At 38.4% G+C, this 106,716-nt stretch overlaps 3 protein-coding genes across 5 annotated transcripts; all 3 read left to right on the plus strand.

The window, feature by feature from the left end:
• Positions 1 to 6,725: 6,725 nt before the first annotated feature.
• On the plus strand, positions 6,726 to 76,670 carry LOC134813636 (sorting nexin-29-like). 3 transcript variants are annotated; one of them, XM_063821515.1, is made up of 24 exons: positions 6,726 to 6,951; positions 7,116 to 7,212; positions 7,360 to 7,459; positions 13,877 to 14,073; positions 15,321 to 15,538; positions 15,691 to 15,761; positions 16,304 to 16,377; positions 16,807 to 16,854; positions 17,087 to 17,737; positions 17,956 to 18,043; positions 18,205 to 18,515; positions 19,024 to 19,111; positions 28,280 to 28,310; positions 28,486 to 28,595; positions 42,652 to 42,780; positions 46,693 to 46,793; positions 53,501 to 53,598; positions 53,888 to 54,004; positions 58,728 to 58,804; positions 68,890 to 68,983; positions 69,567 to 69,641; positions 69,902 to 69,967; positions 70,912 to 71,072; positions 75,430 to 76,670. In XM_063821515.1, the coding sequence occupies exons 1-24, from the start codon at positions 6,778 to 6,780 to the stop codon at positions 75,467 to 75,469; spliced, it is 3,216 nt and encodes a 1,071-aa protein (XP_063677585.1). In that variant the 5' UTR covers positions 6,726 to 6,777; the 3' UTR covers positions 75,470 to 76,670. The 3 variants fall into 3 exon arrangements, with proteins under 3 accessions (XP_063677585.1, XP_063677587.1, XP_063677586.1); XM_063821517.1 differs by lacking the exon at positions 7,360 to 7,459 and adding an exon at positions 13,561 to 13,660 and having other exon boundaries at positions 6,758 to 6,951; XM_063821516.1 differs by lacking the exons at positions 6,726 to 6,951; positions 7,116 to 7,212; positions 7,360 to 7,459 and adding exons at positions 12,955 to 13,148; positions 13,317 to 13,413; positions 13,561 to 13,660.
• LOC134812942 (uncharacterized) lies at positions 36,904 to 40,093 on the plus strand. The gene is made up of 3 exons (XM_063820562.1): positions 36,904 to 37,367; positions 38,631 to 39,150; positions 39,276 to 40,093. The coding sequence occupies exons 1-3, from the start codon at positions 37,011 to 37,013 to the stop codon at positions 39,674 to 39,676; spliced, it is 1,278 nt and encodes a 425-aa protein (XP_063676632.1). The 5' UTR covers positions 36,904 to 37,010; the 3' UTR covers positions 39,677 to 40,093.
• A 66-nt stretch (positions 76,671 to 76,736) lies between the features above and the next one.
• Positions 76,737 to 91,956, plus strand: LOC134813637 (cathepsin D-like). The gene is made up of 10 exons (XM_063821519.1): positions 76,737 to 76,819; positions 76,964 to 77,113; positions 77,384 to 77,552; positions 78,176 to 78,258; positions 80,041 to 80,144; positions 84,361 to 84,492; positions 86,823 to 86,967; positions 87,914 to 88,041; positions 89,674 to 89,751; positions 91,620 to 91,956. The coding sequence occupies exons 1-10, from the start codon at positions 76,807 to 76,809 to the stop codon at positions 91,779 to 91,781; spliced, it is 1,164 nt and encodes a 387-aa protein (XP_063677589.1). The 5' UTR covers positions 76,737 to 76,806; the 3' UTR covers positions 91,782 to 91,956.
• The last annotated feature ends 14,760 nt before the right edge of the window (positions 91,957 to 106,716 follow it).

Below are 106,716 nucleotides of genomic sequence, written 5' to 3' on the forward strand. Positions count from 1 at the left end.
AAATTGAAGAAATTAGGTGATTTTAGAGAATACGCCGGTAAAATCTCTAAAAAAGTGTGTATCTAGAGCAAAACGCGCAGTTTTGCTAGTACTTTAGTTAAGTTTTCGAAATTGTCCCACATTCAAACGACGATTTGGCGCCCCCCTAAGACGGCGCCCCCCTGCACAGCGGGGTCAGCAGGGCCTTTCGTTACGCAACTGTATACAAAACCTTCAAACCTTGTGATCAGGTTAATGTTTTGGGTATTCAACTTGTAAATTGCGCCAGGACCATACAGCGCTGGATGGTTGAATACTGCCTACAACTCAACCCAGGAAAAACCCAAATACTTGTGATTGCCTCACCATTGAATCAGATATCTTTAGGAGGAGTACAGCTGTCAAATGACACGTGTATCAGATTTGTCAGCACAACAAAAATCTTGGTGTGCAAATCGACCATCACCTTACCTTTGAGCCTCAAATCATGTCCCTAAAAAAACATTGTTTTAGACTTCTCAGGAATGTTATCAGAAGAATGTATCTTTTTAGTAAAGCTCAGCTTAAGCTCATTGTTAATAGCATTATCGTCTGCAAATTGTATTACTGCAACGCCCTTTACTTTGGAATCAGTGACTACCTCATCCATCAGCTTCAACTCATTCAAAATGCTGCTGCTAAAGCAATAGTAGGACTATATAAACATGATCATTTAGGAGATACTCTGAAAGACCTTCATGTCATTGGCTGCCTATCAGTTACAGAATTCAGTACAAATTATCACTTCTTGTTTATAAATGTCTAAATGGCATGGGACCAGATTATTTAAGTACAATGTTTAAATTTGCAAACTATAATCATCTTATCTATTTGACTGAACCTAGAGTGCATACACAATATGGAGAAAGATCTTTTCAGAAAGTTGGCCCTAAATTATGGAATGAACTACCATTTGAGATTAAGAATTATACAGCATTGGACTCTTTTAAAGTGTATCTGAAAACATTTCTTTTCAAACGTGCTCATAATATTGTATCTTAATTTAATTCCTAATTTAATTCCTAGTTTTCCCTATTTGGTTCTACTGGAAAATGCATACACATTATCGTTTATTTAGTGAATCAAGTCTAATCACCCTTATCTGGTTTAGAATATAAATGTGGGTTGCTTTTTCAGGTTTTATCGTATCCTGAACTGTTTTCGTGGCACACCTTTGCATTTTAAGTTGTTGTGCCACTATAATATAAAAGTTTAAATTATTATTATTATTTTATATCAAATTGATTTATTGTAAACTTGTTTACTCTGTAATAAATGGCATTAAATCGAATTTTTGTTTAACTGAATATTTGTTTAACTGATTTTTGTTTAACTGTAACTGAGTAATATAGGTTTTTCACATTTCAATCTAAGCAGAACTGGACAACCAAATAAGTGGATACTTAAATTCATCTATGCATAGTAACCAGTGACATCAGTGAAATCGGTCGCCCCTGCTGCTCTCACTATGGTTTGCGAGGTCGGCAAATCGTCTTTTGAATGTGGGGTAATTTTATAAACTTAACTGAAGTACTAGCAAAATTGTACAATTTGCACTAAAAACACACTTTTTTAAAGATTTTAGAGTGCATTCTCTAAAATCAGGTCATAAGAAAATTTAAGCTATTATGTATTAGGGGAGGGGAGCCGGCCCGAGTCCGTCGGTTGGACACCAAACACAACTGCCAGCCAGCTCCCACGAGCCGCTTCTGAAAGCATAAAATAAAAATGATAGGAAATAGTATGGTTGGGTACTTCACATGAATTACAAAACATGAAAACATAGTTAATAATCAAATTATTACATTATTATTATTAATATTATTACACATCAAAAAATAACCAAATAGAGTGAAAAGGAGTTTTGAAATGCAACAATATCTCAAAAACTACTAAGATATTTTTTGTGAAAATATAACAGTATTTGCTTGAGCGCTCGATTTTTCGAAGATATGCGCGACGCAACTAAAATTTTAGATTCATTAAAAATTAATTTTTTAATCAGAATTATATAGATTAGTCGTTGTTACAAGATATATGGTAAAATACAAAATATAGTACCTGCACCTAAGTACCAAAAATGAAATGCGCGCGGAGCCTAAATTGTTATCATTCCACATACGTTGTATGACCCGCCGCGCACAAGTGCGCGGCTTCCCTGTTTTATAGAAAGTATAGTGATACGACAATGGAGGTCACGACGTAATACAACTAAATTGTTTATAATTCACTCATCACAAACCACTTGCACTTTTCATCGATTCTACGATCAAAAGTACGTTTTAAAAAGTTTATTTATAATTTATAGGATACAAAGATACAAAAGTAATAATTATTTTATTGAATTCAGAATAGAATAATGATATTATTTTAAACTTTTATATTATAGTGGCACAATCACTTAATTAATGCACAAGTTTGCCACGAAAACAGTTCAGGATACATACAATTTGTTTCTCTAAAAAAGGATACATACAATTTGTTTCTCTAAAAAAAATTTGTTTCTCTACAATAAAACCTTAAAAAGCAACCACATTATATTCTAAACCAGATAAAGGTTAGACTTGATACACTAAATAAATGATATAGATGATCAATGAAACGAAAAGTTTTCAATGAAACGAAAAGTTTTATTTTACATTCCTTTAATCATAAATAGAATAAGAGCTTAAACCACAAATTAGTTAGCTAGACGTAAACTTGAGGAAATATTCTTTATTTAAAAAACTTTATTTGGTTGTTAGCATTTTTATTATGGTAAGTGGTTGAATTTAGGGGAATTTAGTGAGACAGGGTCAGTTTCTCTATTGTCTTAGAAAAATTTCTACTTTACAGTAGGCAATGCTGAGTGGCAGGAATGAGGGACCAAAACGCTTGGGGCTAACAATGGCCCATTTACAAACCACTTCAGACATGGCAATGATGATATTTATGCTTAATTCGTCTGAAACTGACCCTACTACACTTCTAATATTCTATAAAAATCTCTTCTAAAATAGGTATAAAGATGCATAGCGCAAAACACACAAACAAAAATGTTTATAATCCATATATAAATAAATTAAATAAATATCTATAGAACTTTCAAATTTCTATAAAACTGATAAACCTATAATCTATATAATATATATATCTATTCATTTTGCACCCAGAGAAAGATGTGATCACAGAGGTAGTATCGATATTATGTTCATGACAAGGTATGCATATGGGGCTGCTGCAAGTTATATTTTGCTAAGATATTACAGCTTTTTCAAGCTTAAGTAATCTAGGCAAGGTCAATTTTAAAATTTTTGAATTTTGTCGAACACTGTTTAAGGCTAAGTTCCAGTCGTTTGGTTCTCCTTCCTTTTGAGTGTGAGCGATGGTTATTTTTATGGATGATTTGAGGTGATTGGGCTTACAGGTGAATGTAGTTAGCATGAGATTTTGTCGTACTGTGTTCCAGATTGTCCCTGCTCTATATATGTAGCTGTCTGATGGTTTAGGTGTGAGAATGAGTGTCTCTTTGCCAAGTCTGCCAGATGTTTCAAAGAGGGAGTAAAGTGATATAGGGGTTCTATATTTCAAGACCTTGAAGATGTCATTATGTGTATGCATTTTCCAGTATAACCAATTGGGGAAAACTAGGATTGAAAAATATTAAGATACAATATTATGAGCACGTTTCAAAAGAAATGTTTTCTGGTACACTTTAAAAGAGTCCAATGTTGTACAATTTTTAATCTCAAATGGTAGTTCATTCCATAATTTAGGGCCAACATAAGACAAGTGTTTGGAGGGTGCTATGTTGTAGACTTATTTTGGATTGTAGATCAATAACCGAGTTTTCGAAATTTTGGAGTGTGGAGGGAATGGGTAAATCCGGAGTCTTTAGCGTATTGAGCATGGAAAATGCCCGTAAGAGCCTTTACTAATCAAATGTTTACATTATATAATTTAAACCTGAATATAATAAAACTTTTCGATTAAGTGATAAATTTATCTCCGTATTTGTTCCTCAGCCTGTTTTACCTGAGGACCCCAGGCTATTATGTTCATTAACATAATAAAGATTTGGCGGAATGACAGGCTGAGCGCGGCCCAGTAACAGCCTGTTATGTAAAATGTATCACAAAATTAAAATATAGCTCCATAAAAGGTGGCGGATGGGCGAAGAACTGCTCCATAAGCTAGAGCAGTCAGTGCTAGCAGTGCAGCAGAAGTATGGCTTCCATATCATTCCATATATCATTATAAACTTTTTTCCTACAATATTCGATTATGTGTGAGTCATGAGTTTTGACTTCTTATAGATAACAATTATCTTATTTATTTTGACTAAACATTGGCTGGCATCTTGGGCCAGTCCCTAACAAAATATCGCATGTAGTTCATATTGGTAATGACAATTGACTGCATTACTATTACAACTTAATTACACTCATTACTTGATAGGCTTGCTATTATGATTATTAGTTTCGTCAGCAGTTCTCCCGTTATGGTTTGGTCTGCACAGCTTGAAATTAGTTAATTTTGTATAAGTCAAATTAAATTTAAGTTCATTGTGAAATCATAGGTCGATATTATATTTAATATTATAGTAATTTAATGGACTATTGACCGTCTGTAAGTGATAGTCCTGCTAATTTGATTGACGCTTCATTATGGTTGCCTATTTTGGGACATCCTGCTCAATCCTAGCAGTACTATTAATGCAGTCTCCTTGGTTGATTCGAAAAAAACATAAAACACAACTTGAACTGCTATTTTCAGGATGTCTTCATGAGGTACAGAAGTACGAAAAGATTGAAATATAGAGCTTGGGAACAATTACAATTTGAATGGAAGCCTTGTGAAAATAAAAGGGATTGGACTCAAGAATCAGTTGATGAGCGATTTTTTTCAAACGGACAAAATGGTCTGAATTTTGTTGCAGGAGATACAAAAGAATCAATGAAATCATCTGAATGGTATGACATACATGATGCTTTTGATCATGACGTTTATTTTCGTCATAATTGGAAAAAGCGTAGGCTACACTTACTACATGCAAAAATTGGCAAGTGTGACTACTCAACAACCATTGTAGTGACAAGAGAAGCATTTTCCCAAGGAGTACAACCCAAAGGAAGATTCATACAAGGTTTGTTGGACACCCCAAATGTAGTTAATGTGAGGTTTTTTGATCAGCACTTGCCAGAATATAGAATTGTTCTCTATTGCAAAACTGAAAAAGCTCTCATGTATTGCAAATTAGAGTTTAAGCACCGATTAGGCAAATATAAATTCCTTCATAATGAAAGCCCAAGTTATCGAGAAATAAGCCCTTCTTCAAAGTTTGCAGTTCCTAGAATCATTGGACATGAAGAAGGAAACATTAAAAAAATGGAAGCATTAGATGGAATAGATTTTGTATGTTTTGACAGGAAAAAGAGTGTTTTCTGTATAGGTGGCACAAGTCGAGATGCAGTCGACAAAGTTAAAGCAATGCTCAGAGCCCAAATGTGGAATAAATCTTATGGAAATTCTTACAAACAAGTAGCTAAAGACAACTCCTGGAAAGTAGCTGAATGTCCGGACATTAAGTTTTATCCCTATTCATCTCCCAGCTTTAAAGAAAAAATGGAGCTGAGATTTGTTATTGAGAAAGAAACTATGAAGCCACTGAATGGTCAGCCCCAAGGTAAGAAGGCGATGTCCAAAAAACAAATTAAGAACAACAAGAATAGTGTTGATAAGAATAAAGGAAAAAATGTGAAGACTAGCGAGAAGAAGAAGAATACTGAGAGTAGTGCTAAGAAGAGCACTGCAAAGAAGGTCAAGAATAATGCTAAAAAGAAGAACAAAGTTTTAAATATTGCGCCAGCTGGGAAAGTACTTCTTGCTCAATCTTCAACACAGCAGAATATGAGAGAACCAATGAGTGACCATCGTCAACAAAACGGTTTTGTTAGGGTTCATCAACAGTTGCCAAGAAATATTATGCAGCCACTTGTTCATCAAATATCGAATCATTATGTTTATCCAGGAGGTTATGTTTATCCAGGAGGTGACATATATGTAGGCAAATGGTACAGACAGTATTACCGCCTGACTGGAATCATCAAGTGAGACCATTAATGGTTCTGAATCCGGAAGCACATGGCTTCACTCCACAGAGCCCCATCTGATCTGAAGAGACTGGGAGTCATCTATGGCAACGTTAAGCCAAAGTCCTCTGCTCCATGGAGATCCTTGACGAATGACAATCTGTCTAACTTTAACCTTTTAACCAATTGGTCTAAAAATTGTTTTGCCAATTTTTTATCAATCTTAAAATGTGCATTACGGAAATCTTCTATTTTGTTTATTTTACACTATCTTTGTTAATATTGTAATTGACATGCATTTTGTAGTATATATGAAACTTTGTCCTGTAAAAATCATTAAATTTAATATAATACATTATATTAGTATAATTAAGGTAATTTTTATTTAAAATTTCGTTGTTCGTAAAGTTAATCAAACGAATTTCTGTATAGAATAAATTTTCTACTGTATGATTGATTGAAATGAATTTATTTCGCTTTCTCTTGTTTTCGAGGTCCTACTATATACTGTGCAATATGATATTTAAATCCGCACTAAAAATAATGATAAATCAGGTGTTTACATTATATAACTTAAACCTGAATACAAGAAAACTCTTCGATTAAGTGATGAATTTATCTCCGTATTTGTTCCTCAGCCTCTAAAATTTATCACAAAATTAAAATGTAGCTCCATAACAAGTAGCGGATGGGCGAAGAACTGCTGCACACGCTAGAGCAGTCAGTGCTAGCAGTGCAGCAGAAGTATGGCTTCCACTCCGGGCTGGCTATTGAGGAGGACTACTGTGTTTCTACCATGTGCAGAACTCTGGAATGTGTTCTTCTTCATCACGCTAAATTTAGAAGAGCTAGTTTCTTGAAGGTAAATTTAATTTCAAATATCTCCCACGGTACCGCCTAACAGTTAATATGTGATAACGAATAGTAATACACACAATTAATTAAATACACCAAATTAGGTACACGCGATTATCCCTCCATCAAGTTAATCTGAATATCTGATATAACAATTCCCTTATTTGTCAGGACACAGATGATGATGTCTTGGTTTGGGACCTTGTGTCACGTTTTCTTGCTAAATCAGAGATCGTCAGATTCGAGAACGAAGCCAACCTCAAATCAGGTTTAAACTCTCTCAGAAAACAATATTATGAGTTATTCGAGCTTTTTATTTAGAATTAAAACAACTCCTTCACTTCATGGAGCCAGGGTGTGAACCAGGGTGTTTCCAGAACTACTTAGTTATTTAATAAATTACTTGTTATCTTAGGAATTGGAAGGTTGAGGAGTTGGCTACGAAGTGCTCTTAATGACGGACTAATTGAAAAGTATCTCCAACAGATAGCAGACTCTGATGTCAGTTTACTGAGGTTAAGTAGATTACTTCAGTACTTGCTATCTGTATAAAGTTATAAAGTTATACCATACTCAGCTGGGCGTGTAGTGCAAAAAACTCACTCAGTACTGTTGCTGGTTTCTCGCCCAATCAGCTCATGTTTGGGACACAGACATACCTGCCCAATGTCCTCAACTCAAGTCCACCTGCTCTTGAGAATGAAACGTCAAGTAAAGTAGTCGCTAGTCATATTAATGCTATGAATGCGTCTAGAAGGATGTTTCTAAGCTGTGAAAGCTCCAATAGGATAATGAAGGCTTTGAAGAAGCCACTGAGAACTTACACAGCACCTGTAACCTTTGGAAGTAAAGTTTACTACAAAGCTGTGGGATCAGACAAGTGGAAGGGTCCTGCAACAGTAATAGGACAAGATAGTACAGTGGTATTTCTTCGTCAAGGAAGCTTTGTAACAAGAGTACATCAGAGCAGGATCTCTCTTGTGAAGGACCAGGTTCCTTATGAATCTAAATCTGATAGTACAAATGGTCCAATTCAGGATATTGAGTCTATCAAAGAAGCAAGTGTGCTTAGAATACCAGATCTTGACTGTTCTAGTGATCATGGTTCAGTCCAAGAAGTTGAAGTAGAGCCTTCTACAAACCCTGTAGGTGAAGTTAATAGTTCTGCTGAAATCGAAGCTGCGTCACCTAGTACGAGTTTGACTGAAATAGCTGAGAAAAATGTACAAGTCTCGCAGTTAGTTAACAACACAGTCAGTACTAAGGAGGATCAAAGGATTGACAAGCCAACTGCCATTAAGAGAGGCTCAACAATAATCTTTGTTGATGATGGGACACAGTATGAGGCTGTTGTATTGTCAAGAGCAGGGAGGGCTAATGGTAAACATAAGAATTGGTACAATGTTCATGTTAAAGAGACAGATGAAACCATATCTATAGATGTATCTACCATTGATGACTTCACTGTACTGAACAAAGATGAAGGTGATGAGTTTGATTTCGACCCAATTGAAGATGTCTATGCTGTTCAATTGGATGACTATGCAACTGAAAAGCAGTTAGAACTGAGTTCGTGGGTAACTAACAAGGTGTATGAAGAAGTTCGGATAGAAGAGTTAGATGCTAGGAAAGTTATCACAAGTACTTGGGTATGTAAACAGAATGGCGATACAAAAAAGGCTAGACTAGTTGCTCGGGGATTTCTTGAGGATACATCGTCCATCATAAGTGATTCCCCTACTTGTTGCAAAGAGAGTCTTCGTTTACTTCTTGCCATCATTGCGGGAAAGAACTGGATTGTACAAGCATTAGACATTAAGTCTGCTTTCTTGCAAGGGAACGACATGATGAGAACTGTGTACATGAAACCTCCTAAAGAAGCAAAAGTTACCCCAGAAGTAATATGGAAGTTAAAAAAATGTGTCTATGGGCTAGTAGACGCCAGTCTCAAGTGGTATCAGCGAGTTGCTGATTGTTTAATTGATTTTGATGGTGTGAAATCGAAAGACCCTGCTGTGTTTTACTGGAGAAAGGATGGAGACCTTGCAGGGGTCCTTGCCTTGCATGTCGACGATTTCATGTATGCTGGATCTGCGAAGTTTCTTGAAGAAGTAATGACAAAAGTAAAATCTGAATTCCTCATAAAGATTGAAGAAAAATCTGCTTTCACCTACCTTGGTCTAGAAATTCGACAAAAGGCTCACTATATCGGCTCTTCAAAACCGATTTGCAAGTCTGGATAGTGAGGTCGACCTCGAGGATATGTGGCGTAATCTCAGTCAGACCGTCACTGATGTCTCACTGGAGGTACTAGGCAAAAGACCCCGGAAGGCAAAGGAGCAACACCTGTCACGGAAGACCAAGGATTTATTGACTCAGCGGGCACAGTTTAAGCGCAAAGACCCAAACTCGGACACTAACAGGTCAGAGTATTCTAAACTTAATAAGTTAGTCAAGAAAAGCAGCAAGCTAGACGACAATAACTGGGCAGTTAGAGTAGCTACTGATCTTGAGGAAGCAGCGAGCAAAGGTCAGCAGCGTGAGGTATGGGCAAAGATCAAGAAGATCTCTGGTAAGAACAAGAAGCCTCAAGCATCTTGTGTCCGGGACAAGGACGGTAGGAAGATCACGGATCCCCAACAGCAGAGGGATAGGTGGAAGGAGCACTTTACTGAACTTCTGAACCCCCCATCATCAAGTGTTAACCTTGCCGACCTTGATACAGTACCACCCCAACCCCACTTTAACTCTCTCTCTTGTTCGGATGGACCACCCACCAGAGACGAGATTAGTTATTCCCTGACAAAGCTTAAGAACAACAAAAGCCCTGGAGTGGACGGGATAACTAACGAGCAACTGAAGTATGGTGCGAGTGCTCTAGTTGATCAACTAGAGTGTCTATTCAAGAAAGTGTGGGAAGAAGAGACTGTTCCTGAAGATTGGTTAAAGGGTGTGATCATTGTTATTGGGAAGAAAGGAGACACTTCAGTCTGCGGGAACAACAGAGGGATCACCTTAAGGTCTACAGCATCCAAGCTTTTTCAGATGATTCTTCTTAAGCGGTTACATGCTGGTATGGAGTGTCTCCTCAGGGAGAATCAGTGCGGATTTAGACAGAACCGCTCATGTATTGATCAGATTTATTCTCTCCGAACTATTATTCATAACTGTCTTGAGTTTAACATTCCTCTTTACATTAATTTTGTGGATTTCAAGGCAGCGTTCGATTCTATCAGAAGGGAATTTATTTGGTGCAGTATGAGACACTATGGGCTGCCTGAAAAATATGTCAGAATATTTCAGTCATTTTTTGGGGGTACCATGAGTGCCGTGAGGGTTAATGGGGAGCTGACAGACTGGTTTGATGTTAACTCAGGCACAGGTCAGGGTGACATTCAAGCACCTCCTGTCTTTAATTTCTGCCTAAACTTTTCTGCATTTCTGGCTGAGACCAACAAGATCATCAGTCAAGGCGCAGTGCTGCAGAAAGAGATGAAGACGGTCGAGGAAAAGGTCATTCTGGACACCGATTATGCTGATGACATGGCTATTATGGACAACTCAGGGAAGGCCTACAGGAATCAACTGATCTATTAGTTCATTACAGCTCCTACGCTGGGCTCAGAATAAATGCAAAGAAGACCCAATGCATGGCTGTAAGCAAGTGCGCCTCCCAGCGACCTTTCATCAAGGATGATTGTATTGAGCTGTCGGTTGAGGGTGAACCCGTCGAGCAGGTTAGCAACTTTGTCTACCTGGGTGCAACTATTAGTGGGGATGGGACAATCAACAGAGACCTGGATGTCCGTATCCAGAAGGCTAATGGCGCCTTTCATCAGCTCTGGAACATTTGGAATAGCAGAACTATAAAGACTCCAACCAAGATCAGGATCTATAGGGCTGCTGTCCTCACCATCTTGTTGTATGGAGCTGAAGTCTGGAACACCACCAAAAAGCAGATGAAACGTTTCGAGGTTTTCCATCAAACCTCCTTGAGAAGGATCCTTAGGATTAAATGGTTCTTTCATGTAACCAACGACGAAGTTCTTAGGAGGGCTGGCATCAAGTCAGTTGAGACTTTCATCAGTGCTGCCAGGCTACGTTGGTATGGACATGTAGTTAGAATGCCAGACTCTAGACTACCGAGGTTTCTGTTGAACTGGAAGCCAAACTATGGAAAGAGGTCAAGGGGCAGACCCCGTAAGAACTGGAAGTCCTGCGTACTCGAAGATGCTGCTAAGTTTACAGGTGTTGAAAACATCGACAACGACACAACAGAAGCTTTGGCTACCAACCGAGTACAGTGGAGACATATGTTACGCCGCCAACGCGATGTGTGTGATGCAGGCCACTCCAACGACTAGGAGGAGACCTTACCATGTATGTATGTATTATTGAGATGGATCAGAAGAAGTATATTGAAAAGCTTTGTCCCATCGATATACCAGGCGGCGCCCTTAAAACCAGGGACCTCTCCAGTGATGAGAAGAATACTCTTAAGTCTAAGCTGGGCCAGATCCTTTGGGTATCCAATCACTCAAGGCCTGATGTGTCATTTCAGGTTTGTGTCACCAGCACAGGGATCAAAGATGCCACTGTGAAGGACTTTCATGACTGTAATCAGATCATAGAAAGACTAAAGAGAAAGCATGTCTGCATCAAACATCACTCACTTGGGAGTCTGAAAAATCTGAAGTTTATCCTCTTTAGTGATGCCTCACACAAAAACCTCTACAATGGAGCTTCACAGGGTGGATATGTAGTATTCATTAAATCGGATGATAGCCAGTTTGCCACTCCTTTGATATGGTGCTCAAAGAAGTTAAAGCGAATTGTAAGAAGCACCTTGTTTGCAGAAACCTATGCACTCCTTGAAGCAATTGACTCCTGCATCTTCCTTCGCAGAATGACATCACAGCTACTCAACATTGAGGATATTAAAATTGAATGTTATGTTGATAGTCAAACTTTGTGTGATTCTATTGTTAGTAATAAACTGAATGAGGATAAGAGACTTAGGCATGAAATAGAATGTTTAAAAGAAACTGTAAAATTAGATAATATTGATGTTCATTGGATATCTAATAAACTGCAAGTTGCAAACGTATTCACCAAAGCTGGGGCACCAACAAATTTAATACTTGAAGTTTTGGATACTGGAGTTTTAAGATTTGGATAATTTATCTATTGCGTATTTGTTATTGGTTTATTAAGGTGTGTTAGGTGTTTTAAGGATTTAGATTTTAATCATATTTGATGAATGATGACTGATATATAAGTGTTTGAAAGTTTGTGTATTTGATAGATTTTACCCCTGGTGTTTTTTATGGGTCTATTGTTAGATTTCATTGGAGATGTTTTATATGAACTCCAAGAGTTTCATCTCAACTTTACTTTATAAATGAAGTTTTATATTGACTATTTAAATTATTACAATCACCTCGAATTTTATCCTAAGCTTTTGTTTGTGGTTTGAAAGGGGTAAGATTGTTAAGTTGCTTTATATCACTAATTATGTATTTCCCAGGGCTTTGCTGTATAAGCGTATGACTTGATACTGTATGACTTGATACGATTCTTTACTACCTTTTCATATAACAACGGTGTAGTTACTGGTACCAATACCTAAGGTTAACACATTTTGTAGTATATATGAAACTTTGTCCTGTAAAAATCATTAAATTTAATATAATACATTATATTAGTATAATTAAGGTAATTTTTTATTTAAAATTTCGTTGTTCGTAAAGTTAATCAAACGAATTTCTGTATAGAATAAATTTTCTACTGTATGATTGATTGAAATCAATTTATTTCGCTTTCTCTTGTTTTCGAGGTCCTACTATATACTGTGCAATATGATATTTAAATCCGCACTAAAAATAATGATAAATCAGGTGTTTACATTATATAACTCAAACCTGAATACAAGAAAACTCTTCGATTAAGTGATGAATTTATCTCCGTATTTGTTCCTCAGCCTCTAAAATTTATCACAAAATTAAAATATAGCTCCATAACAAGTAGCGGATGGGTGAAGAACTGCTGCACACGCTAGAGCAGTCAGTGCTAGCAGTGCAGCAGAAGTATGGCTTCCACTCCGGGCTGGCTATTGAGGAGGACTACTGTGTTTCTACCATGTGCAGAACTCTGGAATGTGTTCTTCTTCATCACGCTAAATTTAGAAGAGCTAGTTTCTTGAAGGTAAATTTAATTTCAAATATCTCTCACGGTGCGGCCTAACAGTTAATATGTGATAACGAATACCTAGTAATACACACAATTAATTAAATACACCAAATTAGGTACACGCGATTATCCCTCCATCAAGTTAATCTGAATATCTGATATAAAAATTCCCTTATTTGTCAGGACACAGATGATGATGTCTTGGTTTGGGACCTTGTGTCACGTTTTCTTGCTAAATCAGAGATCGTCAGATTCGAGAACGAAGCCAACCTCAAATCAGGTTTAAACTCTCTCAGAAAACAATATTATCAGTTATTCGAGCTTTTTATTTAGAATTAAAACAACTCCTTCACTTCATGGAGCCAGGGTGTGAACCAGGGTGTTTCCAGAACTACTTAGTTATTTAATAAATTACTTGTTATCTTAGGAATTGGAAGGTTGAGGAGTTGGCTACGAAGTGCTCTTAATGACGGACTAATTGAAAAGTATCTCCAACAGATAGCAGACTCTGATGTCAGTTTACTGAGGTTAAGTAGATTACTTCAGTACTTGCTATCTGTATAAAGTTATAAAGTTATTTAACCTAATATGGTAATTATATCGTACAAATAAAACCAACGATTCTAAATCGAGATCCGACTGTCTGATGCAATGTTCTAGATCATTGAATCAATACTTGTTACTATCTATAACACTCTATAGTAACAAATGTGAGATATTTATAAGTATCCCACATCCCTCAGGTTATTTTACGATGATGGAAGTGTAATGCTAGATAAAGAGTTAGTCTCCTCTCTTCCCGGCATCTTATCTGCAGTTTCTACAGTTCTCTTCTCTTTTGATCTGGATCGTACTGCGTTTAACACACCCATCAGGATAGACAGGACAATGTCTGCTAAAATAGTTCCCAACAATGCCCACAAGCCACTCTCCTCTACTGGTAAATCAAGTTAATTAGGTATAGCATTTAAGGGGTCATTCATAAAAATGACTATATGTTTTAAAATGTTTAGTAAATTTTGATTTCGTAACTATATTTATTCAGAATGTTACAGAAGGAATTAGTTTAATGTAGTTGGAGGAGTCCTAACCCTCCAAACGTCCGAAAATGGCGTTTCTCTTGTATCTTTGTATCAAATATAAAACGATATCCATGTACAAAGGAAGTATCAAACTCGGTAACGCGATAACAAATATAAACAAAAGGTAAGCATCTCAGGACAGTGCGTGTGTGGCCTGGGGTTGGTCAATAGTGTGTCACGTGATTTTGATGATTGTCACAGGATTGGTTGCATAGTTCACTATCAGTTATCGGAGCACTGAATTTTGCCCTATTTTCCATTTCGTTGTGCGGCTACCTGTCTGCTTGATGAGGATTCTGATATGTTTCCTAATAATTTCTTACTGGTGGTAGTTAATGCAGTCTTTTATTGATGCTGGTAGCCGTTTAATTTGCTTATCTTTGTATTATCATAATGCTGGCGGGCAACATCGGTCTTATGATCGCAATGATTTCATCGATTTATTCCTTTTTTGTGCAAAAATAGAGCAAAAAGTTCGGTTCACGGCATGTAATTCAACAGGTAATCCACAGAAAGAGTGGAAACACCGCAGACTCACTAGATCTGAGTATATTATGTAGTTATGTTCACTTTATGAATCCGTATGATTTGAGCATGAGCTGCTGTCGCCTAGTATAGACTTAGATCCGCTTAGTCAAGACTTAGTTTCAGCGAGCCATAAATTTGAGCCAAATTGTACCCTGAGCCGTGGCTCACGAATCAAGACTCACGGATAGCCTGTTTTATACGTGCCAAAAGTAAATTTTGGCTTAAAATGTGAGTATATACTCACCAGATTGCACTGGCTTACTTTTATGAATGACCATTGACCCCTATGATGCACGAACTCCTTCTTGGTTTTAAATGAACGAGATTTTAGACAAAATCTTAAGTTTATTTTACATTTATAAAACAAGTATAAACAACTGTTGTTTTATCAATTTTGTAGATTGTGAATAGCAATAACACCTCTTACTGCTACTGATTTACCTCACTGAAATTTATCTGTCTCAAGAGTCTATCATTAGAGACAGAGCAGTTAGGAAATAGGAGGGTTAAAGTGTTAACTTGACTATGTGCTGCATTCGTAAGTTATGAAGAAACTTTAGTTTGATTTTACTTAAAGGTAGCAGCTGCAGTAGCAAGGGAAAACGGAGAGTAAAACGAGCAGAGATACTAGACACAGATGTACCTGAAATAGTGGAACCAGGAGCAGCGGACACGATACCAAACATAGAGAGACTGTTAGGTGGTTCCTCTCTATTCGGGGGAGAAGATGTTGATCTGGAGAACCTGTTAGTGGGGCTCATACCTCAACATCCCACTAGCGGTAGCAGTGATGAGGTGAGATTATGGGAATTTAGGAGTGAGGCCCTAGTATATTTTATATATTTGATATTTTCTATTTTGTTACCTTAAGATTATTTATCACATAATATTAGGGATGTTTCTATATCATCTTAGTCATTTGGGGTCCAAACATGTTATTGTTTCAGGATAATCAACTCAAAGAAACTCTAACTCCTAATACAGATGTAGCGAGTCAGGAACATACCGTTTCTTCGAGGTTTGTGTTCGCTGTGGGCATTTAAATTGTTTTTCAGGCCTCATAAAGAGTTTGCAGATACTATTAACATATAATATTTCCCAAGTGGATTCGCCATCCAAAGGGTGCATATCAATACTATAATTCAAAGAATTATTCAGTATAATGTATGCTGTACGACCGCCCACGTGCAAATTAGGTAAAAGCAAAAGGTTGCAAAGTAACCATGGTAACGAGGGTTGTTACACGCATGTGCACGTGCAAATATTGATAGAACAGCATTTTTATCGGTTTTGTTGATATTACGTTGTGTTTAGTGCGAGCAACATTTTAATCGGCTGTATCTTCGGTTGTGTAGGATATTTTTTGAAGCGATTTAAACTTACTAACAAAAATACTATTAGCTTCCTCCCTGTGACCACAGGTTTTCTAGTAATAGATAAACTGGCCAGCGATATTGAGGCTAAACAAAGTCCTTACTTTCATTTTGGATAACTTTTACCAAAACTCTGAATTCTAATTGAAATGAATAACATTATACATGCTGATTGACCATTCCCCAGTCAAGATTTGGTAAACTCCCCTCCCGTCCAGCTGACAATACTCAACGAAGATATGGATCTCAGCTTTGAAGTTGGTTAGTTTTGAAACAATACTGATCTAGCGATTCCCAGCGATTGTTTTATTGATTTAAAACATCAGATTCCCATCCACATTCCACAATTACAAGAGATCTCTTTAAGGAGGGTTCACCCTGATTTTTTGAGAAACTTGGACCGGTGACCGAACTTTTGAGGGGGTCCCGGACACCAACCGCCAAACGGTGCCCGCGGATTAGCCAGCTTTTGTAGGACTAAATCCTTACTTAAACCATAAACCAAAACCTCCAGCCATCTATTTCCCAGATTTCCACGTATTAAATGTATTTAAAGTAGTTGATATAATGCTGGTAAAGGGGTAAGTTGCTGTGTTTTTGTGAGCTGTTTTACTGATAACAAGACATATATATAATACTGAGTGTGGTGTAGTGTTTCAAGTTGGAACTAAAGAACTGAAACCACTTCAGGTACACTCCCAGACACACCGACATACGGAGAATTTAATACGCTCACCAGTAAGCTTAGTAGTTTAGTATCTAGAAAATAACTGTTATGTCTTACTTTGAGTGAACATAATTAATGATGATCAAACCTTAGAATTATATCAAAAACCCGACTTATAGTAGTAGTGATCTTTATTTCAGTATCTAAAAATAATGGCGTGTGAACTACCACCATGTATAGAATTAGATAACAAGTGAAATATTTTAGGAATTGTAATAAACCAGTAATATCATCCGTACACAGATATAGAAGAAGACCCAGCAGAATCTGACCATGCTAGTCTATGTGTAAGTGACTCCTCAAAGACAGAAACGGACGACCAGTTATCCGAATCGTTGGATCCATTTGACATGCAGCCTGACTCTCTTCCTTTGCAGCCTGAGTCCCTTCCTTCAACTGAATCTGCATCTCCAGATAACCTTCCCACACAACTAACTTTTACTGCAGCTGTCTGCTCTACCCAGTCTATACAACACCAGGCAGTTTTTACTGTCAGTAATACTGCAGATAACAATGAAAATAATGTGCCTCTAAAAGAAAGCAGTGTGCCTCTACAAGAAAACACTGTGGTTCAAAACGAAAAGACTGTGCCTCTAAAAGAAAGCATTGAGCCTCCAAAAGAAAACATTGTGTCTCAAGATGAGAAAGTTGACCCTGTAAAGGAATCTGTATTAGATGACAGATGTGAGTCATACGTGTTAATAGAACAGGACGTTAGAGAGGGAGCTACTAAAGATAGTGCACATGCAAAAGGTGGTGGAAGTGAAAATATCAGGGAGAATGAAGAGGAGAAGGAGAATAAATTGGAGCGTGGCGTGGTTCAGGAATTAATAGTAGATAATATCTCTGTCAAAACGGAGGAGGATGACCCTGCTTTTGACCCTTATGATTCAGGTAAATTATAAAGTTTGCAACCGATTAAAATTTGTATTTTCTCTTATATAAAATACCTCGAATTTGTGATAGAATATCATAGATCAATAACGCTCTTTTTATTTCCTACGAGAACGAAATAATGAAATTAAAACCGTCACATAATTTTGATTTTGATTTTCACATTATTGTGACACCATCGTGACATACATAACATAACTGCCACAACTAACTTGCAGAGGATTTGCCCCGAAGTTCGAGTGTCATATGTAAACCATACCCTCCTGCTGTAACACGTGTCATGAGCACTAAACGTGATCCCTCAAGGTTATTTACTAGTTTATCTTTATGAATACACCACCTTTACGCTTTTTGCTACTTTTTGCGTTATGATATTTGTACTTTGGTGCGAACTAGTAAGTTTTATTTTCACCATGTTTTAATGAAATTGAGACACTCTTATATCGTAACCTAGTAACTTTTCTCAGTGCCAAGCCTATTGTGATAGATCCCATCATCAAGCCTGTAAAGGGAAACACACCACCAAAAGAACCAGTTAAAATCACTAAAACCAGCAGTACAGTAAACACTCCTGACACCTCCTTTCCCTCACCCAAACCTCAAGATACACCCTCAACCCAAGCTACTGGTACTAGAGGTGAAGCTGTTATCTCAGTTCCTGCAACAACCCTCCCCAATCACCGTGTTATGAGTAACTCAGTGCCGACTACTTTACCGCCTACCTTACTACAGCGTAGTATGTCTATACCTGAGCGGTTACCTCCACTCGGGTCCCCGGGTTAGTAGCTTAATTACATTCCTGGGATTCCTTCACTCTGTGTGAGAATACATACAGTTGTGTTAATATCGACTGTATCGTGCCAAGATTTGTGTGTGCTGCTTTATTACTGATTCCAGTAACTGAACACAGTGAGCAAACCTTGACAGTTAGTTAATTCTGGCCCACCAGTTCAATCCTTTGATTTTTCATCCATATCACAAAAATGTTGTTGTGACTGATAACTTAACAGCATTATACCTGATACTGGTACGTGTGCTTGGAGTGTTTATCTGCTGCTTATAAAGGCTGAGATAAGAGCTCCAACTGGAAATGTGATATTCAATATTTCGCTATGTCTGATTTGTTGCTCATTCTCGCTAAAGCCGAAGTGAACCCCTGTTAGTCCATGATACTTTAACGTACTTTTATCAGTAGATAACAAATAGAATGATGGATAGAACTAATTACATCTTTGAGTAGTTTGTTAGTAATGTTTAGTGCATGCTTCAAACGTACGTGTTTTCAGTGAGGACTCAGTTTGACATTGACTTTGACGAGAATTCTGATGCTGTTTCAATATGTTCTGATATATCATCTGTCAGAGAGTACGCTGCGTAAGTCAGACTTCTAATATGACATGTGCATTGATACCGATTCATGCATTTTTCTTGTTAATGTAACTTTATTTTTGGTACCAATGATAATGGTGTCATGTTTGGCTCACTGACCTGACGCACTATAAAGCTATAAATGTGTTGATATTATGATTCCTCATATTTGGAGACATTTTGGAGACATTGTCTCCATGGGAATTTCATGGGAATTGGAGGGGAATTAGAGGGGAATTACGTATTATTGATATTTAAGCACCTAAATTAGCTGTATATGGCTTAACTGAGTTCTGGTCTGTCCCTCAAACAAACTAAGACCTTTCACATGCGAAAAGAAGAAAAAAAGGGGGGTGGCGAACCATATTTGCCAAAAAAAAATGTCAAAATTTTGTTTTCCATATTTCGCCCTAAAACGTCTCCAATGAGTTTGGTTGGCACCCTGGTTGATCTGGAAGTACGTTACCAGTTATTTGGGGCCTTCAGGGGCGAAAATGGGCCGAAAAATGGGCCGAAAAGGGGCATTTTCGGGTGTTTTCAAATTTGAGATTTCAAAGCCAGATTTTCGGCTTTAGTTGGCTGGGACATGCCCAAATTGGTGTGGGTGAGTTGCATAGAGGTAGTACAAGTGTGATCCGTTGCAGAAATCCGGGTTCCCAAGATTCAAAATGACTTGAAAAGATTTTGTAAAAAATTGGAGACATTTTGGAATCCATGGGAATTTTTTGGAGACATCCATATTTCGCCCTAAAACGTCTCCGATGAGTTTGGTTGGCACCCTGGTTGATCTGGAAGTACGTTACCAGTTATTTGGGGCCTTCAGGGGCGAAAATGGGCCGAAAAATGGGCCGAAAAGGGGCATTTTCGGATGTTTTCAAATTTGAGATTTCAAAGCCAGATTTTCGGCTTTAGTTGGCTGGGACATGCCCAAATTGGTGTGGGTGAGTTGCATAGAGGTAGTACAAGTGTGATCCGTTGCAGAAATCCGGGTTCCCAAGATTCAAAATGACTTGAAAAGATTTTGTAAAAAATTGGAGACATTTTGGAATCCATGGGAATTTTTTGGAGACATCCATATTTCGCCCTAAAACGTCTCCGATGAGTTTGGTTGGCACCCTGGTTGATCTGGAAGTACGTTACCAGTTATTTGGGGCCTTCAGGGGCGAAAATGGGCCGAAAAATGGGCCGAAAAGGGGCATTTTCGGGTGTTTTCAAATTTGAGATTTCAAAGCCAGATTTTCGGCTTTAGTTGGCTGGGACATGCCCAAATTGGTGTGGGTGAGTTGCATAGAGGTAGTACAAGTGTGATCCGTTGCAGAAATCCGGGTTCCCAAGATTCAAAATGACTTGAAAAGATTTTGTAAAAAATTGGAGACATTTTGGAATCCATGGGAATTTTTTGGAGACATCCATATTTCGCCCTAAAACGTCTCCAATGAGTTTGGTTGGCACCCTGGTTGATCTGGAAGTACGTTACCAGTTATTTGGGGCCTTCAGGGGCGAAAATGGGCCGAAAAATGGGCCGAAAAATGGGCCGAAAAGGGGCATTTTCGGGTGTTTTCAAATTTGAGATTTCAAAGCCAGATTTTCGGCTTTAGTTGGCTGGGACATGCCCAAATTGGTGTGGGTGAGTTGCATAGAGGTAGTACAAGTGTGATCCGTTGCAGAAATCCGGGTTCCCAAGATTCAAAATGACTTGAAAACATTTTGTAAAAAATTGGAGACATTTTGGAATCCATGGGAATTTTTTGGAGACATCCATATTTCGCCCTAAAACGTCTCCGATGAGTTTGGTTGGCACCCTGGTTGATCTGGAAGTACGTTACCAGTTATTTGGGGCCTTCAGGGGCGAAAATGGGCCGAAAAATGGGCCGAAAAGGGGCATTTTCGGGTGTTTTCAAATTTGAGATTTCAAAGCCAGATTTTCGGCTTTAGTTGGCTGGGACATGCCCAAATTGGTGTGGGTGAGTTGCATAGAGGTAGTACAAGTGTGATCCGTTGCAGAAATCCGGGTTCCCAAGATTCAAAATGACTTGAAAAGATTTTGTAAAAAATTGGAGACATTTTGGAATCCATGGGAATTTTTTGGAGACATCCATATTTCGCCCTAAAACGTCTCCAATGAGTTTGGTTGGCACCCTGGTTGATCTGGAAGTACGTTACCAGTTATTTGGGGCCTTCAGGGGCGAAAATGGGCCGAAAAATGGGCCGAAAAGGGGCATTTTCGGGTGTTTTCAAATTTGAGATTTCAAAGCCAGATTTTCGGCTTTAGTTGGCTGGGACATGCCCAAATTGGTGTGGGTGAGTTGCATAGAGGTAGTACAAGTGTGATCCGTTGCAGAAATCCGGGTTCCCAAGATTCAAAATGACTTGAAAAGATTTTGTAAAAAATTGGAGACATTTTGGAATCCATGGGAATTTTTTGGAGACATCCATATTTCGCCCTAAAACGTCTCCAATGAGTTTGGTTGGCACCCTGGTTGATCTGGAAGTACGTTACCAGTTATTTGGGGCCTTCAGGGGCGAAAATGGGCCGAAAAATGGGCCGAAAAGGGGCATTTTCGGGTGTTTTCAAATTTGAGATTTCAAAGCCAGATTTTCGGCTTTAGTTGGCTGGGACATGCCCAAATTGGTGTGGGTGAGTTGCATAGAGGTAGTACAAGTGTGATCCGTTACAGAAATCCGGGTTCCCAAGATTCAAAATGACTTGAAAAGATTTTGTAAAAAATTGGAGACATTTTGGAATCCATGGGAATTTTTTGGAGACATCCATATTTCGCCCTAAAACGTCTCCAATGAGTTTGGTTGGCACCCTGGTTGATCTGGAAGTACGTTACCAGTTATTTGGGGCCTTCAGGGGCGAAAATGGGCCGAAAAGGGGCATTTTCGGGTGTTTTCAAATTTGAGATTTCAAAGCCAGATTTTCGGCTTTAGTTGGCTGGGACATGCCCAAATTGGTGTGGGTGAGTTGCATAGAGGTAGTACAAGTGTGATCCGTTACAGAAATCCGGGTTCCCAAGATTCAAAATGACTTGAAAAGATTTTGTAAAAAATTGGAGACATTTTGGAATCCATGGGAATTTTTTGGAGACATCCATATTTCGCCCTAAAACGTCTCCAATGAGTTTGGTTGGCACCCTGGTTGATCTGGAAGTACGTTACCAGTTATTTGGGGCCTTCAGGGGGGAAAATGGGCCGAAAAATGGGCCGAAAAGGGGCATTTTCGGGTGTTTTCAAATTTGAGATTTCAAAGCCAGATTTTCGGCTTTAGTTGGCTGGGACATGCCCAAATTGGTGTGGGTGAGTTGCATAGAGGTAGTACAAGTGTGATCCGTTGCAGAAATCCGGGTTCCCAAGATTCAAAAAGACTTGAAAAGATTTTGTAAAAAATTGGAGAAATTTTGGAATCCATGGGAATTTTTTGGAGACATCCATATTTCGCCCTAAAACGTCTCCGATGAGTTTGGTTGGCACCCTGGTTGATCTGGAAGTACGTTACCAGTTATTTGGGGCCTTCAGGGGCGAAAATGGGCCGAAAAATGGGCCGAAAAGGGGCATTTTCGGGTGTTTTCAAATTTGAGATTTCAAAGCCAGATTTTCGGCTTTAGTTGGCTGGGACATGCCCAAATTGGTGTGGGTGAGTTGCATAGAGGTAGTACAAGTGTGATCCGTTGCAGAAATCCGGGTTCCCAAGATTCAAAATGACTTGAAAAGATTTTGTAAAAAATTGGAGACATTTTGGAATCCATGGGAATTTTTTGGAGACATCCATATTTCGCCCTAAAACGTCTCCGATGAGTTTGGTTGGCACCCTAGTTGATCTGGAAGTACGTTACCAGTTATTTGGGGCCTTCAGGGGGAAAATGGGCCGAAAAATGGGCCGAAAAGGGGCATTTTCGGGTGTTTTCAAATTTGAGATTTCAAAGCCAGATTTTCGGCTTTAGTTGGCTGGGACATGCCCAAATTGGTGTGGGTGAGTTGCATAGAGGTAGTACAAGTGTGATCCGTTGCAGAAATCCGGGTTCCCAAGATTCAAAATGACTTGAAAAGATTTTGTAAAAAATTGGAGACATTTTGGAATCCATGGGAATTTTTTGGAGACATCCATATTTCGCCCTAAAACGTCTCCAATGAGTTTGGTTGGCACCCTGGTTGATCTGGAAGTACGTTACCAGTTATTTGGGGCCTTCAGGGGGGAAAATGGGCCGAAAAATGGGCCGAAAAGGGGCATTTTCGGGTGTTTTCAAATTTGAGATTTCAAAGCCAGATTTTCGGCTTTAGTTGGCTGGGCTCTGGGACATGCCCAAATTGGTGTGGGTGAGTTGCATAGAGGTAGTACAAGTGTGATCCGTTGCAGAAATCCGGGTTCCCAAGATTCAAAATGACTTGAAAAGATTTTGTAAAAAATTGGAGACATTTTGGAATCCATGGGAATTTTTTGGAGACATCCATATTTCGCCCTAAAACGTCTCCGATGAGTTTGGTTGGCACCCTGGTTGATCTGGAAGTACGTTACCAGTTATTTGGGGCCTTCAGGGGCGAAAATGGGCCGAAAAATGGGCCGAAAGGGGCATTTTCGGGTGTTTTCAAATTTGAGATTTCAAAGCCAGATTTTCGGCTTTAGTTGGCTGGGACATGCCCAAATTGGTGTGGGTGAGTTGCATAGAGGTAGTACAAGTGTGATCCGTTGCAGAAATTCGGGTTCCCAAGATTCAAAATGACTTGAAAAGATTTTATAAAAAATTGGAGACATTTTGGAATCCATGGGAATTTTTTGGAGACATCCATATTTCGCCCTAAAACGTCTCCAATGAGTTTGGTTGGCACCCTGGTTGATCTGGAAGTACGTTACCAGTTATTTGGGGCCTTCAGGGGCGAAAATGGGCCGAAAAATGGGCCGAAAAGGGGCATTTTCGGGTGTTTTCAAATTTGAGATTTCAAAGCCAGATTTTCGGCTTTAGTTGGCTGGGACATGCCCAAATTGGTGTGGGTGAGTTGCATAGAGGTAGTACAAGTGTGATCCGTTGCAGAAATCCGGATTCCCAAGATTCAAAATGACTTGAAAAGATTTTGTAAAAAATTGGAGACATTTTGGAATCCATGGGAATTTTTTGGAGACATCCATATTTCGCCCTAAAACGTCTCCGATGAGTTTGGTTGGCACCCTGGTTGATCCGGAAGTACGTTACCAGTTATTTGGGGCCTTCAGGGGCGAAAATGGGCCGAAAAATGGGCCGAAAGGGGCATTTTCGGGTGTTTTCAAATTTGAGATTTCAAAGCCAGATTTTCGGCTTTAGTTGGCTGGGACATGCCCAAATTGGTGTGGGTGAGTTGCATAGAGGTAGTACAAGTGTGATCCGTTGCAGAAATCCGGATTCCCAAGATTCAAAATGACTTGAAAAGATTTTGTAAAAAATTGGAGACATTTTGGAATCCATGGGAATTTTTTGGATACATCCATATTTCGCCCTAAAACGTCTCCGATGAGTTTGGTTGGCACCCTGGTTGATCCGGAAGTACGTTACCAGTTATTTGGGGCCTTCAGGGGCGAAAATGGGCCGAAAAATGGGCCGAAAGGGGCATTTTCGGGTGTTTTCAAATTTGAGATTTCAAAGCCAGATTTTCGGCTTTAGTTGGCTGGGACATGCCCAAATTGGTGTGGGTGAGTTGCATAGAGGTAGTACAAGTGTGATCCGTTGCAGAAATTCGGGTTCCCAAGATTCAAAATGACTTGAAAAGATTTTGTAAAAAATTGGAGACATTTTGGAATCCATGGGAATTTTTTGGAGACATCCATATTTCGCCCTAAAACGTCTCCAATGAGTTTGGTTGGCACCCTGGTTGATCTGGAAGTACGTTACCAGTTATTTGGGGCCTTCAGGGGCGAAAATGGGCCGAAAAATGGGCCAAAAGGGGGCATTTTCGGGTGTTTTCAAATTTGAGATTTCAAAGCCAGATTTTCGGCTTTAGTTGGCTGGGACATGCCCAAATTGGTGTGGGTGAGTTGCATAGAGGTAGTACAAGTGTGATCCGTTGCAGAAATCCGGATTCCCAAGATTCAAAATGACTTGAAAAGATTTTGTAAAAAATTGGAGACATTTTGGAATCCATGGGAATTTTTTGGATACATCCATATTTCGCCCTAAAACGTCTCCGATGAGTTTGGTTGGCACCCTGGTTGATCCGGAAGTACGTTACCAGTTATTTGGGGCCTTCAGGGGCGAAAATGGGCCGAAAAATGGGCCGAAAGGGGCATTTTCGGGTGTTTTCAAATTTGAGATTTCAAAGCCAGATTTTCGGCTTTAGTTGGCTGGGACATGCCCAAATTGGTGTGGGTGAGTTGCATAGAGGTAGTACAAGTGTGATCCGTTGCAGAAATTCGGGTTCCCAAGATTCAAAATGACTTGAAAAGATTTTGTAAAAAATTGGAGACATTTTGGAATCCATGGGAATTTTTTGGAGACATCCATATTTCGCCCTAAAACGTCTCCAATGAGTTTGGTTGGCACCCTGGTTGATCTGGAAGTACGTTACCAGTTATTTGGGGCCTTCAGGGGCGAAAATGGGCCGAAAAATGGGCCAAAAGGGGGCATTTTCGGGTGTTTTCAAATTTGAGATTTCAAAGCCAGATTTTCGGCTTTAGTTGGCTGGGACATGCCAAAATTGGTATGGGTGAGTTGCATAGAGGTAGTACAAGTAACTGGTAACGTTCTTCCAGATCAACCAGGGTGCCAACCAAAATCATTGGAGACGTTTTAGGGCGAAATATGGATGTCTCCAAAAAATTCCCATGGATTCCAAAATGTCTCCAATTTTTTACAAAATCTTTTCAAGTCATTTTGAATCTTGGGAACCCGGATTTCTGCAACGGATCACACTTGTACTACCTCTATGCAACTCACCCACACCAATTTGGGCATGTCCCAGCCAACTAAAGCCGAAAATCTGGCTTTGAAATCTCAAATTTGAAAACACCCGAAAATGCCACTTTTCGGCCCATTTTTCGGCCCATTTTCGCCCCTGAAGGCCCCAAATAACTGGTAACGTACTTCCAGATCAACCAGGGTGCCAACCAAACTCATTGGAGACGTTTTAAGGCGAAATATGGATGTCTCCAAAAAATTCCCATGGATTCCAAAATGTCTCCAATTTTTTACAAAATCTTTTCAAGTCATTTTGAATCTTGGGAACCCGGATTTCTGCAACGGATCACACTTGTACTACCTCTATGCAACTCACCCACACCAATTTGGGCATGTCCCAGCCAACTAAAGCCGAAAATCTGGCTTTGAAATCTCAAATTTGAAAACACCCGAAAATGCCCCTTTTCGGCCCATTTTTCGGCCCATTTTCCCCCCTGAAGGCCCCAAATAACTGGTAACGTACTTCCAGATCAACTAGGGTGCCAACCAAACTCATCGGAGACGTTTTAGGGCGAAATATGGATGTCTCCAAAAAATTCCCATGGATTCCAAAATGTCTCCAATTTTTTACAAAATCTTTTCAAGTCATTTTGAATCTTGGGAACCCGGATTTCTGCAACGGATCACACTTGTACTACCTCTATGCAACTCACCCACACCAATTTGGGCATGTCCCAGCCAACTAAAGCCGAAAATCTGGCTTTGAAATCTCAAATTTGAAAACACCCGAAAATGCCCCTTTTCGGCCCATTTTACGGCCCATTTTCGCCCCTGAAGGCCCCAAATAACTGGTAACGTACTTCCAGATCAACCAGGGTGCCAACCAAACTCATTGGAGACGTTTTAGGGCGAAATATGGATGTCTCCAAAAAATTCCCATGGATTCCAAAATGTCTCCAATTTTTTACAAAATCTTTTCAAGTCATTTTGAATCTTGGGAACCCGGATTTCTGCAACGGATCACACTTGTACTACCTCTATGCAACTCACCCACACCAATTTGGGCATGTCCCAGCCAACTAAAGCCGAAAATCTGGCTTTGAAATCTCAAATTTGAAAACACCCGAAAATGCCCCTTTTCGGCCCATTTTTCGGCCCATTTTCGCCCCTGAAGGCCCCAAATAACTGGTAACGTACTTCCAGATCAACCAGGGTGCCAACCAAACTCATCGGAGACGTTTTAGGGCGAAATATGGATGTCTCCAAAAAATTCCCATGGATTCCAAAATGTCTCCAATTTTTTACAAAATCTTTTCAAGTCATTTTGAATCTTGGGAACCCGGATTTCTGCAACGGATCACACTTGTACTACCTCTATGCAACTCACCCACACCAATTTGGGCATGTCCCAGCCAACTAAAGCCGAAAATCTGGCTTTGAAATCTCAAATTTGAAAACACCCGAAAATGCCCCTTTTCGGCCCATTTTCCCCCCTGAAGGCCCCAAATACTTCCAGATCTACCAGGGTGTCAACTGTTAATGCCCTCCCTGGTCTATTAGGACAGTTAAAATTTCTTCTTATCTTGGAATTCCGGTTCCCAACGATGTTTTTCGATGAATTTCAGAATTTAAATTTTTGGCATATTTTATCTTCACCATCCTTTTTCACCGGTTCAAAAAACTTTCCTGTTATATTAGAACTGATAACTTGTAAGATAGATCAGTTTTAGGCTGTTTTGGGCGAAATCTGAAATTGAGAAAATGTCTCCATTTTGAGGAATCATTATATGAATGTGTTAGTTTTGGAGCGCGCTGAAACATTTTTATAGCAAAAGTGTCAAACAATACTGATAATTACACCAGGGCGCGCGCGCGTTCAAAAAGATCAATAAATGAACGCGCGATGCCATGTGCCCATAACATCATAACCCTGCAACAACAAAATAGGACGTTCTTCTGCGGCTGTTTCCTTGATATGTTGATATAGCTACACAAGCTTGTTTATAGAACCACTCCAATGCAAAAATTAGACCTTATTTTACATAACGGATAATGAAGATGTTTGGCTAGATGAATTTCCTGGGACATACTCCTCAGTCTTGTTTCCACACTTGTATTATCTTGATCGTGAAACTCTAGATAGTCGGCACGTACTCCATCCCATTACCGAAAGAACGCATCATTTGTTATTACATGATCAGCGATCGTTCCAAAATTCCTAGGAAGGCTGGAGGGTATCAAGATTAGATACAATTAATTTTGTTTCATAGAATCAAACTTTAGATTTCTTTAACTTGATTTATATTTTCAGGTCCTATAGATCCACGGGAGATGGGATGGATGTAAGTGAATGAGAAACTATTCCGTTAACTTAACTGTTTATATAACATTCAGCCGCTTTAATGCTGCCAACTACTTTCTATTGCTCAGTGCAGTATAACAGAGTGTATCTTTGATTTCATATATTCTTATATTGATCTAGCAAGTGTTACCCCCAACTCCTCCTTCTTCTCACAGTCCGTTTCTACGCTATCTGAGTCTCTAGGAATAGCTTACACAGCAGGAGAGCTCAGGAACGTGCTAACTAGCTTACTGCAACAGAAACAGGATATCGAAACACAAAACAGGTTTAATTTTCAAATCGTTAGCTTTATAATTTAGACGCGAGTTATCGTACTTGCGTGTACTAAGTTAATTGTGGCGCTATGATATGAGTCACCAAAAGTTTGGGTACTAATTTCGTCTTTTTAACAGAATAATTTTGTTGTTGAATTGGTAGTCTCTCTTAACATAAGTATCTCCATTAGACTTTCAATCACTATCGTAAAATGAAAATATCACTTAAAATCAAACAAGTCATATACATAATATTATCGTCCGTCAAAGAAATTAGAAGACTGAAAGTTTTTGGTGATTAAAGTTATTCTTCTCTTAATTTTAAGGATGTAGGCTCTCATAAGCAGGTCCGATATTAAGAGAGGCTATGATAAGAAGAAAAGTCGCACGATTTGCAGTGGCTTCCAGCACCTTGTCTACAACCTTGCAAAGGTCAAACAATTTGTCTAATAACTGTTGCCATAATTTTTGTTTATTGCTTACGAAATTTGGAAAAAGAAAACACGTCTGTTAATAAAGATGTTTTAAACAAATAAAGCAACCCTGACACGAACCATTGAAAAACAGCAAAAATATGACACGTATTGAATACGTTTCTTCGGTTACAACGCTGAAGTTACTGTTCAAAAAAGTCTATTATTCTATTAGTATTTCGGTGTTTCAATGATACTAACGATTGAATTCCCACAAATCAAATAAGCTTAAAATCATATAGTAATCAATAATCAACACATGAAATCTAAAAATCGTGTCCAAAGTACTTGGCCACTTTGAACAAGTAGCTAAGTACTGAGTCGCACTGGTGGATTTGAGGTCTTACGCTTTTTAGGCAGTAGTCATGCTACGGGAGAAGCGATATAGATGATAACCAGTGTTGACTTGTTGGAGTAGCTCGAAAGTATTCTTAAGTTAACAGGCTCAGTTAGGCCTGTTAGCTTTGCATTGAAATCCTAAGTGCAAACCAATGCTCAATTCTATACTTAGTATCAGATCGAGTTAACTCGTCAATTTTTTACGAAGCCAAAATAATTATGCACATAGTAATATATTCATACTTTACTGCGGATATAACACGCGTGTTATTGGAAGGTATAGATCGCATCTGTGCACTTCATCTGCACTAGATATCACATACATCAACAAGTCCAGATAATGTTAAGGGGACATATACAAAAAGCTTTTATGTCCTGAACATGCTGTTAACTTCATATTAAGAAAGTATACATCAAAACAATAAGATTTGATACATTAAAAATTATTTTTGAGGACCCGCACTTTCGAAAAAATAAATATTTTCTTTTTCGAAAGTTTTGAAAATTTTGAGAAGTCTGTCACTGTTATACCGATATTTCAGTCGTTTTTAACGTTTTTTGGCTGATTTTTTTACTGAACATTACTTACACTCCGTACAAGAAGTCCGTACAAGAAGTCCTAAGTTTTAAGGTATGAAATGTAGCCTAAACGTCTTAGTAAAATTCATCGTAAAAAAGGGCCAAACATGGCAGATTTAAGGCTTAAAATGCCTATAACTCAAAAAGTTTCAGTTTTTTTGAAATAATTTTTACAGGATCGTAATCAGCTTGGTAAGACGATTCGTCTTGGTAAGACGAATCTTTTATTTAGGCTACATTTCATACCTTAAAACTCAAAACTGAGAGAAATCCTGTTCCAAAAAGTTGGATATGATCATCAGCTACACTCACAAGAATTTTTAAAGCGATATCTCACGACCTGGGTGAATGGTAAAATATACAACTTTGATTTTTACAAAAATTAAAATTTTGCTTCTTTCGACCTTGTTTGGTCTGTAACTTCGTCATCTATATTTTAATTATAAAATCCTTTGGAGGACTTCTTGTACGGAGTGTAAGTAATGTTGTACGGAGTGTAAGTAATGTTCAGTAAAAAAACGTTAAAAACGACTGAAATATCGGTATAACAGTGACAGACTTCTCAAAATTTTCAAAACTTTCGAAAAAGAAAATATTTATTTTTTCGAAAGTGCGGGTCCTCAAAAATAATTTTTAATGTATCAAATCTTATTGTTTTGATGTATACTTTCTTAATATGAAGTTAACAGCATGTTCAGAACATAAAAGCTTTTTGTATATGTCCCCTTAAGTGATCCTGGGGTGCAATCACAATCACTGTCGTTTTTAGAATCTGACATGATGTATCAGATCACGTCACTATGACGTCACTGAACCCGTTAATCTGTGGGAACTGCAACTGATTACATCCGATACATTTTTTATTAAATACTTTTCAAATTTTACAGAGTACAGCAATAAATTAATATAAAATACAATCGTTCAAAATATTGCTCCCATCTATAAAATAAGATGGGCACCCAAACACGGTAAACTCATAGTGAACTATGTCCGCAATTACTTGGACCCAATACATCAAATTAATCTAAATCCAAAACTTTATGAAAAACTATTTTTAAGAACAAACAAATCAATGGTGAATAACTGCGGATATATAGATTGGTATTTCAATACGTCAAATTTCAGAAACATAAACGTACATAACGTATTCGATCCTCTAAAGAGTGCAAATTGTTGGCCCTTAGCCACTTCGGGGACAAAAAGCAGCAATGAGGCATAGTGTCTACAATTTGGATCACATTTTACAATGATTACCACCATCGTACACAGTACACTATAGTCTATACATTCAATTCCACAATATCACACATCAAGTATCAACTGTCTGAGGTGGAGAGGTCGTGCATAAGAACTTCCTGCATCAGAAATTCTTAGTTTATCCTAGCCCTTACTCTAACCCAAACTATGACCTTATTTCCAACCTAACCTGAGTCCCTCCTAGTGGCCTTCATCTCTTATACAACCACTGGATCATAATATATCGAAGGTACTGGGGCAAGACGGGAGTCATAATTTATGTACATAAAAGTAATATCTAATTGTGTACATATATGTCATATCCGCTCACTAAAACTTTTATACAGCTCTAGGTGGTTGTCATTTCTGATCGCGATACTAAAAACCGTTTAGAACCAAGATTTTCATAACCGGCGCTTTGAAGGAAAAGTTATGAATTTGTCTTGCTCTAAAAATAGTTTCGCTTTGTAATAATCCACTAGCACCTTTGTTTGTGTTCAGCCTGCAGTAGAGGCTTGATCTGATTCCTTTAAAGCTTTAAGCTGCTAAGCTTACAGAGGATTCGGCATACCACGATACAAATTCTTTGGCATAGTAAAACATATTCACTAAGCTTTTTGTTAATTCGTTGTATTTTAACCTAATGGAAAGCAAATTCCGTTTTCGACTTGACGTGATAGTTTTTTCAAAAATACGCGATTTTCTAGCCGAGTATTTCTAGCCGAGTTATGAAAGCCGATCATTTCACTTCAAAGCAAGCCGATTAAGTGCCAGTAATCGGCTCTAATCTACAGCTCAGTACAGGTGAACATATCAGAACTGTCTTCCGGTATTCCTTTCCGACTCTGTGGCCTGTCAGACTTAATCCCCTCCAGGTCCAGTGTGTCGTCCTCATCCTCCTCTCCCTCGCAAGTAGCTACTTGTGACACGTACTTCTCCTTAACTACAGTCTCCATCTCTCTGATGGTCTCATCACCTTCACACGCGGTCACTTGGGACGTCACAGCGTACTTCTCCTTAGCTGCTGCATCCAGATCTGCTGTCATGTCTGCTACTTGGTAAACCCGGCCACGTTTCTTGGGGTTGGTATCTCCTCCTCCCCCCGTCATCTTAGTAGTGTTCCCTTTGAGGTCACTCCGTCTACAAGCCAGGGTCAGGTATACAAGTGGGTCTGTTACGCAACTCACGTACACGTTTATCATGGTCATCTGGAGCAGGTAGAGGTAGGTCCTTCTTGCTCCCACTATCGACAGCAGAGAGTTCAGGCCCATCAATGTCAGCAGCTGAAATTGAAATCACCTTTAATTCTGGGAAATTCATCAATGTTTCTGACTACCACTACCAGCACAATCTGCCGCATCCACTCCCGACAGTCGTTTAGATATGATTAATATCTGAATAACCAGATAAACCATATACTAAGAACCAATGTCTGAGCAGTGCACACCTTGTCCCATACCGACCTATTAATCTTATTTAAGTTGGTTTGCGTATGTGACAGGCAATCAATCTCCGTCTTAAATTTATCTAATGTGGTTCAGTGTGGTTAACGAATAGCTCGAGGTCCGATTTGTTAAGCAATTTTAGAAAAATCGCAAATTAGAACTTGCACAAGACTGAGTTGCAATAAGCTATATCATGTATATGAAACGCTGTGGATGCGGGAAATTTAACGGTCGCCCACAAAATAAATACAGTCGCATTTCTTGTTAGAATTTAGAAATACCGAAAAAATATGGCAAACACAGCCATTACCTGTCCGATGGCGAAGTTCTTAATTAGTAAAGTAATCATTTAATCAATTAACTGCAAGATGGTGAAATTGAGAATTAGTAAAGTGATGACTTATTTATTACCTGCCAGATGGTGAAATTGAGAATTAGTAGAATGATGACTTAATTAATTACCTGCCAGATGGTGAAGGTCCACCACCAGAGATATGTTAGGGAGAAGGAGAATATTAGGACCAGCAGTGTTTTGGTAGCTTTCGTCATTATGGGTGTTGCGAAACTACACGATATCTTTCCTGTAAAAAACACGCGATTATACAAATTATTAATGTCATCATGTTACTTCTCTCGTATTCATAATGTTAAGTCCATACGTTTGCTAAAATGAAAGAAATGATACTGTTTAAGGACGCGGACGTGATAGCTGTGTAAATCCTCTTATTTCAGATTCAGTGTTTTTGTAGTATTTTTGAAATCGGAGCTCGTCTTATAAGTTAAGTATCAAGGGACCAGCTTTTCAATTCAATTAAAATAGTGCCTCTCTTTCTGCTGCTCCTCATGGAATATACAATAAATTCAATAATTAAAATATTATCGCAATGGAGATGTACGCAATGGAGGAGCATTTATACCTTAGCGGGGGAGCTAGCTGATCTGTCAAATCCGTGTTTTCCAAGAAATTAGCCAAATAAAAAACTACGAAGCTGCCAGTTACCTGGCATCACCCACTCATGATGCTTCACCAAGCTCACATGTAAGCGAGGAAGTAGAAATTTATGCATTTCCGCACGAGAAGGCGATCACAGCAACCAACAATTAATAAAAATTTGCGAGACACTTCGCACAACATGCGGCTGGTTAAGGATAGTAATGGGAGAATAATCTCCTTCTCCCTCCCCCCTCCTTCTCTCTCCATCTCCCTCTCTCCTCTCCTTCTCTCCCCCTCCTTTTCTCCCCCTCCTTTTCTCTCCATTTTCTTTTCCCCCTCCTTTTCTCTCCTCTATCCCTCTCCTTCTCTCCCCCTCCTTTTTTCTCACTCTCCTTCTCTCCCTCTCCTTCTCTCCCCCTCCTTTTCTCTCCCTCTCCTCTCTCCCTCTCATTCTCTCCCCCTCCTTTTCTCTTCCTCTCCTCTCTCCATCTCCTCTCTCCCCCTCCTTTTCTCTCCTTCTCCTTCTCTCCCCCTCTTTTTCTCGTCCTCTCTTGTTATCCCGTATCTGCTATCTTCCCTTACCATTGATTCTGTTAGTCCTCTGTTGTCTTGCTTTGTTTCTGTGTAGTAGGAACATCTTGACGAGGGTAACAAAGAGCAGCAGGATGATGGAGAGACCAGGGACTGTGGTTGGTAGGATAATCAGCAGAACGTACGGTGGAATCCAGTTTGTTAGTACCGCTGAAAGGAAACTTTGGTTATTATACTTTAGGAAATTAGGAACTCATTATCTTATGAGAAATATTTGCTGTTTTTTAAAAGAAAGTATCGTGAAAGAGTCACCAAAATATTTAGATAACTTAATTAAACATTTCAAATTACTTGGGTCGTTGACAGTGAGGACGTGATCGATCTTGTAAGTACACAAACAATCATTCTCGCTGAACAGGTACTCGTTACCCTTTATAAAGGGAAGTAAAGATAACAGCGCTGGTACTGTCCAGATTGCAGCTGAAATGAGTATTTTATAGTGTACTGATTTAGAATTGGTCAGCCAATCAAAATACACTTAAAAATCGATCCAATCATTACCGGGCCACTTATAATCGATTTGAAGATCAGAATACGTTTAAAGAAGTATATTAAAAGTTCCTAACATTTCCAGTGTAAATACCGTAAGGCCCTTCATAATTTTGATCAGAGATCTCAACCGCCAATTCAATATGGTTATACTATCTTACTACATAGTATTACCATAGTATTAATTATCAGTAGAAGTAGTAGTAAGATAGTAGTAGTAAGTATAGTAGTACTAGTAGTAGTAAGTATAGTAGTAGTAAGTATAGTAGTAGTAAGATAGTAGTAGTAAGTATAGTAGTACTAGTAGTAGTAAGTATAGTAGTAGTAAGTATAGTAGTACTAGTAGTAGCAAGATAGTAGTAGTAAGTATAGTAGTAGTAAGATAGTAGTAGTAAGTATAGTAGTACTAGTAGTAGTAAGATAGTAGTAGTAAGTATAGTAGTACTAGTAGTAGTAAGTATAGTAGTACTAGTAGTAGTAGTAGTAAGTATAGTAGTAGTATTGCCCCACATACCTATCATGCAGTAAGAGCGCTCCTTGTTAAAGGTCCTCCTGTACTGGAAGGGTCGAGCCATGGCGTACAGCCTCCCCACTGCCATTAACAATACCACGTATAGTGATGCACGTGACGCAAAGTTGTGGATAAATCCCGTTACGTTGCACAGCAGTCTGCCTGAACACGTGCGTTAGTTTGATTAGGAGTTGGCATGTGCTTGACTTTAAGGTAAATTTAAATTTAACAGAATTGAACTGTCAGTATAGACGGGGAAATACGATAATGTTGCAGTCTACTCTAAATAGTTTAAATAGCTTAAATAGCTGGGTAATTATTGGAACGCCTGTAGAAAACAGTCAATAGTTAATAGTAAGCGCCATTAGATCAGGCAGTTTAGTTATTTAAAAGTTTGCAGTTATGGCAGTAACACGTTCCCATGAATTTAAATGGTTATTTCAGATTTGGCGAAATTTCGGAGAAATTGGCACGAACGATTTATATAATATGTGATTAAACTATTTACTGCCAAAACAAAACTCTTCCTGAAGTATTTTACCAAATTTCAAATTCAGAGAATATATTATATACATATTTTAACACTCCTTATTTTAGGTTGAGGCGAAGTTTTGGAGAAATTCGTTTATATTCACGTACGAGCTATTATATAAAACATTATTTAACTATTTACTTGCAAAATATAACTCTCCCTGGAGTATTTACTATTTTACCTCTATAGAAGTCATTGAATTGGATATAGAATTATCAAATTAAAAAATATATATAAAGTACGAATTTGAATCACGAGGATAGGCCAGTTGATTGGTAGGTATTACGTACTTTCTTAAGATGCACTAGTATTGCTAGGTAACGTACTTTCTAAAGATGCACTAGATTGATAGGTAACGTACTTTCTTAAGATGCACTAGATTGCTAGGTAACGTACTTTCTTAAGATGCACTAGATTGCTAGGTAACGTACTTTCTAAAGATGCACTAGTATCCCACTGCCTCCCCTTTAAAAGTGTCATTATCATTATAGGGACACTAAAGAGTAGTGTAAGAACGTCCACCACTGTCAGTATTGAGAAGTAGAAGACTGTCGCACTGAATCCTTGCCTTTTCAGAATCTGAAAAATTAAGTTTAGTTTTAGAGAGTACTGTAAAATCAAAATTCCTAAACCCAAGAATTCACGTAGCTGTTTTAATCACACATTTACTACTTACCCCGTCGAGAATATATTATGCATGAATGTAGCGGTGAAAATATAATGACCTTCCTTTATTTAAGTTATCTCATATGACATATTATAATCATATGAGGGGTGTTGGCATTACCAGACAGTGGTTGTGTAAGACAATGAAACCATGGTAACCACGTGATTTGTTTAAGAAACCACGTGTTTTATTTGAACATGTACATTCCACGTGGTCCCAGATACAGTATATCAATGTAAGGTATTGAGAGTGTCTGAGCCAGATAAATGAGATTGATCATTAGACCATATAGTTTAGAACGACAGCTTCACACGGCGACTGATACTGGCCATTGTCATTTTATAAGTCTTAGCTTTCGCCTTTACTGATATATTATGTTGCCTAAATGTGCACATAATTCATCCGCGCACAGAGTTTTAGTTTCTCAAAGGCAATCCCGATTTGAATATTTCGTCATTGGCAACTGTTCCGGAGTTTTGAGGTTGACATAGATTTTTGATTCCAGTTCTTGAAACGTTTTTCTATTTTAGAATTTGTAAAAGATTCATGGTCCACCTATAGCTCGCAGTTATCACTACATCCTGCTACAAGACGATTACTGTATAACCACACTCCGATACCTTGCCCAGGATGGAGAAGTACCACCTAATAACAGGTTCCACAACCTGCTTCACCAACAGGTCCTTTGAAGCCTGTAAAGAAGTAGAAGAGCCTCTGCAAATGTTCGATGTAGCCATCACTGGGGTACTCTCCGTCCTCCTCTTTTGCTCCATAGCGGGTAACTGGATAGTAAACAACATCTTCAGAGTGTACACCGTGGTTAAAAAGGAGGGCAGTGTGTCTCACTTGTGTCTCTCTCACATGGCAGCCTCTGATCTGGTGTATAGTTGCTTTGTCACACCTCTAACCCTGGCTGTACTTATGACGGGGAATAGATTTGCTATTGATCCTGTGAACGATGGCAAGCTGACAATGCCTATCATTCAGGTTTGAGATGATTTTATAGTGTTGTTATCAGGTTTGAGGTGGTTTTATAGTGTTGTTATCAGGTTTGAGGTGGTTTTATAGTGTTGTTATCAGGTTTGAGGTGGTTTTTTTAGTGTTGTTATCAGGTTTGAGGTGGTTTTATAGTGTTGTTATCAGGTTTGAGATGATTTTATAGTGTTGTTATCAGGTTTGAGGTGGTTTTATAGTGTTGTTATCAGGTTTGAGATGATTTTATAGTGTTGTTATCAGGTTTGAGATGATTTTATAGTGTTGTTATCAGGTTTGAGGTGGTTTTATAGTGTTGTTATCAGGTTTGAGGTGGTTTTATAGTGTTGTTATCAGGTTTGAGGTGGTTTTATAGTGTTGTTATCAGGTTTGAGGTGGTTTTATAGTGTTGTTATCAGGTTTGAGGTGGTTTTATAGTGTTGTTATCAGGTTTGAGGTGGTTTTATAGTGTTGTTATCAGGTTTGAGGTGGTTTTATAGTGTTGTTATCAGGTTTGAGGTGGTTTTATAGTGTTGTTATCAGGTTTGAGGTGGTTTTATAGTGTTGTTATCAGGTTTGAGGTGGTTTTATAGTGTTGTTATCAGGTTTGAGGTGGTTTTATAGTGTTGTTATCAGGTTTGAGGTGGTTTTATAGTGTTGTTATCAGGTTTGAGGTGGTTTTATAGTGTTGTTATCAGGTTTGAGATGATTTTATAGTGTTGTTATCAGGTTTGAGATGATTTTATAGTGTTGTTATCAGGTTTGAGGTGGTTTTATAGTGTTGTTATCAGGTTTGAGATGGTTTTATAGTGTTGTTATCAGGTTTGAGGTGGTTTTATAGTGTTGTTATCAGGTTTGGGATGATTTTATAGTGTTGTTATCAGGTTTGAGATGATTTTATAGTGTTGTTATCAGGTTTGAGGTGGTTTTATAGTGTTGTTATCAGGTTTGAGGTGGTTTTATAGTGTTGTTATCAGGTTTGGGATGATTTTATAGTGTTGTTATCAGGTTTGAGATGATTTTATAGCGTTGTTATCAGGTTTGAGGTGGTTTTATAGTGTTGTTATCAGGTTTGAGGTGGTTTTATAGTGTTGTTATCAGGTTTGAGATGATTTTATAGTGTTGTTATCAGGTTTGAGATGATTTTATAGTGTTGTTATCAGGTTTGAGGTGGTTTTATAGTGTTTGGTATTCGGGGGAGAAGCTGGTGTTACAATGATTCCTCTTAGCTGTTATAAGTTTTATAAGGGATGTAGGGTGTCAAATAAATATTTACAGGTAGTAGGATTTACCAGTGAAGTTACAAGAAGATCCTCACTTCTTTTCCTCACAATAGTGGCAGTAGACCAGATGGCTTTACTGTACCTTCCAACCATCCACAAGGCTCACTTCACCATGGTCTCTATCAAAACAGCAGTGGGTTCCTGCTGGGTAGCCTCCATTGTGTTTGGTATCATACCCTTCATGAGTAACAGCGAGTACAGTTTCGTGGCGGACATGGTGTCCCCTCAGTGGGATATGATCCAGATATTTTCCACCGTGAAGAAGAACCCTAAACCCAGAGCGGTTGTGGCTGAAGAGAACTACAAACAGATGACATGGACGTTCATACTGTGTGAGGCTATCCCCATCCTAGTTCCTGCTATCTTCCTGCTGCTCTCCAACATGGTTCTCATCCTCAGGATGGACTACAAGAAGAGAAGGGACCCTCAGCATAGCGAGTCTCCGGCTAAGAAAAAGTACGATCCTTTCTCTGTTTCTACCCGGGAGTTTGCTATGAGGATTGCTTCAAATCTTGGTACGTATAATGTCACACTCCTACCTATAGTATAGCTCTATATTCCAATTTTAATTATTGGATTATAATGATTTTGATGTATTTTAATCGTGAAGTTTCACTTTCTTATACCCTATTCTTCTTAGGGGACATTCCCACAATGACGGATACACAAAAGAAAGCAAAAGATCGTCATATGAACAATATGATCAGGTCTCTAGCTAACGCCTCCATCAACTCTCTCCGCCCCATCACCTCAGTCTACCTGCTCTGTAACTGCCTGTGGCTACTCTCAATCGGGTACAAATGGTCCAATATAGACAAGGATGAGCCTTATCAGATGTTTGGTTACCGTAGTTACATGCACGTGGTTAACCTCGTGCTTGTGCACGTGTCCATTGCCATGACACCCCTGCTTCATTTCCTGAGTTCTGGACAGATGCGGCAGGGATTGGTTGTTATGATGGCAGGGTATACCAGCGTCTCTGATTTCAAAAATTATACCGGCCTTCGGAAACGCTCTAAAACCAGCTTGAATCTCCGATAGTTTGAAGATGTTTAATCATGCTACCTGCTCAAACGAGTATTTACAAGCAAGTCTGACTTTAACACTTATCTTACACCTGACAAACTAAAAAGCGAATTTCCTGAGGATCTTAGTTGCCTCAAAATCGTAGAATAGCTTCGTGTATGAAATTGTCTACCCTTCTGGTTGATGGTTTTGGTGAACCCTAGTAACGCTTCCCGTAAATTAGAATTATAATAGTAACTACTGTGTGTTGTGATATCCCTTCGCATTACCTTTTCAAATACATGATGTGAAACAGTAAAAACTTGGCATTAGACAGGGTAGATCTTTAATTGCTTTAAAATGGGTTTGATTGACTGAAAGTCAAAACAATGAATGCAATATTTTATCTTGACTGAAATGTTTAAAAAGATTATTTCTACTCTTGTCTTGATGACATATCTGTATTACTGTTTTAGCGCCAAGCGTGCCTTCTCACGCTAGATTCACAACCATCGGACTCTTTACCAAAATAGCCTCCCCGGCCCCACTCTTCAAAACGAAAGATTTCTCACCGAGTATTGGAAGTATTGAGCGAAGCCGTTGAGAACGATCCCAGCTACCAGGAGAATGATGAGACCGACCGCTAAGCAGGTGTCTATATCTTTATCCCACACAGTGTCTGACATTGCTCCTAGAGAAGATGGAGAGTTAGAGTATCTATTACAACTAGAGTTAGAGTATCTATTACAAATAGAGTTAGAGTATCTATTACAAATAGAGTTAGAGTATCTATTACAACTAGAGTTAGAGTATCTATTACAACTAGAGTTAGAGTATCTATCTATATCACAGCTTTACAGAGCTAGATATATATCTTCTACAAAACTATTGTTTAGCTTTCCTCTGTTACGAAGTCGGGAAATGATAAATTTCTAATTTTGTTTCTGAAAACACTAAATTAATCATGTTGTCATTTAGAAAAAATCAGTAATTTTCTGGGAAGAGCCATCGAATGATACTCAATCACGGAATGAAATGAGGTATTTATATCCCGCTCATATGATTAACCAACACCACAAGGAAGGTGGTTAACCATGTCAGAGCGGGTGACTGTGAGTGATGTGAGCAAATGTGTAAAAGCGAACAAAGGTATAATTCATTATAATATGGCAAAGACAAAATTAAAACATCTTTTATTGTAAACCACACTAAACTAAGTATAAGCAGAAACCATACAATACAGATAGGTACATTATAGTAATATTGGAAAATAAATTTCAAAAGCTATTTGTCTAAGACACAAAATAAGTCATAGAATCTCTTTTCCTGATAAGAGCCTTTTCCTTGTCACACCAAACGAGTCACGAAATAGAAATTTAACCCAAGAAAACATTTCATCTATGCGACTCATAAATAATATTCCAATCCAGATTTTACATTAGTCAGAGACTGTGGAAATGGGACGTAAAATGTGGAAATGGTAAGCAAATCATAATGATCGTTTTTTTCTGGCCCACCCTGTAGATTGACTATTCGTCAACTTCCAAACCACTGTTCCAACCTCCTGTCAGACTACAGTACTAATATAATTAATACAGTACTAGTATAATTAATAACATTTTCAAGAAAATTTTTGTTTTTATGAATAGACTCAGTTCAGCGATGACGATGTTATAATGAAAGTAGGTAAATCACGATGCGACGTTCGTTGTCACATTCATATTCAGAAAAAATTAGAACCTTTCTCGGAAGAGCCATCAATTGAGACTCAATAACAGCAAACAGTGCACGACTGAAACAGATAAACCTTTATGAAACTGAATGCAAAGGAACGATGTTATAAATTATGGGGTCCTAATGCTTCAATGCAGCTATTGGTGAGTATCTCGACTAAGTCCCCGATCTGGTACCCTGAGTCGGACAGATACCGCTGTCGGACAGATGTCGCTGTCGGACAGGAGTCGTGTTACCCGCAAAAGCAAATATAACCATTAATTAATCATTGACAATTTAATTTCTGCGGAAATTGATAACGCGAAGGTCGTGGCTATTTTAAAATAAGATTTTAGCATTTTAACTACATGAAACAAACGGCATATCGCCGAAAACATTTAGATAAATTCTATAGTTGACATAATACATTCGGTGATCCTCAAACTCTACTAACTGTTTCTGGGGCCAATGGGTATTTTTTTGTGAAACTTGATTTCGAGATGGCAGTTGACCAACAAACTAGGACCAGTGACCGAACTTTTGAGGGGTCCCGGACCCCAACCGCCAAACGGTGCCCGCGGGGCAGCCACGCCCATATTTGGTCCAAATTTGGCCCAATTCAGCCAAATACCCTCGACATGCCCAAAAACCAGGTTTAAGGTGCTCTACTTGTAGCTAGTGGTCTCCAGAACTCGTATATGAAATTTCGTCAAGATTGGACAAAAAATGACTGAGTTATGAGCCAAAAACCATATGCCCATATTTGGGCATACGCACCAAATTTGGTAGATTTCGTCCCATAAATTGGTCAAATATCAATATTTTTGAATAAGACTTACTTTATATGAAAAGTAAGCCTAAACTGCATATTCTCTGTAAGTTATAGCTTTATATCAGTTTAAATGTGGATTTAAAAAAGAAAGAAAAAAAATACCCCAAAAAATGAACAAAATTGCCCGTATCTCCGTTCGCGACATTCGCAGAATTGATTTCATCAATTTTGAAATAACTCAATCAGTTTTCAAAATTTTTGCATGAAATTTTCGGAATCGACTCTCAATCGCTTTTCCACCTTATTATAGCAAGCCGATTTTTAATTTAGGCCTCTAAAAACATTTGGCGGCCAATTCTGAATTTTGCCGGGAAAATTTTGGAATTTGGCCGCCAAATTTGACAATAAAATACCCATTTGGAGATTGGTTGGCAGCCAAATCTAAAAAAGGCTGGGACCCAAAAATAAATAAGGTCCTATAGCGAATATACATTGATTATGAAAATGTTTAACCCTAAAATTACAGGCAGTTACAAGAGACACTGAATAGAGAAATGTTGACGCGAAGTTCGCTGAAAGAGGAGATTGGGCACATGCAGAGTACGTTCATACAGAGACAGAGCCACGATCAGGCAGTTATTAGAGGGTTACAGAGGTGAGCAGTTAATTATTATGACATCATCAATTATATTATCGTTTGGTTTATCAATTAAGTTATCGTTTGGTTATTTTCAATTATCAGATTATAATTATATTGGGACTTAACCTAGTTTCGTGTATAGTAGTAAGGCAAATTTTAACTTCACCTAACTCCATTTCAAAGAACTAGAAATTTGGCTCGATTTAAAGCCACTGATTTTACGATCATGCAAGCGCAAACCCTTTTAATGCCAGGCATGTCCAAAGTAATTAGCTTATAGACTAGAGGTTCACGCTATAAAAGAGGTTTAACTATAAATGAACCTTGGCGACTCTATGGTATAATCACGATTAACAAGAAGCTGAAAGTTAATGCCCTGTACATGCTGGAGGCTTCCTGTCTGGAAATACGCGTACTTTTCGCAACTCTGGTATTCCATTTAATTTACCACCCATTAATCTTCAACCTTTCAAGGCATTTATACCGTTCAACTCGACAACCAATCTTATAACAGCTTCCTAGGAGTAGGAACATATTATGGATACTACATATGAACATAAACCCATACATTTTTTTTATTAAATACTTTTCAAATTTTACAGAGTACAGCAATAGATGAATATAAAATAGAATCGTTCAAAATAACGCCCCCATCAGTAAAATATGATGGGCACCCAAACACGGTAAACACATAGTGAACTATGTCCGCAGTAACTTGGACCCATTACATCGAATTAATCTAAATCCAAAAATTTATGAAAAACTATTTAATAACAAACAAATCCATGGTGAATAACTGTGGATATAGAGTCAAAATTGGTATTTCAATACGTCAAATTCCAGATACATTAGATACAGGTCTGATATGGTCATTAATGTGTGAGAAGGTGTGCGGGTGAAGTTTGATGATGTTGAAAGTATAGGAAAGGTACATAACAAATTAATAAAACAAAAATAATAATATTATGGGGTGCAAAGTGACTAGGCTAGACTGTTGTTTCACTATCCAATAAACATTTCCATAGGTGCTTAGTGACCTCAGCTTTGAAAAGACTAGTAGACACAATCTGTCTTACCTGTAAAGGGAGTCCATTCCACAGTATATGGGTTCTGTAGAAAAATGATTTTGCCAGTGGGCTATTTGAGGTACATATGGTGTGTGAATTCTGACTTAACTTAGGTAAAATTGATGACACAATAGACAGACTGTCGAGGTGGCAACGACCAACGTCTTAGTCGAGAAGTGCCCTGATATAAAGAGAGATAGTGAGGCAGCGATACAGGAATTAAATTGTTCAGAACTTTGTGGAAAAAAATAAGATCATTCAAGTCAAACTTTTGAGACAAAGGGAGAATGTCGACAAGCTTGCACTTCTTGAATTATTGCTCAGGTGGATAACTGCGGCCCTCTTCAGACAGAATCCATTTAATAGCTTTCTTTTAAGTGATTTATTACAAGGGTGCCAGATTATGGAACAATTTTCGAATTGGCTACGAACCAGGGAGAGGTAAAGCGCCCGGCGACGTTTCTGATCAATGACAATATGGCCATTTCTTCTGACCATACCAAGTTGTTGGCAGGCCTTAATATAAATTCTGTCGCACTGACTATTCCAACTTAGCTTAGGAGTAACATCAACTCCAAGATCTTTTTCTAACTCTACATAGTACATACACAAGAGGAGAGCCATCAAGATTATATGCGAATGGAGGAGATAAAGATGGTTTTCCTGAAACAATAAGCACTTTACATTTTGCTGGATGGAATCGCATTTTGTTTCTTAGTGCCCAGTCAGAGAGATAGTCTATATCCATTTGCAAATTAGTATTATCAGAAGATGAATGTATTTTACGCCAGATTTTTGTATCATCGGCATACAAAATAATATCAGTATTATCCGAAAGGCCAAGAGGAATATCATTGATAAACAATACAAAAAGTAAGGGACCAAGGATAGAGCCCTGGGGGACACCAGAATTAACTGAGAGGGTAGATGAGATCTCATTACCAGTAACCACTATTTGGTAACGGCCTTGAAGGTAATTGGTAAGAAATTTGAGAAGTGTACCATCAATGTTATATAAGGTCTTTAGCTTATGAAGAAGGATATCATGATTTACAGAATCAAATGTCTTAGCAAAATCAAAATACACAACATGATTGATAATGTTTTCGTTAAGAGACAATGCCAGGCTATCACAAAAGTCAACCATATTGGTTGTGCATGACTTGTGCTCTAGAAAACCATGCTGCCTGCGATCAAGAAGGGTACTTGTCAAAGAAAGCAGTTTACGTTTAACAATGCGCTCAAAAACTTTCATGACTAAACAAGTAAGGGATATTGGTCTATAGTTTTCAACCTCACTTTTCTTACCTTTCTTAAATATTGGGACAACATTTGCAAGTTTCCATTCTTGTGGAATGTAGCCGCTGTTGTAGGATCCACGAAAAATGCATGTTAGAGGGTTAGCTAAACCTACGGAACAATGTTTTGAATTTTACCGTGTATGCCATCTGGTCCATGGGCTTTATTTGAATTGATATTTGAAAGAAGCTTACGAACATCCCGATGATCGAAGTCAATATAAAAATCAACATCATTGACATAGGAGATGTCAGTGTCATAAAGTGAAGGATCCGAAAATTGGTTATAAAAGAAAGAATTGAAAAGTTCAGCTTGATCTTTGGGTTTGAACCGAAGCTGTGAGTTTTCTGAATTAACTAGCAGTGAAAATAGCGTCCATTCAAATATTCACTTGTACAAAGTAGAAGTCCTAACCAACCCATGCAATAAATCAGACGGTTACACAGTACACACCGTGTGCGCTCTTCGAGAGCAGGACATTATATCGTGTACCCAGTACAATACCATATAGCCTCCTCTTGAACCAAACTAAATATTTCGCATATAATACGAAGCATACTGTCAATCGGCAGCTTTGACATTTTTTTATATATTGTTTCAATGTTGTGTTCATTATTTTGACCAAGTTTTGAATCAAATCAAGTTAATTGTGAATAGCATCAAGCTGGTCCACGTCAGTATGGTGCACGTCGCTATCATGGTGCACGTCAGTATGGTGCACGTCAGTATGGTGCACGTCAGTATGGTGCACGTCAGTAAAAGATTTGTGGATGGAAATTACAGGCAATCAAACTTTAATAAAATTATACTACTTTGAGAATAGAATCTGGACATAACGCCTTCTCCGGTGATTCGATAAGTCCATCATGGTGTACAGGATCAAAGGGGGAAATACTAGAAATCAAAGGTGGTGAACTATCCTAAATATTGACGATGAACACATTTCCATTTAAGAGCGTTAGAAATCGTTCACATTTTGCGTCTGCAGCAGCCGAAGGGAAGAGGGTTAAATGGGCGAAAATTGAAAAGCATTTCTTACTTCTCACCATAAGCAACCAGTAACAAAATGACCGGACAAATGATCGTTTCGAAAAGATATATTCAAACAAGTCAAAAGAGAGATAGTTCTAATGTACCGTCACAATAGTGACTTTAATATATAATCAAGAGTACTAGCCTGCTGATTTATCGCGGCTGTTCTCATCTGAAACTATGCTTGGTGTAGCTCGTTGGGATAGTATAGGAATTCTAGTTCCTATAATTGGGAATGAGGTAGTTGTCTGTTCACAGATCGCCCTCTAAACTTACAAGGAAATATTTCCTGTAGATCCTTGATATATAAGCAACATTTGACAGAGCATAGTGTGGATTGAGCTATGTGCCCATGGGCGAGAACCCGGTGGATGTCCTTGCTGTACGGCAGTGTTAAACAAGGAACTGAAACCGAGGGGTTCCGTTCAGGCCCTTCACACTTTGTTTCTGTCTAGTTCTAATGTACCGTCACAATAGTGACTTTAATATATATTCAAACGAAAGCACTTTATGGTAAACTTCCTTCCAGAGAGAATCAGATGTTAAAACAACAACTAAAGAAATACGTTACAGTCGTACAACAACTCCGTAGAGATGATCGTATCCCATCAGACCACGACCTCTCGTCAGGTAACTTCGACCTCACCTTGGTAGCTGATATTTTACTTGCATTATAATTTTTTTCTCGCGACATTTTTACCGCAGCTAAATGGTGCATCTGATCATTTTTGAGGGCAATTTTCAAGGCGAGAATTTTTGGCAGGAGTTGAAAGGCTCCGCAAAAATCAAGCTATGGCTGGCTCAATTTAGTTAACGCTGCCTACAAATGATCTGAAGATGGCACCCGTCGCCAATGTCTGGTTTGTGATAAACCCGTTTAAATACCGTGAATTAGATATCAGTTTTAAACAACAATGAACGGTTTTGTTTCAAAATTATTCAGTCCTTTTTTTTTTTGGTTTTGATTTTGGTTTATAGAGCTACACGCCACATATGTCCAGGTTCATTATAATATATAATGTAGGACTTCTAGGCAATGTGCTTGGTTGTGGGACACACTCAACTAGGGAAGTTGAGAGGCCTCAAATCAAGTCTCATTAAAGAGATATCAACAGAGTGTGAGCCACTGCCAGACTAACCTGTGATTAGAGTTTGCCAGGCTCTATGAGTGTGGCAGAGAGTGTCTTCTTTGTCCTATCCTTTGTTCGTGATGCTGATAACAGACTCTTGTTGTAGGTGGTGGTGACAAAAACTCATTTGCATGATTGGGTCTAGAGATGGGTCGATCTCAGTACCGTAATTATAAAACCATTATCTGAGAACTTGTCTCAACATAGAAGATCTAAATGACATTAGGTCTAAACTGGGTCGATTGAAAAGTGAGCTACAGATTAGCGGCTGGGAAAAACAAAGGGATGGAGATTAGTGATTAACTATGCACTATGCAGGTAATCAGTACCTAGGTGCTGAGTGAACGTTTGGCAGACCGTAAAATCCGAAATAAAAACTGTTAATGATTTAAACATCCTAGAATTAAGTGCCACAACCATGAGGTTATAAAGTCAAGAGGGTCTAAAATGGATCTAATTGTATAATGTGCTACCGAGAAAAGTACTTAGCAAAGTACCATGAGGTAATTAAGCTACTATAAGGGGATAAATGGTGATCGTGAGATAATAATTAGAAACAATGCCTCATGATAGACGATAAAGTGAGTATATGAATGGAAATAGGTACAGAAATAGCTCCGGTAATTATACAACAACAACAACAACAACAACAACAACAACTCCGGTAATTATAGATGGGAACAAATAAGATGATTATGTACGGAGCTGAAATATAGAGGATAGAGGAGAGAATAAATTGCTAAGACATTAAATGGGCAGATTGAAGTTTGAACTATTGAAAGATACCGTGTCTTCACAAAGAGGGTCTAAATAACGACTTCTAAGTGTTGGGGCTAATGAAAGGGTGCTGCAAAATAATATCAGAGAATATATATAACTTAAGAAAGAAAGAAGTAAAGGGGATAAAATGGATGCTGTAAACAAGCGAAGTGGTCATAAATGACGGGAAATATGGCCGGTATCCAGAAAGTAGAATAAATATAAGCTCTGGTGTTTTAAAACGTTGAGCATGAACCTGAGAACTAAATTTGAATGTTGTGATGCAGGGTATGAATGTGGTGCTGGTTGTGGTGAGTGTTCAAGAGTTGTCCAGCCACGAAGTATGGGCTAAAATACACAAACATGTAAACATACACAATGCAAAGGAATTGGTAGCCGCCACACCTGACCAAGCAAGGGAACGAGTAGAAGTCAGGTGTAGTAAGGCAACAACTAGTGAAGCATTTGGAATTTGAGTCCAATGTTAGGCAGGAAATTGGACAAGGAACCAGCACCTCGTGATCTTCTGAGGAGAAGTCCGAGTGAAGATAAATTTAACAGTGTTTTTATACAATGTTTTTATACTGCACCGTTGAGCAAGAGCGCGAGTAACGGAACTATGGTGAAGAGAGACAAAAGTAGAAGCAAAGCTGAGAGAGTAAATCGTGAATAATAGGAGTCTGACGACTGCAAGGTAATAAATATAGTGTCCAGAAACTGAAAACTAATTAGAAGTAGATAGTGCTGCTGTAAGTGTAAGAGTGCAGATAATGTAAAAGAAAAGGTCGAACTTTATGCGCGAAAAGAGTGCACAATCAAGTGACACTGGCGAGAGAGCGCGAGCGTGAGTAACAGGAAACTAACAAAGTGCAATAGACAGGTGATACTAAAGAAAGCGCACGCATGAGTAACAGGACTCTAGTCTTCACAATGTCGAATGAGTGCACTAACCAGGTGACTCTAAGGAGAGCGCACGCGTGAGTAACAAGACTCTATCGAAGGGATCTCAAACACGAAGCGCACGAAAGCTAGAGTATAACGTGAGTAAAAGGACTCTGACGACTACTATGTTATTGTTACAGAAAAAGTGACCAGAAACTGAAAACTTAATGAGTAGATCAAGAATTTAAAGAGGTGCAGGATACCAGCTGTAAAGAAAAATGCTGTTTAAAATGGAAGAGTGCAGATATAATTATAAGTAAAGGTGAAGCCGATTGTAAAGTCTTAATAAAACTTCAGCGCAAAAGAAATAGTGTTTGGATTTGAAGGGTGAGACACCAAACCGTGAACGGACTTCATTCTCTGTGAGACCAGATTTCGGCTTTGACAGCAGAGCGGAGTTGTAGTAGTTGTACTAGTATAGGTCCATGCTCCCTTGCTTGCGTGTAGTATGCTGGTGTATCGTTTCCATCAAAGGAATAAGGAACGTGGTCTTAAAACTTGCTGAAACTTAGCCAAAATCGCTTTATGTCAGAATCACTCTCTCTTTTGCTAATTGTGGAGAAGCCGCAATTAGAGAGATGGGCCATTAGAGAGGGGAGCTCTGAAAATTACAACGCACGGGAAACTGCTAAACAGGTGATGTGATGTATTTAGTCCTTACGGTAATTTGGTTAAGCTTTACAGGCGCTAAACTTCTTTAGCAGACGCTCCAAATCCCCACAAGGTTTGATTGACGTTTTTTTAATTTTTTTTAGAGAGGCTGGGCCTGGTTAGCCCACGAGAGGATAGCATATGAATGCTTTGCCTACCTCTGGGGTATGGCAGTCCTGTGGGAGGATGCCAGTGGAATCAAGATGTGTAGGTAATCAAGGATGATGGTAAGTGTTGTGGGGTGTGTCATAGATAAACGCTTAAGTGGTGGTTGAGTGTGGAAGAGAGAGGCGTTTGATTGACGTACTTTATCATATAGTAAGATATTACAACAACCTGCAGAAAATAGAAATTAGTTACCTGTTGAGTGTTTGATTTTGAGAAACACTTAAGTTGTTAGGTCAACTTTTAGTATGGGATATGTAAGATGTATTTGGAACTATCTGTGAACAAATTCAATAAGATCGTTTCTCAGCGTAGGTTGACCGCAATCATCACATTTATGGGGTCGAATGTTTGGAAGCTCTGAGTCATTCAATTGCAAGTTGTGATGATATATCCTATTATGACGCATCTTAATTTTTGACCATGATCTCACATCTTAATTTTGGATTAAGTTTCGACCTTAACAACTCCTTGAAAATAACATGTTACTAGAAACGAATGAGGTATAACGTCTTTATTGGTTATTAGTCTGGTTAATGAGTTACGAATTACAAAAGCAACCTTCAATTGATAAAATTGTTAATAGAATAATTGTTAATCACACTAAAAAATGTTTCAAATGTCTAAAGCATCTTAATCGAGTCATTTGATCTAGTTGACTACGAGATACTGCTTTATAAGCTGCAGAGAACTATGATGTAAGAGGCATCAGCTTGTCTTGGTTCGAGTCGTATCTAACTAACCGGAAACAGTATGTTCACGTCAACGGTTGTAATTCGGAAGAATTGGGGATTACCTCATTGTTAAACGCTGTTTAACTTTGATGCACAAGGTTTACATAGGCGTAGCACCTTCGAACATCGGTAATATATTTGAAAGAGCATCACTTAGACAAACGGCAAGGATAAATAGTATTTTGAAATTAACTAGTCCTCTTAAATTAAAACCTAGTGATTTAGCGACCACATTAGCAATGTCCTCCTTGTATATTTTCTGTGGAACTCAGTTTGCGTAGTTCAGACCATGGCAATTGCCGCATGCAGGTATACAGCTCATGCCAAATCTATTGGTCAAGCAGCTGTCTCCAGTAATACTCACCTGACAGTTACAGGAAACGGATTCCAGTATGGAAGATTGTGATGCCAAAATTTGAAAATTCTAATATTTTAGACCACGCCCATTCAATATTAAAACACCTATATTGTTCTCTCTGTATATTATGGACGCCTTTTCAAAATGTTGTATCTGATCTGAAAAAATGAGGCAAAACGGATTATAAATGACGACATTATCAAGTATTTTGTGTATCTCGTTAACAAAATTGACTGGGTGATTATGTGACACCGTGACACGACACCTTAATTGGGCACCCTTAACAATTCCCATAATGTTTAACGGGGTGGTTAACGGGGTCACCTAATCACGTGATTAGGTTAACCAATCACCTTATCACACGTAATGATTAATCTCGTTATGCTTCGTATCTCGGTCATCTGAGAAGCTAAAGCTCTATTTTTTTTTCAGGAAAAACGTAATTCGAATGGCCAAACACAATTCAATAAAAATTTAGCTCGATCCGACGATCCAAACTATCAAATAAATGCAAAAATGAACCTTCAAAAAAATTAACACGAATATTTTTCGATTTGACAAATTCCTCGAACCTGCAGTGGTGGTAGTAAGTCATACCGGAAAGAATTATTTCAATTCGGCACTCAGTGACTGAGCTATTATAAAGGCCAACGTTTGCACACTGACTTTTGGCCCACTCTGTACTTATCACAACTTTGCTGATTCAAGGGTTTATCAAAGTTACTTTACAAGTATTGAAACAATTTCACCTTCAGAAATGTCTCCTTTTGTTGCCCTGAGGTCAGGGGTGTAGGAATGATTTTCTTCATGGGGGGCCAAATTTTAAATATTTTTTGTCGCTTCGCGCCAAAGCATGAATTTCAAAACATTTTCGGGGCAAGGATAAAAGGAAATTGCGGCATGTGCGGAATCGCGATTTTTTCAGTTCTCCGCGACAAATTGCGCATTTTCCTTTAAATCTGAAGACCAAATCCGCCTATTTTCCTTCAAATCTTCGGGCCAAATATCACGTTTTCTAATTCTGTATACGAAACCAATCACATCCACAGCCTTCCGAATGTAGGTACGGACTTCAGAAAACAGAAAAAATATTTTCGGCTCATAACGATCAGAGTAGCATGAAACATGAACAAAAGTAGTTTCCAGAAAAACTTTGAAAAATTTTGACCGAAAAAGTACTTTTTTCCCACAAATTTTTAAAAACCTAAATTTAAAAGTTAGCCTTTTCGGCCCCTTGCCCAGATTTTATTGGGGGCGATGCCCCCCCCCCCCCCCCCCCCCCCCGCTTCCTACACCCCTGCCTGAGGTTGTTAAAGGTCTGCAAGACTTCTTCATGATCACTCTCCCGGCATAACTAGCAAGAATCTTGACTTTATCGAACCCATAGATGTATCATGTAACTACTAACTGACCTTGTCCGAGCCCGAAAAATTGTGACTTAACAAATGATGTCCACCTTGCTTAGGGGACGTTTGGCGTTTGCAATTGATGTCACAAGTCCCCACTTTGGTTGTACCGAACAAGCTGTTAAACAATTTAAAGTGTATGTGGTTATTCATAGGCGTAACGCGAAATAAATCTATTAAAATCGGCGTGACTTTTTGGTGCTCAAGTTTGCGTAGAGTTGAGCTCTCGGAATGGCCTAACAGTATTTTAAAGTTAAATGATGTAAATTAAAATTAATCTGTAAATTATGTTTTATCATTGTAAACGTGTCAAAACGAGGAATATCTCACAGAATTATGTTAGAGAGAGCGGCAAAAAATACTGTCTGCAGCAAAATAACACGATTTTTTGGTGACCAATTATTTTGTTGCACGGCGGTTTTTAAAAGGTGATATCCCAACAATCCAATTATTTTAAAGCTCAAAATAATATGTAGAAGTCATTTGAGAAACTGCCTGAACTCTGAGTCTCCTTGACGGAGCTTGTGATAGTAACCCATCTTGACGGACGAATGACGATGTTTCACCAACTTGAAATTGAATGACTTAGAGCTTCCAAACCGTCATTCGATGATTGCAGTCATTTTGATAGGGTTCCTGATCTCTGAACTCCCACCAAGAACAGAGATACGAAATTTCACCAAGTGTAAAAAGTTATGCCCATCGATTGGCGATGGAAATAATTTTCTGGGTGTTCTTTAGACCCTATTACGCCCTCCTACGTTGAGAAACAATCTTATTTAATATTTTCTCTTATGATTCTACTTCTAGATCTCCCAAACTGTTCATTTGCAAAAAAACGCAATTATCACTTGCTATAATCGTGATTTACCACTAGATTATCCATTGGGATCACGGTTCGGTAATCTGTGGGTGGACACATAACGCACGGTTAACGCACGATTAACGCACGGTTCACGCACAGTTAAGGCACGGTTCACGGCTCACGCACGGTTAACGCACGGTTAACACACGGTTAACGCACGGTTAACGCACGGTTAACGCACGGTAAACGCACGATTAACGCTCGGTTAATGCACGGTTAACACACGGTTAACGCACGGTTAACGCTCGGTTAATGCACGGTTAACGCAAGGCGGTTTTAGCGGATATTTGTATCCAGGCTCAGCTATCTGACATTATATATCTTCAGTACTGGTAGAAGTTCCAGTGATACAACCACTACAGATACCAGCAGCTCAAGCTAATGTCTCCTTCAGTAACTCAGCTCTAGAACACAAACTAGCGCAGGTAATTATATCTTCTCACTGTTCCTAGGAGACTTATAGTGCAAGTTATATTGTATCTTCTCTTATAACTGTAACTAATCCTCTAATCCTCATGTGGCGATTTAAATACAGTCTTAAAGAGTGGTTCAAAACGTTAAATATATTAGACGAAATTCATTCCATTTAGTCTGGCTTTTTACTTTTGAAGTTGAACACAATATGAAGCAGCAATCGATCAATTAGCTTTCAGCATTTATCAATCAAATCCCCGAATATCTCGTGTTCAAACAAATATTACGAGTATTATTCAGGTATCAGAAATGCATGGAGAGTTAATGGAACTGAACCAAGAGTTGGTTACTAAGAATTTAGCCCGAGAGAAACAGTTACATGAAATGGAAAAGAAGCTCACTGAAATTGAGAACAAGGTTTGTTCATTATAACTGTTTCATAATGCAAAGGTTATTTTTGTTTATTTTGTTGGTATACCTTAATTCCCAAAAATTTGGGCGACAACAAATTTGAGCGGGCCTCTCGCCCAAATTTTTTGCAGACCAAATTAATTGCATAAATCTTTTCCGTCTGCTAAATTTGTTGCTAACCAAACTTTTGGCATTTGGCCTGTGGCCCTGAAATCTATAGAAAGATGGCTTTTTCTTCATATCCAAGTGAAATAATATTTGAAATTTTAGTTTTCTAATCTGTCATTCATGGCTTGACCAAGTAAAAAGGCTTATATTTTAAATGAATAGAAATAACTGGAATAGCTAACAGCTACTAATAAAACAAATGGCTAGAGGTACGGATAGCTAGAGATTTAAACAAGATCTGCAAATGGATTATCATCCACCGTAAAGTCTGATCTACAAGCATCAGTTATACCCGACTTCTCAAAGCCTTTCCTTATGTCATCTGGCCTCCCTTTTAAATATACAAAAAGTTCGTTGATCCAACGAGCGTGTACTTCACGGATCACTGTCAAGCGGGTATCAATTTTCACATTGTCTGATGAAACTCCTCCATTGAGCTGACACACTATGTTTTTCGCGTACCAATCTTCGTACTTATTGCGCATGCATTTCTTAGCCAGTCCATTGATAGATATGTCCAGGGGCTGTAGATGATGGGTCATATTAGCTGGAACTTACTGTAGGATACAGTTGTTGGCTGTCATCAGATCTTTTAGTGTCTGCGTGTGTTGGGCCCGAAACACATCTGATATCAGTAGCGCTTTCTGCTCATAGATCATGATGTAAACCTTCTAATTTTCTTCCAAACCTTTCGACCATCTGGTGAGGCGTCATAATGATAATTGTATGTGAAAGGGGTATGATAAGATATGCTGAGTGTAAGTAGTCTAAACTATCTGATTGAGAGACTAAATATCACTATTGTATATCTATCATTTTGTACTGTGCCATCATCACTGTATTTTTTAGTAGTTACTGGGCAGATCGTAAATTTCATAATGTGAAACAACTCAGACTACCACCTACATGCTTAAAATTGAAAGCAAAATGACTGGAATAATAAGGAATAATAATGAACTAAGGCAAATATCTAACTGAAATTTTAGTGGAAAATCGTTCATTTTTCGAAGAATTTGTGCCCAAATTTTCGGTCGCCCAAATGAGTTCAAATTTTCTGCCCACATTTTTCGGGCTCAAATAAATTGTGCTCAATATAATGGCACACAAATTTTTGGGAACTAAGGTAATCTCAACCAGTGTCCGAATTATAGGTTAACTAATACGGATAGTCTCACTCAACGTCCAAAGTACCCTAATGCTAAATGAGAAGACCCTTATATCTTATGTTGCTCAGAGGAGAGACATGCAGCAAGTATCAATATGGTAGCACAAAATAATGGATCATGCCATGATGATAAGTTGATAAGTTGATTGGGAAATTGCTTCGTTGGATCGACACCTTGATATCACTGAAATGACAACTTAATTATTATGGGATATATACTAAGATGGCGTTTCTCTTGTCTCATATTACATAATATATTATATGTATGTTAAATGGTTAGTCTTCTGAGGAATCGCGACTAATTGTTACCATACTTCTGTTGTACTTGTTTGGAGTTCTGAGAAATATAAATGAATGCTAAAGTTGTTATTTGTGTAAAGTTTCACTTTGCATAAGTAATATTTCTTGGTGTTCGGTGATGTTTTTGAATATTTTGTGATTTTTGAATGCTTAATTATATTCGTTCAGGACGTTACAGAAGGAATTAATTTAATGTAGTCCGAGAAATCTTAACCCTCCTAGCGTCCTAAGATGGCGTTTCTCTTGTCTCATATATGCTTTGAGCAATGAAAATAGAACATGGATACCTTTACCAGGAGTTGGGCAGTATAGAGGAGAGTATATATGTGACATGAGTGCTTTCTTCATTTCAGATGGAAAGTGCTGGTCTTTAACTACGAGTTGATAACGTGAAACAGGTTTCACTTCGTTAACACAGTCTTTTAGAAGAGATGGTGGAATAGGATCCAGGCAGCAGAACTTGTTGGATGGACATCTTCGAGACTGAGACTTTTAGTTCGTCAGATGCATGGTCTTTGTCAAGGATTAGGTATTTATCACAGAGTAGTTCTTTGTCTTTGACAGAATCTTTTTCCTACCATCCCTGATAAGTGATAGTAGTAACCTTATCAGCAAAGAAATCTTTGACATTTTTTAACAGTTCCACTGGATATTTGTAATTTGGAAGGTCATGGGTATCGTTTCTTTGGAGCTGATTGAGTTTCTTGTAGACCGTATGTGCAATGTGTATCCTCTTAAGAGGATTGGAGAGAGGCCTTATTGAAGACTTGTCAAATTGTAACTGACAGAACTAATTGTGTCTGAGTCCCAGCTTTTAGGTACTCACATCTTTCACTGTCTTCTGTATCTACCTTGTCTTTTCTCCAAGTACGTTCAGCAACTCCTCTTTTCCGCCTGCGAATGCGAAGTTTCAAGTTCAACCAGGGCATTCGCTTCTTCACTATCTTCTTTTTTATGTTAGGATATGATAAAATATATAGAAAACTAAAAGAGCTTAATAAAAGTATGGCTCAGTGAGTAGTGACACAAGGAAAAAGGAAGGAACAGTACAAAGAACAGATCCACTGTATATGTAATAGTTCTGCCCAAAGAATCACTAAGTTCTGCCCAAAGAATCACTAACGTCACTCATAATCAAGAATAAATTAACTCAAAACCCGCAATAATTATGAAAATATTCATTTCATTTTGTAGGAAGTGTGTGAGTAATACTAATGTATCTGCCGAGTTCTTTTGAATTATTAATTATTAAAGAACGTACGATATATCTTGTTCAGTTTAACACTCAATTCCCAAACATCTTTAAAGAGCAGCAGTAAAGAAACACCTCTAAATGCTTATTAAAAACAAATGTGCAGGAGCCCTCCATCCTGCCTGAAAATGGTGCTTTCCGAAATACTTCTTATTAAAAGTAGGCTAAACCGGCAGTCAAAACAATTCTTTTTGTGACGATTCGGAGAAAAAGTGAAATCAAAAATAAACAACATAGTATATAACAGTCCAGAGAAATATATCAAACACCATAATATAAAATTTGTTTACATATTATAGAGATGAGAGTGCTTGCTCATAAAGGAAACCCTTTTAATATTATTTTATTTATATTGTATTTATTTATTTTATTATTATTTGACATATTCCGTCATTTTTAGAGAGTAGGTAGAGAATTCAAACTTGAACTAAATTGCTGCTGAAATGCTAAACATTTGTCGTTAAACTGGTAGTGGTATTACTCGCCCTTACTCTCGAATATTTCACTCTTGCAATTACCATCAACTCGAATGAGTTAGCGAGTTATCGAGATTTCTAAATATCTATTTATTCCCCGTTACATAATATATAATGGATAGTTAATATCTGCAGAAAGGGTGACGTATTCTCATTCTCAAATTTTGAAATAATTCTGCATTCGTACCCTTCTATCTCACAAGGGTACGAATGCATTCAAATACAGTGTTTCATCGCTGATGTTCCAACATACACCAGAGTAATGTTACCATGGTAACGCAGATTAAGTGATAAACTTTGAATGTAGACTGTTATCTAACGAAATCAGAATTAAATGTCTCAACATTCACGAAACAAAGCAGGCCATTGTTACCCTGTAGTTTCACTTTATCATGGGTACTGAGTACTGACTACTGATATAATCTAAAGTATAAACTGAGCACTATATTTACAATCAGATAGCACCCTCATTAAGCCACCATAAGTCAGACGACATCCCATCCTAAGTGGCCCTTATCATTTCGCTCGACCAAAAATTATCACGTGACTTGGGCTTTACAGTTTTGCAGCCGAACAAAGCAGTTTTACATGTTTTTACATATCCCGGAACCCCAAATCTAAACCTACCCTACCCTCACTAACTGCTCATCTCTACCCGAGGTTTGCAGTAATTCAGGGCACGGTAAATTGGGGTTTTACTGTATATTGTACATTAATTAATCGAGTGAACATGGACTAGTAAACCAGGAGGTGGCCTCAATTAATAAAATACAGTGGTGGTAGGGTCTAGGTCACTCGAATGAAAGAATGTAAGTAAACTCGTGGTTAACTCGTGGTTTAGGAGTTAGGACCATGCCTCTTTGTATTGAGTTTGACGTACAATTCTATAAAGAAACAGTAGGTGAACAGTGGGTGGCAGCAATAAAACCTTTTATTCTGAGGAAATAATATGAATATCTAAATATCGGGTGAGCAATGTGCAAGAATGGTATTTATTATAAACGATCCTGCTTTGCTGCTTTGAGAATAGTGCCAGCGTAGTATTCCCAGCCATGAATTGACCTTATATTCTATCCGTCGATTGGGTTTTAGCCGAAATATATCTTACAAAGATATCTTACAATTAATGTTAACATAATACATTTTCACTAAAGCTGAAATGTGATAGTGATAAGTTTGATTAGCATTTCTCAAATTTTCATTAAATCGTGTTACTGCCTCCTTGAAGATACTTTGGTCCTATGTAGTTTTGTAAGTGTAACTGTGATGCATTACTGTAAAATTTATTAGAATTTTGGAATTTTTAAATTCAATCAGCATGTTATTCATGTGAGTTGTAAATATATAAATATGGTTGCACTATCACAGGAAGCCACGAGGAAACAGAGAGAGTCTGATCCAAAACGCGCTAAAAGTAAAGCAACAAAGCAAGAAGTTGATTTCAGGTACTTCCACAGTTTAAAGTTGTAACGAATTTAATTAATCAACAAGTTAACGTTTACTTTGACGTCTGCTTAGTTAGATTTAAAAGCTCCACTCAGAGTGGACCACTCTGCCAATAAACGGTTACCGTGTTCTACCCCCCCCCCCCCCCCCCCCCCCCTAAATGTGATGATTCTGACCATTTTCATACCCAAGTTGATCTCCTTTCTCCAATCAGAAGTGGTGATATGCGGGTTTAGATATGGCGAAAGCGCCAAAAAAGGGCGTGGTCAATTGTGCAAAACTACCCCATACTTAGAAAGTCTACCCAAGCCAAATTTGTTTCTGAGGGGTCCCTTGAGCCGTTCAAGGTCGAAATCTTTATTCGGGTTATGAAAATTATAGCCTGGGGTCCCCAGGTAAATCAGACACATCCGGGGAAATGTTCCCGGCAATGTGTCGACTTTAATAATCTGTTTTCGCTTTTGAGTGGGTCGATCATATAATTGATGTTTTGAAAAACTGTTGGAGACTACCACTTTGTACCAAAACATCAACTAAATGTGTCGAATTAACAATACTAGCAGGCAATGCAAGAGACAACGATACTTATTTATTTTGTGATTTCAACACCGCTTGTTGGTCCAAATTTTGAGACCTAAAGTTTTTTTTTCTTGGTCAATTTTGTATTTCATTATACTGGTCAAAAGGCCATAAAAGTATCCGACCCAGCCAAACATGTTTCAACAGAATATCTTTTCGGGGAAACTCCTGTTTAAGTTGCAGATGTCGCGGTGTCAGTAAAATGGCAACAGATATATATCGTCTCGCTTTATATGTAGTAAAACGAGTAAAACATTGATTTTTTAAAACAAATCATATTTTATACAATCGTGATTTAAGTTATGTTCAATAACATCTTCGATTCAATCATAAGATGTTAAGACTGCGGAAAATAAACAAGGACCAGTCACCTTCCATGATGATTCCAATCATCTGCAAACTTGGTCAGTGTTGGTACAAGTCATATTCATCTGAACAATACTTGAGTTATATATCTAGTATCAGTTACATAATATTATCTAGTTAAGAAATTGATACTTTTGACTGGCAAATTCTATTACATAGAGCAATCTAGAGAGCCTCATTAAACTACCCAGTCAGAGACAGAGTAGTGTAAAAAATGGTACGAGTCAGACAATGTTTGACTAGGATCAATGGTACATCGAACGGTTACCCTACTGTTCATCCTTTCAGCAATGAATACTAGCACTGGCTGTCACGGGGATTATCTGCTAAAACGTGACCTAAAGTGATTTAGAGTTAATTTTTACGAACAAATTTGTCAAAACTTCTAAAATAGGCCAAATTTTGGTGTATAAAAAAATTTAAAATATTACAATTTTGTCGGCTCGTGGGATGCGTCAAAGATAAATAACGTGAGCTGCACTTATAGATACGTATGAATAATGAATATTGAATAATTCCGCCACATTTCGTCGACTGGCTTAAACAAGAAGCTTCCCTCCGTTGAATGACAGAGCTTACGGTAGGGCTAGGGCAATAGCTCGCCGCTTGGAGGTAAATTAATACCTGTATCAAGTTTATTGGGAATTAAAGCTGCCATCCAGTCGATCAATCAAATTAATGACAGGTTCGAGAATCGAGAACGTTGTCAAGCTCAACAAAGTACCATTTAGATCAATCAAATTAAAACCAGTCGCAAAATCTACAAAAATTTAATTCCCAGAATCAATTCATTTTTTGATGACGAAAACGTTGCTGACATGGTTTCAAAATATCGACACCTTTAACGCACCGTTAACCAGACCGATATCACGTGACCCACCAAGTATCGACCAAACCTGTCACGTACAACGCGTTTTCAATAATTGGTCTAGACTCTAGTCGGCAAACCTGCAATCGTGCACCTGTTAATCGTGAATGGAAGTTTATACAGGCTATCAGCGAGGTATTTAAATACATTTTGAATGTAAAACTCTTACCGTTTTCTTGATTAAGCTGCTCAAGCCATTTTATGTAACATTTGTGGTACAAAACCATCAATTAAACCACTTACCACCGACTGATTTAAAAATCCTTTACCATTTGACTTCCTTATAGTTTATATATAATATATAAGTCTCTCCTTATATATATAAATATATGCTTCCCTTGTGCTAAGAAATGTGATCTCTGCAAAAAACTTCCTGAAACCATCAACCACCATCGGCAGTTTCCACACCAACCAAGTATTCAGTATCAAAGGACGATTGGACTGTGATACCAAAAATGTTGTTACACCAAAATCCAACCACTCAAAATTGCCAACAGCTGTCATAATTGTACCACTGTATTGGCCCACGTTGTTAACAGCTCGTTCGAACAGGGGATCTTTCCCCAAGCCTTGAAAACGGCAAAAGTAGTTCCTGTACATAAAGGTGGATCTAAAACTGACATCAAAAATTACATACTGATATCTCTACTTGCCACTTTCTCAAAGAAACCTTCTCGGCAAAGAAACCTCATTTATCGCGATGTAGTAATTTGTGGTGTCACAATCGAAAGAAAAACAGGAGCCCGTTTCTTAGGAGTTATAATAGATAACAAACTGAACTGGTCGTTACATATTTCTGCCATGAAAATGAAAATGGCCAGATACATTGGAGTCATGTACAAACTTAAAAAATATTTGCCTCTGGAAGCACGTTTACAAATATATCACAGTTTTTTGCTGTCTCACCTTAATTACTACTCCCTCGTCTGGGGTTTTGCTGCCAAGTCCCATATAGAAACACTGTTTGTAAAACAAAAAATAGGTCTTAGAGCAATACTACCAGGTTTTGTTAATTACTGGTACAAAGATGGTACACCACCAGCAAGTACCATGTCTGGTTTCTATGTACACAAAATATTAACAGTTCATAGTATCATCGTAAAGAACTCATTAGTTTTTATACATAAGCTGAAAAACTTCCCAAGTCTAGTGCCTCCCTCTATAAAGAAAATAATACCTAACAGTGCACCAATATTTAACGTCGCCGATCTGGATTCGGGTCTTACAACTTTATGGTCAGATGAATACGGTAAACACCCTTACAATAATTCAGTATTCTACAAAGGTCCACTATTAGCAATAAACAGATATAGTGTCGCAGCAACTTCCTTGCCAAGTCTCTTCAACCTTAACATCTACAAAAGGTGCATAAAAAACATGCTCATTGATCAACAAAACGAGGGCATTGCAGACGAATGGCCTAACTTTATGTTATACAATATAACGGGACTAAGGAAATCAGAGCACAACATCAACCGTAATTCTGATAATAACTCTGTCTCAATACCATAAGCACGCCATCACAGAATCAATTTCACTGCATACCATCTCAGTTACACTGCCAGCAAATACGGCATGATGCTATGCGACTGATAACAGTCGTTACATTTAAAATTTTGGAATAGCTAGCTAACCGTAGCTATGCACCTGTTTCCACTCTAACAACTCTAAAAGCGCATTAATATAATATGATAATTTCAACGAAAGGCAACTTTTTATGTGCTCAGCTATGTTTTGTTCGACAAGCTCCATTTAAATCGTTTTAATAAGATCTAATCTTGTGTGAGTTTTAAATTTGAATAAATTTGAACACTTTTTATATATATACAGGGTGGGCCAAAAGTCAGTACTCATACGTTGGACTTTATAGCTCTCAAATATAAAACACGGCGGAGCTATTACATTTTTAATTTCTATTTATTTGATTGATTGCATGATTGATATTTTAAATAAATTTACTAACATGTCTTCATATCAGGATAACTGTAAAGGTATATTTTACCGACATTTGAAGTCAGCGCGTTGTTTTACTGACAGTTGTGGCTGACTAACAATATATGTATATATATAATTGTGGGTGGCGTCGTCTGCTGACAGTGCTCAATCGGCAAGCCGAGAGCTAGATACAAATTTTATATATATAATATATATATATCCTCGAACCAGTAAGTACAGTATGCCATCTTCAAAGCAACAGCTCTCAAATATAAAACACAGCAGAGCTATTAAGGCCAACGTATGCCCACTGACTTTTGGCCCACCCTGCATATGTATATATATATACCCATAGACACAGTGTTTCGCCCTATTGGGACTCATCAGTGTGGCTCAAATCATCAGGGTTGATTTTTGCTGATGGCGGGAATGGAACCAACAATCTCACGACTGCTGGCCCGGGACAATGCCATTGCACCACCAAGCCCTTAATGATGAGGGAATGAAATAGGTACCAGTAACCAGAGTGCTCTACAGACTCATTACGACTTCAAGTTTAACAAGACTTTCCGCGAAAACCGTGAGAGATATACTTTTGAAACTTTTTTGGCTGCACTGAGTCGAATGCTTTTATGGCCTTTTGGTCAGTGTTAAGAAATAAAAATTGGCCAAGGAATAAGTAATTTAGGTCTCGAAAAATGGACCCTTAGGACTCCGACTAGGTGGTGTCAAAATCACAAATTAAATAAACAGCTTTGTCTAATGTGGCACCACTTAAGAGAAACACGGGTTCCTGCTAGTTATTATAAAACAATAGCAGGATCACGTATAACCCTAAACTGGTGTCAAGACTCAAGAGACTAAAATAATTATTACCTATTTAATTCGCGTTTTGAATGAATCCGCGACAATGGTAGTCTACTTATTCATTCTGGTAGGGGAGATGGTATCAAAAGGCAAGGGGTTGGCCTATGTCTTTCCAAAAAGGTCAGGAACTCCCTGATCTCTTATGTACCTACATCAGAGCGGGTCTTAACAGCTAGGTTACACGGCAAACACCTCAACATATCTGTTGTTGTAGCCTACGCTCCGACTGACGGTGCAGATGACGGAGAGAAAGATTGTTTTTACAACGTTTTATCAGACACGTTTGGTGAACTGCCCCGACATGATCTGAAACTGCTACTGGGTGACTTCAATGGAAAAGTTACTTCAAACAGATATGGATTCGAGGGAGTTATTGGTGGAGAATCTCTCCATAGTTCATCAAGCGACAATGGGACCAGGCTCATGGATTTCTGTGCAGCCAATCAACTTGTTATTGGTGGAACTCTGTTCCAGCATAGAGACATCCACAAGGGTACATGGCGGTCTCCCAACGGGTTAACTGTGAATCAAATAGATCATATTTGTATTAGTGGACGATTCCAACACTCGCTACTCGATGTTAAGGTATGTCGTGGGGCGGACATTGGTTCAGATCACTATCTTGTTCGTGGACGGCTGCAAATCAAACTGCAGTCGGTAGCTAAGATCACTGCTAAAAGGCACGATGTGCCTGCTATCGAACATTTGCGAAACTCGTCTAAGGTTCAAGAGTACAACGTGGCTCTTCAGAACCGTTTTGATTGTCTGGCTAATGAGGTCAACCTTGAAGACATGTGGGATAATTTCAAGCAGACAGTCACTGATGTCTCGATGGAAGTGCTTGGAAAGCGTCCCCGGAAGGTTAAAGAACAACACCTTTCGCAAACCTCTAAGAACTTGATAGAGCAACGGGGAATGTTCAAACGGAGGGATCCCACTTCAAACGTCAATAGATCAGCCTACTCTAAACTTAATAAATTAGTTAAGAAAAGTTGTAAAATTGACGACAACAACTGGGCTACTAAAATAGCGACTGATCTAGAGGAGGCTTCTAAGAAAGGCCAGCAAAGGGAAGTTTGGGATAAGATAAAGAAGATTTCTGGGAAAAAGAAGAAGAAAGTGGGTATGTCAGTTAGGGATAAGGATGGTCATTTTATTACAGACCCGGACAGTCAGAAGGAAAGGTGGAAGGAGCACTTTACTGAGCTCTTAAATCCTCCACTATCGGATGCCAATCTTGATGACCTCGATGGTGTGCCCTCACAACCGAGTTTTGACTACCTTTCTTGTTCTGATGGACCTCCTTCTAGAGATGAGATTAGTTATGCTCTAAAGAAACTGAAGAACTGCAAAAGTGCAGGGGTTGATGAGATAACTAATGAACAACTCAAGTATGGTGGAAGTGCTCTTGTTGGCCAACTAGAGCTACTGTTTAAAAAGGTATGGGAGGAAGAGGTGATCCCTGAGGATTGGCTTAAAGGTGTTATAGTGGTTATCGGAAAGAAGGGAGACACCTCATACTGCTGCAATAATAGGGGTATAACTCTTAGGGCAACGTCTTCTAAGGTTCTTCAAATGGTTCTTCTTAAGAGGCTGGATGTTGGAATGGAGTGTCTTCTTAGGGAAAATCAGTGTGGGTTCAGACGGAACCGCTCATGTATTGATCAGATTTATTCCATCCGCACCATTATTCACAACTGCATTGAGTTTAACATTCCACTTTATGTTAATTTCATTGATTTTAAGGCAGCGTTTGATTCCATCAGAAGAGAGTTTATTTGGTCAAGCATGAGACACTATGGACTTCCTGAGAAATATGTTAGAATCTTTCAGGCATTCTTCAACGGAACCATGAGTGCTGTCAGGGTTAATGGTGAAATGTCTGATTGGTTCTCTGTTAATTCGGGCACTGGACAGGGTGATATCCAGGGCCCTCCTGTATTTAATTTCTGTCTGAACTTTGGAATCTTTTTGGCCGAGGTTCACAAGGCAATCAGTCATGGTGCTGTACTGCAAAAGGAACTAAAGGGTGCAGATGAAAAAGTTATCATGGATAGTGACTACGCTGATGATCTGGCAGTGATGGACAATACTGAAGAAGGGCTGCAAGAGTCCACTGATCTTATAGCTTATTACACCTCTTATGCTGGGTTGAAGATCAACGCTAAAAAGACACAATGCATGGCGATCAGCAAGTGTGCGTCCCAGCGACCTTACACCGAAAGAGACAGTATAAAGCTAACAGTGGAGGGAGAACCTGTTGAACAGGTCAGCAACTTTGTTTATCTTGGTGCCAACATCAGTGGGGATGGTACCATTGACCGAGATCTTGACATCAGGATCCAGCGTGCTAATGGTGCGTTCCATCAGCTTTGGAAGATATGGAACAGTCGAACTATAAGAACGCCCACCAAGATCCGTATCTACAAGGCTGCTGTTATTACTATTCTGTTATATGGAGCTGAAGTGTGGAACACAACAAAGAAGCAGATGAAACGGTTTGAGGTCTTCCATCTGACCTCCCTGAGAAGAATCTTGAAGATAAAGTGGTTCTTCCATGTCTCCAATGAAGAAGTTCTCAGGCGTGCTGGAATTAAGTCTATCGAAACTTTCATCGGTGCGGCTAGACTAAGGTGGTACGGACATGTTGTCAGAATGCCAGAGACGCGGATCCCCAATTTCTTACTGGATTGGAAACCAAACTATGGAAAGAGACTGAGAGGACGACCCCGCAAAGGCTGGATGGCCTGTGTACTCGAGGATGCGGCTGAATTTACAGGTGTCGATAACATCAGCAGAGATGCAGTAAAACAGTTGGCTCTAAAGCGAGTGGAATGGAGGAACATGTTACGCCGTAGAAGAGATGTGTGTGATGCAGGCCACTCCAACGACTAGGAGGAGACCTCTTCATGTAGCATGTATGTATGTATGTATGTTTTGACACCACTTGGGGATCCAAATTTTGGGATCTAAAACTCTAAATTCTAAAAAAGTTTCAGTTGTATATCTTTCACGGTTTTTTTTCTCGCGTTAAAGTTGATGCCGTGATGGTACGGATCCATCCATTCATATCTATATAAGTATATACCTATATATTTATACATAGTAAGATATCAAAGTTCAAAATATCTGAAGGCAATACTCCTAAGAACTTTATTGGTAGCTGCCTCAAAGTTGAAAGATCTTCAAACAGATACAACTAAATATTCTCAAATGACTTGCATTTAACTCTATTAAGAGCAATTACCCTCATGTCAAATCTAACACACTAAATAAACCCCTGTTAGTATTGAAAGCTTAGCAGCTGACTCGAACCTGCAAACATATTTAATAAAATTCACTGCCCGAGATTTTCAATTAACCAGGTTAGACGATGTTGATTAAACAGAAAATATAATTGCGATGATGAACATCGTCATCAGAGTGCACACAAAGTCACATACATCATTTAATTATTATTTTCGATCGCTATCACTGAAAATTAACGTGTTGAATGCAAGGTGTCTTTACCAGTACCACAAGATTATTATATGAACTGCTTGTAAGAGAGTAAGAGTATATTGATATGTACGTGTGCTAATACAGTACGTGTACTCATATAATAAGCGGGCTCGTATATTAATATAATCTTTAAATTGGCAGGTAAGCTACAGTAAATACGCGATATCATTGAAGGTGGGTCACGTGATTAAAGGGGGGGGGGGGGGGGGTGGTGATTGGGTGAAGTGGTATTGTTATTTGAATTTGGTAAGTGGTGTGCAATTATGAAGTTCAGTGACAAGGGTATATGACATGAGGGCGTAGGACAAAAAGGGCGGACGACAAAAAGGGCGGACGACAAAAGGGCGGACGACAAAAGGGCTGACGAAAAAAGGGCGGACGACAAAAGGGCGGACGACAAAAGAGCGTTACTTTTTTAAGAGGTGGACACGAGGGCTGTACTTTCTTACACATGAAACTCACTTTAATATGGACAATGGACATGAAACTACGTACACTTGGATCCTTGTGAATATTAATCGATACTATAAAATGGGGAACCATACCAGTAAACTATTTCCTTCTTCCTTCATAACAAAGATATAATTGCCAAAAGATGTGATGGGAGATGCAAATGCTCAAAGAAAAGTGTGCTTTGATTAATTGTTGCAACACCGTCAGTTATACACGTCCACCTAGAAGAAATAAGTCCTTGAAATCATCAGCAAGTACGAGCTTGCTAAATCACTCTACAGTCAATCTTCAAGATTGTTCTAAAGAGGCCCCCGACAGTTGAAACCAACAATCGAAAAACTGTCTCGATCACGTGATATGACCGTACAAGGGAGTTAGTCTAATTTCTCGTTAGGGTTAGGGTTTCAGCATATGCTTTTGTTAAGGATTGGGTTAGGGTTATGATCAGATATGAGGGTTAGGGTTTCGAAGCCCAGATAATGCGGAAATTACTATTCGCGAGAGCGCAAAAACAGGGTGTGGTGTGATAGCTTAAGTCTACGGACTTTGAAACAACGTTCTGCATCCTCAATGTGATGATTCATTATAAAGACCAATATGAGCACATAGCTCCTATCAGAAGCTGAGATCTTGGAATAAGTGCAAAATTGGTACTTGCGAAAGCGTAAGAAAGATATGGCCACATAACTCAACTAAATATAAAATATGATTAAAATCGAGATGGAAGTATTTAATGATACCAGAAGTTGAAATCTTCTCTAAAGATTATAACTGAAAAAATACCGATCTCGCAGCCTATATAGAAAATTGACCTGGCATATCATTATCATCTTAGATAATCTTTTGAAATCTTTTAAAATCTTTTAAAATCTTTTAAAATCTTTTAAAATCTTTTAAAATCCTTTAAAATCTTTTAAAATCTTTTAAAATCTTTTAAAATCTTTTAAAATGTGATTTTTGAGATTATTTAATTTTTTTAACGTTTTGTTAACCTCATATTTCATGAAGAACAAAGGCATAAATCAAAATATACTAAAGCAGAACTTTTTTGCGTGACACCTGTGCTAAAAAAATCTTTTAAAATCTTTTAAAATCTTTTAAAATGTGATTTTTGAAATTTATTCATTTTGTTAACGTTTTGTTAACCTCATATTTCAAAAACAAAGGCAAAAATTAAAATTCTAAAACATAATGTTTTTGCGTGATGCACCTGTGTTAACGGGTGATACTCGTAAAATATCTGTTCCATATATCCGACTCGGCGCGCGTCCTGGTAGGTTGTAAACCTACAACACCTGTGCCAAGTTTTAGCTCCTGGTATGGTTGTGGCCAGTCTTTTCCAAAAGGTTTACCTTTTTTTAGTTAAAGTTAAAATTCTACATTTCCAGTTTTTTTCTTCTTGTTCATCTCCAGCAATCCAGAAGCTCTATCACATGTTAATATTATGTGAAAACTGGGAAAATTATTTTTAGAGAAACATTTATTTTAACGAGGCTGAAATTTCTGAATTTTCAGTGACTTCCAGCTTGTAGATTCGCCACTGCTACAGATATGGATACCAGCTGCAATGATAAAAGGAGAAGGAGCTAGAAAGCATCACGTGTATCAGGTAAAAATTATTTTAAAAATAAAAATTATTTATGAAATAAAAGTTATTTTTGAAATAAAAGTTACTTTTAAAATACAAGTTATTTTTAGGTTATCGAGAACTTGACAGCTTCTAGTTTAGCTAAGTTAAGTCTAGTTTAGTTTAGTTAGCTTTGTGAAAGTGATTAGTTATGGGACACACCCCGATATAACACAGGTAGCTGATCTGAAAGTCCCAATAACAAATAAGGACAATTGTTGTGGAACGGGGTGAATAAATTCAGCATAGATGCAATCAACTGAGTATACCAATCATAGTAAACGCGTGATGGATTGGCATTGCCTGGATAGTATATTTAATAAAATTTATGAAAGGTCCTCACCCATTTTATACTCGGCATTTGCGCAGCTGACAAACAACAAATCAATCCTATAAACGTCATGAACATTGAACACGTATACCTTCATCCACTGCAAAAACAAGCAAACAACCACGTGACCCTCTCAAGAGTCTACGCCCTCTCTGTCAATATCATTAAAATTGGGTGGTTCGTCACTGGTTCACCATTATATCGTTCTGATCACCAGAATGCCCATGATTTCAGATAATAGTGCAAGTTGGGGGCGAACAGTGGACTGTTTACAGACGCTACGCTGAGTTTAGGTCCTTTCACAAACTAGTAAGTTAATCCCACAATTTTTTTTTTTTGTTTTATTATTTATTATTTTTTCCGCGATTTTCCATAGTCTAAATTTGTCGGGAAAGCAAAGAATATTTACTGTTATGATTGGTTGATACTTTGGCCTCTCCTCGGCTATGATTGAAATGGCTGACACTTTGACCTCTCCAAAAATACATTATATTACCTTAAGTCGGCGTGCCAATTTATAAAATGCGATTGAATATTTTTATTATATAAATCGTTCACATTATCTTCAGTTGGTTGGAAAACAGCCATATTTCTCAAAGCTAGAGCTTCCCGGAAAAACTCATTTCAACAGAAAGGTAGTTATTTCGACAAGTTTTATTATCAACACTTTTCTTTGATGGCCCATAAAAGGATAGCATGAAGGTTTTCTGCCTGCCTCTCGGGTGTGACAGCCCTCTAAGAAGAATCAAGAATACGCCGGGGAAATCTATGAGAGATGATGGAATAAAATTGATTGGTGGAATGAGGAGGACATACCAAATGCCCGAATGCCCAGAGGATGATACCCAGAACCGCATAGCTAAGATCGAGTAAGACTGTAGGACAACGCAATCCCGAATCAGCAGACTTTATTTTAATCAAGATCAAAGACAACAACCTCAGACTTTTCGCCGCAAACTTTCATTACCCAGAATCACATACCACTACCAGTGGTATGATACCACTATGACAAAGAACTATCTCCCCCCCCCCCCCCCCCCCCCCCATTATGACCTGTAATTAGGGACAATAAACATAAATATCGACCCACCCGGCCCCGGGTACTAATTTGCCACAAGTATTTCTGTGTCTGTTGTCTCAGGAACCATCCCAGACACCACCCCCTCAGACTTGTAAATCTGGTGGACACAACTAGCTAGGCCATGTTCTCTCCAGGCGCCCTAATAAGTAATAAAATCAAAAACAAATTTGTTTTTGCCGTTAAGAAGGCACTCAGGAGCTCGATTTGGGGTGCAAAATAAGTTCCGCTGTTTTTGACCGGTTCGCCTCGGTTTCTACTTTCTACAAAAAATTACCGAAAGTTAGCCGAACTTTCCATCATTACCAAGAAATGAAAACAGCGGTATAATGCTTTTCTCGGCAACACAATCCTCTTTCATTGGCTTCAAATATATGGTACAACCGGGTAGATACCAAAATAACTGACTATATTGAGACTTGTCAGGGTCCATCAATAGGATACTATTACTAAATAACCAGTAACTCCTAGTAAGACATTCTAATCCGCTCACTAAAACAGGTACCAAGTGTAGTTGAAGACAGAAGGGGTAAACTGGAAGTATATTTACAGAGGGTGACCAGCTGTTTAGCTGATAGGAAACAAGGAGTAGATTCCATGACCATGGATTTACACAGTTCCCCCTGCAAAGCCTCTGTAACATCGGCTATACACTTTCTCAGGTTAGACTTATAGGGGAAATCTTTTATTTGATTAAACGACACCAATTTTTGATACTGGATATGCTTTGTGGCGCGTTTACAAGGCATAAGTTTTAGAAAGAGTGACGTTCGAAAACTTCCTGGCCACTGGTTAAACAGTCGCCGCGCGCGCGACTCATTTAAATCGTGATCAACAATTTTAGGACTCACAATTTCGCAGCTTGATCTCAAATAAAGCAAGCTTTTCCGCGGAAAATAAATATGAGTTTCCTGAGCAAGAAAACATCTTAAATCAAAATTTTATACAGCAAACCAGAACTTTTTAGATTCACTTTGCTTGAAATCATTTTATTTGAGTAAATGGTGCTTTGTTCACGCTGTATAGTGTATTAGTAACTGTAAGTGGAATAGAAACATCTAATTCTAGGAAAATGGAAGTTCTTGGAATTGAATATTCCAAGAAGTGGTGTAACAAAGGGACCCGCAGACCCCACTATATGAGTATACGGGAGGGGGAGGGCATGAGAACTCGGAGGAGCGTTCTTTTTCCCGAATTATTATTAATACTAGATCTTTTTTTACGATAGATTGTCCGATTCAGCAGCAAAATGTCCACATCCCGGCCAACTTAACTTTCGGTCGACAAAAGATTTTGGGGTACAAAGACTCCGACATGAACTTTTGATAGGTTTATAAATAGCAAATTACACTGGGCCCGCCTTAAAAACGATCCGTTTAAAATACGTCACGATCACTGACGTATATCTGGTACAACTACATATTCTATTTACGGTAATTTCGACAAATTTCGAGGGGCTGTTTTAATCTTTAAAAATTTCTGGTGATAAAGATTTAAAGGAACCAAAGTCCTTCAGTGGCCTCAAAGAGAAATAATGCAGCCCTTCACGAAGACAAATTAGAGTACATTTGTCATAAATTCAGTGATCTCTTTATGTCCCCCATATACAAACCATTGCAGTTATAACGCTCGCCAGTGTATTGCTCTCCGATATAGCATCCTTAAAAAATCAACGATATCCAAGAAATGGACATTGTATAGAAAGCATTCACCGCTAAAACCTCATGAATGTATGATCTCCACTACTGAGATCACCTGATCCACCTATCTCTGATGTCTCTTCTACGGAGGCGGAAGGCGAGAGCGATTCATCATTCCCCACACGCAGAAAATCTTCCACGGAAAGACCAGCAATGATCTGAACGTTCTATTTGTTTTACGCCGAAGGCTTGAAACTCATTTGCAGTTCAGGGACCTAAATCGTGAAATGCTATCTGAATGTCATTCAAGATCTCGAGCACTTCAAAAATAAGCTCACCAAGTTCATGTTGTCTCTCCCTGATAAGCCGCCAATCAGGGGATCCACTCCTCCAAGTGTAAATACGAACTCTCTGCTGTGCTGGCGCAAGGAGCGAGACTTTACTTCGCTGTGGGGTGGTCAGAAGATGGCCCTGTCAAGTCCTGACGAGACTCAACATAAGTCACATGGTTAGGTAGGAAGTGTTTAAAGCAGAGTACTTAATAAAATACCAACTGGCACTCATTGGCCTTCCTATCTCATATATGGGGCTCATGGCTCTTCCCACTTATTCTCACTTACTATCCCAGACCAATATATAAAGTGTTCTGAAACCTGACTCACAATTGGTTCAATATCCAGAAGTAGTCTCGCCTCCCCACATGACATATATTCAAGTCTGTAATTAGTGAGCCGGGACAGGGATACCGGATATTCATATATGGAGAGGGATGACATGGTGGACTACGTACATTGAACAAATTGCGTTGCGTTGTAATGGTGACCAGTGAAATGCTGCGCGTTGTTAAGGTGACCAATGAAATCACGGGGTTATATAGCCATATAGTCACGTGATTGCGTTTTGGAGAATGAATTAGTAGAATCCCAATATTTTAGTATAATACTAACAATGGAGTGCTGCTTGAGTGCTCAATTAAACTTTTGCTAATGGAACAGCGTCTGTCTTAAAACGTTGGTCTTACGGGGTTGTGCGGTCGGTCAGACATGCAGAAAATGGATATAATGTGTGAACAGGATCTTGTATGTTCTACTTAATGCTATGTAAAATCGAACCTAAAAGTGGTAATTTTATCGACAACCCAGACTATATTGACCGGCCAGACTATACCGGGCCGAGAGCTCTATATAGGAGGTTGTTTAACTTGGTTCCTAGAGTTCAGAAACCTAACTTTCGTAATGAAGTTTGGGCGCGAGTAATAGTTTAAGTTTAAAAGGACATACACCGTTATTGCTGGTGATATAACCTTTTTAAAGTTTTGAGCTGATTATTTTATTGAACGTTCACATTAACTCAGTAATTCCCGCAAGAAGCTTTCCGAAGGATTGTTTGATTGAAAAATATATGACCAAGTTACAAGCTTGAAGCCGATTAAGGCTGAGTGAAGAATAATTAAAAGTGTTTAAAATAAAATGAAATAATGCACTTATAACCCGGTCATGCCCCCACGTGGATAGAAGCAGGTACAAGTGCTTATTATAGCTACTAACCATGTCAGAGCGGCTATATAAAAAGAAAGGGCGAGTGTAAAATCTTGACCTCGCAACAGATAATACCACTTCTGATATAATAGCGTGTAATCGGGTCTTCTTTTGACTTCTGTTTGAGTTTCATCTCCAAAACGAGCCGATGGTGTCTGGCTTGCTCTTCGGGTGACTTATCTAGAGAAATAAACACAGTTTTGTGGTGCTGACTCAGTCTCAGGTCTTTCGATTTCAATAATATCTGAATATTGGAATTTGTTAAAAATATTTTGACAAGTGTGGTCTTGTCGGCTGATTTCCTTCCAATCCTGGCAGCTTCAAAGCGTGGTTTCACTTACTATACTTTCACGTCGATCTGTTGAAACAGTTTCATTACTTTTATCGGGTAGTTTCATCCGCGTCACCAAGGATGAGAAAATTTCTACTTCCTTTTCCGAAACAACACCCTCAACAACCTTTTTCAAGCTCTGTTCTGTCAGTGCAGTTTCCGGCCAAATTCTGAAATTTGCCGGACATTTCATTCAAAAATATTGATATTTGACCAATTTATGGGCCAAAATCGATCAGATTTGGTGCATATGCCCAAATATGGGCATATAGTTTTTAGCTCATAACCTAGTCATTTTTTGTCCAATCTTAATGAAAATTCATATACGAGTTCAGTGGACCACTACCTAAAATCTGGGTTTTGAGCATGTCTAGGTGATTTGGCATAATTGGGCATAATTGGGACCAAAAATGGGTGTGGCTGTCCCGCGGTCACCGGTGGCGGGGCACCTGGAGTCCGTAACCCCCTCAAAAGTTCGGTCACAGGCCCTAGTTTGTTGGTCAATTGCTATCTCCAAATCAAATTTCACAAAAAAATCAGGGTGAAAATGCTTATAATTCCGAAAGTATCAGTTATAGTGCCAAAACTTATTGTTTCTGTAATCTGAAGGTATGTATTTTCCGAATATTAAGTCATATCACTGGCCAAATGATTAATAGTTTTGGTGTACATGTCACCTTTAGCATCTATAAATAGTATTATTTTTTCAGAGTTGATTGGGTCACTTGCCCGAGATTTTGTTGGGATTTTTGCAACTTGATACTACAATTATTGGCGCGTAGACAATTTTGCGTGAAATTTTAGCTTTTAGAAACGATCATTACTTGACTTCTGAGGGTCAGTTTCCTATGGAGTCTTGATCATTCGGTAGATATCCCTTTATACTACAGTTCATTTTAAAAAACGAAGTCCGAAATCTATAGTTTTCTATATGTTTCACTATCGCCTGAAGAGCTGTGCACTTTAGTCTAAAGAATAATTTTAATAAAAATTCACCGAAAAAAAATTACACATTAATCCCTTACTCCTTCGTAAATTTAACCAAGTATGGAATCGACCCTTTAAATAACGGCCTAAATTATGGGTTTTGAGGTACATCAACACAAAATTCTGAAATGAAGAAAAAGTTCAAACGATTGTCTACAGACCAGTTTTTGAATTTTGTAATTTCGATATTCAGAAGTAAAACTAAAGTTATGACCCGTCGAAATATATTGATTTCATCATAAAATACATATAAAATTTCAAACACGCCAATAATTCTGACATCCTGCTGTACAAGCGCGAGAAATAGTTTAAGCTTATAATTAGTTAATTACAGTTTGAACATCCAATAGTATTAATTTCAGAGAACTACAAGTGCGAGAAATAGTTTAAGCTTATAATTAGTTAATTACAGTTTAAACATCCAATAGTATTAATTTCAGAGAACTACAAGCGCGAGGAATAGTTTAGGCTTCTAATTACAGTTTAAACAATAGGTAAGCATCTATAAATTGATTAATTTCAGAGAGCTAGAAGAACCGGAAGATGTTTACCGTGGTTTCTGAGCGCAAGATCAAAGATCAATATCAAAGATCAAGGTGCGACATTAAATAACAAGGTGCGATATTTTGGCTCCTAAAAAGCTCCTCTCAATGTTTTGTATAAGAGACGAAGTGAACACTGTTAGTCAAGTACCGAAATCGAAATAAGATAAATAAGGACAATAACTTCAGTATTTCGTTTCATTTGAGAAAGATAGCAAAGGACCTGTTTGGTTTTCAATTCTAATTAAAGAAATAAACCGTAAAATCTGAGGATAAGTCTGCAGCTGGTTTGTTTTTAAGAAACTGATAAAGTTATGTGATTTTACTGATCTTTTAATATCATGGCTAGTTCCATCATGAGGGCAATGGCCTCGCTGTTATACCTGGAGAAGATCCAGAATTTAATCTTATTTTAATTGTTTATTAAGCATAGTTAACTTTACTAGTTTATTAGCAGAGTTAACTTTACTAGTTTATTAGCAGAGTTAACTTTACTAGTTTATTAGCAGAGTTAACTTTACTAGTTTATTAGCAGAGTTAACTTTACTAGTTTATTAGCAGAGTTAACTTTACTAGTTTATTAGCAGAGTTAACTTTACTAGTTTATTAGCAGAGTTAACTTTACTAGTTTATTAGCAGAGTTAACTTTACTAGTTTATTAGCAGAGTTAACTTTACTAGTTTATTAGCAGAGTTAACTTTACTAGTTCATTAGCAGAGTTAACTTTACTAATTTATTAGCAGAGTTAACTTTACTAGTTTATTAGCAGAGTTAACTTTACTAGTTTATTAGCAGAGTTAACTTTACTAGTTTATTAGCAGAGTTAACTTTACTAGTTTATTAGCAGAGTTAACTTTACTAGTTTATTAGCAGAGTTAACTTTACTAGTTTATTAGCAGAGTTAACTTTACTAGTTTATTAGCAGAGTTAACTTTATTAGTTTATTAGCAGAGTTAACTTAACTAGTTTATTAGCAGAGTATCAGATTTTTCCAGTTACTGTTGGTAACTGCAGTTGTGTGTGTGTGTGTGTGTGTGTGTGTTTCGTCTTAATGTTTTAATGTTATTATTTCATGTCTGTGAATGTTGAGTTTCAACTGATTATTTTCATTTTACGAGTATGTAACCATGGTTACATGTAATCATGGTCACGTGTAATGTCTGTGTTTGCAGATATTTTAGTTTTAAGGAATGTCCGGTAACTCAACCCCGGTATTCATTAACCAGTTGTCTTATCTGTGTCCCAAAAAGTGTCACGAGCCCCAGCGTAAAACAGGATAAAAGGGGCCCAGTTACACTTACAATCTAACTCTATAAGTTTCCTCTCTGCACCAATTTTCCAGTGCACTCTTTTTCAAAATGTTCCGAGCAGGTTAGTGGTTCCACTTATTTCGCAAGTTTTTACCACAAAAAGTCGTTATAATTATATCTCAGAGTGATATCTCTACAATTGCAATCTACAGGAATTGTGTTTTGTCTCTGTTAGATTGTCTTTATGAAATAGTTAACATTTCAGTGACTATACTTCTGCTGGTCACCTTAACATCTGGCCTAGTCCGGTTCCAGCTCAAGAAAACCCGCTCCGTAATGGACGACCTTGTGGCCTCCATGAGCTTTGAAGAAATAGAGAGATTAAACGATCACACCAAGAAAGAGGCTTTAAAAGGTAAATAATTTCAGTGACCAGGTAGTTTTAAGAAGCGAATGAGTTATAAATGAAATAAAGTAATAGAGATATGTTACTTGAAATCTTAAAGACAAAAATCTAATTTACGCAACAAATGGGAGGATCAAACACATCTTTCTAATAAATCTGTCAACTTGTAGCGGGTTTGAACGTATTACTATTTGTAATCCCTCAATTTAGGTATGTTCATTAAAATATCGCGATCGTTTCCCTAGCTGATCAGATATTTTTCATTAACTTACTCGGCAGGCAAGACAGACATAGTGCTAAAAGACGTAATGAATGCACAGTATTTCGGTGAAGTCGGTATCGGAACACCTCCACAGATGTTCAGAGTGATATTTGATACGGGCAGCAGTAACCTCTGGGTACCCAGCTCTCATTGTGGTATTCTTAACATTGCCTGCAGGACTCACAGGTACTATCTGCTCTATCAAATTTTTCTTATTGCAAATTAAATCTCCATTTTACGGTCAGTTTACTATTTTCTAGTACTATTCTTAAGACAAACAGCACATATGATATAGACAAAGATATTGTGTTCGGTCCGAGTCAATCTCGATAAATACCTCTGACGGCAGAGCTTCCGCTTCCGAGCTCGTATTGCGAAGGGGAGGCCTGCCTTTCGAGATCGCATTACAAAGGGGAACCCTCGAGTCCAAAATTGTATATCGAATGGTAGGTGTGGACTTCGAAAACCGAAAAAATATTTTCGGCTCATACTGATCAGGGTAGCATGAAACATGGACAAAAGTAGTTTCCAGAAAAACTTTTAAAATTTTTGACTTAAAAAAGTTTCGGCCCGAGTTATTCGATTGATACCTCTAAAGGAAAAGCTCCCGCATCGAGCTCATATTGCGAAGGGCAGGCCTGCCTTCCGAGATCGCATTACAAAGGGGAACCCTCGAGTCCAAAATTGCGTTTTTTAAACCCTTGGGTAATACTCCATTTTATGCCATTGGACCCCCCCCCCCCCCCCCCCCCCCGATCAAATATTAGCGGGTCTACCGGTCTATCTAACACACTGATAATCCCTCGTAGGAGATACAAGGATTCTTCTTCATCGACCTTTCAGAAAAACGGAACCACTTTCTCAATACAGTATGGAACAGGGAGTCTCACCGGTAAGGGAATTATAAGTGTTACGAAATGTATAAGTTAACGGAAATTTCGCGTTTTAATTAAATTTCTCAGGCATGAGCTGTCACGGCGCGTTAATAATAATTCGCTGCTTCACTGGATACCACTGGTTACCACTGGCTACCCCTGGTTACCAAGACAGCATGACTGGTTACATATACCACTGGTCACCCCTGGTTACTATGACTGGTTAACACTAGTTAGTGTTACCCCGGCCCTGGTTACCACATATTATATACAGTGTACAGGGTGGCCAAGAAGTAACTACCCACACACAACCAACAACCCTCTAATAACTCACGTAATTCGTATCAGAATTGCTTAAAAATTTCAGAGAATATACATAGATATGGGTCAAACTTAGATTTCCTGATTGGAACCTGCTCATATCCTGGCTCCTTAATAAAACTCACCTTGGCCGCAAGAAAAAGTACCTTGTTATATATTACCTGGGAACCTCAGGCTATCATGTTCATAAACATAGAATAGAGATTCGGCGGAATGACAGGCTGAGCGTGGCCCAGTAAGTTATATAGTCCCAATCTTACAACTACCTGCTACAGTGGTAATAACCGGTAATACTAGTACTAGTACGTGCATGGTGTTCCCACCTACGAGTGAAAACTAGACCCGATAAACTCTAATGGACTTTTTTCCGTTTACAGAGCACTCAAAATCTATTAATTCTCCCTAGCGGAATATTCAACGTTGCCCCATTATTTCGCGACTTTTATTGGCTGACCCCTGCCCAATTAATTGTTTTAAATGGACGCTGCCACCCTGCATATACAATACAGATATATTTGCAGAACGAGACAATAGCGGTCGTTATATTACCATGGCACTCTACTGTTCCAGTATGCTGCAGCATATCAGCCATGCCTCCTGTACTTAGCTCTTAGCGACTGGTACTATATCTGCATTCTGTAGTACTGATTGTAATTAAATAGATAAATGCTAACAATATCATGGGAAAATATCTGCAGCACTATAGTTGGAAAAAAATTAAAAAGACAGAGATTTCGTGATTTTGCCAATTCAGGCTCCTTCCGTAGAAGGAACAGGATTATAAAGCACATTCAGTAGTCCATTTGGAACACAAGCAATCATCACATATCATAAAATGTATAAACCGTCTGTGACAAGTCGCCTTGTTAACGCAAAGTATGAGCCTTGAAAGTTGAGCCCCCACTCTTTCTTAAAAGCACTTTCCAACTACAAAACCAGCTCCTGGCACTATATTTCTAGGTTCTGACAAAACCAAATAATGATGCTATAAGCCCACGTTTTGTATCTTAACTTTTATTTCGTACTATAAGTATAAGTTAATAAATGGTTTATTAGTACAAGTCGGTAAACATATCTTAAACATTTGTAAAACTTGTAGTGGACAAAAAATTAAGAGTAATAAGTATTGGGGAAGTAAAATAGCTAAAATGGTGTATTAGAGTTATAGCGAATAACTGAACGGTATATTATGGGTAACGCCGTTAACTTTGCGTAACGATATAACTTTAACGGTATTAACTTTACGTAAAGGTATATAAGAGTTAAGTTTAAATACGCTAATATGTCAATCAACATTCTCGTATGTTAATAATAATATATCAGACGAGAAAAACGCCATCTTAGGACACAAGGAGAGTTTCAGTTAGGACTCCTCGGACTGCATTAAATCAATTCCTTCTGTAACGTCATCAATAAACATAATAGATTTGTAGTGTTGTTATTAGTTTATCAATAGTATCGAGTATTTCTATTTTCAGGATACATCAGCAAGGACAATGTTAAGATGGGCGATATGACTATTAAAGGCCAGCTGTTTGCAGAGGCTATTAAGGAGCCAGGATATACTTTTGTTGCGGCCAAGGTGAGTTTTATTAAGGAGCCAGGATATACTTTTGTTGCAGCCAAGGTGAGTTTTATTAAGGAGCCAGGATATACTTTTGTTGCGGCCAAGGTGAGTTTTATTAAGGAGCCAGGATATACTTTTGTTGCGGTCAAGGTGAGTTTTATTATGGAGCTAGGATAAACTGTTGTTGTGGCCGAGGTGAGTTTTATTAAGGAGCCAGGATATACTTTTTTGCGGCCAAGGTGAGTTTTATTAAGGAGCCAGGACATACTTTTGTTGCGGCAAAGGTGAGTTTTATTAAGGAGCCAGAATTTATCTTTGTTGCGGTCAAGGTGAGTTTTATTTTGGAGCCAGGATATACTGTTGTTGCGGCCAAGGTGAGTTTTATTAAGGAGCCAGGATATACTTTAGTTGCGGTCAAGGTGAGTTTTATTAAGGAGCCAGGATATAGTTTTTTAGCGGCCAAGGTGAGTTTTATCAATTTATTTTGTATATAGAGATTATTATTCTTCTACCCACACATTTTCCTGATTGTTTAATATAATCTAAAGGTTTTAAACAATACATATGAGATCTAGGAGCATGATATCCGATCCAGAGTGCAAACTAGTAGTATTATTAAACTTATGATTGGTTGGCATGTGCCTCAATGGGATATTACATAAATGTATATATTGTATACCTTACGAGACATATTTATGCTCGACATAATTCCGGTGACCTAAATGATTTGGGAACGAAAATATGGGAATTTCTTCCGAAAACCGTCACATTTCGTACCCCAAATTAAATCATGGTATTTGGAGATTTTTTTCATCTCCTTATTTTGCAAAAATGAAACCCATTATTTGAGAAAATTAAATACAAAGATCTTCTCTGATCAGCTGTTTCATCTTGTAAACAATCTCTCCAGAGCCTTTGAAAGTTAGCCTCAACTTAACTTATAATCCTCCAGAGTGTATAGGAGACCGACAGTGTTTTTTATCTTCCACTACTCCCGAAATTTCACCGCCGTGGCCAATAAAGTAGTGATAGAGCTTGCTTATTTTTAATGGAACGTGTCCAAAATCATTTTAAAAGCAATTCATGATCGAATACTAGTGTCCATTAATTGTTTGATAAATCACATTTATAACTTACTAGGTATATTGATAAGTTGAAAGTAAATCAATAAAGTCATGATTAAGGAAAATACGTGAAAAAATAATGATGGTGACCTAAATTTTGGTAGTCCGAAAATATGGAGTTTTTTTCGAAAAATCACCGACTTTCGTACCATTTAAATATGCCTCGTATTTCGTAAGGTATTATGATACTCATATATTCAGACAATATCAGCAAATATTATATGTATCGTTCATATCACACTAAATATAAGAATAACATGAGTCCATACAAAAGAAATAGTTTATTCTATTGATCAGTCATCTTATTATTCCACTCATGTTTATTTTTAATAACAAATTAATAATAATCTTGAAATACTTACAGGGCGGTAGAAATCGAAGTATTTTGTTGGTAAGCACTGCGCAGAGAATTGTGTAGATATAAGCCTTAAGCTTAGAGTGGCAGTGAAATATTGTAATAAAAATCCTCATTTAATTAATAAACCTGGTGGCGGGTGGCCGGTAAAAGATAGGGATTAAAATGAATGAGCTTCAATCTAGAATACCTAACTACTTATAGCTTTATAGGAAAATGAAATGGCTAAGCAGTGTTGAAATTATCAATCCTAGTGAAAAATCTCTTAATTAAAATTGCAATGAAATATTAAAATAAAAACCCTCATTTAATTATTGAACCTGGTGGCGGGTGGCCGGAAATAGATAGGGATTAAAATGAATAAGCTTCAACCTAGAATACTTAACTACTTATAGCTTTATAGGAAGATGAAGTGGCTAAGCAGTGTTGAAATTATCAACCCTAGTGAAAAATCTCTTAGTTAAAATAAGCTGTCCAATTTGTGTTCATACCACGTCACACATATTAAATCATCTAAATGCATTTTATATATCCTTTTAAAAGATCTATTCACCCCTTCTAATGGATTCAAAGAGGTAAGGTGGGAATTTACTCATAATGTGAATTTTATAAATTCCGAGAAATTACAGCTGCTTTTAGTTTTTCTCGTTAATGGCATCTTTACTCTAAAAACAAGGGAATTGTAGTATGTCTCGTAGAAATACTGTAGTTGAAAAAGCATTAGCAAGAAAGAACAAAGTACCTACGCAACTGCTTCTTATCAAGATTTTTCAAATTTTCAAAGTTTATCCCGAAATTATGTAACAGCAATAATAAACTGTAACTTAATAAAGTATAAATACTGAAATAACGAATGCTAACCCAGACGTCTGACAACGGAAGTTAGACTGTGCACCAAATTTGAGAATAGCATTAAAATGTTGCAGTAAAGAGGAAAGATGTTTAGAGAATTTCTGATGATTCTGTGTATGCGACCATGGTCACTGGTCACGTGACAAAGAGAAAAGAGCGAAAATGTGTTCACAAGCCTCGCAGTACGTCAATAAGACTCTGAAACGGTCTTGTTGAAGCTTTGACGAATCAATACTTCATAGATTTTGAAGCAAGCTGTACTAGGTTAAGTGTGCAACATGATTACATCTAGATTAAAAAGTTAAAAGGATGAAGATGGGCGGTGCTCAGCCACATTTTGCTACTCGTTCTGTTTAGTAACCATTTAAGTAGCTTTAGAAGGTCACAACTCCTCACAATAAATGATCCATTATAATCGATTAAAATCCTCATCATGTCCATATTTTAATCGATTATATTTATATTTAATTTGGCATACATTACATGTGCCGGGGAATTAATAAAACCTTATAAATGATAAAATGGTGATTTTTCATTGTTTGATGCGGAATTGATTTAATTTTTGGACGCATTTGATTGCTGGATCACTTAACAGTTAACAGACTTAACACCTAAACGCGGTCACGTGACTCCCGACTTGTAATTTTCAACCAACTTGCTACCTATGATTCTTAACATCCCCAATTGTTTAAAAACTTGGTATTCCCGTGTAGGAAAAACTGTCAGCTATTAGATTAAATAGGTAGAAATATTATTCGAAGACCAGATAATCGAGGGCGCTCCAGCTAGTCCACATGTACAATAATTGTACATATGTCTGTGAACTCAAGAGCAGTGCATGCTATAGCTACTACACTGGATTAATAATTCTGGAAACGCGCTTATAATCGCCTATTTGTTACGGTAAGAACACCAAACTCCTCGGCCTCTGGCAACAAAGAAGGCAGCAACGTATGATCTTGAGCGGTGTATTGCTTAATGATTTATAAAAATTAGAAAAGCGCTTATAAGCGCTTATAAATATAATCGCTTCCCCATCCTTTGCACCCGCTAATTGAAACCGCTAATTGAAAACGGATTAGAAATGACGAAGTGTATCTCGTTAACAAAATTGACTGGGTGATTATGTGACACCGTGACACGACACCTTAATTGGACAGTCTTAACGAATCCCATAATGTTTAATGGGGTGGTTAACGGGGTGACCTTTTCACGTGATCAGGTATTAGGTAAGCCAATCACCTGATCACACGTAATGTCAATGAATAAACTCGTTATGCTTCGTATCTCGGCCATCTGAGAAAAATCTCTATTTTTTTCAGGACAAATGCAATTCGAATGGCGAAACACAATTCAATAAAATTTAGCTCGATCCGACTATCCAAACTATCAAATAAATGCAAAAATGAACCTTCATTTGAAAAAAATGAACTCGAATATTTTTCGATTTAGCAAATTCCTCGAACCAGTGCAGTGGTGGTACTGGTAGTAAGTCGTACCAGAAAGAATTATTTCAATTGGTCACTCAGTGACTGAGCTATTAAGGCCAACGTATGTCCAGTGACTTTTGGCCCACCCTGTATTTTAATAGATTACTTAAAAATTATTAATTACTCATGAGCTGTTAGTAGACGTTTATAAAACCTGCATTTTTTTTAAAGTGCTTCCTGACCTCTCATTTACCGATTTTAATAGACAATAAGAAAATGTCACCTGTGTACTGTGTGGTAACCTGCCAAAGTATTATAATACTTTTACAGAGTCTGAACATGTTTATTTTTCTCAGAATTAGATTATTCAATGTATGATATATTGAATATTCTTTAAAACATCGCATTTAACCCTTCTCCAGTTATTTGATGTATGATATTATTAATTATTAAAGGAAGATTTGTTTCAGTTTGATGGTATACTCGGGATGGGATTCCCTACTATAGCTGTTACTGGAGCTGTTCCTGTCTTTAACAATATGATTGATCAGAGTCTTGTAGATGAGCCTGTGTTCGCGTTCTGGCTCAATCGCAAACTCGACGTGAGTGTTATAGTTTCTTATATTATCTTTATAGTTTATTATCTTATCTATATTTTAATCTATAATCTTATAATACTGATCCTTCTACTATTTATTATAAAATCCTCCGGGACGTTATACAGATAATACTTTCGTACTCCTGTCGAGCTGCACAAATAACCTCAAATGTTCATTCATAACCACGCGAGCAGCTCTCACAGTGCGAAGGTATAAAATGAAATGAAATGAAATAATGTGCTTATATCCCGCCCATATGCTTAGCAGCTGGCACAAGTGCCAGCTACTAACCATGTCAGAGCGGCTCTAAAGGGTGAGTGGAAAAGACTAGCATGAAAATGAATATGACAATGTCGTAAATAATTTAAATTAGTCTAGGATTTTGTCCTCACAACAAATAATACCACTTCTGATATAATAGCGTCTATTCAAATCGTCCTTTGCCTTCTGTTTCATTTCCAATACCAGCAGACGGTGTTCGGTTTGCTTCTCAGTTGACCGATATGGAGAAATGAAGACTGTTTTGTGGTGCTGACTCAGTTTCAGTTTCTTCGATTTCAATAATATCTCGTGAACATTATTGGACATTGGTGTTTGTGACCGAAATTTTGACAGGTCTGGTCTTGTCGGCTAATCTCCTTCCAATCCTGACAGCTTCATAGCGTGGTTTTACTTCGATTTGTTCAAGCAGTTCGTCTACTTTATCGGATAGTTTCTCATCATCTGTCTCCATTAAACCAAGCACGACCGAATTCCTACTGCGGTCCTCTTTCGATACAGCACTTTGAACTACATTTTTCAAGCTCCGTTCTGTCAGTACAGTTTCCGGCGGGACCTTCGAAACAGCTTTACTGTATGACCTGATCTCAGCTTGTACACTTTCCTGAACGGCAGATTTTACGGTGGTCTGAACAGATTCCAACTGCTTTGATTTGCCCTCAAGAAGTTCACTCTGCAGTTTAATCACCGAAGTTTGTGACCGAATAAGAGAGCTCTTCAACTCCTCCACATCTTCTTTCATTTTGACAGCTTCTCTGACAAATTGTTTCACATCTCTGTACACACTGTACAATAACTTTGACATAACTTTCTTAGTCGGTTTCTGACTTGACTCTTGCGAGCAAGCGACCCATGAGAACGATGGGTCCTACTGAAGCCCAGCTGATTTGCATCGAGTCCACTATTCCAGGACGAACCTGCTGGTACCATTGCTGAGCAATGGCAGTTGGGTCGGGGGCGCCCCTCCTAAGAATGACTGCCGTAGATCCCAGGGATTGCATACTTATATTTGATATGCGTTTATACTCACTCCTTGCTAAGCCATTAATCTTACACACAACCACAAGTCGATGCCGAGGAGTTAATTTTTTGGTGTATTTAGTGTAACTGGTATATATTGGTGACGTGCATAAGGCTTAGTAATGTATTTGCTCGTCTTATCGGATGTAACGGCAATGTGTACACGTTATTATATATATTGTGTGTATTGTGTGTTTGTTGCAATTGGGGTGGGTTAATTGGAAGCGTCGTCACGGTTTCTACTCACATACACCCGCCTCCGAGAGAATTATTCTCAGAACTAAGTGTAGTTTTCGATTTGTTGTAATTGGTGTGGTTTACTCTGCTGTTTCCACACAGCAGGGGGGGATAAAGTTAAACGATGCAGGGCTGGGGCTCGAACCAGCGATCTAACGATCGCTGGCCGCGCTGCCCGACACTACACCACCAAGCCCAAGGCTAATGGCAGAGTCGGGAATCGAACCTGGTACCTCAAGCAATGCCAGGCGGATTTACCAACTGAGCCACCAGCTCCCCGAAGAGAGCAACTGTTATCAACACACAAGCTAAAAATCTAGATTAATAATATTAATTATCATACTATAATTTCGCCTAAAGGGATGTTATGAAATGAGACACAAGCCACTTCCTCAACCGGAGCAATTAAGCAATACTGCAGTGTTCAGCTAGATGAATCTTGCCTCACGTTGTAGGCCCGCCGTGCACGAGTGCGCGGCTGTATCGTGACTTTCACCCCGTGAAACGACAATGGGTGTCACGACGTGATACAAGATGAATCATGTAAAATTTGCTGACAACGATGTGGAATAATACATAGCAGTGAAGGTCGGGTGCGGTGACAAAAGTTACTGCTTAACGGGGTATTTGAGAAAAACCTGAGGTTGAAACCAGCTTAAGTTTAACCCTCCACTACGTCTATATTAAAATACTGGATATCAGTAAGTCAGTAGTCCTCTAATAATGATATGAAGTATTTATATGTACTTCTTTGATCAACAGGAGGAGAATCCTACTTTACCACTCTACTTTAACAGGGAGAAGATGGAGGAGAACTGACTCTAGGAGGTATGGATCCTGCTCACTACACTGGTAACTTTACCTGGGCTCCAGTCACACTGTCTGCCTACTGGGAGTTTAAAGTGGACGGGATGATGTTTGGAGACAGACCCCTCTGTGCAGGTGAGATCAGGGGGATGTTGTCGGTCTCTGTTTGGAGACAGACCCCTCTGTGCAGGTGAGATCAGGGAGATGTTGTCGGTCTCTGTTTGGAGACAGACCCCTCTGTGCAGACTCAACCTCTCTTAAAAAAATTTAAAATAAAAAAAAAAGATCTCGGAGTCTAGAGGCTATCGCTATACTATGTCAACTAGGTCAAGGGACTTGTGTATGAGAGTTCTCGCGAGGGTTGAAAGAATAGTATCACCCTTTATTGTAACTGCAAAATTATAATCGCAATTCAATAACATATAAGGTGTTGGATGATCGAAGGATTTGTAAGCGATTTAAATATCTAACTGTGATTTACCGTCTAATATAATTAATTAGTACTGGGAGTTTAATTAATACTAAAACACTACAATGGTTTTCGGTTAAAGTAGAAGTAATATCATATTGATCCTCAACCTCATTTTGGAAATGAGGTGTTGCATAATATCTCAATATCATTATTCACTTCGATCGCCACGACACCAGGCGAAGTAAAAGTATTAAAGTATCGTATGAGTCGAATAAAATATCATCAAATAAAGAAAATCACGCATTGATGTAAGATAAATCACTTAAACTCAAGATCTTAGGGGCGGGAAATGTGTCACAGAAAAAACAAACTAGTCAGAGTCTCCTCGAATGTCGAGCCCCCAGCTGACCGTTACATCACGGCGCTGGGTTTGCTCTTTCTTATACCCACGTGCTGCAGATGCCTTATCGGACGTTATTTAAACAGACATTGCTTGAACGGACATGATTTTGAACGGACATTAAAATTAACACTTAAGTCTAAGAGGCTATCTACTTAGGACGTCCGCCAAAATTTGAACGGACAACGAACTAACAATTTTGTCATCTGAAATTTTGCTAATTTTAAGACACCGAAAATTTGTATAAAATAATAACAATACCTTCTGAGGTGGGTGTAACGCTATTGCTGATACGGGAACCAGTCTGATGACTGGACCTACCCACGAAGTAGCTCAGATCTACGCAGCAGCTGGAGCTACCCCAGTTAGCGGAGTTGCTATCATAGACTGTACCAAGGTTCGTTAAATCACTAAGTTAAATCACTAAGTTCGTTAAATACACTTAATTATACACTAGAGAAAAAAGAAGAACAAATATTTACTCTAATTTCACGCTGTTTATAATCATACAAATGTTAAGTTTTGTAAATGTTACCTCGGCTACCGGACAACTGAACCCAATTTGGACTTTTCCTAGACAGGGTAGCTTGGGAAAATAATTATAAACCCAATCAGACTACCTAATTAACTTTGAAACGACAACTGAACCCAATCGTCACTATAAATCACTAACAGTAACAGTTTAACAGGTTTCCAAATACCGTTCTAGTTTAGCTGCTGCCTGGTTTCTAGTGCTATAATTTCGGTCTGTTGAGGTTGGTGCTTCGGAGTGGTTGGCAGATCCGGACTTATCTGCTCGTGATCGTTGGACAATTCTGGCAAGGGATTCTAGTTTAGGTAGTACCACGTTGATTTCGGATGGGCATGTAGATAAGGCTTCGGTGAGGAGGTTTTGGGTTGCTGAGAGGTGTTGGTCGGCAGCTTTCCGCTTCAATTCTGCTCTGAACTCTGCTTTCTCAGCTACTAAGTTGTCAGGGTCGTGGGAATGAGGTTTGGCACCGCTGGCCAAGGACTGATCTCCATGGTCAAGGAATACATGAGCAGGACATTTCTTGGTTCTGTAATTCTGGCATCTCCAAGTAGAGGTAGTAGGGGTATCTCGATCCTTTCGTACTAATAGATGACAAGGTCTCAGGTGTCTTTCGATCGCGAGATCTGATCTAACAAGCTTACGTGTTCAGTGTTCACGAAGCGTGCCGAAAAGGATACGATCCACTGCTCCTCAAGCATCGAGACCCAGGGCTCAAGATCTGAACCATGGCAGGCCCTCCCAAAGCATCAGGAGTCACGAGATCGGAGTCAAGTAACCTGAGCCAAGTATCCAGCGTGCTAATGGTGCGTTCCATCAGCTTTGGAAGACATGAAACAGTGGAACTATAAGAACGCCCATCAAGATCCGTATCTACAAGGCTAACTTTCAAAGCTAGACGGACACGTTGCCAGAATGCCAGAGACACAGGTTCCCAATTTTTTACTGGATTAGAAACCAAACTATGGGAAGAGACTGAGAGGACGACTCCGTAAAGGCTGGATGGCTTGTGTTCTCGAGGATGCGGCTGACAGGTGTCGATAACATCAGCAGAGACGCAGTAAAACAGTTAGCTCTAAAACTAGTGGAACACCGTAGAAGAGATGTGTGTGATGCAGGCCACTCCAACGACTAGGAGGAGACCTCTTCAATCTTCATGTAGCATGTATGTATTAATATTTTACCGGGGTAAGCACAGGGCTCCAATGCTCTAAATTACAGTGGTCATGATCTATCCTATAGTGATAATGAGCACAGTCCCCTGCGAAGAAGGAGAACCTGAAAATCCGATCGTTGGGTTCAGTTGTCGTATTTCCTTGGGTTCAGTTGTCGTATTTTCAATTTGGGTGCAGTTGTGATATGACCTGGGTTCAGTTGTCGTTTTGGGATTTAAACTGATTGGTCACCCAATTAAGCTGATTGGGTGCCTGTTAACTGCGTGGGAACTAGGTTCAATTGGGTTCAGTTGTCTGCCACCCGTTACCTCACTATTATTTTCAGATAAAGAGCCTACCAATGTTTACTATTATGATCGGAGGGACTAAGTTCACACTCACTGCAGACCAATATGTTCTCAAGGTTAGTAGAACTGGTCCCGGGCGGGACCCTAGTTCGGATGGCTGATGGGGCCGCTAAACTCAGAAAATCGTGCGGACATTTCCCCACCTCGTATAGAAACGAGAAAAAAATTACGAATAGAAGAGAGAGTGGAACAGCAAGATAAAACCACAGGACATTTAAAGGTATATTAAGTAAACGTGGTGATGGCACGTAATATGAACAAACGTGATACAACCTCGGAACCAACCCCCTCACTTTACGTCACAGTTAACAGTATAGTACTTAAGCTAATTACTAAGGTAGTGATTGTTTAACTCCTAGGCTGGTTATCAATATCATATAACTGCGACTTTACTAATGGTCTGTTGCCTGAACAGCGGTTACATCGTACAAGTTCGTAGTCGTACTGATAACCTAATATAGACAATATATAAATGGTCTGACAATATAATGGTATGTCACCTGAACAGCGAATATACCTCGTACGATCAGGTGTTCTTAAGTTTTGTTATTTGACCATTCTGCAAGTAAGGTTAATGCCTCTTATTACCCCTATGGTTCGCTTTACTCACGTAAACAGTATACTCCTGGAGATGCGGAATGGCGTGACTGATAATGGTAACGCCTCTTTATAGTTATTTTTGGCCTGATAACTGATCAAATAAAGGGACTCGTTAAGGACCCTCGGTAGTCAAGTTATAAAGACTTATTAGTCTCTGTAACTCAGTCAAGTTATAAAGACTTATTACCACCTGACGACTTGGCTTCTGTTCCACCTGCAACTCCCAGTTTAGGTATGGTAAGTGGTTAAGGAAATCGTACGTAAAACGTCTATCCAGGTGTGTTATTGAAATTTGGAAATTTATTTTATTTGGAAGTTATTGAAATTTGGAAATTTCACCCTCCCATAAGATATCGTAGAATTTTATCATTTATTTTAAAAATGCAGTTTTGTTTCCCTTCTGCGGAAGAATAAGTTAGCTGCAAGAGTTCTCTTGAGCATCAGCTCAAATTGCCACCTTATCGCTTTATAGACTAGATAGATTAATTAATAGACGGCATCGAATCAGCGGCAGCTTTGTGATAGTATTGCGGACTGGTTACTGAAATCCAACTGATAGTTATATTGGTATGGTCATCTTGAGCAGAACAAAACGAATCACAACGTTAATGAAATTCAACGCAGAACGTGAATCAAAATGGAAACTTTAGAGCTTTGAAGTTGGAGTGTTCAAAGCAAAGATATAACGCAGGACTAGTTCCCCTAACATGTTCATGCCATTTGCTCTCATCTCAGAAATCCATTAAAACACATTATAAAGTGACGTTTTTCTCAAATTTGTTTAATGGTAGTTTCGGTATAATATAGCAGCTTTAGAAAGCTGGGGGCATATAACAACTAGCTGCTGAAGACGATAAACACATATAAACTGAAAACTTCTGTTTGTTTTAAAATTAATCCCCTGAAGCTTGAACGAATTCAAGAATTTTGTATCAATACAACAGTTCTCGAGATGGAAGCAGAAATCAAGCGACAAAAAACTGCACAAGAGTTCCGTCACACTAAAATTTAAAGTCCAGTAAAAACATGGAAATCTTGCAAGAAATTTAATTGTTCATTCATGTTTTATCTTTTTTAAACGACGATCCTAAAGCGGCTCCAAAATCACAATCATTACTTATAAACGATTGAAAAAAACTTTCAATGAGCGTATTCACAACGCAAAACGATCAATTTTTCGCGATTTGTATTATAGAAACAACCCTATCGTACAGCTATGAAATATAATACCATTTAAGAATTTACCAGGAGAGATTGATTTATTGATAAGTTGATTAATTAAATAAATTCAGCAACTGAGACTTGAACCACCTCTCCCCACCAGGTAACAGAGCTAGGACAGACTCAGTGTCTCCTCGGCATCACTGGTATGGACATCCCCGCACCTGCTGGCCCTCTCTGGATCCTGGGGGATGTTTTCCTAGGTCCTTACTACACTGTCTTCGACATGGGCAATAAAAGGGTCGGGTTTGCTGCCGCCGCTTAAAACACGCATCAACTAACTAGTCATAATGATCTTCAAGTGACAGAATTCTACTTCGCTGATTGGTTTATTGTTTAGTTGATTGTGTTTCATGTTTTGTTATGGTCCGTGATTTTTGTGGTATTTGGTTTATAATATAATTTTATGTATAGTGATAAAACGATATACCGTTCAAGCATCCTAAGTTTTGCTTTTTATCATTCCAAACATGAAGTCATGCGAATAGCTGTGTCTTTAAATTTAATGGGACATAGACCAAACCGTTTATGATTATTCCCGGCAGATCACTTTATAATGGACATAATATATAACATAAGTTTACTGTTTAGGCACTTACAAACATTTGTCGAATAAAGCTGAGTGAAGAATAATTTTAAACGTTTCCACCGACAAAATTGTAGATGCTACCAAATCGTACAGTTCTTGAGATATCGTTCCACAAATTATTTGAGTGCAGCTGAAGCCGGATTTCTCGGAATACAACATTAGCTAGCATTTATATTTTAAGTTCAACCAAACTGAAAGTCATTTAATTTAAACTGAGTACGAGCCTCTGTTTTGCTTTTTGTACCAGCCCTCTACTGAAACCATTTAACATTTAAAACAATCGCACCTTAGTAATAGTCGTTATTAAGTGGTAACGCCTACAAGTACAATAAACCGTTTTGTTTAAGACACAATTCAAATAGTTTCTGATCCATCAACTGGAGACGGAGTACCCCTGATAATCACAAACGATTTACGAGCCATTCATAATTCTCGAATGAGATTTGTAGTCGACCAAAAGATAAAGAGCCCACTCACCGCTGAACATCTTGAGAAGATATATAAATTATATATATATATATATTGTTAGTCAGCCACAACTGTCAGTAAAACAACGCCTTGACTTCAAATGTCGGTAAAATGTACCTTTACAGTCATCCTCAAATTATTTGTTATATAGTAGTGTTGAAAGTATTAATAAGTATATATATATTAGAGCCATACTGATGAGTCCTAATAGGACGAAACACTGTGTCTATGGATATATATATATAATTTATATATATATTTCAAAAGCTATCCGCAGCCATTGACGTCACCTTCGGCACAGAACAAGGACATCCGATGTCCCCCGAGCTCTTCAAACTCTATATCCACGAGCTCTAGCTATCAGACTATCATTGGATTTACCTTTATTAAACGGTGTCAAAGTAAGTCACCTCCTATGGGTAGATGACCTGGTCCTCTTATAGCACTGGTTGCGGACAGCTTACAGAAACTGCTCAATTGCTTGCATGGCTATGCCGAAAAGTGGGAGCTATCTGTGAATATCAACAAACAATATTAACCTTTTAACACAAGCTCACGAATACTGAAATGTGCTTACGGCTTCAAACTAGGCAACTTGGACATCGCACCAGTCAGAAAATACTGCTATCTTGGAATCCAATTGGCTACCCAACAACTGAACCCAATTTGAACTTTTCCTAGACAGGGTAGCTTGGGAAAATAATTGTAAACCCAATCAGTCTACCTAATTAACGTTGAAACGACAACTGAACCCAATAGTCAGTTAGAAATGACTAACAGATAAACAGGTGTCCAAATACCGTTCTAGTTTAGCTGCTGCCTGGTTTCTAGTGCTATAATTTCGGAGACAATATTTCATTAATGTTAATTTAAATAGGTAAAAATGTAAATATACAGGGTGGGCCAAAAGTCAGTACCCATACGTTGGCCTTTATAGCTCAGTCACTGAGTGCCCAATTTAAATACTTCCTTCTGGTATGACTTAGTACCACCACTGGTTCGAGGAATTTGTCAACTCGAAAAATATTTGCGTTCATTTTTTTCAAATGGAAGTTCATTTTCACATTTATTTGATAGTTTGGATAGTCGGATCAAGCTAAATATTATTGAATTGTGTTTGGCCATTCGAATTACGTTTGTTCTGAAAGAATTAGAACTTTAGCTTTTCAGATGACCGAGATATGAAGCATAACGAGTTTATTCATTACGTGTGATCAGGTGATTGGTTTACCTAATCACGTGATAAGGTGACCCCGTTAACTACCCCGTTAAACATTATGGGAATTGTTAAGGGTGCCCAATTAAGGTGTCGTGTCACGGTGTCACATAATCACCCAGTCAATTTTGTTAACGAGATACAGAAAATGCTTGATAACTTTGTCATTTCTAATCCGTTTTGCCTCATGTTTTCAGATCATATGCAACATTTGATAATCTACCGTCTCTGAAAAAAATTAGGCGTTCAGCATGTTCAGAGAAAACGATATAGGTGTTTTAATATTGAATGGGCGTGGTCTAAAATATTCGAATTTTCAAATTTTGACGACGGAATCCTCGAACCAGTTAGTACAGTATGCCATCTGCAAAGCAACAGCTCTCAAATATACAACAGGGCGGAGCTATTAAGGCCAACGTATGGGTACTGACTTTTGGCCCACCCTGTATAATAATTATTACTTAAAATCGCATACATTAAGTCATCAAAATATAATTCTGCTGTAAGCAGCAACATCGTGTCCAAAGTACTTAGCAATGGCTATGAGGAGACCTCGTCAATCTTCATGTAGCATGTAATTGTATGTATTAACTAGTGTAACCCGTGCCTTCGGCCGGGAATTTACTGTCACAGTTGCAATGTAAAAGTATACAACCGCATTATATATTTGATATCACGCATAATGCTGTCTTATGAAAGTATGAAATCTCCCTACAGTTAAAACAAAGCGGCCGCAAGAGTGAGCTCTGATATTACGTGGGGCTAAACTAATTACGGTACATGTTATCCTCCTCGTTCTCTCTCCCATCCATTTATGTCACATTTCTGGAACAAAATCATCAATTAAACCACTTACCACCGGCCGATTTTTATAAAATTTTCTTATGGGCTTCATCAGAGTTTTGTCGGCACTATACCGAAAAAAACCAGTCCCGTAACTATTACCGTTTTTTTTGTATAACTGTTCGGAAATTACACACACAGACACACACACAGACACACAGACACACACACATTCTGGTGTTATTAAGTTGATATTTTACCGGGCTAAGCACAGGGCTCCAATGCTCTAAATTACAGTGATCAAGATCGATCCTATAGTGATAATGACCACAGTCCCCTGCGAATAAGGAGAATCTGAAAACCCGATCGTTGGAGTTCAGTTGTCGTATTTCCAATTTGGGTGCAGTTGTGATATGACCTGAGCTGGGTTCAGTTGTCGTTTTAGGATTTAAGCTAATTGGTCACCCAATTAAGCTGATTGGGTGCCTGTAAACTGCGTGGGAACTAGGTTCAATTGGGTTCAGTTGTCGGTCACTCATCCAATTCTCTCTGAACGGTTCCTTCAAACAAGCAATCGATGAACTTAGGAAGAAAGCTCTTCGCTCATTCTTCTCTATGAGACGAACTATTGACACGAGAGCCCTTACCACTAGCATGATGCTAAAACTCTCATTGATAGCTTAGTCAATCCAGTGGCCATATATGAATGCCCTATTTGGCTGCCATCAACTAACATCGTTAAAGCCATCCTCTCGAAAAATCAAGAAGCGAGTCTTCCCAAAGCAGCGCCAGCAGCAAAAGATGCTCTTGAAACTACTCACTTGAAAATTCTTAAATGGATATTGGGTGTCCACAAAAAGGCAAATAACAACTTCTGCTACGGCGATACAGGTAGAACCCCCTGGACAGTGACCATCCTCCCTCAATGTATTGCCTACTTCTGTAGAGCATCACAAGCGGTAGTAGGTAACGTGAACACCCTCTTGCACCATACATATCAGGAGCAGAAACAATTGAACCTTACCCGTATGATGCATGGTCTACTATCATCAAGACGAGCACTGTCGCTAAGCCACACCTACCCCACACCCTTGCGGCTCGTGAACACATACACGAAACTTGTTTTAACCACTGGAAGAAGGATCTTCACAACCGTCAACCAGCCTAAATTTAAAATGAATGTCATTCTACACATCGATAGTATTGAGCTTATGACATCTAAGTTAAGTGCATTTTAAGTCTTTGAATTTGGACCGTAAAACTAAAAGCATATGATATACTTTCGGCATCTCCTCTGTCAATGCAGTGGCGTAACGAAAGGCCAGGCCCAGCTGACCCCGCTGTGAGGGGGGCGCCATCTTAGGGGCGTGGCAAATCGTCGTTTGAATCATGTGGGAAAAGCTTAACTGAGGTACTAGCAAAGCTTAACTGATGTACTAGCAAAACTGAAACACACTTTTTTAGAGATTTTACCGGCGTATCCTCTGAAATCACCAAATTTTTTCAATTTTAGGAAGGGGCGCCAAAAGGGGAGGGGGCGCCAACAGAGGGGGGGGGGGTCCAACAGGCAACGTTACGCCGCTCATGTGTCGATGATGCTTATTTTAATGTCCAATGAGTATATAACTATTTAAGAACTCTAGTGGTCCTTCAATGTGCTCACAACTTCGCACTGAGCAGCCGATAGTTTGTATTGTATTATTTAAATTTAATGATTATACTTCATATTGATATAGTTTATATAATAATCGCCATGAGTTGGCTCACTTGGCACAACATTTTTGTCTCCGATTTTGATACAATTTTGGTACCAAAAGATGCCTCTAAGTGTGAATAATAAAAATTCACCGTGCAGCACCGAGCGTGCTAAATCACTCTACAGTCGATCTTCGAGATTGTTCTAAAAGAGCCCCCGACAGTTGAAACCTAATTCAATCGATGTATTTTCGAACGCTGATTCCGAATCACCCCCATGACATAGGGTTAAAATAAAATGCTCCCCTGACGAGATATTGGCGAAAAACTGTCTCGATCACGTGATATGACCGTATAAGGAAGTTAGTCTAATTTCTCGTTAGAGTTAGGGTTTCAGCATATGCTTTTGTTAAGGATTGGGTTAGGGTTAGGGTTGGGATCAGATTAAAGGGTTATGGTTTCGAATAGTCGTTCAGGACCAGCTAGAGAACGGGTTGAAAAAGTCACGTGACAGTCGAGTGTAGAGTGATTAATCATCATCCGTGCAGCACGATAAGGTCGAGCTGTATGTGGGCCTCCTGTGCATTGCAAATGCAAGTGTGCAAAAAGGACGAAAAATGAATGAATCACAACGTTGTCGTTAATGAAAATGAAATTCAACACAGAAGTTCTGCGGCAGAACGAAAGGCAGCACTACATATACTGATATAAAGATATTTAAATTAAAATTAAGTATGTTTTACTGGGCGGCGCTCAGCCTGTCATTCCGCCGAATCTTTATCCTTATATCTTTATCCTTATATGTTTATGAACATGATAGCCTGGGGTCCCCAGGTAAAGTATGTTAAGTGGTACTGGTAGAGGAATTTATTTTCCCCCTTCGAATCAATCAAGCTAAATGATTTGTTGTAAATACTGAGATCAAACTATCAATTTACAGGCTATCGTCAAACATGTTGCAAGGAGTCATCTTCAGTGACATAAGCCTAAAAATTGTAAAAAGTTAGTAATACCCTAAATTCCTTTAAAAATATGAACACTCTTAAAGTTAAGGGGACATACACAAAAGATTTTTATGCCGGGGGCCCTGTAGTTAACTTCATATTAAGAAAGTATACATCAATAAGATTTGATACATTAAAAGTTGTTTTTCATTTTGAGAGCACTCACTTTCGAAAAAAATAAATATTTTCTTTTTCGAAAGTTTTGGAGATTTTGAGAAGTCTGTCACTGTAATACCAATATTTCAGTCATTTTAATAGTCTTTTGGCTGATTTCTACTGAACATTACTTACAATCCGTTAAAAAAACCCCTGAAAGGATTATATAATTGAACAATAAATAACGAAGTTACAGACCGAACAAGGTCGAAAAAAGAAAAATTGAAATATTTGCCTACTTCTAAATCTAAAGTTGTACATTTCACCAATCACCCAGGTCAGCAGATATCGCTTTAAAAATTCTTTTGAGTGTAGCTGGTGATTACATCAAACCTTTTGGAATAGGATTTCTATCAGATTTGAGTTTTAAGCTATGAAACGTGGCCTTCGTAAAATTCATCGTAAAAAAGGGCCAAAAACATAAAATTAAAATTAAGATGTTAGGAGTAAGGGAAGGCAAAAGGATTTTAGTGTTCAAAATGTAATACCATTTACCAGGAGCGATTGATTTATTGATTAGTTGATTAATTAAATAAATTCAGCAACTGAGACTTGAACCACCTCTCCCCACCAGGTAACAGAGCTAGGACAGACTCAGTGTCTCCTCGGCATCACTGGTATGGACATCCCCGCACCTGCTGGCCCTCTCTGGATCCTGGGGGATGTTTTCCTAGGTCCTTACTACACTGTCTTCGACATGGGCAATAAAAGGGTCGGGTTTGCTGCCGCCGCTTAAAACACGCATCAACTAACTAGTCATAATGATCATCAACAATCAAGTGACAGAATTCTACTTTGCTGATTGGTTTATTGTTTAGTTGATTGGGTTTCATGTTTTGTCTTGGTCCGTGATTTTTGTGGTATTTGGTTTATAATATAATTTTATGTTTAGTGATAAAACGATAAACCGTTTAAGCATCCTAAGTTTTGCTATTTATCATTCCAAACATGCTACATACATACATGCTACATGAAGAGGTCTCCTCCTAGTCGTTGGAGTGGCCTGCATCACACACATCTCTTCTACGGCGTAACATGTTCCTCCATTCCACTCGCTTTAGAGCCAACTGTTTTACTGCATCTCTGCTGATGTTATCGACACCTGTAAATTCAGCCGCATCCTCGAGCACACAGGCCATCCAGCCTTTGCGGGGTCGTCCTCTCAGTCTCTTTCCATAGTTTGGTTTCCAATCCAGTAAGAAATTGGGGAACCGCGTCTCTGGCATTCTGACAACATGTCCGTACCACCTTAGTCTAGCCGCACCTATCCTGGTCTCACCCGACCTCGCAGAGGTAGAAGCACACCGTCCTTGATTTGTGTGTAATGTTTCAGTAGCAAACTTTTAGAGAGGAGAAGTTGCCAGCATCTCGCACCCGGTTTTTTATCGACCTTTGCCTGTCTAGATCCATAGTGTTTAGTTGCACGTCATCTGTTTATACTGGAGTCACCCAGGACAGATTACAATGCTTAATAGTAGCACCTCGAAAAGGATGTGATTCTTCATCACGCACTATGGTCATTGGAATAGGAGAGGTTATTGGCTTCACCGCCTTCACGATCACTATTCCCTGAGATTATAAATAATCTCTTGCCACCAAACATGAAGTCATGCGAATAGCTGTGTCTTTAAATTTAATGGGACATACACCAAACCGTTTATGATTATTCCCGGCAGATCACTTCATAATGGACATAATACATAACATAAGTTTACTGTTTAGGCACTTACAGTTACAAACATTTGTCGAATAAAGCTGAGTGAAGAATAATTTTAAACGTTTCCACCGACAAAATTGTAGATGCTACCAAATCGTACAGGTCTTGAGATATCGTTCCACAAATTCTTTGAGTGCAGCTGAAGCCGGATTTCTCGGAATACAACATTAGCTAGCATTTATATTTTAAGTTCAACCAAACTGAAAGTCATTTAATTTAAACTGAGTACGAGCCTCTGTTTTGCTTTTTGTACCAGCTCTCTACTGAAACCGTTTAACATTTAAAACAATCGCACCTTAGTAATAGTCGTTATTAAGTGGTAATGCCTACAAGTACAATAAACCGTTTTGTTTAAGACACAATTCAAATGGTTTCTGATCCATCAACTGGAGTACCCCTGACAATCACAACCGATTTACGAGCCATTCATAATTCTTGAATGAGATTTATCGTCGACCAAAAGATAAAGAGCCCACTCACTGCTGAACATCTTGAGAAGATTATGAAATTGCTCGCAGATTGACATAACGATGGCTCTTAATTAAAGGAGTAAAGGGGAGCAACCTTCAGTTCACTGTTTCTTCCGAATTTAATGGGATTGTTCGTGGTTATCGTAGATAATTTCGAGCTTATGATATCAAAGTTAAGTGCATTTTAAGTCTTTGAATTTGGACCGTAAAAGCATATGATTTACATTCGCCATCTCCTCTGTCAATGATGCTTATTTTCATATTTACTTTGATTAAAATCATTTATCTACCTAGAGTGCTGAACTCATATAATTTGGAATGGACTCTCTTAACAGACACGACAAACTTTGTCAACTATTTCAAATCAGAGGTCACTGACACTAATTAGCATCTATGAAAAAGTGTACTGGATAGTGAACAAAAAGGACGAAAAATGGATAATTTCTCGTTTAAAATGTCAATAACTTCTAAAATCGTAATAACTATAAGCTTGGTCAGACCACAGACGCAACTTTTGGTCAATTTGAAGGACCAAATTTTTCTCGGGTGATTCGATCGTAAAATATTGATTCCAAATATAAGCAATAAGGGGTCGTTCACATATTAGTTATTACGTAATCTTTTTTGGACAATTTTACCCCCCCCCCCCCCCCACTCATGGCGCTTATTACACAGACTCTATACTTATAGAGTTTTAGGGTAAATGTTAAACGAGTTATCGGAGAAACCGAATTTGTCGTGAAGTCAATTTCTAAACGTTTCGATTCAGCAAGTATGGTGATTAATCACTCAAAGTCGGCTGTCACGTGACTTTTTTTGACTAACCAAACTACAAAATTCCGAGCATTCTGGTATAAGGGTTATTATATATCAAATGCTTGAGGTAGGGATTGGGTTAGTGACAGTGTTGGGGTGAGAGTAAAGTTTTGCAAAATTAAAATAATCAGTCAGAGGCACTTGTTAAACTGATTAAACATTTGTAGTTGTACTAACGTGACATTCCAGCGTAGAGTGATTTATAATCATCCAGTTCCACTAGATTCAATAAGCATCTCTCCAATTAAGCTAGTGAATGTAGTGAATATCTAATTGTAATACTAATATCCTTGTAATATTACGGACTAATAAAAGTGTTTGGTTACTAAACCGTCCTTTCGCTAAAATTTATTTTTCTATTTAACAAAGTAATTAAGTGAACCAATACTAATTTCGATTTCAATAAAATGGTTGGAAATATAATGAAAAATTTAATGCAGCTCACAATTTTCCGGCCTGTCTCCTGAAGACCAATATGTAACTGAAAGATACTTGATATTCGCGAGGGTATCTCTCCTAAATGATCGGGTTTAAAATCTTGCTCGATTATCAGGAAGTCTTCAAAATCCCTGATAAAACCCCTAACCAAGCGACTTTGTAATCCGCCCCCAAACGTATTTCAAGATACGTTAGATTTTTAAAACAAAAATAAATTGCAGTCTGCCCATAAGCTATAAATTTAATTTGATCCATTTTCAGCTTGGTACGTAAGTTCTTCAAAATTTTAATAGCGGAACATGGTCTGAACTCTGAGATGGTCAAATTCTAATCGTCATTCTTATTCGAAGCTTTAGCTACAGACAGTGGACAGAAAGTGCAATCAAAAATCGCGCTTGCTCTTTAAATGTAAACTCCTGAATACTTGAACATCATAGCTGCTACTGGGCTGGACATATAGTCAGACTAAACTGTAAACTATTAATTAAACTATGGACAAGTCGTCCAGGATAAACCGACAAATTTTGTATTCTCGCCACTGGGCCCGGCCAGAAGCAATTACAGAATGAAAAATTATTGTCAATTCCCCGCATTACATAATTCTCATTACCCATTGAACATCATATTTTATCCGTTTCCACTACGAATACGATCCCATTATTCTGATAAGGGATTAGCACCTAGTAACCTGATATCATCTTAAAGATATTGTTAAACTTGAAGTTTTCCAAGAAACTTGCAATGTATTCGGGGTAAGCTTGGTGGTATGGCAGCGAAATGACCATAACGAAGTGCCAAGTGCAGATTGGACCGACTCAAATTAATGATTCTTAAGTTATATTAAGTTTAACCAGACGACGTGGGGTGAGAGCTTTGATGGCGCAAGTTGGGAGGCATTAATAAATTGGACTCCTGGTGGTTCTCCTTATAGGATGCGAACTCAAAACTGTTTAATCATTAAAAAGCTATTTCTTAATATCGGAACAATTATTCTATTTCTAAAGTATCTCAACAAAGTAAGTTCATTATTGAGCAATATCATATTGCTCAATAATGAACTTACTTTATGGCACAAGTAGCTGCAACTGATCAGCTCTTAGTCTTAATTGGGCTGCAATCATTGACAGGCCTATAATTACTCATTTTTCAATGACCGATATCTCGATTTTTAATAGGATTAGAGCGTAAAACGAATGCTTCCCGGAATCAGCACAATGAAGATAACAAGATCCTGTTGGATTTTCAATTATTCATCTCCCACAGGTAGTCCCTAGCAATATGTTTGGCACGGTTAAATTGTCCACGAAAAATACTAAAACGTGCATTATTTTTGACCGTGCATATTTTTGAAACGCCACTGCCAAGGATCGACCGGGACCACTTTTTTGGCCGGGACCGGAACTGGAGAAAAGTGCCGGGACCAGGATTAAGCCGGGACCGAGAATAAGACTGAGACCAGGAACAAGACCGGGACCGGGAATAAGACCAGGAACAAGACGGGGACCGGGAATACGACCGGGACCGGGATTAGGCCTGGATTGGGACCGGGATCGTAGATAACAAAAATTTTAGTTCTTTCATAATTTCATTCAAATTTCTGATTGTTTCTGAATAGACTCATTGACTCAGTGAAGACAGATTCTAATGAAAATAAATAGCTGAATTACGTATCGACATTTCTACGTCATATTCGTATTCTGAAATAGTATTATTTCAATTATAAAGATCTATGTTCACATTAAAAATTTGACGACGAAATTCTCAAATCATGAGATTCAGTAACAGTAACACTACACGAATCCACAAGATTACAAAAATGTTACTTTCAATATTGTTTACCTGGGGACCCCAGGCTATTATGTTCATAAACATTTGGCGGAATGACAGGCTGAGCGCCGCCCAGTAAAATATTCTTTGATATTATAATGTACTAGAAAACCCGTGGTCACAGGGAGGAACCTACTACTAATACTATTATAGGTGCAGTATTTAAACAATATGCTATTCATGCTTATATGTCATCTATGTCCTGCTACACATGTGGAAGATCCTCCATGGGTCCATCAGCAACGATCTGAAGATTAACTTCACTTCAAGACCTCGAACTGGCAATTGGCATTAAAGCAATTATACCCTCTCTACGAAGGGGTGTTGCTGCTTACCACCAGAGTCTCTATGACAATTTGTTCGCTGTTATTGGTCCACGTCTCTGGAATTGTCTTCCTGGTTACATCAACAGGATGGAAGAATTTGAATCCTTCAAAATACAACTCACATCCTTGCTCCGGCAGATCCCTGACCAGCCTCCGGTCAACAAGGGATACACATCCCTCAATATGCAATACCAACTCCATCCTGGAATGGCGAAAGGATCCTGTAACATCGGAGCTATGGGGCGGTCAAGATAGTTGATGACCCTGTTGCAATGCCCTAAACCCAACAAAAGTAAGTAAGTATCAAGTTGGTTGATCAGTGTATTGGAGTATTGGATTTCTAGAATATTCTACATTTGATTTTAGTAGTGTAAAATAGAGGTTGCCAACCAGACTAGTCCTCCCGGGGCATACCAATGATAAACTTTGCCTGCTCACAAGTACTACGCACTACACACTTGACTTGCTTAGTCGTTTAGCGACTAAAACTAATTACTCACGATAAACAAGTATCGCACACTAGTATAACACTCTAGATACGATATTTAAGTATCGCACGCGTAAATGGAAAGGGTGCAATATCAAGTATTGTACGAATGGGAACTATAATGAAGGTACGGTAATTTGTACCGTAAACGAATAGATTCACAAACCTCTACAAGCAATCCGTGCTGTGATATGACGTGTAATACAATAATGCGAGTATTGCTAACTACTCTAATTTGACTCTTTACATGCAATTTAGTGCTGTAATGCTTTCAATTCGATCGAGTGATTGTAACTTGAATCCTAAGTAAGGGAGGTACAAAGGAAACAGGGTATTTGAACAATAAGTCTCGAAGTGGAATATGCAACTATTTGATCAATGAACTATACTAGCGGCTCGTCGGCCACGCGACAGTGTTTTTCGGCAGCGGTAACTTTTGTAACTGTACATCAAAGCTCCTCGAAAAACTCACTCTAGCGGGGCAGGCGGGCACTAAACAGCATTGCCGCATTGTGTCACGTGATACCACATCGCGAACCACGTCGTGGTGTCGCTCGGCGCAATCTCAAAAATAAATATCCTTAAACTAATGCACCCGACTAACGCGTGTCTTACTCCGCGAAACCATACAAAATCTATTACACTAATCCTACCTAAACTTACACTCAGCTCCAACGGCTTTTCTACACTCAAACTAGAACATTCTAAAAGATCGATTATTACGCTAAAACCCTGCTCACTGCTGTAAACAGCTTATCATATTACACTATTAGCGTATCACATACTACTGATATTTGGTTATCCGTATCTATTAAAGTCCAAGTAGACGTCGTGTTGTGGTTAATCATAGCGACTCTTTACCTAAAATGCAACCGTTTTTACATGTAGAGAGATTTTACTTGTAAAGAGTTCCTGATCTCCAAGAGGAAGGTGGGCTTCCGACAAAGAAAGATTACAAGAATCAGTGCGGACACTGGACAGTGATATCGAGAAAGGAAGAAACAGTGATACTGACGAGTCAGTCAGAGAGATTGGCGATGATGCAGCGACTTGGAACCTACTGACCAACTCCTACGCAGTACTTCAGACGGGCCCGGATCTCCGAACAACGTGGTAAAGAACGAGATTACCAGATAGTTGAAGGACAAGCCCCAGAGACGTAATCCCCTGAAGTTCTGGCGAAAAATAACACTCTGTACCCTATCTGAACCAGCTTGTCTGGACATATCTGTGTCCACCTCCTTTCTCAGTCGCAAGTGAAAGGGCTTTCAAGGTGGCGAAAAACATTGTAGGGGATAGCAGACTGAGCCTCCGGCTGGAAAACTTAAAAATCAACTTGATTATCAAATACAACTGAAGAGCCATAAACTACGAAATATATCAGCTCAAGTTCCCACCTGATTGTTATTGGTTATATTACCATGCCCCGAACAATCTGAACAAAGACGACTCGGACGACGAGAGTATGGTTACAGAGTCTAATGAAGAGGCAGTTAGATTTACTGACGAATCAGATGCCACCCTACATTGCGTAGACTGTAGGGTAGCATACGTTTATTGACAGACTATGACACTACAATCTTGGTATCCTTTAATGATTACAACTTACAAGCACAAACACAAGCACTAGCACAGCTCACCCAACAAACTGGCACTTATCTCTGACAGAGTTTTGTTGATTAATTGGTAAAGGATTTTGCTTTAATCTTCAAGTTTCATTTCATAATTTAACAAAATTAGCAAATAAAACAATTTTAAAACGTATAAAAACCGGGATTTCTGACCCCGGCCGATTTTTGACCAGGATTGGGAATAAGCCGGGATCCCGTCGAACCTGCCAATCATATTTTCATCCGTTTCAACTTTCAATTCACTACGACCAGTATTCAGACTAGCACCTTATTTAATGTTAAGACATAAGAGTCTTTGACTTTACTAATTTTACTTATATTACTACTTACAACAGTCTCGCATGTTTGGAATGTCCCACTAAACAAACAGAATTAGGGGTCTTTTAACATACCACACTGACACGTATTATAGTGGTAGTGGTAGGCACTAGGCACAAGTGACGTTTAGAGTGGAAGAGATTAGGGGATATACAATATAGCTTTTATCATCTTAAACATCCTATTAAAGATAAACATCCTCTTAAACACGAGGCTTTCCAAGAAACTTACAATGTAGATACATGTCACACTCACGTTTGGAGAGGGGAGGGGGAGATATTTTCCAAATTGTTATAGCTGTTCACAGGAGTACAGGGGAAGGGGCAGAGGGTATCGATAGCTATTTGTCTATCTTACTGAAGGAAGCTGGGACGAACTCTAAGAGAAACTGCAAACCCTGATGCAGGACAGGGATTTTATGGAGGGAGTTATCTGGCGTATTTCTGCCTCAGTTCCGACCTTATAGTAGTTATCCCCTTAAAACATCCTCTTAAACTCGAGGGTTTCCAAGAAAATTACTTTCGTGGTACAGTAAGCTTCTAGTGACAGCAAAATGACTTCAGCAAATGAGCAAGGATCACAGACTTAATAATTTCAACCAGTGCAGAAGGTGGGATGAGAGCTTCGATTTCGCAACTTGGTCGCCAACAATAAATTGGACTCTGGTAGCTGGCGGTCAACTCTTAAATTGATCCCTATAATTCTTATTGATGCAAACTGTTTAATCGTTGCCATTTGCCACCATTAAAAAGCTGTTTTTCAGTATGTCAGTGTATAACCACTTAACTCTATAAATCACTCGCCAGGTATTTCTGATTCCGAAAAAACTAGGGTTAAGCTATCCATATCGATAATCGTAACCAATAATATTTATAAAAATTTACTAAAAATTACCGAAAGAAATGCCACAATGAAGTGAAATTTGAAGGAAATATTAGTGGTTTTGCCTCTCTCAGATCAGAGTCTTTTCCAAAGTAATCCACGAAACAGATCCAAACATCTAGTATGATAAAAGGGGCAGTTTACTTGCATGTGAGCTTAAGAGGTTTGTCTGCATTTGTATCCTTATACGTTATGGAGGAACTGCAGAAGTCCAGAAGAGACAATGTTCTCTAATTGAGAAGGGAGCTCCAGGATGTCAACAGGAGTCAGGAATACCGGCATGGCACTCATTTGAATTCCGGAAGTGTTCTGGGGGTTGATACAATGTCCTCATCGGATCTGTTGCCCCAAATTCAAATTGTCAACACGACAAGGAA

This window comes from Bolinopsis microptera, chromosome 3, assembly GCF_026151205.1.
Source record: "Bolinopsis microptera isolate Bmic1 chromosome 3, MBARI_Bmic_1.0, whole genome shotgun sequence".
Lineage (NCBI taxonomy): Eukaryota > Metazoa > Ctenophora > Tentaculata > Lobata > Bolinopsidae > Bolinopsis > Bolinopsis microptera.

What these genes read in the sequence shown, in the direction of transcription:
- LOC134813636 (XM_063821515.1), top strand. Translation starts at nt 6,778, where the DNA reads ATGGGCGAAGAACTGCTGCACACGCTAGAGCAGTCAGTGCTAGCAGTG. An exon ending in GGATCTCAGCTTTGAAGTTG is followed by an intron (nt 16,378 to 16,806) that starts GTTAGTTTTGAA and finishes AAACCACTTCAG; the next exon opens with GTACACTCCCAGACACACCG. An exon ending in TAGAACACAAACTAGCGCAG is followed by an intron (nt 53,599 to 53,887) that starts GTAATTATATCT and finishes AGTATTATTCAG; the next exon opens with GTATCAGAAATGCATGGAGA.
- LOC134813637 (XM_063821519.1), top strand. An exon ending in ATTGCCTGCAGGACTCACAG is followed by an intron (nt 77,553 to 78,175) that starts GTACTATCTGCT and finishes AATCCCTCGTAG; the next exon opens with GAGATACAAGGATTCTTCTT. An exon ending in TGGAACAGGGAGTCTCACCG is followed by an intron (nt 78,259 to 80,040) that starts GTAAGGGAATTA and finishes TTCTATTTTCAG; the next exon opens with GATACATCAGCAAGGACAAT.
- LOC134812942 (XM_063820562.1), top strand. Translation starts at nt 37,011, where the DNA reads ATGGAGAAGTACCACCTAATAACAGGTTCCACAACCTGCTTCACCAAC. An exon ending in TGACAATGCCTATCATTCAG is followed by an intron (nt 37,368 to 38,630) that starts GTTTGAGATGAT and finishes AAATATTTACAG; the next exon opens with GTAGTAGGATTTACCAGTGA. An exon ending in GAGGATTGCTTCAAATCTTG is followed by an intron (nt 39,151 to 39,275) that starts GTACGTATAATG and finishes TATTCTTCTTAG; the next exon opens with GGGACATTCCCACAATGACG.